Here is a 143,566-nt window from a genome sequence, read left to right as displayed (position 1 = left end):
TATAAAAACTACTTTAGAGAAAGAAGCATACACATAAAATATCTTTCTATCCAAAGCTTTCATTTTTATATGTTTTTATTGTAAATTTAATATATACGTTTTTTTTAAAAATCAAGTCATACAGAATTCTAGCATACAAATTTCTCTACTTGACCCACTTCCTTATTTTCTAGGGGTAGACACTGTTAGTAATTTGGTATGTGTCCTTCCAGACACTTTCTACAGATATACTAACAATTATTTGTGTGTGTGTGTCTGTGTGTATATTAGTTTTATACAGACAGAATATTAGCATTCTTACTGTCCTGTGACTATTTTCCATTTTATTATATATTGGTAGACACCTTCCCATAAGGGTTTAAATAGAGTTACCTCATTCTTTTGTAAATTACTACATATCCCACTGTGGGGCTATACTTTAATTTATTTAATTAGTCCCCTGTTGATACGAAGATCAGTTGTTACTTCTCTAGTACAAAGCATCAGTGAGGGTCCTTTACATAAATTGCTGTCACTTTGTGTTAACATTTCCATAAGTTTTTAAATTTGGTTCCTATAACATATTTGTAATACAATGTTAATGCATTTTCTGTGAATGAGATCATAGAGATTTTATATTTGAGGTCTTTTTCTTGGAGAAAAAAAGATTATATAGAAGTGCATAATTTTAAAAGAAAAGCATCTTTTGCAGGATAGTTTTACTCCTGCTTAATTAGCCAAATAAATACCTTGCCAAGACATATAAAAGAAAATTAATGTTATTCTAATAAAAAATAAAATGTAATGAGATATCTATAAGATATCCAAGGAAGATACATTGATATTTGGATAGCCTAGTTTTAAAACTTGAGGGATTTAAATGAAATAACCAAACCGATCATGTTTGTCCCATTTTTTGGTAAACACTATCCATGTTCATGCATGTTGCTGCACAAAGGAACTTAATTATGCCATTGTGAAAAGTAAGAAGCAATATGTTGGCAATTATAAATAGCCACTGTTATCTATAGAAAAATAAATTAGACGGTATGCAGGTTTGGTGGTTTGTTGGGACGTTTATAACTTGTGAAATAATGTGAAACATTCCTTTTACAGTGAAGCTTAGCAGTTCCCTAAGTCTCTGCATGTGGACTTACCCAGAGGGCTCAAACCTTTGGTACAAGCAACATCGTGTTGCCACCACCTTGATTTTCTGATAGGTGCTATTGTATCCTGAAGGTGGAACAGACAGGAAAACCATCAAAGGTAATTAAACACCACTGGGTTACAACCTGGTATCTCTAATTGTGCTTTCCGGCCACGGTATCAGGATTCAGTGGTGCCTGCCTGGAGATTCCTAGTCCAGCCACACCCACCATCTCTTGAGTCCCTAAGTCCCAGCTGAGCCTTTATCTTTCAATCCTACCACCCAAATATATGGCCCATGGCCCCCCTAAAATACCCCCAAACCACTGTAATCTCTTCTAGTCCTTGGTGAGCACCCCCCCCCCCGCCTCATTTATCTCTACTCTGATGCTCCTGTTCACTAAAAGACCAGAGGAGAGGCAGGAGGGCGTGGAAACACACTCTGGCATGTGCAGAGCACCAGCGTTCCTTCCTGACCTGTGTCAAATTGGCGTACACCTGCCAAGACATCCATCCAGTTTCTCCCTCGTTAAACAGTTGCGATTGTTTTTAGCATCGGACTTGTGTGCTGCCTGTTAAATTCATAATTACTTTTCTAAAAAGTTAGTGGCCTAAATAATACTACTTGGTATACTTCATTAAGGACTTCAAAATTGAAAATAAAATTTTGCCAAAAGCCATTTTTAATTTTATAAATAAGCTGCACATATGCCTTAATGTGAGTCTTCCCATTGGATTGTATGCCCGTCCTTTCATATTTGTGGCTGAAATCTATCCCAGCTACGGAAAGTAATTTTTCCTGTGGTTAGCTTTATTGTTTTGTGTTAATATCATAAACATAGCCTTAAAAGTCATGAATGCACTTTAAAACAGTTGTGCCATTGAAGTAATTGGACAGAATGAAAGAAACTGGTTACATTTACTTGATGGAGATGGTAGAATAACAGTATTAGCAAATATGTGTCAGTTTTTTTTAATTTGGGGAGCAATCTGAAGCTGAAAATTTAAAACAAGTAAAATATACCTGAAGAAAACTGTAGCAGAGTTTCTGAAATTATAGCAATCCTAAAAATTGGTCTCAGGAGCTCAAATATAGCAAATAATGAATAAATGCTACCTAATAACCTTGTTGGGATGTTTGTTTAAAATATCAAGTTAATTTCTACTGCAAGTTTTAATTAACTGCATTTTCGTATTTCATGAAATCTATAAAAGAAAGTCCACTGACGAGATATAAATTAAAACTATCACCAATGGCTAGTTTGAGAGTATTTGTTTTCCAAATCTTCATAACTTAAGTATGGCATTTTCCTCCTCCTATGGAAAATAAGTTCCAAACTCCCATGTTTAATGTGTATAACCACAAATATTACGTTAATAAGACGGAAATGGTTTCATAGAATCATTAAGATCTGGTCTGAACAAAAGCAGAGGCCCAAAAGGTGGGGAGTCTTTAATACTGTGAAATGCCTTTTGGGTGCAAACCAATGACGCAGGCCTTGAAAAGAGAAAGGCCGCGCAACTCTTTGTAACTGTGGCTTTCAGGACAGAACTAACACTCATTTCATAGCTGACAGTGTGTGGCTCTTCCATTGCATACCACTGTGGCGAGGCCGGAAGTGGGGTAGTCATTATCCAAGAAGCAGAGAGGCACAGCAGGTCAGACCTGTGGCTGTCCATTTGGAGACTTGACTGGAGCCTCCACATATCACAGACATAGTGCCAATGTTAGAAGCATGTACTTATGCTTATGACACACTACAAATGGGCATAAAGGCCAATACATTATTTTTTTTTTTAAATACAAAAGATTGCCAGTGCTCTCCGCTCTCCCTCCACCTCCCCCCCCCTCCCAGTTCCTTTTAACTTATAAAAGAAATTTCATTAGGTGTATTTAACTCTATGTCACCTAGGTTATTTTACCAATCGAGACTTTTTTTCTCTGGTCTCTCCCACATTTCGGTTACTCTGTTCCACCATTTATGTTCACTGATGTTCTTCCCTACTTGTGAAGTGATCCTCTCACACTTCAACATTGAGTTCCTCTTTTCTTTTTTAGATTTCCTGGTTGTCTTGCTTTTTCCCTCTGTGGTTCCCTTCCCATCTTTGCCAAATGTGGGATAAATTCTGTCTCACCGTTAACTCCTCTGACACTAATGAAATGAAATGCAAACACTGAAAGGACTTCATAATTTGGCAAAGGTAGTGAGCATAACCTACTTTGGCTTATTTGTCTGTAAATTAAAATAGAAGTACCTGGGACAGAGATGGAGAACCCTGCCCAGCCCTCTGACAAGAAATAAAATGAATGAGATAGAGGTCAGTTGGGTCATAGAGCCTAAAATACTCTACCACCAAGCCTCAGAAATTGCTTCATGAATAATGTAAGGTCAGTATTGTGTTTGCATATTAATTGAGCAGAAAGTGCGTGTAGACATTCATCCAACCTGACAACAACTCATTCATGATTCATCCAAAATGGCCAAATGTATGGTTTATGGTCTTGGCTTTAGCAAAAAAGTCCTACAGCTTGGATTTGGGGCTGCGTTTATATAGTATAGCATTTGTATATAAGACTCAATGATGGGTTTATAATTAGAATTTTTGGTAATCTACAGTAGATCACATTAACTTTAACTGATATTAGCCCTATTCACGAGAAACCATTTGTCATTTGCAAATGTTCAACTTTTTCATTGGTATGATTTTTTATACAAGCCACACTCAAGATATATTTAATATTGGTTTAGTACATGATGTGGGAAAGTTCAAGGGAGAGTCACAGGTATTATAGGGCCCCAGAAATTGCAAAAATAGTGCATTTCACAGATTCTGCCTTGCAGCTGGCAAGCTGTGCTGTCTTTATCAGTTCCCCACAAAGCTGTTAGGTGTTCACCTCATGTCCCAGTTGGGAAAACAGTCTCAATAATCCAGTAAATTCTTAAAAATAACTTTTTTAAATGAACATATATCCTCTGTGTCCAAATATACTTTCACTGTTCCTTTCAAGTAATACTACCTAATATTTGATATAAATATTATGCTTTATGTTCCTTTATAAAGAAAATTCTAAAGTATATGATTTTTTAAATTAGCTGATTATAAGCCCTTTTTCTAAGGCTCATTTTTTAAAAAGTTCCATATGGCCATAGTTTACTTTTGATATTTGATCCTTTTCATTATAATTAAAATTCTATAGATGGTATTGAAAAAAAAGTAACCAATCTTATAATTCATGTGATACCTAGAATTGTAATGGGTACATATCTGAATACATATAGATATATAAATCCATTTACCTTGACAAGGACAATCTGTTACAGATTTTTATTATAAAAATTAATTGACAATCTTGTTGCTTGTGAAAGCAATTATTAAGTAGTAGATTTTGAGGTTACAGAAACATTTTTATGTAGAAGGAATACAAAAACAGTAGCATTAAATTGTTTTTATGTTAGTACATTATTTATTAAGATGCCACAACAATTAGTTGTTTTATTTCTATTTTAAACAAAATTGATTATAAGACATTCATGAAACAAATATATTTATATGTGTATATAACTACTGCAAAACTGGGACAATTAAATTATTCACATTCTCTTTTTTCACAAAAAGTATAAATTGCTAAAGAGAAAATTGTTTGGATGTTTAATATATTGCTGTATACTCAGAAATTGCAGTTTAAGGAATAATTGTCATCTCATTTGAATTATCATAATATATCCCATTTTAATTAAATTTTCACGAATAATAGCAAATGAGAAGAATTTTTTAATTGTAAGATGAATGATTTTCATTAGTAGTTTGTACCAGATCTTGTCTGTCATTTCATTATATTACATATTTTTCATTTTGTGTAAAATAGTGGTCATTTTCCAAATAATGTCATATTTTTATGTTTAAAATTAGCCTAGCTGAAAAGAGATTTTATTTACTCTTTTCAATGATATTGGAAAATATGTAATTTTGTTATTAACTTTTTTTTTTTTAAATTTCATTAGTCAAATTATTAACTTAGTTATTCATAAAACTATGTGGAGGAAGCCATTATGAATGTATTTTAAGAAAGAGGCAGGTAGAAATAAACTTTTAAAATGTATCATGTAGAAATCCCTGAAAGAAAATTGGAAAGGAAAAGAACAAATGCTGTTGAGATGAAAATGTTGGAAAATAAGGAGTATTTAAGACCTTAATCAACTTCTTAATGCCAAATGATTATTTGTGCTGTTGGTTTCATGGATTGTGCTTTTAACATACTATATAATTTCTCCCATTTTTTGTGTTTATACATTTATTACTGAAAAGAAAGGAGGAAGTTGGTGAATAGAAGCTATGGAAACTGGTTTCGTTACCATTTTCCACTCGCACTAATGTATAGTCCCTGTAACCTTTCCTACGGTGCTTTGTGTGATGAGAGTGTATAACATTTATATCTGTTATCGGTGCCTTATTTTTTTCACTTGACTTTGTTTCTTATCTAAAGAGCCATATATTTTTTGTGACTGTTCCCTGGTCCCTCTATTTAAAGTCCTGATGAGACAGTGAACCTGTAGGGGTGTGAATAGGCTGCCTTTGCTATCTCCATCCACTGTGTTATCTCTAGAACAGTGTGTTAGCCAATGTATTTTTCTTAAATTCATTGTTCATTTTTAACCAAAAGTATAAAAAAAATACTAAACACCATAAATTAAAATCATTATAATTGAAGCATATTTTTAAACCACAACAAAAAAAAGAATGATGATTATTAATGTTTAAAACAGGAGCTGGAATGGTTACCTATAGCTCCTGTTAGGACAAAATTACTTGGCAAAAAACATTATAAATAAAAGGAAGTATATAGTACTTCAGGAATTTGACCAGTTCTCTACAACTTGTCTTTGGCAACATGTTGTCTGTCATTTACGTCCACACAGATGCTGAAAAACCATGGTGTTCACTATTTACATGCGGTTCTTCATTCACAGTGGGCTCAGTGGACATCAAGACATTGTGTACAATATATTATGTTGCTCTTCTTGGTCTTGCGTTAGCTCTATATAGAAAGCTAGTGTTGTTGTATTCTTCATGTACCATAGTATGTAATTCAACTTTTCTTGATGAATGTATGATGAATAATTAAAATAAATCATGTGCTTAGAAAAGACACAGGCTGTATGTGCAAATATGTGTTAAATATTTGACAAAAAAAGAAAGAAAAATAATCTTCCTGCCCACAGATATGTCCTGCTGGACAGGACTTGGAAATTAACTTTTTTGTTTTAAAGCAGTGAAATTTTTAAATCTCTTACCTCAAGGATGTTCAATGAATATGTATTGGTGTACTGCTCCTTCTTAGTAAATGCAATCTCACTTGCTGCTGGCAGCAAAAGCACCCAACGTCAGATCACACAAATTTTAGGGGCAAGTCTTTCAAAATGGATGGATACCTTGTGATACTTTGGAGTCTAATTTTGGACACTCAGATACCCCTATTGTCTTTTGTGGGGGGAGGGGGACTATCTATTTTATTGTTTTTGTTGGTTGATTGAGAATGGCAGGGTAATCTTAATTATGACATCTGATCTCATGGAAGGATATAAGGACACTCACTCTCCTGGGATGAAAAATGTAGTGGGAATCAACTATTTCGAATGTCACTGTCTGAGCTGTTGTATGGATTCTTGTGGAGTGCTGTGTACTCCCATGATGTGTGCAGCATCATCTAGCAATGCCTAATAAAAGTTTTTAAGAGAGAAGAATCTTGTCTTTTTTCCAATAGATTTCAAATTTAAATAACTTAAAAGGTAAAATTTGACAGTGCCAAATTATAGGTCTTGAGGACAGTTCTGAGGTCTCTTGCAGCGTCCCTCTGTCTGGTCTCATGAGAAAGTCGCCCGAGGATTGCTCCACCTTAGGGCTCAGGAACTGAGACACAACAGGTCAAGATGTGATCTTTATCCTGCCAGACTTCCTGGCTACTGGCTTCTGGTACCTCAGGGTTGTTGATTATCCAAAGGGAAAGGCTAGATCTCTGTGTTGAGAGAGGAAAAAAAACATCATTTCCAGAACTAGGATTTAAAGCTAAATAACCGAAGTCATAAGGACCCTCGATTTTAATATCTTCTGTCATTGGGTTTAGGTCCCCTCTCATCCAGTATGACCTTGTTATGGGTTAAATTGTGTCCCTCCAAAATCCATATGTTAAAGTCCTAACCCCCAGAAACTTAGCATGTGACTATTTGGAGATAGGATCTTTAAAGAGGTAATGAAGGTAAAATGAGATTATAGTGGTGGCTCCTAAACCAATATATTAAAAAAAAAAAAAAATGGAGCCCTAGCCGGGTGGACATTTGGTTGGAGTGTCGTCCTGTACACCAAAACTTTTGCGGGTTCAATACCCGGTCAGGGTGTTACTGTTGTAACTAGCTAGTTATTAATATTAATAATAGGAAGAAAGCAAAGGGGAGGCCAGATATTATAAGCATGGTCATATGGGTAGCTTTACCAGGAAGCTGCAACTTCACACTCCCCAGGAAACCACTAGTCCATTCCCTGCACGTCACTGAGGGGAAAGGAGAAGATGGGCACATGGCAGTGAAGTCAGCGTCACCTAGGGAAGGTGCTTACCTGTCAGTCTAACCTGGGAACAAAGATCCTTGGCTAAGAGGGTGGACCCCAGTGCAAGCCTGCAACCATTTGGAAATACATAATCCGCAGACAAAGGAATTCTCTCTCCTCTTGCTTGGCTCCTGCTTCCTTGCACTCGCTTGGTCTGTGGATACCCTCTCTAGCCCACCACGAGCTCCTAGAACAGTGGTTCTCAACCTTTCTAATGCCGCGACCCTTTAATGCAGTTCCTCATGTTGTGGTGACCCCCAACCATAAAATTATTTTCGTTGCTAATTTTGCTACTGTTAATAAATCGTCCTGTAAATATCTGTGTTTTCTGATGGTCTTAAGCTCTACAGCAGCGGTTCTCAACCTATGGATCGTGACCCACAGGTTGAGAACCGCTAGCAGGATCGCCTAAGACCATCGGAAAACACAGATATTTACATTACGATTCATAACAGTAGCAAAATTACAGTTATGAAGTAGCAACGAAAATAATTTTATGGTTGGGGGTCACCACAACATGAGGAACTGTATTAAAGGGTCGCGGCATTAGAAAGGTTGAGAACCACTGTCTAGAAGCTGTGTGGCCCATGGACATGCAAACCCTACACACAGTGGACGCAGATGGGAACACAAGCTACCCTAGCCTGACGCTGGACTTGACTGTGCTTTGATACCGAGCAGAAACTCTGGGCACTGACTTTAATCCTATCCCTGCTGAGGACAAAATGGGACTTCTTTCCCTTCATGTTACCTCATCAATAAAGCTTTCCACAACACCTCATCCTCCCAGGGGGGCTCAGAGAAGCCCACTTACTCTTGTCTTGCATTCTTAATCAAGAAGAAACGTACGTAAATACAATGGAGTAGGGCCGTGGTCGGCAAACTGCGGCTCACAAGCCACATGCGGCTCTTTGGCCCCTTGAGTGTGGCTCTTGCACAAAATACCACGGCCTGGGCGAGTCTATTTTGAAGAAGTGGCGTATTTGGGTCTCAAAAGAAATTTCAGTCGTACTGTTGATATTTGGCTCTGTTGACTAAGGAGTTTGCCGACCACTGGTGTAGGGGAATGAAATGGTCATTGACTCGTGAGTCTAAAGGCCTGGATTCTACTGCCTGCTCATGGGTGCTGTGTTCAATTCTCTGTAGCCGCGTTTCCTTCCCTTGATATGGGGAAACTAGCTCTCTAACATACTGTAGCATATTCAATGAACAGTAATCCTATATAATAAATATGTAATATGCAAATGGTTATTACAAGCGTAACAACCGACCAAGTAACGATGGGATCACGGATCAGCAGGAGGGTGGGGCAGCGAGCTACAAGCAGGCGGCGGAGAGCTACAGGAGGGGGTAGGGCAGCAAGCTATGAGGGGGGACAGGGGGAGGGGGGCTGGGGGAGCTCCAGGAGGGCGGGACAGCGGGCGGAAAGCTACTAGAGGGCAGCAGCGAGCTACTGGCGCACGGATTCATGCCCGGGGTTACTAGTATGTAATAAAATTAAACTATAGTAGTTAAAAACTTCTTTTACAATTTTGTAAAGTTAACTTTTGCTTGGACAACTGCACAAGGTAAATACATGTACTGTGGGTATTGTTCATATGGGAGGCCCAAAGCAGTATTCAGTGCATGAAAACTCCCTTCTCCCTTCCCTCAGCAAATAGCTTTTGACCCAGAGAATGTCATGAACCATCAGTGGGTTGTAACTGTGACCCCTCCTCCAATTAAGACGCTTCTTCTTCTGGCCATTAAACTTGGAACTAACACATATTGGCTTGCCAAATTAGAATTTGGGGTTGCCCAGTTAGACAGGATTGTGTACCTAAGGACGTTCCAGGGCTTAGCCCACCCACTATAGAAACTGGGCGCAGGAAGTGCCCTATCAGGAGGACCGCCCCCCAGCCCAAAAATCACCTAGGCCTTCCATGAGCCAGGCTGGGTGATTTCCTCCTTGACCAGCAGCACAGAGGCCCTTTCAACACCCAGAAATAGATCTCCCATTGAGCCTCTGTTTATCTCCTCTGACCATAAAAGCAGCTGGCCCTGCAGGAAAGGCTGTGGCTGCAATTAACTCCAGGAGGCCCTACCCAGAATCCTGAGCAGCAAGAATAAAGAATAAATGCCTTTTGGAGTCATGTTGCTAGCTCCTTGCTAGAACCATTCAGTCATCCGAGGAGTCAATCTGTGAACTAAACACACACACACATCACTGCAAAACTCCCGGTAACCACCGAGGCACTCAGAATCATTCCTGTTATTCTCACAGTTGCTTCCTGATGACTCTTTATCAAATATCTACAGATAAATGCGGATGGTGTTTTGTTAAAAGTATTTAGAAAGGATAGATTGACGCAATTGTATTCCACTGCTTTGTATTTAAACTTATCTTTAGTGTTACTAGTAGACTAGCAGTAATTATGAAAATAGCAGAATCAGATGTTATTTTAAGGCCACCTCAGGCAATAAGAGGTTGCTGTTAGAACGCTCACACATCATTGCTGAACAATTACCAGGTCATTAGGAAACAGCTTCAAACAACTTCATATCTTTGCTAAGAGCCCTTTAAAACACTCTTCTTGTTGCTTATCTTCTATACAAATGCATTAATGAAGGCCTGGAAAATTGCAATAATTTAATTCACTAGGCGTGGGTCCAGGAACAGAGCTGAGGAGTATCAAATGCAACCAAATGACCCTCTGAAATCTATTTCCAGCTGGCTCTTGCAACTCAATGTGGTGCTGTTACTCTACTTTTTTTAAAATTATATTTTGATTGATTTCAGAGAGGAAGAGAGAAGGAGAGAGAAATTAATAATCAGTGATGAGAGAGAATCATTGATCAGCTGCCTCCTGTGTGCCCCACAATGGGGATCGAGCCTGCAACCCAGGCATGTGCCCTGACCGGGAATTGAGCCGTGACCTCCTAGTTCACAGGTCGACGCTCAACCACTGAGCCACACTGGCCGGGCAGGTGCTGTTACTCTTAAATAAACCAAAATGAGGCCCCAAATCTTTAAACCCAAACTTCTTTGAGACTGAACAAATATGTTTAAAGCAACAAATATGTTTAAAAATGTCTATAGATAGGTAGACATTTTTATTATAAAATTCAAGCTTTTTTAATAATACTTTTATTTTATCTAAATTTGTTTAAATTTGGCTACTTTTTCAGGAGACCAGAGAAAGGAACACTGGAGCAGACCTCAAAACTGTCCTTAACACCTGAAGAAATAATTTATTGCCCTTACCCACCTCTGACCAATAAGTCCCCAGCACAACCCTGAGCCCTCTAGCCCATGGTGTCTTGTGATTTCGCCCTAAATAACCTGTAACCTAACACTATTGGGGAGTAGGGTTTTTAGCATTAGCTTCCCGTTTCTTGATTGGCCAATTCAATATTAAACTATTTTTTTCTTTCTATACCTCAAACTCCTACTTGTACACTTACTTGGGCCATTGTATGAAGGCAGACAAACTCAAAAACAATGGGGTTCTAGTAACACACCCAAACAATATTAGAGTGATTTGTATTTTCTCCTGTACTCTTTTTTGTATGTTCTAAATTCTCATTATGTACATGTCTTTCTTTTGTGTTCAAATTCTGTGTTTTTTAAATTGGGAAAATTTAAACTTATTTTTTTCTAAATAAGCAACTTAGGTTAAATATAGTATTACTCATCTGGTTATGTATTTGGGTATTTCCCATTAAAGTTTTCAAGACCATTTAAAATTTGTATTTGTCTTAATTTATTTGATATGCTGTGTGTTTGAAGTGTTTCTTGTTTTATTTTATTTGAATGAGCTGGCATCTATATTAAGTTTTTGGTTTCTGGCTATCTTGAAAGAAAAGAAAAATACAAAAATACATTGATCAGAAAATAGCTGTCTTACCATACTTAAATAGTTCAAACCTAAGCCAAAAATAATATAACCCAATCTATAACCCACAATGATGATGGCTTAAAACTACCTTCTGAACTCATTATTAATATTTTCTTTTTATTTATGGATGTGAAAATTAACTTAATTACAATGTTCTATTTTAATATTATGACAACTGTTTCCAATACCGTTTTAAACACTGCATAAGAATTTTGTGTCTTCTTAAACATATACTTCCAGTAGATGATTATAAGAATTATTTTTTTGTGAATGTGGGCAGGAGAAATAGAAAGGTTACTGAGTAATGCATATCTATTTGTCTTTGATAATTTGCTGGTGTATAACCCTTAAATAGAAGAAGCCCAAGGCAATTGATTTAATAGACCATTGTATATTCTTCCTTTTAGGGCCCCTTTAGATTTTATCACATAACTACCTCTTCTTTATTAGAAGTTACAATCTAAGCCAAATCGTCTTAATTTGCAGTTAAACTAAAGAGAATGCAAATTAACTATTTTGTCGATGAAACTTTAATAACCTACTTAGTGTCGGTGGTGGTGATTATATTTCATCAAATCGCTATCATTATAGAGCCTGGGCAATAAGCCTAGGATCTCAGGCTGTGCCCGCCAAGAAGGGAGAGCCCAAGATCAGACCTCCCTTTTAGGTAAGGTTTTGGGATGTGAATCCACGAAACAGAAGTGAGCCACGGGGAGAACGAACCAAGAAAGGAAGGACAGCTTCCCCAAGGACACAACATCAAGGCACCGGGCCTGCATCCCCCTCTGAAGAGCCAGGTAGACTGGGCCTCGGAATTGCCCACCCCAAACACGGAGGAGGAGATGTCTATGCACCTGCTCTGATCCCCGTTAGTCAAGGATTGCTCTGTGGGACAATACCTCGCTCATACTTCCACGCTTGCACGTGAGTCTCAAGGTCTCCAGTCTCCACACGGCATCCAGTGAAGTAGAGGCAGAGAGGTCCCAAGATGGAAGTCTGAGGAGGGTGCTGCTGGGTCTCACTTGCTGGAAACTGATGGCCTCTGTATGGCTGACGTCAAAGGGTGGGCTGAGGAGATGCAAGAGCACAGAGCATTGTGCGTATACATATACCCACAAATTTCTTAAGCATTTTAGGTAAGAAAAATTACATTAGCCTCCAAGACACATACTCACACACACACACACACACACACTCCACCTTTATGTGTATACTAGAAGCCCAATGCACAAAATTCGTGCAAGAGTAGGCCTTCCTTCCCCCAGCTGCCAGCATCGGCTTCCCTCTGGCACCCGGGACCCAGGCTTCCCTCACAGCCCCGGCTTCGTCCAGAACGTCATCTGGAAGGATATCCGGAAGGATGTCCAGTCTCATTAGCATATTACACTTTTATTATTATAGATGTGCATGTCCTGAAGCTGGCTACCATCAGTTTTTGAGTCTATTATGTTCATCTCTTCCAGAATCCTTGTTCAGTAACATCAAGTTGGTACTTTCAAATCGGCAAAGATGGGAGTGTTTACACTACAGAAACTGGCAAACTCTATAAACCAGAGTATTTGGAGTGTTGGTGTGCGGGGTGAGGGCAGGGCAGAGAGCTGGTTTACCAGCACACCACTACTATGTATATGTATATATGTATGTATGTGTGTGCATATACATAGATACACATGATAAAGGTGTAACTAATTTGTAAATTATATTTTTGTAAAATAATAAAAAATCAAATTTAAAAATAATAATTTCTTGGTTCCAAATTAACTATCCATAGGAGCCTTCTTGTGAAGAAATAGACTTAAAAATATAAGGAACATGTTAATGCCATCACCTACCAACTCACATCAGTGTTTCTCTTTTTCTCTCTGTCTCCCACTCCCTTTTTCTCTAAAAAAATCAATAAACTACTCTTAAAAAAGAGATAAAATTGAAATAAAACAATAACATTATCTCTAAAATTGAGATAATAATAGCTAATTTTAAGGGATATTGTGAGAAATAAATGAGTTTATATATGTAATTTGCCTAGCAAAATGTTTAAAACAATATAGATAATCAAGAAATGAGAGCTATTATCATCTTTGGACTTGTTGCTATTGAAATAAGGTCATCTTTACATGCTTATGTTTTAAAGTGCTTATGATTTGGAGCCCTCTGGTGTTCATATTGGGCACTGCAATTTTGAATTGGTAATGTTCAGTTTAGATCACTCACAGATTCCTCATGGTATTACCATTTACATATTATTTTGCCATATCCAAATGATATGTTTATTGATTTGTGTGTGTGTGTGTGAGAGAGAGAGAGAGAGAGAGAGAGAGAGAGAGAGAGAGAGAGAGAGAGAGAATTTGTGAGAGGAATATCAACCTGTTTCCTCCCATGCTGGCCCCAACCATAACCTAGGAATGTGCCCTGACCAGGGATCAAACCCACAACCTTTCGGTGTATAGCACACCGCTCCAACCAACTGAGCCACCCGGCCAGGGCTGAGCTGCTACTTATTTAGTATATTTATTTAAACTGACTTTTTTTTCTTAGGGGAAAATAAGTATATGTCCAAAGCCAGTGCTCTGATACATGGAAAGTCTGTATATTTTCCAATGCGTTTTATCTTGGAGTAGTTTATGTTTAAAAATGTTGTCTTATTTGTTTTTATTTTAGAAAAATATATGTAAACTATAAGGCAAAATAAATTTTGATAAATGCCCCTGGGTTAAGGAGATTTTTATTAAAAAAAAAAATAAAGACGATCAGATTTGTGTTTTAGAAAGATCATTTGTAACAGTGAGTGGCTGAGGAAAAAATGAAAATAAATTAGAGGGGGCCAAATGAGATTATGCCTGAATCACCCACCTGGAGAAACATAACAAAATCGGTGAACTTGTCATCAATCTTAAACTGTGAGAGCTAACAGTCGTTTTAGAACATTACAAACAAGAAGGCAGTAATTTACACTCTTAAAAAAAAAAAGACTCATTAAATTAAATCATGGAGCTTATTGGGGGAAATGGAACAATTTAACAGACAAAAAGTACGGACAGCCCTGGCCAGGTGGCTTGGTTGGTTGGAGTGTCATCCCGTACACCAAAAGGTTATGGGTTTGATTCCAGTTCAGAGCGCATACTTAGGTTGTGGGTTCATTCCCTGTTAGCGGGGGCACATATGGGAGGCCTCAGCTCGATGTTTCTCTCTCACATCAATGTTTCTCTCTTTCTCTTTCCCCGCGCCACACACCCCCTCCCCCAAGCATATCCTTGGGTGAGAATTTTTTTTTTTTAAGTGATGAGCCTTAACTGGTTTGGCTCAGTGGATAGAGCATCAGCCTGCGGACTGAAGGGTCCCAGGTTCGATTCCGGTCAAGGGCATGTACCATGGTTGCGGGCACATCCCCAGTAGGGGGTGTGCAGGAGGCAGCTGATCGATGTTTCTAACTCTCTATCCCTCTCCCTTCCTCTCTGTAAAAAATCAATAAAATACATATATTTTTTAAAAAGTGATGACAGAATAGACTTCTTAGAATGATATGGAAACATCACATGCCAAGCAGAAATTAGTACAATGGCAAGCAAGTCTGAGTAATAGCAAATAGAATCACGATGATGGAATAAAAGGTGGAATAAGTGCTCAACAGCAACACATAAATCATGGAAAAAATATTTCCCTTTTACTTGAATAATTATATTGTGTACTTAAACATGTTCGTGTGGCTTTTACTGAAAATGACAGACCTTGGTGAAACACTTTAGCTTACGAAACTGGAAATCAATTGTGAATCTTCTCATTGTGAATTACCATGACCAGAGTGAGTGTGTGAGTTGTGTATATAGTAGTGCAGGGTGGTGTTTTAGCAAAAGTGGTTTGGAGATAGAGGTGGAATTTTAAAAAATTAAGGTAGAAAGCAAAACTTGAGTATATCTGAGGAGTTAAAAGGGAAAGAAATTCGTGAATGGAAAGTGTAAACAATTTCCAGGACATTGGATTATTCCCGCAGTTAGATAGATCTGTTTGCTCTCGGATTGATTCCCTTCACCAGCGGGTACGGGGCTGCTATACTCACGTGACAGTTATAGGGAATAATTATTTCCTTACGTAACTGGTTTGAAATGTCATATTGGTTGAGAGTGCCTGCAGTGTGTCAGGTTGTGGCCATTTTCTTCATTTTCCTAGCGGATGCTTTACATTGCTGATGCAGCTCATGAATAGAGCAGCCCTTTTCTTCCTCCGAAAAAGACACGTGACTGGTGAGCGCTGTCATTAGACTCAGAGAAGTGAAGCCTCCTGATACAGATGTAAGTTGTTACTTTTAAAAGGAAGTCAATGTGTGTGTGTGTTTTCTTCGAATGTTTCCATTAACATGATGCAACCCTTATTTCAGGTGACGTCAGTTCATTAAACGTGGTTTTTAATTTATATTTTCACTGACTATTCTCTGATATTATTACTGAATGAACTGTAATAATATCAGAGAATAGTAATTGTTTAACTGTTCCCAGGAATAGAGGGGAAGAGTATTAGAAATTGGAGGCAGACTGTTGTCTGTGTTAAGAACACTGGTTGAGGAATTTAGTCTGGGATCATATCCCAGCTCCACTGTCATTAACTGTCTGACCTAAGTCAGTTAAATAATCTCAGGCCAATCAGACTCAGTTTCTTTGTCTGTAAAATGGGGATAATAATATCTACCTCCAAGGAGATTGTATGCACACGCACGCGCGCGCGCACACACGCACACACACACACACACACACACTACACAGTTTAATTTTATTCACCTTCATTTATGTAGAACTTTTGCATTGATAGTAATTTTTCGTAATTTCCTCTCCTGAAACTATTCTTATTGGTCTTTGGTATCAAGATTATAGCTTTGCAAGATCTTTTAGAGTCTAGAGATTTTATCCACTTCCCAATTGTTGTAAATTATTTTACAATTTGCTAATTTTGGTTATTTTTAATAGATGAAAGTTTTATTTTTGAAGTCAAATTATTTTCCTCTGTGAAATCTAAACTTTGAAAGTACTTTTTATAGCTCAAAACTTAATAAATATTCAATTACATTTTCATTTTTTTATTGCCTAAAGTTTTACATATGTCTCTATTCAATTACATTTTCTTCTAGTTTTTCTATAACCTATAAATATTTGATATTTTAATTTCTGTGAAATTAATGTTGACATATAAAGTGAAAAGAATGTATAAATTAAAATTGTTCAAAAAGTGATAGAATTTTTTTTTCCAATTTTAAAAATGTACTTTAACATTTTTTTTGTTAGTCTTGGTAAAAGACTTCACAAACTTTTACAATACGGCAATTGTTTTATGCTTACATAGCTTTTAAAAAAAGTTTTGAAATATTTAACTTATGACAACCATATAACTCTACATAAGCAACAAAATAAAGTTTATAGATTCTTTTAGAGTGTTTGAAATTAGTGAATGGAAAGTGTAAACAATTCTCAAATTAACTCTGAGTTAATATTATAAGGAATATCTTTGACTTACTAATTTTTCTCATACCAGTTGTTTCATTAACATACTGCTGGAGAACTCTTTGGATAAACTGGTTTCTGTTCTTTAACCATCACTCACGGAGAGGACTGACTACCAAAAAATAAGAACTTCTCAGCGAGGTCTCATAAAATTTTCCTCTGCACAATCCTGTAAGTGCATTTCTTTTCCGACTAGCTTTTATTCAAAAGCTTAAATATTAGAATATTAAATATTAAGATATTTAAGAATTAAAGTTTATGGTGCTTTAAATTTTTTCTAATTCCAAATGATTCTTTTTAATAATTATTAATTATGGATTTTTATTTTATTCTTCCACAAACAAGTTGAAACATTGAGCAATATACAGTATTTCCAATTTGAATTTAACTTGCTTCAATTCGTTTTCCAGTTTGCAAAATCAAAATTTAATATTATTCATTTAGTCACATAATGAATACGAGCTTTCTGATGGGGTCTCAACTGAGACAGGCCTGCCTACCCAGGCCAGGCCCTTGAATTTGACATCAGCCGGTGTAAGAGAGCTTATGTTGGTAAGTTATTATTGCACCATTTTGACGATCAATTTGGATTGTCTATCACATTCATTTAAAACCCAGTGTACTAGTAGATTATTTCAGAGTGTGAGAGTCACTTGGAAGTTTTAGAAACAGCTACTGTGGCCAGTAAACAATCCTTCGCCCTTTCGCAGTGTTGCTTGCGATCTGTCCTGAGACCCTGGACAGTAGATGGGTGTGCTGTCATCAGATGTCACACAGATTTCTGCTTACAGAAACAAACGAGCCTCCTGGATCCTTTAACTTTCTCCGAGGACTTTATCAATAATCCCGGTGACGTTCTCTGTGGACTTTCTCTGACCCAGAAGCATCCATTGTGTTTGAAAAGAGAATGAGCCCACACCTGACTCCTGCTTCTGTTTCATGAGGTTCTGTGCTAAGGCCCTTTATCCAAAGGTCAAGTCCGGCCAGGGCAGCCACCAACCACAGATCCTGCTAGTCAGCACAGGAGATCCCGAGCTGCGAAGACCTCACACCTTTGAATAAACAAGACACAAATCCTCTAAGAAATGGGAAAGCCCTACTATAATGAGGGAATTAATGGTGTGGGAGAGGCCTTGGTCTTTTTATTTCTGTCCTTTTGTGCTTCTCTCTCTGGAGTTTCTTGTTTCCATCACCCCTGCTGTGTCCCGTACTGGCCTAGACCAACTTGACAACACACTTCTTTTCTTAGTGCTACTGAAAGAATTGAACATTTTGAACAGAAACAGAATAAACACTAAGCAGAAAAAAATGCCAAAAAACAAACAAACACCCAACAAACAAACAAAAGAGATACCATCACCTTGAAAACAGTCAATTTCTCAAACTACAGGTTTTGAAATCCAAGAAAACCAAATGCTCACCATTACTGACCGGTGCAGGCCTGGGGCTGCTTTCTTCCCAGCGTTTCAGATTCCTCCTGCCGGATGGTCCCATTCCAGCCTGAAGGTCAATGTGAGTGATGTCTTCTCAATCCTCTTAGTTCCTTCTCTCGGCAAGAGAGACTGGGCTAAGTCTTAGCCGCTAAGAACACGATCACTCCGTCTGAACCCTACAGCCTCACGCTACACTCTTCTGACGTCCATGTCTTGACTCTCTGCCTCAGTGGTCCTGGCAAGACGGCAGCCCCCTGTCTCCCCTGGCCTCCACAGCCCCGCCTCTGGCGGGTGGGCTTGAAGAGGAGACATGTTCCAGGTCCTCCTGAGGACTGGGGGGATCTCACCAAAGTCTCCCCATTGCCTTTTGCCCAGCTCTGTAGCAGGATGTGCGACACAGCAGGCCCTCTAGGCAGAGTTCCCCACTGCCTCTCCCTGTGTGCAGCCCCCCTTACCTTCCCGAGGGACTCTGCTGCCCCCTCCCTCCCCGGGTCTCTCTCCAGCCTCCTCCTCCTGTGAATGTGGGCCCACTAGCTGGTTCTCTCTCCTGACTTCCTAGAGGGTTTCCTACACCACCCGAAAGGGCGGGAAACACAAAAGGACAGTCTGTCCTTACTAACATTTCTCAGAGCACTCTGGCCCTCAAGTTCCTGAGGGGACTGTCAAAGCCAGGTCCTCATTGCTGTGAGGAGGGGAGGGAAGGAAAGGGTAAGAGAAACACACAGATAGACACAGATCTAACCTCTCCTCCAAACTTCTCTTCCCTCCCCAACTCCCTGGAAGCAGGAGTGGGTGGGGTGGGGGAGTCTGTGCTCTACCTGCTTACTTTTTTCTTCTTCTTCTTCTTCATTTTTTTTCTGTTTACCTGGGTGGAAACTTTCTTTAATATATATATATATATATATATTTTTTTTTTTACAAAGCAAATTAGAATATCAGGGAGTAGGACTCAGGTATCAGAAATGTTCTAAAGCCCCTTGGGTGGTGCTGATGCCTAAGGGGGCTGGGACCACTGCTCTAGAAACACGGGCCCTGGTAGGCTGGGAGGGAAAGAACCATCAATTAACACCTCGTGCAGCATCCTGCCACAAAATGCAGAAGCCCAGGCACAGAACGGCTGAGAGACTTGCTGTAGGCTACACAGTTAGTAATTTTCAGTGTGAGAATGGGATGGATCCCAAAGCCCAGATTCTCCTTCAGTGTGTTTGCAACGTTCCTGAGCCAGAGCGGCATACTTTGTCCTTTCCTATTCCCTCTCATACAAGTGACTGTTGAATCCGCCTCCCCTTTGGCTGTTTATAATTCCCACTGCACCCCCACCTCTGCAGAAAGATCAGTTCTGCGGGAGTGAACCGGGATTGCATTAATTTAAACACCTGCAGATGACTGTTTGACTAAGCTTCAAAGAAGTTAAGAAAATCCGCATCGTAAGTGACAAGGAAAAAGGAAGGACATAATAGTCCCCCTTGGCTAAACCATTATTTGGGGGCTAACGCAACATACCTGCTTCATTTCTTCATCCTTCAAGATTCAGTGGAGGCAAACATCTTCAAAGAGATGTGCCTTGATCTCTTCAGCAGAATGAGTTAGGAGACCTTCCTCCCTGCTTACCCGCACGCTGCGCTCACCTGTGGCACAGCACTTAGCATAGGGCACTGCTTTACAAAGCATCTGTCTAACGCCCTTCTCCCCCACCATGGACTCCCTGGGTAAAAAGGAACAGGCCCTTCACTTATATCCTTCACCTCTAACACAGTTCCCGGCACAGAGAATATTCAATAAGTACTTCCGAATGAATATCAATATTTTATTATTATAAGCAATGATGAAAGATATTAAGGGGGGTGGTAGCCTAAAATTTTATAAATCAGAAAAATGAGTCAGAGTTTGGATGAAGGTTTGCTGACTCAAGCTGGAAAGTCATTGACTATTTTTAGCTCTTTTAACAGCTGGGAGTCAGGCCTAACCTGGTGTTTAATTTCCAGGATAGGGGGGGGAGGGGGGGGACCAGAACAACTGAATAGACTCTAAAACTGATTTAATCACTGGCTCTAATTCGTCACTTGGTGCATCCATGGTCATTACCACCGAAATCCATGTAAAAAGCCCTATGCTTGCTGTTCTATACAGCAATTTTAATGGCAATGATTACAAATCAGGAATTTATTGAACACCACAAAAGAAACACTGATACATTTTTACATGTGCCAGGAAATCACGAGTGTTCCTTCTCTCAAGCAAAGATTTAAGAGTCCATTAATTAAAAAAAAAAAAAGAGTCCATTAATGTTTATTAAGTCTGTACTTGGACAGTAACTTGAGCATGGATAAAATAGAACCTACTGGTTAGGTCATTATTTACTCAATAAAGTTTCTGAGCTATGAATTTGCATAAAGCTCTTCGGTAGGATATGTGGGGGTGGGGGGCTCAGTATGGAACTGTCACTTTACCCTGACAGATTTTACCATCTAGTTTAAGAAAGAAAGGAAAACAACTTAAAAAAAAAGGCAACCCAAGACCAAATGTCAGTAAATAGTCCATTTCACTTTACAGATGAAGATGCTGTAGACGGGGAGAGAAAGGGGAGCTCTGTAACAGCTGAAGGCCTGCGTGGGGGAGACACGGCGGGTACCTTCCTCCTGGCCCTGCTTACTCGTCACACTGCCAGGCCAGGCGTGGAACAGGACTATAAGCTTCTAGTCTTTTCTTGAAAGTATGATTGCTTCCCCAACCTACAGACATGGGTTTTTGGATTAGAAAATATATACACAGTTGCTTAGTAATTTGCAAGTCCCATATTTGTGACTTTACCTCCTCACCATGTATTCATGACCCCCAAATCCATACAGCACTTCATGGTCATTCCCAGACGTGGGCAGAGCCCTGAAAACCCCGGGCGGACAGACGCATACCCTCCCAGCAGAGGTCAAACAAGGCTAACCCTCTACCTTCTTATTTCAGCTCTCATACTGTAAAGTGCCCTTTTCACCGACTACAAACACACCATTTTTGTGCCTTTGGGGTGTGTGTGTGTGTGTGTGTGTGTGTGTGTGTGTGTGTGTGTATGTGTGTGTGTGTGTGTGTGTGTGTGCGGTATTTAAAATGGCCCAGAAAACACAGTGCTGAAGTGCTTCCTAGTGTCCCAGGAACAAAATACATAAGTTTAAAAAGCTTAATAAATTTCGTGCAGTATGAGTTATGATGCTGTTGGCCCTGAGCTCAATGTTAATGCGTTAACCAACAATATATGTTAAGTAAGATATCTTTAAACAGAAACACACATAAAACAAGGATATATATTGGCCAGTTGACAAAAACGCTGGGTCCAGGGGGTTAACAGAAACCACACAGTATTTCCACCAGGAGCAATAATCGTTCCGGACTGTAAATCCTCCCTCCCTCTTCTCCCCCATGGTATCTGCCTTGGCACAACCCAGGCCAGGGCCCACTTGAGCCGGGTCAGGCCTTTCTTTGGCCTGAGCACGCGCCCCGAGCCAGGAGGGGGCGCCCTCCGCCCAGTGCTCCGCGTGGCCGGCAGGTGGCGCCCTCGGCGGGCTTTTCCCCAGCGCGGCCGAGGCCAGGTGGACTGGAAGGGGCGGAGGTAAGGAGAAGCGGCCGGCGGCGGCTGCCCCGGGGCTCCTCTCCCGCCCGCACGCAGAGCTCGCGACGCGGTGCCGAGAGAAGGCGCGCCCTCGGCCGGGCCAGCTGCGCTCTCTGGACTCGGGCACCGCCGCCTGGATCTCTGCGAGCAGGTCCCCGCCGCGCGCAGCCCGAGCTCGGCCACCATGGAGGCGCAGGCACAAGGTGAGTGGTCGCCGATCGCCCCCGAGGGTCAGCTCCCCGGCGCGCAGAGAGGCGCTTCTCCGGCCTCCCCCAACTTCTCGGACAGAGCGGACCGGGGCCAGCGTCACGGGCCCGCCACGCTGCTCCCTCCCGCGTCCGCGGGATGATTCCCGCTCCCCAAACTCAGGGTGTGCGGTGGGGCTGGGGCCGGTGAAGCTGGGGCCGGTGAAGCAGACGCTACGTGGAGAGGTTCCTCCGCAGGCGATGCGCCCACGGAATGTCATTTCTCGCCCCTTTCCCCAGCGGGTCGTCCCGCTGCCCGAACCTCGCGAGGACCCAAAGGACCTGTTGTCCGGGGTCGGGAATCCTCGTCTCTCTCCCTTTCCCGCGGGGCGTGGGGGGGAGGGAGCGCGATTTCCTCGCCTGGGGCTCGTGGCCTGCGTGCAGCTCCCCAGTTCGGGGCTGAGCGCGGGCGCGCCGAGGTGGTGGCTCCGCGGGGACCCCCGGTCTCCCGGATACGCCGGCCTCTCGGGGACCCGCCTTCCCCCGGGCGAGGAGAGCGTTGCCCGCCCGCTGATCTGCAGCCGGACCGACACGTGTGCCCCGGTTTCCCGCGACCCGGGAGCTCCCTCTGCCGCCCCAGGCGCGCGGGGCCCCGCCGGTCTGGTCGCCCAGCTCCCCCGCTCCTGGGACCGCGGGCTGGAGGAGCCCGCGAAGGGCATCCTTCTGTCTTGGGGGTCACACTCGGACCAGGGCTTGGGAAGCCCGATGGACTCATGCAAGAAGGGGAGTAAACGGACTGGAAAGGAGCAGAGGTGGAGGCTGTGGGGCCGGAGGCGGGGAGGACGGACGCTGATTCTGGGGTCCGTCTGTCTTGGGAGCAGCGCCTGGAAGGGATGGGTTGAGGTCAGCTTTCCTCAGCCTTTAAAACAACCATCGCACCTTCCTTCTGCACCGCAGTGTAGGGGATCCAGTGATGGCTTTTAAGATAAATAAATAAATAAACAAATAAACAAACAAACAAATAAATAAATGAAGAGGAGGTTCCTGACCCTGTGCGCTCGCCCTCTAGGGGCAGAAGTGTCCTGAAGGAGAGCGGGTTGGCGGCCCCCCACCCCGGGGCCAGGAGCCATCCCACGGGTTTGCTGCCAGGACTACCCTGGTCTGAACAGCGCGAACCATTCTCGTTTGTTCCGTCAGCCAAGTTCCTGTCCGTAAAAACTGCCCATTATCTAAATAAGAAAGGAGAATTCCACCCCCCCGCCCCCCCACCCCGAGGCTGGGCAAATTCAAAAGCAGAGGTCAGCTCGCAGGCCTTCCCTCCTGAATGGCAGCAGGTGGGAGGGAGCCACACTGGAGCTTTCCAACCTGATTTGCAGATGGGGGTTATTTGGAGAGTTTTCAGTACCGGCCCTGGCGGACCCCAGGCCAATCGAACCGGCCATGGGTATGTTTGAAAGCTTCCCAGGTCAAGCTCTTACTCCGTGAGCTGGAGAAAGACTAATCCTGAAGACAGGGGAGGCTGCAGGCTGGAACCAGGGGTCACCGGTTTGCTTTACCTGAGAAATTTCCTCACCAGACATTCCAGTGCTTTTCTTTGCCAAGCACTGTGCCCTCGAGGGGAAGCAACCACAGATTTGATCCCTGCTTCCTTGAAGAGACAGACAATCCGCTGAGAGTTATTTGATAAATGTGAAATTGCAACTTCGTTTATGATGTGGAAAGAGAGGGGGAGCCTGAAAGACTCCAAAACAGTGAGGTTTGTTTACTGTGCCCAGTTTCTTTGTGCTTCGCGTGTGTCGACTCATTTCTTGTGTCGACTCATTTCTTCTTCACAACAGCCCCATGAGGTGGGTGGTGTTCTCTGCCCCGTCCACAGAGAGGGAGACGGTACAGGATGTCCATCAGCGCCTTGTAGACCAAGCAGGTAATGAGTGGCTGAGGTGGTGCTCAGTGCCCCTCCCTGCTCAGAGCCACCACCTTTAGAGGAAAGAAAGCCCAAGTCCCCCTGCTTCCCCTGCCCTCTCTGCCACTCTTCCCCTTCCCCTCACGAAGGGGCGGGGCCTGAGTGGGTGGGAGGACAAGCTGAAAAGGCAGATGAAGCATTCATTCCTAGGGACACCTATATTAGGGTGATGGTCAGCCACCGAGAGGACAGAGAACAGATTTAAAAAACATTCAGGAAGAAAATAAAAATAACTTGGATTAATATGGAGGGTGGTGTCAAGGCCGACCCCAACTTTATACTTAAAAAAATTTTTTTTATTGGTTTTTAGAGAGAGAGGAAGGAAGAGGGATAGAGAGAGAAAAACATCTATGAGAGATCAGCTGCCTCCGGCCTGCCCCCTACTGGACATCTAGCCGAAATCCTGCTGGGTATTGAACTGGGGTGACCTCTTGGTTCATAGGTCAATGCTTAACCACTGAGCCACACCAGCCGGGCTCCCCCCCCTTTTTTTAAGTTCTTTAAGAAGAAAACCTTTCACAAAGCATTTATAGTGTATATTAAAGAGAAAATCTTCTTTCCACTTGGCATATTTTTCTGGCTAAATGAAATTGACTCTTGGACTCTTAAGAGCGTCCTTTGTGCAGGTTTGTGTCATCAGCCCAGTGTATGTTAGGATGACCTAGCGTGAGGATGGCTTATCTTTCTGCCTCTGGATCTGGAGAGAGCAGAGATGAGAGGTTAAGTCGGCAGCTGCTGATGGGACGCCTCCTGTACTTTCCCGGAGACCAACCAGATGCTGTGGGCATTATTGGCACATGTAGTTCAAGGAAGACAGCAGCCAGTCCCAGAAACTGTTCCCTAAGTGAAATTCTGCAAATAGATCACTTAACTTTGTAAAGGAAAAGGCTACTTTTGGTAAAACAAGGACACATTCTGGGAAGCTGGTAGAACAAAACATTCAGAAGTGGGCTTAGGAGCAGCACGATTCTGTGAGGAGGGCTGGAGAACAGTGTGGAATGGGACCCCACAGGATGCGAGCATTCCCGTTGCTCTCCTGGTACTGGCGAATGTTGCTTTAATATAATGATCTATTGTGGAGGAAATCTGTTTAGGAATGTAGCATTTTCCTGAAACCTATGTAGTGCTTTAAAATGAAAAGTTCCTGATCTTTTAAAATTATCTTCCAATATTTCATTTTTCTAGGAAATAACTTTGCTTTTGTCCTTTCCCAGTGTCTTTAATGTTGAAAGAAAAAAAATCTTCTTTCCACTCAACCCTTGTATATCTTCAGATTAATAGCTGTATTAGTTTCCTATGACTGCTGTAACAAATTATTTACACACTTGGTGGCTTACCACACAGAAATGTATTCTCTCACCGCTCTGGAGCTGGGATTCCAAAATCACGCTCACGGGACCCAAATCAGGGTATCGGCAGGGCTTCGCTTCCCTGGGTGCTCTCAGGAAGAACTCGTTTCTTGCAGCTTCTTTGGGCTGTCGGCTGCATTCTTGGGCTGCATCACTCCGGTATCTGCCTCGTGTCCCATTGCCGGCTCTGCTGTCTGTTTCCGATTTCCCTCGGCCTCCAGTTTCTAAGAACACTGTGATTTCATTTAGAGCCCACCTGGATAATCCAAGATCATCCTCCCATCTCCAGATCCTCCACTCAATCAACGTACAAAGACCCTTTTCTTACAGAAGGTGGCACCTATAGGTCCCAGAGATTAGAGCCGGATATGCTTGGGGGCTGCTGTTCAGCCTGCTACAGTAACTACTTTTTAGATTCACACATGCTAATCTCGGGGTTCTCAGAAACCCATGAGTGACATACAGTAATACGTGTCAGATTAATCCTGCCTGATTGCAAATTCCATTCCAGTGAAAATGTCATGCAGACCTTACATTATGCTTGGCTCACAGGACATTGGTTTAGCCTCATCTTGTTCCAGGAAGAACTTAGGGCAGTTTATACAGAAGTATGAAACACAGCAAGATAATGCAAATTAGAAATAGAAGAAATAAAGTAAAGGAGGGTAAGGACAGCAAATGAAGCAAGGAATGAAGCTTTAGTAAAACAAATGCAATTCTATCCTTTTTGTTAATATTGCATAGAAAACAAATTCTTGCTTTGTGAAAAAAATTTTTTTTTTGTTTTTAAACAATAAAATAATCCTTCCTTCCCCTGCTGAATAGTAACAGGCAAAATCTCTTATATTGTAGGGATCAGATTACCCCCCCGACACACAAAATTCTTCTGCAAATTTCAGTTAATGTAATTATAAACCTTAAACAATGGGAGCTAGGTGTTATACATTATGATTTTTAAAAGTATTATTGAGAACATTTCACTGTCTTCAGAGCTACCTCCTATTGTTTTATTTTCCTGCTAAATAGAAGTTTTAAAGTAGTAGTGATGTATACATAAGATGAAGTCAGTCATTTGCCACACATCCTATTGTTGCAATTAAAATTCTTGTAAAATCTGATCATACAAATGATAGATATTACAGAATATGGGAATCTATTTTGAATTGCCTTTCCTAATACACCTGTTTGCTTGATACTCTTGGTGGGCAGAACCAGAAAAGTTGCTTTATAAGACTGAGAAGCAAGAGGGTTCATGTTTGTGGACTAGGATAAGATTTGGTACTTAGTGAGCGAAGTAAATAATAAATGAGTACTTCCTCAAGTATTGATTTGTCAAATAAATATATCAACAACTACTTATCGACGACTGTAGTCATAGCAGAGATGCGACAAGCACTGAATGTTGAGAGGCAGAGGGACAGTGTTTAAGATTCCAGAATCAGGGCAAACTGCCTGGATTTTCATCTTGCCAATGACACCATTAATATGACCCTGAACAAGTTACTTCATTTCTCTGAACCTTGGTTTTTCCATATGCAAAGTGAGGGTATTAATAGCGCCTACATCATGGGATTGTAATGAGAGTTTAACAAGTGAATACAATCAATGTTCTTAACAGTGCTCAGCATGGGGTAAGTACTATATAAATGCTTCCTGTTGCTTTTAGTAGCACATGCCAAGAACTTTACATGCATTATCTTATTGAATCCTTATGTGAACATTTTGGAATAGATACCATTACTTTTTAACTCATTTATAGATGGGAAAATGGAAGGTCAGAACAATTAAGTGAGGCCCTGCTGATGTGGCTCAGTGGTTGAGCATCGACCTATGAACTAGGAGGTCATGGTTCCATTCTTGGTTGGGGCACATCCCAGGTTGTGGGTTCAATCCTCAGTGTGAGGCGTGCAGGAGGCAGCTGATCAATGTTTCCCTCTCATCATTGATGTTTCTATCATTCTCTCCCTCTCCCTTCTTCTCTCTGAAATCAATAAAAAATATACATATATTTTTAAAAAATTTTTAAATCATGCTACTTAGCCTGGCCGGTGTTGCTCAGTGGTTGAGTGTCGACCTATGAACCAGAAGGTCAAGGTTCCATTCCAGGTCAGGGCACATGCCCAGGTTATGTCTCAATCCCCAGTAGGGGGGATGCAGGAGGCAGCCAATCAATGATTCTGTCTCATCATTGATGTTTCTATCTCTTTCTCCCTCTCCCTTCCTCTCTGAAATCAGTAAAAAAAAAAAAAAGTATATATATTTTAAAAAGTCATGTTACTTAATAAATACAACGAAGTCATGAGGAAGGTCATGTTACTAGTATGCTCATCTTAGATGAGGAAACTGAATGATAGTAGTTACAGAACTTTCTTCAACGTGTACAGCTTGGACATGTGGACCCCGGGTTGGGAATCAGTGAGCAGCTGTTATTTCCGGTAATAACAGTACATCATTACGGCTGGGATGTAGCGTATCGCAGTGCAGCCTTGCTGACGGAATGCAAAGCCATGGAGAAAGGGCTGTGCTCCCGGGGGCAGGAGTTTGAAGATCCTGGTGTCAGTTGCTTAGCAGCATGCTTAACATTTCTGAGTATCCCGAAAAGCTTCTAGGGACAAATTTAGATTTCTGCTCTTGCTATTTTAGATGTTCTTAAAAAATAAGACACAAACAAAAACTTTATATATATATATATTTTTTTATTGATTTCAGAGAGGAAGGGAGAGGGATAGAGAGATAGAAACATCAATGATGAAAGAGAATCATTGATTGGCTGCCTCCTGCATGCCCCACACTGGGGATCAAGCCCGAAACCAGGGCATGTGCCCTTGACTGGAATCGAACCCGGGACCCTTGAGTCCGCAGGTCGATGCTCTATCCACTGAGCCAAACCAGCTAGGGCACAAACAAAAACTTTTAATATGTATGTGTCTATGTACATATATACATTGCATATATGTGAGACCCCATCATTGTCTCTCCCCTTTACTCTGCTTTATTTTTCTTCATAGGACTATGTCACTTTCTATTATGAATTAATTTTTTTTTTATTAAAACAGTTCAATTATGAATTCTTTTCTTTTTCTCCCAAGGAGCATTTAAGCTCCCTGAGGGCAGGGACTTTGACTGTTTTCCTTATTGCCATATCCCCAGGGTCTAGAAGTGACTGGTTCATGGAAAGCGATCTTTCAATGCTTGTGGGGAAAATGATGAGTGACAGAATAAGTAGTACTGAGTAGATGGTATCATATATGACCATGGAGTAGGGGTATGTCAACGTAAAGATAGAACTAAGTTGCTCTTATGAAGAAAGTGAGTGAGAGGGATAGGGAGAGGGTAAGGGGAAAATATGGGAAGCGAGAGGAAAGCCTCAAAGGCAGTCCTGGAGAGAGAAGAAATAGAACGGAAGAGAGAATGAGATGCTGGGAGGCTGAGGAGAGAAACTTAGGACAAGAGAAGCTTCTAATGATGTACTCCCAAGAAATACTGTAAACCACTTCTCAGTTTCCCTTGTAGCATCTTTAATAAATTCTGCAATGCCTGTTCAAAATGTTTGTGTAAATAGACTTTTGATGTGGGACAGCTTCAGAGAAAAATGGTGACTGGATAGCTGATGTATATTTTACAAACAAAGAAATGGGTACTCGGTTTCTCCCCATCTCCATGAAGCAAATATTGAGTGAATATTTAGACTGAGTGTGTGATGTGCAAATAACCACGTGCTTTGGGTGCCCCGTCTTTCTCTCCGTCCTGGTGCGGAGGTTCCTAAGGGGCGGAGGAGGGGTGAGAAGGAGAGAGCTGCAGCCACTGCCATGGGGAATGGTTCACGTGGGCAGCTGGTTTGCAGGCAGTTGAAAACCTTGGGTCAGCAACGCCTGTTCAAATTATTATTTTTAAAAAATATTTTTACTGATTTCTGAGAGGAAGGAAGAAGGAGAGAGAGATAGAAACATCAGGGATGAGAGAGAATCATTAATCGGCTGTCTCCTGCACGCCCCTCACTGGGATCAAGACCACAACCCAGGCGTGTGCCCTGAATAGGAATCAAACCTTGACCTCCTGGTTCATAGGTCGACGCTCAACTACTGGGCCACCCCAACTGGGCTTGTTCAAATTATTTTAACTGGACAGATGAAAGTCTCATTTAAAGAAATAGAAGTTACAATCATTTGGTGGCATTTTCCTCTGTAATACAAGTGTGGCTTTCTCTGATTGGCTACTTTATTGACATTGACGAGAAACTGTGTCCATATTCTTGTGTTGCTTAAAAACATTATTCGATGTGCTGCAAGTAGTTATTGAACTAAACCTGAAAACACTCATTTCCTTCCCTGAATGTGCTACCTCCCCCAAGTTCTCACTGATGGCCTGCTAGCGTTTGAAATATTGATGAGGATGGATCTCTTCACCTCTGCATGTCACTGACCTTCCAATGGAGAGGATTTTTAGCTTTGTTGAGAATTTAAGGCAGAGGAAATCTTTTGCAGAAATAGCAGATTATGTGGCTATTCTTCCAGTTTCGTGGAACTCAGCTTGGATTCTGAAACATGATATTTGAGTCATCACTAGCCGTATACCAATAAATTAGCATAAGCTTATTTTTAAGTAAACTTCCGAGGCTACTGTGTAATTTATAAAGCACATTCTTCCTGTAAAATCTATGTAAATAGATACAATAATTTCTTTAATAAGTTTTTAGGTCCTAAGTAAATACTATCATGGTGCTATGGAACCATCTCTGACATCCTAGCAGACCTGGTAAAGGCTGCTACTCATACATCAGAGTTTTGAGTGATGACAAATATTCATCAACACGTTTGGGGAAGTGCTCTCTTGACCAGACTTGATGGCTGGCCCACCACTGGACATTTTCTCTGACTCCCCCTTTTCCAAACCCACTTCCTGCTTTCCCACGTTTGCTCAGGCGTCCACCTCGAATGCTGTCTCCCCTCAGTGCAGCTTGTCAGATCCCACTAATGAGCTCCTGGTTTTCCCTCTGGAAGTAATCCTCCTCTCCGCCCAACTCCACAGCACTCTGAATCTGCTTTGTGTCCTTAAGAAGTAGCCTTATGATTTAGAGCTGGGAGGGACTTAATAAGCGATCTCAGACCGTCTCCTCAGTGTGCAGATGAGAGCACTGCATTCACCGGGGGATTTGCCTGGGCTGGTTTCCCCTGTGCGGGCATTAGAACAGGAACTTGGTTTTCTGCCTTGCAGCCCTGTGCTCCCATCTTACACTTTTAAGTTACACTTTTAAGTTCAGCTGGCAAATCTTATCTATACTAATAAAAGGGCAATATGCTAATTAGACTGGGAGACCTTCTGGACAAAGGCATGGTGGCAGGGCCGAGGCATAGGTGGTTAGGGGTGATCAGGCCAGGAAGGGAGAGCAGTTGGGAGTTGGGGGTGAGCAGGCCAGCAGGGGGGCGCAGTTGGGGGTGAGAAGGCCAGCGGCGGGGGGGGGGCAGTTGGTGGTGAGCAGGATGGCAAGGGGGCAGTTGGGGGAGAGCAGGCAGGCAGGGGGGCAGTTGGGGGTGAGCAGGCTGGCAGGCAGAGTCATTAGGGGTGATCAGGCAGGCAGGCAGGTGAGCGGTTAGGAGCCAGTGGTCCCAGATTGCGAGAGGGATGTCCTCCGAGGGGTCCCAGTTTGGAGAGGGTGCAGGCTGGGCTGAGGGACACCCCCCACCCCCGTGCACGAATTTCATGCACTGGGCCACTAGTTCTACTTATAAAATTACCAAATGTAAATAATTACTTTTAAAGGAACTTGGAATAGTATGGTATTTATTTATTTATTTATTTATTTATTTATTTTTATTTTTTAAAATTTCTTTATTGATTAAGGTATTACATATGTGTCCTCATCCCTCCATTAACCCCCCGATAGTATGATTTTTAAATACTAGGATATCACTGACATACAAATTTAGCCGATATACTCAATTTCACATTTAAGTACTTCAATTTTCTAGTGGACTAGTCTTCCCAAGTACTTAAATCTAAAAATTAAATATATAGATATAGTAAATCTAAAATTCTCTTAAATGTTGTGGTATTACTTGCAAATTTAGTAGGATTTTCCCTTAAAAATCACATTTAAATCAATTACCAAGTTAAACTAAAATGGAAATGATAAGCCTGGTAGTCTCTCAATAGACCAAATTCTCTCAAACATAATATAAAATACCAAATATTCAGATGCCTTCCCACAAATATACTAATTCTGTACCTTTGGTTTTATTAATTCATTCAATTCTTCATTCAATAATTACCTAAAATATCTAAGTGTTTTATTCAATAAATACCTAAAATATCACTGTTCTAGATTCCTAGAAAAACACAAGCAACCAAGATGAAAATTTCTTCCCTCGGGAAGTTCATATTCTAGGGAAGAGAAAAAGAGTAAATGATGTAGATTAATAAATGATGTAGTGTACTAGATGTTGGTAAATGCTAAGGAGAACAATAAATTGGTGAAGGGGGTTGTGAATGTGGGGGTAGGGTGAGTGGTGGTAGGTGATTCTACAGCTCTCTGGGATTGATACTCTGCACAGAGACTTGATCTGAACTTACTTTCCAGCAGAGAGGCATGGCTTTCTGAACACACTGAGGCTGGGTTGGGACTAGATTACCCCTCTTGACCCTGGTGAATACTTTGAACTTATAATTGCCATGTCCACCACTCCATGACTTCTAAAGGGAAACCTGCAATCCCACATCACCTGAATGGATTTTGTATTTCTTTGGCTCTTACAAAATGTAAGCACGCTGTCCACCCAACTGTAAAGATCTCTGCGGGAACCCTGCATTCCTTCCTAGTCTTCAGACCATTCAATCTTAACAGACATAGCTGACTGAATTCCAGGCATCCCTCCTGGTTTTATCTTGCAATTTGGACACAACTTCTCCAGTCACTTTCCTGGTCAATTTTAGTTCTCCAGGAGACAATGAAATTTAAGAGGGAAAAACACCACGCCTTTAGCTCTGTTGAGCTTCTCGTTGATCACTGTGCAGTGTAGAGAGCCCTGGGTAACCCAAGTAGACCCTCAGCGCATGTCTAGGGTGGAATAGTGCAGGGTCATCCCACTCAGGCTCCTGATCGCAGGCAACTGCTCAGAGACGGCATCTCAAGTGTGAATAGGAGTTGCAGAAGTCCCCACACGCCTCAAAGTACTTCGTAAACTAAGGACCACTGTAGGCATCCCAGTTTTCCTTAGTTGAAGGTTTACTTTAAAAACCGCTTAAAGCATGTCACACGCAGATCATTCTTCTCCCTCTCTGTGCAGGGTTTATGATAATGTGACTGGCACTCCTGTTTTGTTTTTACAATCATGATCATTTCGTTGTACCTGGTATATATTTAGCACACAAGTTCTTTTCCACAGGATAGCTTCGATGTAGCAGAATGATCTTTCATTTCTTCCTTTTCACTCTGTGGCACTAACTATTCCTCCAATTGACTTACTCAACACCAGTGATCTTTGTAGGAACCAAAATCTGAGAAGACAGCTCTTCTTTAAAGTGAGTCTTTTCTGCTCTCATGCATGGTGCCATTGTTTGAGCATCCTGAGAAAAAGTCAGAGATGGTTTTAAGAGGGCTGTGTTGCTCTGGGGAGCAGCATCTTACAGCAATCTGGTTAAGGGGGGTGTTTGAAAGTCATTTCAACAAGGAAAGTCATTTCCACCTGGAGTCTAAGATCACCTGCATCTTACAAGGGACAGAACTCTGACGCCATCCTGACGCCATGTGTCCATCATCTTTAGCTCATAGCTCTGGTTATTGCTGCTCTTCAGTGTGCACTTTGTCATGCAGGCTGTACTCAGCATCCTTAACAGTCATCATGTGTCTCAGTGTCCCTCTGTCTTTTAAAATAACTGCTCTACAAGCCCTACTTGATTTTTATGTAATTTAGTTTATCATATATGATGTAAGTCAGTCAACTTTATGGAGTGAGGATGGAAGGTAGAAAAGGAAGGAAAAGAAAGGCAGGCTTGTACTATTACATTTCCAAAGATAGATTTATTTGAAAGTGAGTATTTTCCCAGAATTATGAACCACCTGCTAATTGCTAATTGGACATAGTGCCAAGCATAGTTTATAACATTTTTTAATTGAGCAAAGTTCTACTTTAATTTTGAAGGTCCTGAAATTACTGGAGTTTGCAAATTAAATGTGGTATATATATTTTAAATATGTAACTGTATATGTAGATGTTGGTATGTATATATTCATCTGTTTCTTGATCAGGGAACATAGAGGAGAGCATTAATTACTACCCCATTACCTCATTCTGGAGAATTTAATTTAAATTGTAAAAATGAAGTGGGACCATTTGACATCAATATAGAACACCGTTTCCTGGTCCTTCCAATGACACACTCAGGTATCAAGAATGTTTTCTATTTACCTTCTCAGAGTTCTTTTCAACCAAGGAACAGAACCACACCAGCTTCCTTCTCTGAAACCCACAGAATCACAGCCAAATGACTTGCTCTTAATATAGCCCTAAATATTTGATGAGCGCTTTTCGATACATCTAATTGTGAGTATTCACAGTACTTTCTGGTGATATGAAGGAGGCTGGTGTGTAGATTTCAGAAGAGAGGGAAATCATGGCTTAAAGTAATCTTAGACATTGGGTTCAAGACTACATTTTGTTTTTCTCTTTAGGATCTAGAAAGGGGAAGAATCTGAAGGCAATGAACCAAGTAGTAAATATGATGTCATAATTTATTTATTTATTTATTTATACCCTGTAGTAATTAACTTGTAGCAATTAGCAAATCTGATAATATGTGATCTATACGATTAGCACAAGTAACAATGCCAAGACCAAAATTCTTGAAAATTTAGGAAAGCTAGGATGCCTGAATATAATAAGATACCTCTCCAGGAAAATTTAGGAATAACCAAGGGAATTAAATAACATTTTAGTCCTGGTACAACAAAGAACTAAGGTAGTCGGGGAGTTCAGTGTTAGTGTCGAGGCAAACTAGCTATTTTACTTATTAGTACCTGCTGCCTGTTTTCTAGAGAGGCAACCAAACTGAGACTTAACGAGTGTCATGGGATTTAAATACCAGAGGATGAATAGCTAAAGAATTTGGGTGTTTCAACTGTGGAATCTCAGAAGGAAGGTGGGGGTGGCGGGGGGGGGGGTGTAAGGGAGGGAAAAGATCAACCAAAGAACTTGTATGCATATATGCATAACCCATGGACACAGACAGTAGGGTGGTGGAGGCCTGGGGCAGGGGGCTGGAGCGGGCTATAAGGGGTCAATGGGAGAAAAAAGGGGACATATGTAATACTTTCAACAATTAAGATAAAAAAAAAATACGTAGGTGAACCTATTTTGTGCAATGTTGATGTCTTCTGTGAAGTGTAATCTAATGCTGTTTATTGGGGTAACATGTAGGAACATTCACTACATGGTTAGTAGGAGGAGGAGTTTCCTTATCTAACTGAAATGTATAAAATAATTTGCCAAAAAAAAAAAGAAGAAAAAAAGGAATTTGGGTGTTTCCTACTAGTAACTGAGGACAGACCTAGATAGAAGCATATGTTGTTTTATGATAATATTTATTTACTGACAAACATTTGGTGAACTCTTCTGTATGCTAGGCAATGTATAGATTCTGGGGCTACACTGATGGACTGAAACAGATGCTAAAATGTGTCAGCATAGATAATTATGAACAACCAGGCCTTCTCAGGGTATCTTGGATGGTGTGAACCATAGGCCTCCGGGCAGTTTCTCTCTTCTCCCACGTTGTCAAAGGCCAGGATTTCCCAGGAGAATTGGAGTTAGTCCGTATTGGATGGTGCGCTGATTGTGGGGTCTACGACATGAAGTCTCCGGGACATGAGGGAGATTCTTGGGCAGTTTTTCATTTGGAAAGTTGGCTTGGACAGCCTCCGTCCCGGTGGTGCCTGTCCAAACCCCCCCTTCTGGACAGAACCTTATGGACGGCGCTGCCCCCAGGACACTTCTGGCTTTAGAAAGGCACTACTGGGCTCCTGTGGCAGCTGCGGTTTAGAGAAACCAGTTAAGCATAATGACTAAGAGACCCCGGGAAGACAGGTAGGCACCCATGCTGAGTCACTGCTGGGAGCCTTTATTAAGCCAATATTTGTCAAAGCATGTTAGTTGGCTGGGCATTGGAAAAAAAAAATCAATGTAAACAGCACTGTGCCTTCTCTAAGGCAAATGTACAAACATCAAAAGCACACAGAGTGCAGGCAAAGTAGGTAAACCCGAACAGCTGCACCGTGTTGTCACTTTTGACCACGTATGAATACAAGCGACCTTTCTTCAGGAGTCGTGAGCTGGAGTCGTGAGCAGAGTGCTGTAGGAGTTGCATTTTTGGAGAGGGTGAGGTGGAAGAAGAGGCTCCCTCTGTAACCGTCAGGAGATGAGTGTTGAGGGGGTGGTTTTTGAGAGGTGGTTGAACGTAGAAGGGAGGGAAATGCCATCTGGATGTGATGACATTCCAGGCCTTGGGTACAGCGTCTTAAAGCACTCCTCTTGCTTTTGGAGCGCATTAAGAGAAGAAAACATCACATTACCTTGGCTGAGAACAGCTGAGGGAGTCAGCATGTGAAGAGCACTGGCGTGGCTATCAGACATCATCATCCCTACAATTTCCTTCCTCGGCACCCTGGACAACTGCTAAGGAGGCATTGCCATACAGGGCCCCAGTTCATCTCCCAAGCACAACTCTGTGGTAGGTGACAGTGTCTCCATTTCACGAGGAGTAATGGAGGCCTAGATCATTTGAGTAGCTTGTGCACTGAGTACTCAGAAATCACTGTGTGCATTGTATGTGTGTTTGTATACCACATATGAACACACACACACACACACACACACACACACGCGCGCGCACACACACACACAGTGGGGATTAAGAATGCAAGGAATGTTATTTTTGAGACGTTATACCAATCACTATATTATAAACAACGAGGGCAGCCAAAAAGACAAATTCCCCCTTTTTGAGGAATTTTCAATAGAATCAGTCCTTGTACAATAAATAGGAATGAAGGAAAAAAGGAATGAAGAGAGGGATGAAGGCATATTTGGAAAGCAGCAATAAGGTGCATGCGGAATACTGGGGCATCCAGAAGGTCCAGAGTGGCCCAGGATGGCCCAGAATTGGACAGGAGAACCAGTTGGAGGGGCGAGCTTGGAGCCAGGTCTTATAGTTAGAAATGATAGGATAGAAATATTGGAAAGAAACATAGGTAGATGAAGAGTGCCTAGGAAGGGCCTTGATTAGAAGCACATATTGATGTCCCTGATATTTCTCCATATGACTCCACTGAAAGATCTAAGGGAAGTGCTTTTAACAAAAACAACGAACCAAACATCACTGGATTGTATGAGAATAAAACATTTATAAAATCTGTGAAAGGTGGCTATAGAACAACAAGAAAAGGATCAAGGTTTAACCATCTTTTTTCCTGCAAAGCCAACCTCTAGCAACTTGATTGACACCCAAATGTTGATTAAGCGTAAATAAATGATGATAGTAATTGGGAATATGTAAGATAAGGTCTACATAAAGATCTTTAATAGAGAAAAGGAAAGACACACTGAAAGGGAAACTTTGTCTAAAACCAAAAGTATGAAATTATTGTTGTCCTAGTAAAAGCTGTGAGTTCTAAGGAGAGAAAGGGAGAGTATGACTTGGGGCCCAATTACAGAGGACAGAATCCACACACCTATTCTGAACAGGAAGGCATTCCAGAGCCATGTTAAATGGCCTCAGACTCACTGTATGGCTAAAGTGGTGGACTCTAGACTAAGCTTTCAGGAACAACTCGGCACCCCGTTGCTGCTGTCATGGCTGCTATTCAGAAGCATTTGGGATCAAGCCACCCCTTCGGGACCTGCCTTGTCACCAAGCTGCTGCACCTGCGGTTGGCTGCAGAACTGTGCTACCCCTGCTCCTGTTTGCAGCAGCTCAATGAATGGGTCACACCATGAAGTTGGGGGGCAGAGTGGGGAGGGCCTGGAGACCTCCCCAGCAGAAAGCTGATGCCTTCAAGTCTGTGCTTAGCTGCGGGAACAGCAGAGGTGGTTGAAGTGCAGCCTCTAGATGCCACGACTGCTTCTGACTGACCTAACCCAAGCCTCATGGGCCTCTGGCTCCGAGGAGGCCAGCCTCTGGGGCTTGGCAGTGGAGGCAGACGTAGGGGGAGACAATGTAGGAATAACTTATCTGGAAGGAAGAAATCATTGGTGTTTCATTTATATAAGACAGTAAACATTTGATTTTTGTCTGATTATTAGCATTAGGCATTTTGTTTTTAGAATATTTCAATACACGTATTTGTGAAGGGAAGAAACTTATAGAACTTATAGAACTGAAAAGAGTGGTAGAACTTTTAAATTAACAAGAAAAAAAATAAGAATGGATAGAAATTCTACCAAGCCAGCAAAATAGTAAAGAGAAAAAAAGGAGTAAGATAAATTATAAATATAAAATAAAAAGTCAAATATACTATTGTTATATTAAAATATAAAAGGTGCAAATACCCCTACATAAAATGAGAGACTGCTGGCATAAAAATAAAAACATAGATGAGAGTTGCTATAAGAAATATACTTAACTTTTTTGAGGTTGAGGGAACACAGAGATAGGCAAAAATACTCAAGGCAAAGAGCAAACAAACTAAACATGAAGAATAATAATTAAATTAGTAAGAAAGCATAAAACTGTAGAAAGAGGCACAGTTTGTAAAGTCATAAAATTCTATGCCCAATTGGCATACCAGCTAGAAATCCATAACCAAAAGCAATCACAATTGCAGGGAGAACAGTTAATAATTCAGTTTTATACTGGTGTATTTTAATGAGTAAATAGTAGGTAATAGGTAAAGATAGAAATTCCTTGAATGATCTAATTAAATGGAATTAACAGGATATATTTTAAAACTTTATATAGAACTTAATGTTCTTACCCTAACTCCATTGGTGCCATGAAGCACTTAGAAAAATTAGTGAAATACTTGGTCTAAAGAATACCGTAAAACGCCCTGACCGGTTTGGCTCAGTGGATAGAGCGTCGGCCTGCGGACTGAAGGGTCCCAGGTTCGATTCTGGTCAAGGGCATGTACCTTGGTTGTGGGCACATCCCCAGTAGGGGCTGTGCAGGAGGCAGCTGATCGATGTTTCCCTCTCATCGATATTTCTGACTCTCTATCCCTCTCCCTTCCTCTCTGTAAAAAAAAAGAAAAGAAAAAAAAAAAAAGAAAGAAAGAAGAATACCGTAAAACATTCAGAAGAGCTTTTATAGACCAAATTCTTTAATTATTGTGCAACAATATTAGAAATAAATATTAAAATATAACTGAAAGTATTTAGCAACTTGGAAATTAAAACATGTTTGGGTCAAATGTAAAGTAAAAATGAAAATTCTGAAATATCTAGGAAATAATGAGAGCCCTCCAAAATATGAGACACAGAGTAGTTATAAATCATACAAGTTAAAACTAAGAAACTAGAAAAAAAGTACACTAAAATAAGAGAGAATTTTAAAAGATGGAAGCAGAAATTAATAAAATCAGAAACAGCAACCAGCAAAGTAGCAGAAAGGATAAATAAATTCAAAAGTTCATTTTAGGAAAGATACAAACTCCTTGTGAACCTATTTCCGGAAAAAAAGAGAGCAAAGTTAGAGATTAAAAAGGAAAGATAACTAAAACATTGAAGAAATTTTAGAAGCTGGAAAATACCATGTACAACCTTCTGGAAAATAAGTTGTAAACATGGAGCAGGGATCTGCAAACATTTTCTATAAAGGACAATACAGCAAATGTTTTAAGCTTTGTGGGTCAAATAGTCTCTGTCACACTCTATTCTGTCACTGAAGCTTGAAGGACCCATAAAAACAAATAGGCATCATAAAAACAAATGGCATGTCCATGATCCAATAAAACTTTATTTACAAAAATAGACAGTGCCAGATTTGGACTGTAGGCCAGATTTTCTGATCCCTGAACTAGAGAAAGCATAGCCAAATATAAACTACCAAAATTGATCCAAGAAGAATATAAAACTTCAGTATATGAATTAATAACTATAGTTAATGTAATTTCATTTAAAGTCCCAACAAAGATATTTTGGAATTGGATAAAATGCATGTAGAGTAACCTACAGAAGAATAAATGTGTGAGACTAGACAAGGCATTGTGGTAAAGGATGACTTACAATTGTACCATTTGGCACATACTGTATATCTAGTATGAATTCTGAAGTAAGAGCAGCAAGATACAGAGGAGTATATAAATATGCCATTTTTGTCAAACAGTGGCAAAAAAGCATGTGCATATATAATCATGTATGTACATGTGCACACACACATTGCCAAAAAATAAGCAAAGTCTTGTGTTATCTTAACTCCAGAAACTGTCAAATGCACTTTTGTTTTTATACCTCCTTATGTGCCAAGGTTTTTAATGGTGTTGAAGAACAAAGGGTTTTAGCTGGGGGTTTGAGGGGGGGAGTAAGGGGAACACTTCACAGTTAAGAATAATTATTGGAGATCTGGTTTTGGCGGTTTCTAGTGAGAAAGTGTCCAGGTTCTATGGCATCACCTATTGAATAAGATATCCCACAGTTATCCGAGCATATTGCTCATTTCACCAAGGTTAGGTTTCGGAACAAGCTACCGTAGCTGGGAAAACCAATGACCCCAGTGGAAACTGTACCTTTCGCCTCTGTTTAAACAGCTGCATCAACTTATCCAGTGGGAAGGCACGTTTGCATTCCTCAGTGGATCTGTCTTCATGTGCTGTTGATTCTTCCTTCCACAGCTGTGTTCTGAGTATAGCTAAAAGTGGCCTCATCCCATTTGTATATATAAAATAAGGACTATAGCTGAAACCAAAATTCACGAGACATTGCTTGCCCTTACTATGTGCATTTCTAATAATTTCTACTCTATTCTAGTCTTCTTTATTTTATTTCATTAAAAAATGCTGGTCAGAGCCCATTAAGTTGACTTACTGACCCATTCAATGGGTAGTGATCTGCAGTTTGAAAAAAATACCACATCAAAGGACTCCTATCAAAACTGCATGCGTGGCATTCCATGGTCAGAAGATTTCCACTGTGCTGGCAAGGTCAAACCCAGACGTAGGCATGTTTTCTTTCATTTAGTCCATGCCAGTAAGGCCAGCTCATATGGAAGACATCCTGACAGCAGGTTCCTTAAGGTAGTTTTAAGTCGTAGGCAAAGCACTGTGATACTTTTAGAGAATTAGCTTAAACTGGGAGCAAATGCTTTTTTACTCTGTGGTTGATACCTTAGGTAATGATTGTTTCCCAACAGTTGGGACTGCCATGAATAGTCTGGTCATCTGGGTATAAATAGAAGGCATCTCAGTTGATTTCACCTCTGCCCTAAGCATTCTTGGATTATCTTTCCCACATAAACTTGAAAATCATATACTCAAGTTGGAAAAAAAAAGACTTTCCATAGCTAACTAAAGAACAATGAAGTACATTCTTTTATAATAAGTACCCCAGTTGGGCAAACTGCTAAATTAATTCTTCTTAAGATCAGTAAGATCAGTGGTACATTTCATTCCAATTCAGGATTTGTGTGGGTCATAAGCACAGAGGTGGCTGATGTGTAGGCTCTTAAAGTGAAAAGTATTTGAAAACATGACTTAGGGTTTGACCACAAAAGAAAATGATGTATGTTATATCTAACTGGATTTGGGAACAAAGAATTTCAAAAAGAAAACGAAAATGGACTCTGCCTATGGCATCCTTTGTAGTATACCTTATGTAAGATGTATATTAAAAAGCACTTTTAAAAATATTCATTAGGAAAGAAAGGCTGTCAGAGCCTGCCATTAAGTTTATTATTTAATCTAACTTTCCCCCCTAGTGATTAACATCGGTGCCTTTGATGTGGTGTTGTCAAAAGCTAGTTCCTCACATGGGAAAGGGCAGAGGAGGAGGACTGGCAACTTCTCTCTTCTTGGTATTTTTCCATAAGACTTTTCACCAGCCCCATTGCTGTTTCCTTTTTACTCTGAAGTAGTTCCAAATCTGATATTATAGGAGCTTAATTTTATTTCCTTACCACATGAGTATTTGAAATAAATTGAGACGTTTCCCCTCAAGGTATCTAATAAGCAGCACAGAAAGAAGAATGTACAGTAAAAGCAGTAGCAACAATAGCTTCCAGTCGACAAGACACCTGACAAAAAGGGGGTGCTGAGATGGGGAAAGTCAAATTATAGGTACTCCTAAAATCCACCTTTCCATTTTCCTCTCCTTGCTAGAATTCTCTGCCAACGTCACAGTATTGGGAGTTAGGATGGAAAGGAAGTATAGGTAGAGCTTCCTGCTCTTAAGACATTTGCCATTTCTTTCTGTAACTGAAAACAGTGAACCTCAAAGTAACTGGAAGTGCCAGATTGGAAGGCGTTTCTATGAACGATAGTGGCCATACTTTTAAACTATCAGCTGTGACTCTGTGACTGGCAAGAATTAATATGCTTTTCTTGGTTTGTAGGAGTGTCAAAAAATAAGACACCTAACTTGTCCCAAATGAAGCCGACTACAGCCTCTGGGGCTCCATTTTCAGAATTAAGACCTAGGTCGTTCTCTCTGAAAACAGCACAAAAGTAGGTGGCCTGGGAGTCATTGCAACAACCAAACTGATGACAGGAAACCAGTGGGACCAAGAGCCATCATCATTACATCAGCATGCCTTAGACTTAAAGAATACTCAATATATTCTCTTTTGCTATACCAAGGAAACATGATGCAATATCTGCCCCCCCCCTTTTTTTTGTCTCTACGTTTAACTATAGGGACTTACACTCAGTGGCCAGATTTTTATGATCTCTGAACGCATAATAATCTGGCCACTCAGTGTATATGCTGTATAATAAAAGGCTAATATGCAAATTGTCCCCTCGACCAGGAGTTCGACCAGCAGGCAGGCTGGCCAACCGACCATGTCCCCTCCCCCTGGCCAGGCTGGCCGGAGCCCACCCATGCACAAATTCATGCACCAGGCCTCTAATATATATATATATATATATATATATATATATATATATATATATGTATATATATATATATACATATATATATATATATATTTATACACACACTCACTGAGTGGCCAGATTATTATTCGTTCAGAGATCATAATAATCTGGCCACTCAGTGTATTTATAGCACATGGTGTTATGCTATAAAATCTTAATTCAGCTGTCTCTCAAAACATAACTAACATTTTCTTTTAAAGGGAGTAATTCCTCGCTGACCTTGGGGTTTTATTTTGTTTTTGGTGTGTGTGTATGTGTTTGGTTATTTTGTTCAAATGGCATTTTCCCCGTCTCTTTATTTCAATCATCATCCTGGCCTTATTTCCTAGTGGGCGGCTTTGCAGAGGAACAGTTTGTCCTTGGGCACTTGCTTCTCGCCCATTGTCCACGCGCTGGATGTGTTTCCCTGAGCACAGACAGCAGCTTTTCCACGCTTCTCTTCTAAAAGAAGAGAGACCAAATGTCCTTTTCTAGGTTCCATGAAAATAATGGATTCAATTTGTTTTTCCTTAATTTCGAAAGGAAAAAGGATAACGATGTATTCAAAATTGAGTGAATGGTATTCTTTCTTCTAACTGAAAGGGTGCAGAGGAGCCTACCCGCTGTTAGATGTCACATAATGGATGCGGAGAATAGCGGTGCTTCCCATTTGGTTGGCTATTCTCACATGTTGTTTGTCAAAATAGAGACGCAGAGTGCAGATGCTCTGAGTGTCAGACCAAACATGCTCTGAGTGTGTGTCTCTCTCCCTGTCATCTGAGGGGAGAGAGCTCTGAATAGAGGAGGAAATTAACAGCTGTGGGACACCTCACCGTCCTCAGTGGCCTTCAGGTACCTGTTTTTGCTCCCTTGCTCTGTCCATTGCACAGCAACATACCTTGTCATGAGGAACTATGACTTTTTTTAAACAAGGTAAGTTCAAGAAAAACGAAAAAAGAACCAATATATACACGATATAATGGCACGTGGAACCTGCAATTCTAAAGGCAGAATCGAAGTACAATCATAAAAGATTTGAACAAAATTATCAACGAAGCACCCGACATAGCTACTACATAGCCACCAGTTTTCCCGATGGCTTCTGTAGCTGTGCTGTTGGGGGAGAACACTGTCCAGCTATCACGGTTCCCCTGGGCCTTCGGTGTAGGAGACTGCCGGGAGGAGCTGAGGATGGCTTTGATTCCAAGTGGAAATTCTCCTTTGCCTGGTGAACCTGGCTAGCACTCAGGACACCCGTCCATTTAGCTCGAGGCATATATATGACGGCCCAGCTTCATTGCTAAGGAAATAAGCATCGAGTTCCCCCCACTTTGTTAGTTTGCTGAGTCCGCTTTTCTGAGTGTTAATGAAGAGCCTAGAGGGAAAAGAGAATATTGGCTGTGGCTGCAAACACTTTGCCGCCGTCTGCTTTGGTGGTGGGCCTGCTTCTGCCCCGACCCCTCACTCCCGCAGGACTCGCCTCCCTCATGCTCTGCCCTGACTCCCACACACCCCTTACGATGAAGCCAGGCCCAGGTGTGGCCACTCCCGTGGGAGCTGGGCCTGTACCAAGTGTCCCACCTGGTTTCTTGAAAGGCTTGATTAGCATCCATGCCCTCCATGGGAAGCACCTATATTATAAAAACCCAGTGGCCCTAACACCTTAACGACCAAAGACCTTGGCGGGGCTGCGCGTGCAGGTGAGCGGGGTGCGCAATTTTGTGCGCTGGGCTTCTAGTTTAATTATAAGGGCACTGATGGTGCAGTTCAGCTCTGCCTGGCTGGTTGTTTACAGTAATCACTGCCACCATCCATTCATTATCCCTGTGTTCGACATTGGACCCAACAGTTTATGTAATTTAATCTCACTTAATCCTCCAAACAACTGAGTGAGATAGTTACTGTGACTTTTATGGGCCAGGATTACTCAGCTAATCATTGTGTTGCTAGGACTAGACTCAGGCCCTTCTTACACCAAAGGCCGTATTCTCTATTATACTGCGATTCTCAGTTTACTGGGAGGAGTATGGCAGAAGGACTCAGGGCATTTTATTCCACTGCTGTGTTTATATCGCCCTTTTTCATTTTCCTCCTCCCCTCCTTTCCCCTGTTCTGTCTGATTTGCTTTCCTGGTGAGGTGGAGTGGGGGGCATGTCTGTCCTCTCTACTGATGGTCACCGCTACACGGAGTCACTGTTTCTGAGGGGGTGCCACCGTAGCCCCCAGGAGTACAGTGATAGAAAAGTACTGAGAACCTGTGGGCTGAAGGAGGGCTGACAAATCCCCACGCCATTTTTCAGCGACTTCCTGTGTGTGGAGGTTTCTGTTCGATGACATGGTTTCAAGGCGGCACACACCGCGGCAGGGTGTTGAGGAAGGATGCAACACGGCTCCTGTATGTATGAAAAGCATATGTATGTTAAAATAGGAAACGTATGTAAAATGCATATGCACATGGAAGACATGCAGATGCAAAACACATATTGATGAAGAACATAGACCTCTTGAGAGGAGACTCTGCGCATGCATGTCCCCCTCTTCCCAGCGTCAGCATGAGCAAGCGCAAAGCTGTTAGACGTTCACTCTGCAGCAGCTCTTCCCCACGCCTTCCAGAGTGAGCTGGGGGGCTGTGGGGACAAAGGCTGTGCCAGGCCTTCAAGGGGCTCACAACCCAAAGGGCTTTAGTTTTCCTGGAGGACAGCAGGACAGTTCGATGTATAGGTCAGTTTTCTTAGGTGGTCATGAGTGAGAGAATTCTGTGGAACAGTTTTCTGAAAAGTAAACAAAATAGAACAAAGCAAACAGCTAATACAAGGCCCCGTGCCTTTTAGTCCCGAAGAGCCTGACTGGGACCACCTTGGATTTCAAGCATAGGATTAAGTGTGACTTGTTAGTTTCCCTTGGCAACTTCTAGTTTACAATGAATTAGAAATGGCAGTTGACAGCAGGGAAAGATCTGGAAGACACACCAATTCTCCCTTCTCAGCATTTCTCAGCATTTGTTTAAAGCTGTTTAAAGCCCCTGGAGTCATCAGTGCGGTACATTACAGCATCAGAAAAGTAGTGTTTTCTTCAAAGAACATCTCTTAGCCCATGATTCCTCGGCTCAAAAACCTTCTGTGCTTCTCTACGGCCTCCTTTCTCCTTCCCAACTCCTTCTCAGGTCAAGGCCGTCCCCAAAAAGCCCAGATAATCGAGCAACTCTCCATCCTTTGATCATACCTGAACTTGGTTGGTTCTGATAGTCTGCCAATGCTCTTCCCTACGAGATCTCCCTCCCTATTTCTACCCGTCGAAAATCTCTTATTTTGTAAGTCCAAAATCAAACAACATCTCTAGGAAGACCTTTGGGATTTGCTATTAGAATTAAACTTTCTTTATTTATGCTGATAGTGCATGGTTTAGACCTCAAATAAAGCATTTAAGTACATTCTTTCTTGATTTGTAGTTAGCTGGGTACATTGAGGATATTCTGTTCTTTGAGGATAAGCATGCCCTGCATTTCTGTTACACCCTTCAACTAGAGAAAGATTTTGTATAAAATGCATAATTTTTAATAATGTAAGTAAACTTCAGGTCTATGGGACAGACACTTGTGTGGAATTCCCTGATAATACTGGACAAACACTATTCCCATCTTGTGGGAACAGTATTCCCATCTAGCCAACACGTGCATCTTTGAATCCTTTCATGTTTTAACCTAGAACTTTTGAACTAGCTATTACCTCTCCTTGGAAATCTTTTTTCTTTTTCTTTTATTCTTTATTGATTAAAGTATTACATATTGTATTACATATGTCTCCCCCCCCCCCCCAGCACATGCCCTCAACACCTCCCCACCCACCCCAGTGTCTGTGTCCATTGGTTATGCTTATATGCATGCATACAAGTCCTTTGGCTGATCTCTTACCTCTCCCCTCCCAACCTCCCCTGCCTTCCCTCTGAGGTTTGACGGTCTGTTCGATGCTTCTCTGTCTCTGGATCTATTTTTGTTCATCAGCTTATGTTCATCATTATATTCCACAAATGAGTGAGATCATGTGATATTTATCTTTCTCTGACTGGCTTATTTTGCTTAGCATAAAGGAAATCTCTTTTCTTTTGGAGTTTGACATGGTACCACTTACATCATATATATTATTTAAAATGAGTGGTTTTTTCAACATTAGCTGCCCATCAGTGTCACCTGTGGGGCTTAAAAAAACACAGATGTGCAAGGTTGACCTCAAAGATTCCAACTCAGCTGGCCTGGAATGATGCTCTTAAATTTGGCTCAATGAATCATCAAAAGCTCAGGAAAACAAGGAAAGATAAGCTATCCATAGCTTCCAAAGTTGTGGTTGCTCTTAAAACTTTCTCTATTCTATTTTAAATCTTCACCTCATATCCTTAATCCTTATGACTGTCACAGAGATAATAATGAGATCAAACATGAACCTAGATTAGCCACAGAAACATCTGGGGCAGTTCCAAAGTTTTAATTATTGTTTCAGTCATGTCAGAGCCTAATTACAGTTTTAAGGTATAAATAAGTTTTGGTATGCTGTCCTACAAATACAGGAAATATAAATAATTATCAACGAGGCTCTGTCTCAATGCACGACCAACAACCACCAAATTATTTTTAAGAAATGTACCACATATATAGCTATTTTTCTGTTAGTTTATATAAAGTACATGGTAGTAAATAACTTGGAATAAATGATTATTTATCTATAATATGTCTTTGGTGTTCATCTGATTCCACTTAAATTGTACAAGAGATTTCCATGAAAATAGAACTTTTCTTTTCCCCTCATATTCATGCACCTATTTGATATCAGATATCATTCTTAAACTCACCGCCTCCCTCCTCACATGGAATCTCAACAGATTTCTAGGTATGACTTGCTGTCCCCCTTGCTTTATGTAGGAGGCACAGAGGTGAGAATGAATGAGAATCCTGCTCAGAGCCACTTACCCAGTTAGCGGCAGACCCGGCATTGCAATTCATCTCAAAGGCGTAGTCACTTTTCTAAATGACCAGGAAAACAAAAAACAGCAACCTTAAAACTATTCCTGAGCTATCTGGCCAAGTCTGTGCTTTCAATCAGAATAATCATGTGGTGACTCTCCCACTGGGGATCTCCAGAAAAGATGTTCCCAGCCTTTTCTAGACCATGAGGAGCTACATTAAATTTATCCTCTGAAAATATTTCCTAAAACAGACTCAAAATCATGCTTGCTGAAATGTTTCGTCCTGTTTCCTGCTCGCTGGGAGAAGGGCTGTGCCCTTTTCCTTTTAACACACCCTCCCTCCTGGTGTGAAATCTCTCGAGATGTCCTTTTCCAGAATAAATCTGTTGTTTTTCTTTAATGTTACTACTTTGACCTTCCAAACCCTGGAATCATTTTAGTTTTTTATCTGTTCCCTTCATAATCTCTAAGTAAATAGTTCTAAACCACACAGGTCCCCAGTCAACCCCATTCAGTCTAGAGTGGGGCTGAATCAAGTTCACAAGCTCAGAAATGCAAGAAATGTAACTTGCCTTGTTTCCCCACAGCTCATTTTCATGTCCATTTTGAGTTCTTTTTCTACCAGGGAGAATTTTAGAGAAATGTTTGTCCCCCAAAGCAGGAGACACTCCCCTCTTACCCCCTGCCTGGCCCCGAAGTAAAGACTTTTTGGAGTGTAAGTGTGAGGTTCAGAATTCTTAAGCGGCAGAATAGTTGACAGGAATTTTTTTTTAAGCAAAGTCTATTTTCCATTATAATTTAGAATATAATTAAGGTACTAATCAAGTATGAAAACTTGCTATTTCTAAAATAACATATAATTTAATATTTCCTTGAAGTTAGGCCACACTTCAGAAACAAGAGTGCCTCTCAGGTAAGGTGTACCCCAGAAGGTTAGCACTGCTTGCCAAGTTGCTTGCTTGTCCTTTCAGTTTAGTGCTGAGGATTCAGATGAGCGGCAGGAACTATAAGCCAGCGAAGTGTACATACTGGAAGTGGAAGACTCCAAAGGGAATTGAAGCTCACTGCACCTCAGAGGTGAGGGGTTGCATCAGCTGTTTTCAAAGAGTCTAAAAGAGGCACGTGCGCATCCACTACCCGGAACAGCAGAGTCACTGGTGACTCCAAAAGAAGGAAAACGAAAGGAGGAGGTAGGGAATGTCCCAACAGAGTGTGGTTAACAGCAGCTCACTTCTGGAGTTCACACGTGTCGGCTGGGCGAACGCCTCTGGTCAAGGCGATCAGTCAGCCTGGGGACCTCTGCGTGAGCCTGAAGCTCCAATGAAAGAAGCAGAGGCTGGGGTCCGAGAAGGTGACCACTGTCAAAGCCCGACCAGGAACTAGGATTATACCCTGGGACTCAAGCCAGCACCCTGGCTCTCTGACTAATGTGTGATCTTGATCGCTGTTTGACTCTCTGCGAGGAGAAGGGGCCCAAGGCCTGTCTGCCTTCAGGGATAGAATAGAAGATCTGTGGTTCGTTTCCGGTGGGTCCCGATTAGAGCAGGAGCAGCTCGGCCACGGGAGGCCTCTGCAGTGCTTTCAACCCTGGCAGGCAGTTTGAGTCTCCTGTGCCTGCTCTATTCCCAGTGTCTTGCGGGGTATTTAAAACCGACAGTGGCAGGGCTAAGTGATTTTTCACTGCTTCACTGGAGATGGAAAAATTGGGAAGGTCCACTCCTTTACTTTCCACCTCTGTTCACTTGCAGTGGCTGCTCCAGTCCTATCCTTGCACACACATGCATGGATGCACGGGGCAGGGGTATGTGTTTCCAAACACATGACCAGATTCCAAACTGGGAGGTCCAGGGACACACTGAAGCATGCCACCTGAATAGAGAAAAAGCAGGGGGGACCCAGCTTGACCACTCTCTCTCTCTGAACATCAACGTTCTCATCTATAAATTAGGGATAGTTATACCTGCCCATATGAATTAATGTGCATAAAACTCCTGGCCTAGTGCCTGACACATTGGGGACACAGAGTCAGCACGTGCGCAGAGCCATAATTGTGGGTGTGGAGCTGGCTCTGGGAGCAGAGCTTCCCCACTGGGTCTCAGCTGGGTGTTGTTTGTCCTACAGGGGACCCTGGACAATGTCTGGAGACATTTTTAATAGTCACACCTGGAGGGAAGGGTACTGCTGGTACCTGGCTGTTAGAGGCCATATGTCCTACTAAACATCCCACAATGCGCAGGACACAACAAAGAATCCCTCTGCCCAAATGCCAATAGTGCCCAGGCTGAGAAACCCATCTGGCTAAGGAGTCATAGCGAAGAGGGACAAGGCTGATTTTCCTTCATCCTTGGGAAAAAGAACGTGTTAAATACTGGTAACATACCAACATTACTGGCTCATCTGGCACCGAAGGAGATAAAGAGCCCATAGATGCTAGACACTGCTGTGGAACTCAATCCAAGTCTGGCGAAAGAGAACTTTTCCTTGATTCTAAAAGGAAAGTTAATGTTGTTGTTTTTTCATTTGAATAAGCAAGTCTAACTACTCAACTAGTTTATTGCACTATGGATTATAGGATCTAAGGCTAGGTTTTGCGGATTTTAATTTTTACCAATAATACAGCCTAAAATTTTTGATAGGTTCATATGATTTACTAAATTATTGATGATATTTCCATGACACCAAGAAAAAGGTCACTTGTTAAGTTCTGCCCATAGAGTATGATTTCAAGTCAAATGAAACTGTAAAGGAAAAAGGAGATATTTAGGTTTATCTTGCCTTAAATAGAATTGAGTACTACTTACATCACAAAATATTGGAAATCAGATGTTGATAAAATTTTTACAATGACTTCATGCATAAAAACACTTTGGAGTCACAGGGCAGTTTTTAAAGCTCAGCTTTCATTGCATTTCCACACTGTTCCATTGTTAGGTGAAGTCACCTCAGTGGGCGGGTCGTCACCCAACTGCCTGGGCTGGGTGCCCTGGCACACATGAGAGAGCCAGCAGTCATTGCCATGTTCTCGTGTTGCTCATCCACGTTAAACTTCTGACACCTCTTTAAAAGGAACATACATTTTTTAAAGCCAATGATTATTATTAAAACCCTTCTTTCCATCATCTCATTTGCAGACTTTCATTTTTTAGTTTTGTTTGCCAACTAGGAAGGATTTTAAAGGAGAACCTGGGCCCCTTCCTATGTTGATGCAGGAAGTGTAGCCTGCCATAAATTCCATTAATAAATTCTTATGATGGTTTGATCTTCTATTTTTAAAAAAACAGTTCTAAATTTCAGTCATTTGTTTAAAATGTGTTGAAAGTTGACTAGCCACAGATTTAAATATATATTTTTTTGAAAAACTTTCCATCCAAAATACCAGAAATGTTTCCAGAAAATAGAGCCAAAAGATGTGCATGGTTTCTCCATAATTCAACATGACCTAATTTTTAAATGTGCTTCAGTAGTCATTTACCTCCAGAATGAGCAAAGGCTGTGGGTCTGCAAGTGTGGGACACTTCAGCAACTGCCGGTGACTTCTGGTTACAGGTTCATGGATGGCATCTTTTTGCTGTGTTCTCACATGGTAGAAGGGGTGAGAGAGCTCTTTGGAGCCTCTTATAAGGGCACTAATCCCATTCAGGAGGACTACACCCTCATGACCTAATCACCTCCTGAAGACCCCACCTCCTAATAGCATCACATTGAGGATTGTGATTTCAACATATGTATCTGGGGAGACACAAAGATTCAGTCCATTGCACATGCTTGTTGTAACCAGCCAAGTATTACAGAGGTATGTACAAGAGAGTTCATCTTTTCTTTATCCAATCTCACCCTTCGGCAGTGACCGGCATTAACAACTGGGTATGTATCTTTTCTCACCTTTCTCAGTGCTCATACAAACACCTGGGCATTCCTGTTCACATATAAGGTATTTTTTGTGGAGCAGAGTACTGTGTGATGATTTTTAATCCCAAGAGAGGCGAACACTGTGTATCAGTCCCAGGGGAAGAATCCAAACACTGCTGTGTGTTGGTATTGGAGTTGCCAAGGAAAAGACAGTCAAGCAGTGGATGGAACAAGAACAGAACAAGATCAGCTTCAATAATGGGCATCAGTCCCTCATGGCTAGCAGGGCAAACCCCCCCCCCTACTTCCTTAGCTGCAGACTGGGCACTTGGCCTATGGATACCCTTCTCCTTTCTACCACCATCAACAATGGAGGGGAAGGACTCCAGCCCTTACTCCTCCTCAGTGGAATCTGAGATACTGAAAGTGGGGGTGTGCCTGAGGGCCATTGACACGCATGCTTAAGCAGTGCAAAAGAGCACATATGAGCCTGATATCTGGAAAGATACTCCCTCCCAAGGGCACAGGCTCAATGGACTCTGTATCTCCGGTAGGACGTGTTACAGGCCCAAGGCCCATCCTTATTTGGTGAAGTGGGAGCCCAAAGGCTGCATGCATGAGACTGCCTTTCCCAACAGTTTTTGTTCCTCTCTCTCAACGGATCATGTGCACACACGACTCAGCAACTTGCTTTTCACATTTGACAATATACAATGAACATTCCTTCTGGTCATTATTTCTAATAACTCAAAAATAGCACAGTGGGTACACTGTACTTGTTTCATTTGTTCCCTACTAATGGGCATCCAGGTTTTTTTTTGTTTGTTTTTGTTTAAAAATATGTTTTTATTGATTTCAGAGAGAAGGGAGAGGGAGAGGGAGAGAGAGATAGAAACATCAACGATGAAAGAGAATCATTGACTGGTCACCTCCTGCACACTCCCCACTGAGGATCAAGCCCACAACCCAGCATGTGTCCTGACTGGGGTATCGAACCTCCTGGTCCATAAGTTGATGCTCAACCACTGAACCACACTGGCCAGGGGCATCCAGGTTTTTATAGTTGGCTACCATTGTCAACAATACTGCAGTAAATATCCAAAACCTATCTTCTTTGTTCATCTTTTTTCTTCTATAAGATTTATTCTCAAAAGCCTTTCAACTAGGTGTCATAGCCCAGAAGCCAGTGATATGTTAGACTTAGAGGACCTATTTCTCCTCGACAGTGCCTGCGTAGGTTGTTATACAACTTTTGCATTTTTGTTGCTAATCTCTTGGATGAAAAAATTGTATATCTCTGCGACTTTAATTTGCATTTTCTTTGTTACTGGTAAGGTTGTCTTTTCATATTTTATTTGGCTATTTCATTGTCTTGTGTAGGACTTACTTTAAACTTCTCTAATTCTTGCATATTTTATTTTTGAATGATTCAGAAACACATATTTTCATCTCTTTTAGCATTTATTTTTTTCTACCCAGATTTCAAGAGAAAAACAGATCTTCTTGGAGATTGTCAATAACAAAGTTATTTGAAATGCTAGAGATTTGATAAGTAAAACTGGAGAAATGTGAATGTTACTGAACTGACTGCTTAAAGGGAAGACTGTTTATACCTGTGGCAATGCTTTTTGAATGATCAGGCCTCTGAGTCTGGCTGCAGTACCAAAGGTCATGGATCCAGACTTTCCATGTGGCCATGATGGCGTTATCCTAACCATAGCCTTGGCGTTGTGCCAGGGCTAGAACTTTAACAAGTTCAGGCCTGTCTGAAGAGGTCCCTCGTACTATCCACCCCACTCTTCAAATATGCCTTGGAGGGGGAAGTTATATTTGGTCCTGCTTCATGTCCATAGTAGATGTCTTCCATTGCAAAAGGAATGGTTTTACTGTTTTCCTGAACTCGCCCTAAAGGATGGCCCAGGACTTTGTAAAGCCCCATGAGCATGACTGAGAATGGGAATGTAACCCCTCCTATGTAGCTGACCGCAGACACAGATCTGTCTGTCTCCGAGTGCTGGGTATCTCAGGACAACGCACCAAACGAATGAATGGAAATCCAGTTCTCGAGTCTAATAGTATAAGGAGAAGGAAAATGGGAGGAGGAGGAGGAGAAACAGAAGGGATTTCTTTTTTATTTTAAGTGAGTGTTACTTTTTCTTAATGAATTTGAATTTAGAATAATTTATTACCCTGGAGTTTTCTTAGTGATACAAGTGAGACTGTCTCCAGTCTCCAGTCTTGCTGAAGGCAGAAATCTAAGTCTGGGTGTTAAATTCTGAGATTTATCTTTTGTCATATTTGGCTTCCTTTCCCAAGTACCAGAAGAGGTAAATTTGAATATATGTGTGCGTGTGTTGGGGAGGGGGCGGTGAAATGAAGGTGGAGATGCTGAAAAAAAGGATGACATAAAGGTTAAAATGGTCAACCTATGTATGGTTTGTCTATACACATTCCTGTAATAGTTTTATTTTTCTCATGCAATGTACGTGTTTACTCATAAAAGGAAGTTCCCAGAGTCTATGCATCAGGAACATTAGCTATTTTTGGTTTTCCATAACTATTTGTTTTGTGTTCTTTATTCGAATGTGTGGCTGCTGTGTTGTTATGTCTTTGTCTTGGGGTTATTGTGGCCTGAGTTGCTGTTTTATGCAGTTGCATCTGTTTTGTAAGTGTGTCAAACTGTGCCTTTCAAGGGTAACAAATAGTGATTTGAAATGGGAAGAATATCCCAAATGCCTAAATCTTATATTTGAAGCTGAGGAGATTTGTGATAAATATTTTACATCTTTTAATTGAAAATTACTAACCTCCGTGGTTTTGAGGATAGTCACTGACATGCTCATGACCAGCAGAAGCCATTGGTGTGGATGAGGTCACGTGACCTCGTGAGAGGAATAAAAGCTCAGGTCTGAGCGGCTCACTCTTTGGTTGTGATTGAAGTTGGTCCCACGGGAGTGAAGTTCAGAAGCAACTCCTGGAGGAGCACATTTACCACATCATCCGTAAGAAACGTAAGCTTCTCTATTTCTGGCTTTCATTTAAAAACAAACAAACCACCAAACCTGTGTTTCCTATACTCATTCCCTTGACCTACTTATAAAACAATTTTTAAAATTTTTTCTACGGTATTAACAGTTAACTAAAATCAGTCTTCCCAATGCTTACCAATAATCTTTTGCTGTTCATTTAGTTCCTCAAGTAGATTTTATTCTGAGGTTGTAAAAAGCACAGACATTGCCATAAGTTATTTGATCTACTTGGCAAGTCAGTCTCCCTGGAGACTTGTTAGTAGAGACTGTCATCTAAGAGGCTCATCATTGCAGTGTGAACCGGTGAAACAAACCACAGGGAATGATATGAATTTAAGCTTCATATGTGATATCTTCGAATCCGATACCTTTTTAGTATGCAGCCTACCAGAGGATGCCAGCCTGAATGGCCAGCTGGCCTTACACAGTAATCAAAGTTGTGTATTAATGCGATGTTAGTTTCTGTAGTTAGCCCAGTAAAATGATGTCATGAAGCAAGCCATTCCCATGGCCCTGGGCGGTGCCACAGTCGCCTTCAGGCAAGCAGGTCCTATCCATCCATCACCCTAATCCCTACAGCTCTCAATGCCTTCAGGAGCACCCTAAAGCAATGAGTTGGGCATGAGACCAGGGACTCCTGGGGTACTTGGGTGCTCTTCAGGCTCTCTGGGATTTTTTTTACATTTTTTTTCCAAAAATATATTTTATTGATTTTTTACAGAGAGGAAGAGAGAGGGATAGAGAGTTAGAAACATCTATGAGAGAGAAACATCGATCAGCTGCCTCCTGCACACCTCCCACTGGGGATGTGCCTGAAACCAAGGTACATGCCTTTGACCAGAATTGAACCTGGGACCCTTCAGTCCGCAGGCCGACACGCTATCCACTGAGCTAAACCAGTCAGGGCCTCTCTGGGATTATTATTCCTGGAGCTGAATAGTTTTGGTCAGACCTTAGTCACAGAAATGATAATTTAGGTTTTTGTGAACCCCTAATTGGTTTGACCTCCTTGAAGGTTGCTCACCTTTGAAAGCCGCATGGTACATGTTTAACTATTGGGTACCATTATTTCCTGCAATCTTTAGTATTCTAGTGAATATTGGTTACTTCAACAATACACAAATAACCTGAGAATTTTACATCACAGCTATGTTTCTTCTTGGAGTTAGAAGACAGTCATCTTGTACATATGGGTGAATGAGAAATGGAAGGGCATATTTCCATATATTTGTTGATTTCTTTCTTTTTTTTTTTAGTCCTTAACTGAGGATATTTTTCCATTGATTTTTGGAGAGAGTGGAAGAGAGAGGAAAAGACAGAGAGAAATATTGATGTGAGAGAAACACATCGATTGGTTGCCTCCTGCATGAGCCCCGACCAGGGCCCGGGTCAAGGAGGAGCCTGCAACCGAGGTACGTGCCCTTGACCAGAATTGAGCCTAGGACCCTTTGGTCCACAGTCCAACACTCTATCCATTGAGCCAAACCAGCTGGGACTATTGTTGATTTCTATGTCATAGTATGTCACTTCCTTCTTTAGCCAAAATTTGGTTTTGACTAGTCACAATTTTTCTTTAGACACTAGAGTCAATTTTAATCGGCATCTATTTGAATTGTCACCTAAGCAGAGGTTTTTTTTAAGTAGAAAGATGGATTATACGAATTTAATCTAACTTCCTACAAACTCAGAAGAATCTTCTGATAAAATATTTAGCAAAAAGCATAAAATCTTTCTTTATTCACCTGATTAGTGCACACTCAAGCTGAGTATTACAGATGCGACTTCTTTTTTTAGCTACATTATTAAATGAAACCAAAGCTTTAGAAAACAGGGCTATTAATAGTGGTGACTCATGTATTCATGTTTTAAGAAGGACAATAAACTTCTACAGGACAGTGTCAGAAATATTTTTTCATAAAGTTGCTTAGCTATAATTATAGTAATAGTTTTATGTGTGTTAATGCAATTTATAATGCAAGTCACAATGTAACTTATACTGTACATAATATTTAGTAGTGATATAAAGTAATATGGATAGAAAGCAAAAAAGTCATCTCTTTAGATCAATTTAAGGCACACAGCATGTTACTTGTTATTCTAGTGTTGTTGGCAACTTGGTAGGATTCTTAGAAGGGAGACTGAGGAGGAAGTGGTGGAGGCTTTTGAGAGTGATGAAGAGGCATAAAAACATAGGGTTGAATAGAAACATGACTGAGGGACACTGCATATGGTAGACTGACTGGTTTCAAAGTGTGGTGGGAAAGTCATAGGCAGGCTAATTGGAATCATCACTTGAATGCTAGCATACAAACTTTCAAATTTAGGCTGGAAGTGACTCCATCCACCGAATGTGTTTTGAACTGAGTTTTGACATGATGAAAGTAATATGTTCAAAATATTGATTTGAGTGTTGTGTAGGCTGGGTAGTGGGGAGATTGCAAGCAAGGAAATAAGATTTAGCTAAGATTTGAGTAGTCTGAGTGTACAGTGATAAAACCTAAATCACTGTCATAGCAATGAAAAAAAGGGTAGACAAATATGACAGATAACAAAAGGATAAGGAAAGGGCATCAAGAAGACTTCACAGTTTGATTTTGTATGGTTGGGGACTAATTCAGTAAACATTAGTTGAGCAACTCCTATTTAAGAGAGTTTAGGAGATGTAGACCTACCCTGAACTCTTTGCAATGCTCAACAGTGGGGAGGCTACAGATTTTAAACTTATAGACCTTGACCTTCAGTAACTCTTAGTCTTGCGAAGCAGAAGGTTTTCTGGGTGGGATAGAGAGACATTTTAGCCCTGTTCCATCTCAGCATGAGATATTGTGGTCAAGTTGAAAAAAACATGAACTCTGTAAGCTGATAAACTTCCGTTCAATGCTTAAATTCACCATTTACCAACCATGTAAGGTTGGGTAAGTTATTTAACATTTTGAGCCATCATTTCTTCATTTGCAAATAAGAAACCACCTCTACAAAATGATTCTTCATAGATCTCTTGAATTTCTGCCCATTTTGCAAGCAGAGATACTGACAACCTTGTTTTTTTCTGGACTATCCTCTCAGGGATGTTTATAGGAAACAGCCTTGGAAGATAGAGATGGTGTCTATCTCTAGAGCAGAAGTCAGGTTGGCATACAGTCCAGTAGAATAAAGATGATATCTCCCTCCAGGGTGGAGGTCAGCAGGTTTGCTGCTGCCTATGAAAAGCAACCAGATTTCCTGAGCTTGGGGTTCTTCAGTTGTGATGGAAACTCACTGTGTGAGCATGTTCCATCTAGGTCCCTCCATGTCACTCCTCCATGGAACTTGGTGACAAGGGAAAAAAACCTGAATGAATGTTCATGCTGAGTGTCTGATCCAGGAGTCTTGGGTCTTCCGCCAGCACCCATGAAACTATGGGCAGGCTAATTTGTTGGCTTGCAAGTTGGGTAAAGTCTGAAATCCTTTGTCTTGATGCCACCTGCCCAATGTGTTTCTGGGGAGAATATATTATGGGATCAATTGGAGATCTTTGATATGGTCTGGTTTCAGATAAGATGAAAAAAGATGAGAGGATAAAGTTGTCTGTAAAAACAGTGTGATCTTATTTGTGTATATTATGGGTATATCTAAATATACAGTATGTTATATATTAGATTTTAAAATATATTTATATCTATACTAGAGGCCCAGTGCACGGATTTGTGCACTGGTGGGGTCCCTCGGCTGGGCCTGCAGGGATCAGTGGACCTCCACACTGCCACAGCCCAGCCTTACCCACCAGCCCGATGGGCTCCAGCCTGCTGTCCACATAGATCCCACACAGCGTGAAGTAGTGCGCGAAGCAGCAGGCAGCTGGGGTGGAGCCTGAGCCCGCTCCTGCTCATCCAGGCCCCGCTGCACCTGCCACCTTCGTCACTCAGGCGTTCAGAGGGAGTGTCCACAGGAGAGGCTCCCACGGCTGCAGCTGCACCCGCCAGGCGTGAGCTTGGCATCTGGAGCCCATTGGTCAGCTGAGCGGCACTCCTGGTGTGGGAATGCACTGACCACCAGGGGGAAGCTCCTGCGTTGAGCGTCTGCTCCCTGGTGGTCAGTGCACGTCATAGTTACCAGCCAGTCGTCAGGTCGTCCAGTTGCTTAAGCTTTTATATATATAGATTAAATTTTTCAAAGCTAGGATGCCAAAGATTTTAAGATACCCATTGTTTTATACATCACTAAGAACAAAAAAGTATGCCAATTAATTGTAAGACACCATTGATTGATTGTAAGAAGTATTCTAATTTGAGAGGTATAAAGTGAAAAAACAAAGTGTGGGTATATAGGAAAAGAACCAGAGAGATGTACATGAAAGTTTTATAGTGGTGAACTCTGGGAGGTGAGATTAAGTATTGCTTTTCTGAGAATGCTAATTTCTTACACTGCTGCTCTCTTCCTATTTCACTCTTTACCCTACTCTCAATGGCTAGCGGTAGGTGACCCTAGGCCCTGGCAGAACCCCTTTTCAAATATTTCAGTGTGTCATGCAGTAGGGTTCAAGCCTTGGCTCAAGGATGTAGGAATGGTAAGCACCCACTGTATTGTTCTTAGCACTTGAGGCCTTTGCTAAAATGCCAGGGCAACGGAGAAAAATACATTAAAAGCCTTATTTCCTATGTACATATTCAATACAAGTTATTGGCAAATGAATGAAAAGCAGTTCAATAATGGAGGTTCATAAGAAATAATATTTAATCTTTTTGTGGTAGGCTTAGGAAATGTGTAGAATGAATTCTAATAAGGAAATTTGTTTTATAACTTTAATTTCCACCCTCCTAAAATTAGCATGTATAAAATCGTGTGCACTTAAAGATAATCGTAAATCCAACATTAATGAGATTAGTCCAATAGTTTTCCCCTTGAGGAGTAAGTGAAGATATTTTGAAATTTTATATTTGCCTGAAGTTATTTTTACCAAATGTCATGAAGAAACTATAGTTAAGTAATAAATATTACAGTCTTAAATTTATTATTTAAAGCATGGTGAATTTTCATTTAAGCTAGTTTATTGCATCCTTTCTTTTATGAAGTCCTGGGATAATTTTGTATTCTTTTTGCAAATATATGCTTTTCTTCCTTTGCTTGGTTATACAGATGGATTTATTTGTTAATTTCTTAATATGGTTCTCATACACCTACATGCAAGCTTATTTTGCTATTTAAAGGAAATTCTGGCCCAGCCGGTGTGGCTCAATGGTTGAGCATCGACCTATGAATCAGTAGGTCACAGTTCAATTCCGGTTAGGGCACATGCCCGGCTTGCAGGCTTGATCCCCAATGTGGGCTGTGCAGGAGGCAGCCGATCAATGATTCCTTCTCATCATTGATGTTTCTATCTCTCCCTCCCCCTTCCTCTCTGAAATCAATAAAAATATTTTTTTTCTGTAACTTCTATATATTTTTCAGCAATGCAAAATATGGCCACTCATCTGAAATCATAGTTTGTAATCATTTTAACTCACAGCTGTCTGTACTGTTTCAATCATATGCATGAAGCCATGACCTAATCCATTGGAGTGCTGACAGGGTGCATCAGAAGTGTGTTGGTACCAATGGGAGATTTTGTCTCAAAGCTAAAGGAGGCACTCTGATCCCAAACCCACCTTTTGATTTATACTTTCCTACATTTTTTGTTTACTATTCTTCAGTGGTTGTAAGACAGGGAAGGATATACGCTTTGGAGTCAGACTGGCCTAAGTGAGAGCCCACCAACATGTAACTGAGCCAGACCCTGAGCCCAGGTCCCAGGTCCCAGGAGTGAGGGTCCACATCAGCAAGGCTGGGACCAGCTGCAGTGACTTCTCAGTTGGATCTGGTTCAGTTTGTTGTGTCATTTAGCACCACATGGGGGACTTACATGAGTCACCACTGGCCGATTGCAGGTAGAGTGAAAGCACGAACATGGTAGCATTTGACAAGTGCTCTAAGACGGACCTGCTTCCAAAAATGTCACCTAGCCGATGGAGAGGCACACTTCCTGCCCTGGAGTCAGGCCTGTGGCTCTCTGTTACCTTTGTTAAGCCTCATACTTTATTGCATGAAAATGGAAGCAAAATGGCTGTCTTTAAGTACAAACTACTCCTATGGCGGGATGGCAACATTTATTTACACTACGTCTTGGTATACATACATTCTCCATTTTTAAAAAACCTATACCTGGCCGAAACTGGTTTGGCTCAGTGGATAGAGCGTCGGTCTGCGGACTGGAAGGTCCCAGGTTCGATTCCGGTTGAGGGCATGTACCTTGGCTGCGGGCACATCCCCCTATAGGGGATGTGCAGGAGGCAGCTTGTCGATGTCTCTCTCTCTCATCGATGTTTCTAGCTCTCTATCCCTCTCCCTTCCTCTCTGTGAAAAATAAAAAAAAAAAAACCCCAAAAAAAAAAAACCTATACCCGATCTGGGTATGGGCCCTTAGGCTTTGCGAGGTGGAGAAGAAAAATAGGTCTAGTCCATTCTAATGCAATAATTTTTTTAAATCCTTTAAATAATACCCATTTTCTCAGTGAGAGGACCTCCTCGCTCAGATGTCTTCTTTATCAGCGCCCCCTTTCCCTTGCCCTGGCTAAGGTGGTATCAGGTGTATGGAAGCAGGAAGGGCCCATGTAGTGCCTCGCGTTCTCTGCTGCTCTTCCAGCAGCTGCGGCCATATCTTCTGATGCCGACATTTCTGCAGATAGGCCTCTTGATCTTGTCTTCCTCTGCTGAGTTTGGGCCCAGTCGCCCTTCCAAGCTGATTCAGCCTCACTTGGCGCTCCTTGGTGGGAGATTTTCTCCGCCTGGCCAGGGCCCGTAACCCCAGCGTCTGCTGCAGGGGCACCAACCTGTTGCCAAGGTGGCAGGGTTCTCCCTGAGTACTGTGGGGAGCTCTGGAGCCCGTGTATGGTGAACTGACTGCAGTTGGGGAAGTAAACTCCAAGGACCGATTTTGGCAACCACCCAGCACCTGGCTGGTTTACAGGCATTGGCTGTGCTCCAGGTTGGTGTGGGATGGCCTGAATGATATTTTTTTCTAGAGCTCAAAAAGGAAATTGGGGCAGCCTTTCTGTACCAGTCAGGGACCAGGAGAGAAACAGATGGATGGCATTCTCAAAGGGGGTGCCTGATTCAAGAGAGTTTAATGAAGGGACTATTAGAAGATGGGAAGAGTTAAGGGAAACCAAGAGGGCATGTTGAAGCTCCTCAGAACTACAGCAGCAGGAAGTCAATACAGTCCCCTGGGTTGGAGGAGAGGGTGGGGCTCTTGAACTTGACCAGAGCTGAGCTATAGAAGAGGGTGCTTAGAAAAGAAACTCGGATTCAAGAAGTTGCCTCATAATGTACTGCACCTGCTAAAAATTGTGCTTTCTGAACAGTTTTCCCTATTATTTTTTATTAAAAATATGTTTTTAATCTCTTCTAATATCTACTTTTCTCAGGAACTAGGTCATTTTAAATGCATTTTACTGCCCTTCTTATCATTTGCTTTTTTTTTCCTTCTGGTTCTGATTCAGTTTTACTGGTTAATCACTTTTTTAACCAACTCCTCTTTGATTCTGGAATTACCCTTTGACCTCATGATTTGATTGCTGCTTCACTAGCCCAGGGAGCAGAGCATATTCTGGTGAAAGCAGCAGGTCTTGAGTTCATTCTGTTTCTATGTACATGGCCCCCTGTGCTGAACTGTGTAACTCAGAGACTACCCCCTGGAAGAGGATGTAGCAGGGAAATAGATACAGAAGTTGAAAAAGAAGATGGGGAACTGTCGTTTAATTTCAAAGATGAGACTGAAGAAGGTAGCTGGTCTAATTAGAGGGGAAGTAACTAGCAACCTGGCCTCCAGGCAGATTTCCTGAATGGCTGGTTTCTGGGAGTGAGACTTTGAAAGATTCCTGACGTCTTTGAGGAGTGGGACATGGGACAGATGAGAGCTGAAGGCCGGTGCAGAATACCTCACTTGTTTATGGATCTTCCCCCTGAAAAGTAGAAGCTTCTTCTGCATGTGGGGGTCTATGCTTCCCTAAATTCACTAGAACTTTCCCAATTCATGTATTATCAATTCAGTTGGATTTTGAGTTTTCTTTCCAGAATATAGGAAGATACTAAAAATGTTTGATGTCTTGAAGAGTCTAACTACCTGGAACTATTGTCTATTCCCTTCCCTGACACATGCCCTCTCACACTGTCAAAAAAAGGAAACTGAGGATTTGTGTTCCAGCTAAATTTGAGCAATATCCCTGAGTCCCAGGGCAAGGCTGAGTTGGGGAGAAGACCAGAATGTCCTACCATACTGCTTCCTAGCCCCAGGTGCAGGGGGTAGCTTACCTTCCAGACCCATCTCTTAAACATGTGCTTGGAATTGCTGCTGATTCTTTTTTTTTTAATTTAATTTAATTTAATTTTATTTATTTATTTATTTATTTATTTATTTATTTATTTAAATTTCTTTATTGATTAAGGTATCACATATTTGTCCTCATGCCCCCATTCCCATCCCACACCCCTCCCCACACATGCCCCCACCCCCCTGTTGTCCCCAACCGCTGGTTAGGCGCATATGCTTGCACCCAAGTCCTTTGGTTGATCTCTCCCCTTTACCCCCACCCTCCCTTACCCTCCCTCTGAGGCCCGACAGTCTGATCCATGCCTCCTTGTTTCTGGGTCTGTTCTTGTTCATCAGTCTATGTTGATTTAGACATTTATCCTAGAAAACTGACTAACAATACATTGGCTACATATAAACAAATATTTACTCGCAGAAATAAATGACCGTGTGTTTCCCCTTTAAATGGCTTATTTACATTTTGTACAGAATCTAGAGATATTCTCCTAGGTTGCTGATGTTTACATGAAATGGCACAGCCTCTTTGGGGAATGAATGCAGTGGGTTTCAAAAGGTCTGTCCCCGTGCCCTTTGACTCAGTAATACAATGTATACGAAATCATCAAGATTGTACCTTATGTCTTGGCTGGGAGACGTTCACTGCAGTTTCCCAATAAACAGGATAAATTATCACTCACACACGAGACAAAATACAATCATAAAAAATGTACGCATGTTGGTACGTGGTTTAGACATAAAAGATTTTCATGATATCCTATCGGATGAGTAAATAAATCAAGTTCACAACAGTAAATTGCATATAAAATACATAAGAAAATATGCATGTATGCATAGAAGAAATATCAGCAAGGATGGACCAAAAGGATAATTATTTTGGGGTGGTGTGAATAATAGTGATTTTAATTAGAAATGGATAATTTTATTTTCCTGTCTTCTACACTAAACAGGTATTACTCATGCAAAAGAACATTACTGAGCAGTGAAACTAGCCTCTGGAGTACATAGAGGGGATGAGGATCTGATGAACTTGGGTCAGCAAGATGCTGTGTTCACTGACGTGTGTTAGGGTATCAGCAGTAATACAAAGTGCTGATGGTGTACCATTGATTCAGACAAAAAGATGTGGGAACAGTGGACTTAAGAGTGAAGCCAGCTCTAGCCGGTTTAGCTCAGTGGATAGAGCACCAGCCTGAGGACTGAAGGGTCCCAGGTTCAATTCCAGTCAAGGGCACTTACCTTGGTTGCAGACTGGATCCCCTGGCCATGGTGGGGGCTCGTGTGAGAGGCAACCAATCAAAGTGTCTCTCTCGCATAGATGTTTTTCTCTCTCTGTCTCCCCCCTCCTTTCCATTCTGTCTAAAAAATCAATGGAACAATATCCTCGGGTGAGGATAAATAAATAAAAATAAGTGTAGTCATTAAAAAAAGAGAGAGAGTGAGGCCAGCTTCAGAAGAACTTTGCAGATTGGGCCATATTTTTACTCTTTAACTAGAATGATTTTGTAGGATAATTATTTACCTTTTTCTTTTGACTTTTAACAAACTATATTTTAATTGTTTTATTGAACAATAATACTAAATATACAAAACTATTTATAAAATACATTGTAAAATACAGAAAATACTCATGCACAGTGTCCCAGAAATGGACCACTATCATTAACTCCACAGATATGTCCTATAGGTTCCCACATTCCCATCCTCTTCTTCCCCCTCTCTGCCCCTGCTACCTCAGAGAAAACCATGGTCCTGAATGCTTTATCATCGCCTTGCTTTCCTTCATAAATCTATTCTTAAACAATACTTTATTTAGTTTTGCAACTTCGTATAAGTGAAGCCGTACTCTGTGAGCTTCTGCAACTTGTTTTTTTCACTCAGAATCTTGTTCCCAGGTTTCATCCATGTGATCACATCAGCAAACTTATCACAATATTATTTACTATATTTTCCTTCACCTTTCTCACCAACTCCCCTCCCCTTCCCTCTGACAACCATCTTTTTGGTCTCTGTTTCTATGAATCTGTTTTTGTTTTGTCTTATTTGTTCGTTCATTTTAAAAATTGCGTTATGTTTTATCAATCTTGCCTAAAGGTCTGTTGGAGGCTGAACCACTGCGAGGAAGAGATGAAGACGCAGTAGCCAGTGCTGACTTCTCTAGCATGCTCTCTGACGAGGAGAGAGAAGAGTTAAAGGCAGAATTAGTTCAGGTATGTTTAGGAATCTTATTGTTCCTATGTCTATCTCTGGATCTTGAGAGTTACTGTTATTGTAATTGTTATATTTTATTCAGTAAAATTTGATAAATGACGTATTGCAAGATGATTTATTTTGGGGGGTATTTTGTAATGCTAATTGTCCATTATTTGTTGGTTACAGTACAAAAATGAATGGTTATGCTGCTTAAGCAGCAATGATAATTAGCATCTCCTACTCTTTTAGTATCACAATACCATGGGGATGATAAACCACTTACAAACTTGGTGGAATTCCTTCAAGACCCTGCAAGTACAAGCTGCTTTTTAAGAGCAGTTCTTGTTTTAGGTCAGCAATGTAGCTCAACAAACACTTTGAAATAATTTAGTTTTGTCATAAAAAAGTCAATCATAGAGCAACTGGATTTATTGAGTTGTGCTCTTTTGCAGAAGAATAAAGCTCTGGGGATAGAGAGGAAAGCTGTGCTGGATGTAGGCTTCATTAGATCTCAGGTAGTTGTTGGGGCATTGGGACTTGGAGGCGAGGAGGATGCCTGGCTCATTGTGAATGCAACTCTCTGTTCAAGTATTTTGTTTGCAGCACCTACTAACCCTTGAACACTTGGCTAAGGAGCAGTTGGTTACATTACAGAAGCAAAGGGCTGGACACAGGGAGCTTCCCAAGTACAATCAGCAGCAGGGCGAGAGGGGTGAAGCCAGCATCCCCTCCCCATTCTGAACCCCTGGCTCCGAGGGCAGGAAGCTCCTGGTCCATCGGGAAGCAAGGCTTTCCCCCCTGGCTCTGGTCTCTTCTGCAGGCTGGGGACAGAGCTCCGAGCTCCACCGTACCCTCAGCCCCCTTTGTCCACTGCAAACTCCTCAAGCTCTCGAGTCCTGAGAGTGTGTGTTTGTGACAGTTCATAATCATAATGAAGATTTTTCAGATGCTTTCCCAAGACACACCCTAAAATAACTTCATAAAAATCAGCTTATTCCTCTGGCACAGCAGAAGTTATTTTTGTAAGCACAGTACCTCCAATCAAAGAGCCTGCTTCTTTGGCTGGGTTTGTCTGTGGCCACTGATCCAGAACCACTCAGTTGACTTCAACCCGGCCACACATTCCGGAGTGCGCGGACCAAAGTCAGCCTTCACTGAGCGTGCAGCGGCGCCACGTTTCCTTAAGGCCTGGAATTCTGTTCACGACCTGTTCATGTCAGTGGTGGTGTCCAAAGGTTATGGTCTGTAGGCCAGTGTAAGTTAACTGATTCTATGCTAAAATTTAACTCCTTCATATAACAGTCCAGGTTTAAGTTCACATGCAACCTCTGTGACAGACCAGCTTCTGGACAATGACTTGATTTTTCTGGGTTCTGGGATTCTATCAATGCATTTTTTGCACATTCTATGTTTTCTAAATGTTCAACAGTGAGTATGGATTACTTTTATAATCAAGAAATGGTTGCCCTAACCGGTTTGACTCAGTGGATAGAGCGTCGGCCTGTGGACTGAAGGGTCCCAGGTTTGATTTGGGTCAAGGGCATGTACCTTGGTTGTGGGCACATCCCCAGTAGGGGGTGTGCAGGAGGCAGCTGATCAATGTTTCTCTCTCATCGATGTTTCTAACTCTCCCTCTCTTCCCCTCTGTAAAAAAATCAATAAAATATATACTTTTTTTAAAAAAAAAGAAAAGGTAAGCCTGGGTTCTAAATGGAGACCCCATGTATATAAATAACCCGCAGTGTTTTCAGAAATTCCTGCTTTATTCGGTTTTATTAATAAGCTTCCAGTGCACCTCACTCCTAACACTTTCTGAGCCCGAATTCTGAAAATAACACCAGACTCCCGTCACTGTGTTCAAGTTACCAGGATGCATGTTTTCATCCCTCAGAATGCATTAGCCTCTGTGCTTGCTCTCTCTTATTTCTGGATTTCTCAGAGACGAGGGAGTATTGCATCCTGCCTTATTGTTGTGTGCTTACCAAGTGCTGGCAATAGGAAGACCTGTCCTTGTGCTGGGAGACATAAAATAAGCCAGTATTGTCCAAAAGGCTACAACTTAGATAAAGTCTGCATTTTAAAAGAGGAATCTGTTGTTAACACAGTTTAGCCTTTAGTTTATGACTGTAGCCATGTGATATGTGTGTTTTTCAAAGTTCCTTCAGTGGGAGGAGGTGGAGGAGGGTATAGGGGAATAGATGGTGAGGGACGGAGACTTGACTTGGGGTGGTGAGCACACAATACAGTGTACAGGTGTGTGGTGGAATTGTGCACCTGAAATCTGTGTAATTCTGTTAACCAGTGTCACTCCAGTAAATTCAATAAAAAGGAAAAAAGAAACTAAAAATAAATAAATAAAAGCTTCTTCAGTGTGAGGCCAAATTCACCTCTGATCTGGTGCGTGCTTAGTGTGTCGCAAGGTGCACATTCAGACTTTTAACTTTATTTTATAGCTCCAGTGAATATTTATATTTGTCAATACCAGAAGTAGATTATGCTTTTTTATAAGCTTATCAATATATTAAAATATTTTGTGTCGGAGATTTGATCTCATTCATCTTATTACCAGTTGCTCCTGACATCACCGAGGTCTCTGCATTGCTATTCGGTGTTTCTTTCCCTCTGTCTCCCTTTTTAACTAAACTTGCTCAATATTTCTGTGCTACAAACATCCACTCCCACTTTCATTTCACTAAGCTGCATTTTATGCTCAGTATTCCATAATGTGACGTGGCTTTTGAAAAGGATGAAGTGTTGGCATTAGTGCTGGAAATTTGTGTTACATAGCAATTAGAAACTGCCAATGTCCCCTCGATAAAATGACTCAAGAAAAATGGGTATTAATAGGACTAGAAAAGATACCAGACAGCATTATCCAGCAGGCAGAACCTATGTTCAGGCCCCCTCCATCCACTCTTGGTTCCCCTCTTCCTTGGGTGTGTGGTTCCTCAGGAAGAACACACAGTGCCCTCAAGCTCCCGTCTCTTAGACTTACAGACTCAGTTCCTTCCTCCCAATACTTTATTCTTTCTGGACTAAGCTAGTGACCAACTAGCTTATAGTTGTTCATAACTAATGTCTTACTGTAGCATTCTTCTGTATTAGTCAGAGTATTCCAGAGAAACAGAACCAATCCTATCTAATAAAAGGGTAATATGTAAATTAACCATCGCTCTGTCACAAAGATGGCAGCGCCCATAGTGGCCAGGGTGGGAGGGGCCTCTGGGGGCGACGCAAGCCCAGTGTCCTGTGCCCTGGCCACGTGGAGGGAGGGGCCCCTGGCTAGAGGCCAGGGCGCAGGACCTGGTGTTGCAGGCTGGGCTGAGGGACCCCCCACACCCCCACCCCCCGTGCACGAATTTCGTGCACTGGGCCTCTAGTTTTATTTATATATATATATATATATAAATAAAACTGTATACAAGTCCCAAGATATCTATAGTCAGCAAGCTGGAGACCTAGGGGAAAAGGGTCTGCCTCCAGTCTGAAGGCAGCAGGCTCGAGGCCCAGTAAGAGCTAACATCACAGTTTGAATCCAAAGGCAGAAAACACACACACACACACACACACACACACACACACACACACACACTTGGGGCAGGTGTACGTTTCAGCTTGGTCTGACATCTTTCCTCACTGCTTCCCTCCTACTTGTAGCTGGAAGACGAAATTACAACATTACGACAAGTATTATCAGCGAAAGAAAGGCATCTGGTTGAAATAAAGCAAAAACTCGGCATGAACCTGATGAATGAATTAAAACAGAACTTCAGCAAAAGCTGGCATGACATGCAGACCACCACTGCGTAAGTACATTCACTGAATACTAACCAATTACTTAGTCTGCCATCTTGCCGCTATTCAATTTTTTTTCTACAAGGCTGACTTGGTACTGTAGCTAAAAAAGGATACTTTCTCTAAAAATAGGGGGGAAACCTCAATAATCACTTTTAAAATGTTGCATGTGGAGCATGCTCCATAAAGTAGCTTTATGAAATTAAACTTTGTTCACTAAAATTCTATTTTTACTCAGACCACTTTATGGTATTACATATTTTTTTTAAAAATGTTTCTTTTTATTATATATTTTTAAGCATTTGTTGAATATGTATTTTTTTATATGTTCTCATACAATTTTAAATGGACATGCAGAGTCTGGTAGTAGGAAGAGGTACCCGGGATGGATGGCCATTACTTCAGTCTCGTTGGGGGCCATCTTTGCCTGCTGACTCCTGAAAGCTACGGTCTAAGACCTTTTGTTCCTGTATGAAGGTGCCCTTTGTTGGAGGAGTTGGATTAAAGGAGTCTGCTGTTTCCCTGCTGTATTTCCTTTAGTTTCCAGGTGAAAGAAGACCCGCTCTTTCCCCCTATAACAGCCTAGCAATCCCATAGGCTTCTGTGCTTGTGCACCCCAAGGGCTCTCCAGACAAGGTCAGGGCACAGAGTAGGGCAGGATGGAGCCAGGGAGCCCAGCAGTTTATCTGCAGAGGTAACCAGCCTTCCCCAACCTGACGCCCATTGTAGAAGATAAGACACCTCACATCGATGTTTATACATCTCAAATACATAACGCAACACCATGTGAACAATCTCCTGAAAAGCATAGCTGGATTTTAGGCACTAAGTTAATGAGCCCATGTGTCAGCAGTTTGGCCTATGTCTTTGCACCTTGGTGGCCTAGACCCATTAATGGCCCTGACCATGTGAGGTGGAACAATCTCCAATCCTAGGATCTGGTCACCTCTGTATTAATCCAGGTCTGGAGGCTTCATGCCACACTGACCTGAACTCCCTTCTGGGTGTAAGAACCAGGCCAGATGTTGTGCTTGGCCTTTCTAACCACAGTGCAGGGATAAGCTAGCCCAAGGGAGAGCCAGGCCCTTCTGTTGCCGAAGGAAGGTCGGGGGGTGGGGGGAGGGGGGGGAGAGCAGGGAGATGAGCAGAGGATGCCCTGAGTTTGCTCTAGGTGTGATGGGGGCAGAGTGGGAGAGGTGGGGCAGTGAGGGGAGAGTCTCATAGTCCTGCTGGGACATGGGATTGGAGCAGGCAAGTTCCAGGAAGGCTTTTAGACTCTTCACACAGGGGAGAGTATGTAGTTTGTATTTTCCCCGTGTTCGAAGAACAAATTGGTTTTATAGTCAGGAAATGATACTACTTAGTATCACGTTTTTGTTGAATGAATGGAATAAATTTATTCTCTGGGTATGGAGTGTATAGGCTAGTCAGGAAAACAGAGTTTAGTTTTTGTTTTTATTTATATTATAAGTAGTTACCAATCACCGGTTAAAGGATAAGTGTGAAATACTGGTGCTGTCGGGTTGGAAAGCAGACTGAACCTTGCAGGGCCCAGGGAAGGGTTCCTGAGGAAGAGATGTTTCAGCCGAAGGATGAGTGGGAATTCTCCAGCCACAGGGGCAGGAGGGGCCTCCTGGGGGAGGTTCCTTGGTGAAGGCCCACAGGAGAGGAGGCTCCAGTTACTCACTGCTGTGGAGATGACAGGTGCAAGTGGCCTGTGGCATCTGTTAATAGTTATTTTTTTAACAAAAAATTAATATATTTTTATTGATTTCAGAGATGAAGGAAGAGGGAAAGAGAGATAGAAACATCAATGATGAGAAAGAATCATTGATCGGCTGCCTCCTGCACACCCCCTACTGGGATGGAGCCTGAAACCCAGCCATGTGCCCTGAACCGGGAATCGAACTGTGACCTCCTGGTTCGTAGGTCGACGCTCAACCACTGAGCAACCCCGGCCGGGAAATAGAGTTATTCTTTATCCACAGGCGATAGAAAGCCATTAAAGGGGTCATGACAGTTTGTTTATCCAGCAACTTTAATGAGTGCCTACTCTTAGGCATTATTACCCAAAGGCTAATCTAAACCCACAGGTTACAGGTGTCAAAGATGGACAAAGTTCCTACTCCCTTTGTGTGTTGAAAGGCAAAAGAGCAAGAACCCAGTAATAAAATAAACATATAAGGAAATATCAGGAAGTGCTAAATGGCGTATGGTGGTGCTCTACAGAAGGAGATGGGGGCCGGGGAGAAGCTGCTGGGATGGGGTCCCAGTCAGGGAAATCCTGTCCTGGAATCTGCTTCGAGCTGAGACCTGAATGATGAGAAAGATCGTGTGGTGATCTGAGGAAGAGCTTTCACGCAAAGGCAAAAGCTTCTGTAAAAACCCTGAGGCTAGAACTAGAACTGGCTTTATAGGTTTCAGGAGCCCAAAGCAAGTACTGAGTCTGGAGTATAGTGAGAGGAGAGGGGGTCAGAGCCTCTGTTTTATGAGGAACTGTGGGGATTTTCTTCCAAGGGCTCAGGATCCTGTTGGAGAGTTTGAAGCGGGAATTGACCTGTTCTGATTCATCTTTCAGAAAGATCACTGCAGTTACTTTGTGTGATACAGATTGTGGGGAGGCAGGTGTGGAAACCGGAAAGTGCTGAATGATACTAATGATACTGTTGCTGTAGTCCAGGTGGGGACGGTGGTGAGGGAGAGTTGTGGACAGGGAGCGGACAGGATTTGGAGGCCAGGCCAATGGAATTTCCTAGTAGTTAGGAGGCAGGGGATGAGGGAAATAGAAGGATCAAATGTAACTCTTGGGTCTTGGATTGGGACTACTGGGTGAGTATGGGCACTGTTTACTGCAATGGGAGTGTAGATCTGTGGCTAAGCCATGAGCTAGGGACTCCCTTGGGTTGGGTTGACATCTAGGCCTCCCTTCATCTGCGGATTGAGGCCATATTAGTACCTGTTTCAAAGGAAGTGAGGATTCAGTGAGTTCATATCTGTGTAGGATGTAGGACGGCATCTGACACTTTGTAGTCATATTCACTGTTCCAGGAAAGACTTAGACAGATTTTGTGGGGAGACCCAAGAATCGTTTTGGCCATATCAAGTCTGAAATGCCCAGTAGACAAAGAGTTTATATACCAAGAGCACAACGTGGGGGAAAAGTCCAGGACATTCGGGAGTCGTCTGCCTTCTGATGTCTTGAAAGCTATAGGACTAGATGAGATTGCCTCAGAGATCATTTCATAAATACAGATGAGTGTGGACTCACTACCTTTAGGGGTGATGTGAACTTTGTTTTGTAGGAAAGAATCAATCTCTCTCTTAAGAGGGAGGCCTGTCAACAACATAATTTTGGGAGAGCATCTTCCTCCCACCGTCTTTTTTTGGCTGCTGAGGGAAGGAAAAAAGTCTTACTCACATGGTAGGGTGGGGGAGGGGAGAACATAACAAAACCTATTTTCTCCATTCATTAAGTAAATCCCTGTTGTTAGTGTCCATGATACCCATTCCAGGACAAACTCTATAGCTCACACAGTGAACATTTTGATGCGAGGGAACTGGGATGGGGTTAGTTGGGTAGAATTAGATTTTAAAGCACTAAAAGGATGTTAGCTGTCAGAGAATCGCTGGTGACTACCACAGGCAATACTTTGCATACTGATTAGGCAATCATGACCTATTTAGTTTGATTTATAATGAAAAGAAAATCTGTGGGATGGTAATGAAAGATCTTGGCATATTTTAGTCTGTGGTAGGATTCAAATTGGAACAGAACTGGATGAGTAGGAATAATTACACAGGAGACTGAAATTAGCTCCTTTCTAGAAAGATAACCATACAATAGCAGGTCAAGAGATCCCCTGTGTCCCGGGTTTATTGTTGCTGTTGTTGGTGTCATAGTTTTTTCACATGTCTTGGTTTGAGAGAATCTAGGAGCAGACACAAAATATTCCGCCATCCTTTTTTAAAAAAATGATCTCTGCTGCTTTTCTATGTTGTCTCTGGGCTTCAAGGAGGCACAGGGGATGTGTGTGGCTTGGGGTCTAGCTGTGGGAGGTCACTGGAGGAGGTACTGAATCTTAATAAATAAGACTGGCCTGGGGTTTTGAGCACCGTGACAGGAAGAACAGTGCTATATCCATCGTTCTGAGAAATTTATAACAATTATTGAATCAAGTGGAAAACAAAAGAGACCTAACCTGAGGGAATCAAAAGAAATCAACAAAAAGTTTCCATTATCCTCACACAGCTCTAGCCAGAGACACAAATTCCCTCCTACTCACCAGGTTCTTCTTTGACCCTGATTTTCCTTGGTCTTTCCATATTCACTAGGAAATGTCTGTTTAGTACATGAATGTTTTGTTTGGTTTTATGATCTAGATAATATGATTTTGACACTTCCTGGAAAGCAGGCATTGTGTAAATAAATAACATATGGTAAACTCATTCCAAGCTGCTAACAAAAAGACAGTAGTAGAATGCCATGTTAATAAAGTGATTTCAGTCCTGAGGAAGACTCAGGCACATGCTTTAAAGCATTTCCTTCAAGTATGATTGTACATTTAGGAATGCATGATGCGGGAAATGGAAGGGGTGGGTGGAGGGATAAAGGACATTCCCACACAACTGATTTGATATAATATAAAGTCTTCTCAGAGGTACCTAATAATGTAGGTGCTCTAGACCCAGCAGGTCTATTCTGTGTCTGTCTTGTTCCTGAATTCAGATTTAATTGTCTGAATGTCCCTTCGATAAGTGGCAGTCAACCCATCATTTCAGAACAATGACTAGAAACAATCACTAAGGAGAGAGATGGACGATGAATGTTTTATGGGTGATCATGGTATATAAACTGTTGTTCTGTTTACTTCTAGGTACAAGAAGACACATGAAACCCTGAGTCACGCAGGGCAGAAGGCAACTGCTGCTTTCAGCAATGTTGGGACAGCCATCAGCAAGAAGTTTGGAGACATGAGGTACTGTGGGAGAGAACCTGGGAATGTGCTCAGCCCTTGGCTGCTAGAGAGGGGAGAAGCGTTATCTATTGGCTAGTCTTCCTAATATAGTCTTCTTTAATTGGATTAACTATTATGTGGCAGATAGTGATTGGTGACTGAGATAAATTATTATATTAGGACATATTCTGACTGAAGGTCAGTTTAGTGGCAGGATTGGTCTCAAAGATGCCCTTTCTACTAGGACCCAACCTAGTAAAAATAGAAGATAGAGGATATCTTTAATCGCTGGTAATAAGGGATTTCAAAAGAACACAGCACACACGAATTTTAATTATTGTAATTTAAGCAATAAGTTAAAATAAAATATGTATTCAGTGGAATATCCTCTGATAAATCATTCTAGTTACAGTTTTATACACATCCATCTAGTTACAGTTTTATATACATCCATTTTTCTATGCTGAATACATAACATATGTATTATTTTATTCCAAAAAGGTACTATGTGGTGTATATTTCCGGTAGTTTTCTTTCTTCACTTTAGCAATATTGTGAACATGTCAATAAATGTATGTCTATTACATTTTTAATAACTTTATTATCTTCCAGTGCATTTCCTTGCACATTTTGGTTATTTTTCAGTATTTCACTATTATATAAAATTAGGTGATCATTAAAATTTTGAACTGAGAACCAAATGTCCTCACTATAGTCACCAGAAAAACATTGCAGTATTGACCATTATTTTTTTATATTATGTGCTAAGGAGTTATATAGAATTGTTACTCTCATGCTTTTTTGCTTGTTTAAATACCTACCATAGTTTATTTGGAATTTAGCTGATATGCTTGTGTGATTTTTAAATTTATAAACAAATTTCCTTTTTCTCAAGAAATCAAATTCATTCTTTAAAAACTTTTAAAGTACATTTTAAATTTCTTCTTTTAAAAAGATCTGTGTGAATTATTTCACTGGATTCTTAAACTATTAATTTTTTATTACCCTGCAACTTTGATACCTAGGGGGAAATATTTATATCTTTGTGTTTAAGTTATTTTTTTTTACTTCAAATATTGCTAGATTGTGCCCAATATTAATGCATCATCTTAATAATGTGGCATTCATGAGGCTGGAGTTAAGTGAGAAATGTACATTAATCTGAGTATTTTTACTACTAATAATAACAAACGCCATTGAAATTCTTCAGAGACAGCATGTGAATAACAGGTAAACATTCTGGATTTTAATTAACCTTAATTTTATTACAAATAAAAGATGCAGTCATTTCAGTGGTATTAAAACATTGATCTAAACTAGTTAAATAATTCCTTAAATGGGGAAGACCCTATTACCTGTTATATCCAAGAAAATAGATTTTGCCACGTTTCTAAAATTCATTCTCCGCATACTTACTTGAAACCTTTCACTTGAACGCTGGGACCTCGGTGTTTCTCCATCTTTAGGGGACTTGCAAACAGCTCTGAATCTTGTTTGGAATACATATTTCCAGATTGCACTTCCCTGAGTTGTGCCTCAGTCTTGGTTGGAGTCTAGGACCCTGCTTAGTAACAAGCTCCCGGGTGATTCGACTTCCTGTGGTCAGGTTCTGAGGAAGCCAGATGCAACGTAGCTCCTGTGTACCTGGGTTGTGTCAGTTATGAAATGGGGATAAAAGTAACAGCACCATCAAGTTATTTTAAAAGCAGCAGAAGAGAGCCTACCGTGTATTCAGCGCTCGAAAAATGCTAGTTTTTATCTTTCCTAAGTGACCATCTCAGTGACAAGGTGGCCCCGTAGGGCAGAAATTAGAAAGAATCCATTAGCCTGGCTGGCGTGGCTCAGTGGTTGAGCGTCAACCTAGAACCAGGAGGTCATGGGTTAGATTCCCAATCAGGGCACAAGCCTGGGTTGCGGCTTGATCCCCAGTGTGGGGCGTGCAGGAGGCAGCCGATCAATGATTCTCTCTCTCTGAAATCAATAAAAACATATTTAAAAAACCCCACCAAATTAAAATGTTTCCTGTGAAGTTAAAATGAGGTCACTTCTATGAAAGTATTCTGAAGAAATGCAAGCTGTTGGAATACTTTCTATGATATTGGCATCTTCCTGGTACTTCTCAGGAATTTGTTCAAACTGCACGTGATCTAGGGCAGATGAAATCTTTGGAGGAGGCACATCCTTTCATTAGTGAGTTTCACCATCGTTATGTACCCATGAAAATAATAGAAGCACAGTTTATAACATGTTGTTAAACTCAGACACATTAAAAAGTCAGTAGACTCAAAAAGTGTAATGCATGCAATTACGGTTTGCTTTGGGGCTCTTAGAAGTGGGGACTAGGGCCAATATGTGTATCTTTTCCTCCTGATGTGCTAATGCTGCTCCTGCTCTTCTCTCCATGCTGCCCGGGCTGCAGGTCCCACTCCATCGGGTAAGCACTGCCTCGGGGGACCCTCCGCCCCTTCCTTCCCAGAGCGCTCTTTCTTTCACAGTGAGCGTGTGCCTCAGCCAAAAGCTAAGTCTGTCTTCCTGAGCGTGTTCCTGACCAGGGACTTACAGACTAGGGGGGGCATCTAAGGCATTTGAATTTCTGTAAGCTCATATTTATCTCCTTTCTGAACCATTTACACCTGAGCAGTCCCTTAGCAATCTCTTTTCTGCATCATTTCTCCCCATATTGGCAGAGGTCCTTCTGAGGGAAGAAAAAAAGGAACGTGGATATTGAGAGTTGTGTATTTTTATAAAACTTAGAGAAAGTAAGGTCAAGAAACAGAAAATTACTTCCTCTAGACTGTCATGTTTTTCTGAACATTTGTGACTGTTATTAATGGGGATGGCTCATCTTCAACTTCCCGTGCCTCCTGAAGCCGAAGAGGGAAAAAGTTACTGGAGAAGCACATATGTCAGGCACTGTGCTCTGAATTCAGCTTTTCTTTTTCTTACAGCTGGAATCTCATTATATGCTTTTTTTGGAATTTGTTTTTCTGAGAAAACTGTCTCTATTTAAGGAGATTAATAGATTGATAATGCTGATGAATTTCTTTTAGTAATTCTTTTTAAATACAATTTCTGAGGAAATATTTTGTTTATAGTTTCCAAATGGAGTGTTTAAGGTAGAACCATAAGTATCACCTGAATTTCTTTGTCCTTTTGTGTTTCCGTTCTAGTCAAGTGCCACCCATACTAATGGCCTCAGTGGATATTGTTGGGAAAGGGTGATGAGTTTGATCCCTTCCCAGTTAGCTTCTTGGGAGGAGAGAAAGCAGGGAGGGTATTGGAACCCGTGGAAAATGGACTGTCTCGTGTTAACTTCCTATATTCCTCTGGAGAGTTTCACTGCAATGGAACAATTAGCTGCTACCTGCTCAGCCCTACTTCCCGTCTTCTTGACCAGGAGAAGGGGGTGGAGAAGGAGCAGGCCCTTGAGAGGATGCTCAGGGGCTACTGGGTTGACCTGGAAGGATCCAGACATTGACATCAGACTTCCTGGCCTACAGGGCACCTACAGGAAGTAAAAGAATATGCAACTGTGGACCGCCTATTCTTCCCTTGTCCCCTTGGAATTGACTGTGGCCCATGCTACCCAATGAAAACAAATACCATCTTGGTGGGGTGGGCAGCAAATGCTTCAGATAGTTGAGACTGCTGTTTTAGAACGGTGAGGAGGGAGTTTCTCATGTGCTTATGTTGTGCTATCTTCTCTTTTCTTTCTTTTCTTCCCTTTAATCTGCTTTTGCCCTGAAGCTACTCCATTCGCCATTCCATAAGTATGCCTGCTATGAGGTAATGTGTGTAAATTATTTTACATAATATCAATGCAGAATATGTGTGAACTGTTACTTTACTGATATTTACCTGGTGGATTTTTTTCTCCTGTATATGAAAGGAAAGGCCATGACCTACTTTGTTCTCTTTTCTGGTGGTCCTCGGGAGAACCTGTAATATTTGGACAATTCTGTAAAAGTATTGTAGATGCAGTGAGCTTGGGCTTTTGACCAGACACCCCAGCTTAAATCTCCTGATATGTGAGACTTGGGACAAGTTATTTAATTTACCTCAATCTTCATTAAAAGCTACTTTATATAGTTGTTGCGAGATCTAAACAAAGTGACCTATGTAAGGCCTAGAACATTCTGAGCACACTTGCAAAGGTAGAAATATGTTTATTTCCCTGGGATTAAATGTAAGGCTGGAAGAAAGTTTAAGTAAAAGGGAAAGTTTAAATGAGAGGGATCAGTTTTAGAAAGGATATCATTGGGCTTTTTTAAGGTATAAATTAAGGTGAGGTATCTATTTGTTGAACAATAAAAAATATCATTGAAATGATTGTCTAGATGACAACTGAGAAAGATGTCCTCCGCTTCCATTGTGCTTGAGTTTGCCATATAGTCAGATAAAGTCAAGCGAATAGTCACAGAGTATAGAGGAGGTGATGTTAGACTGGGAATCAGAGGATACAGGTTGTAGGCAGAGTCTGCCAGGAATGAACTTTGGAAAACGCACCTCAGTGATATGTTTCATCACGTTTATAAATAAGAGACTAGAACCAGATGTACTGCTTTTCCCATGGTGTTTGCCTTGGGTTGCCATGGTGATGGGGAGGGGGGCAGAATCAAGGCCCTGGGACCCTACCCCACTTTAGTTAAAACTGTGCCTCTCCAACTACTTGGTGTCATATGTTGTGGTGTGGATACATTATGAAGGGGCGGCGGGGGGGTTCAGTTACTCTTAACATTTTTAGTGCACCAAAGCCAAGTTCTCTCTGGGGTCATTTGCACTGCTGAAAGTTTGCAGTTTTATATAATCCGATTAAATCTGAGTGAACAGTTTCTCCCTGTTCTCCAGTATGTATTCTACTGTAATTTAATTTGAGAAATGCCTGTTTCATTATGTCCGATGATGTCTCTTCTACACTGGGGTTATTTGGTTACTTTGGGAATTTAATCACAGTATCCGAGTTCCCTAATTTGGTGGTAGAGAGCATAGATTCAGGATTGCTTTGTTCCTATTTGAATGACTTGCTCCCCACAGCATAAGAACAGCCAAACTGAGTAGTGTAACCAGAGGGGCTCTGAGCTCCTTTACTTGTCAAATTTTAAGTCTAGAGCTTGCAAGAAATTAACATGATTTTGCTCTGTAAACCAGGAGTTCATCTAGTGGCTTGTGGGTCAAAATCAATCCTCACAAAATTGCCTGAAATTAACTTGAAAAGAAAAATGATTTTACTCAGCTAACATATACCCATAAACCATTAGGCAAACTGTCTGCCCAGTGTGGCCTAATGTAACTGACGGATGACAGCAGTCATGTGAGCAGGCTGGCCAAATAGAACTTGCCATGGAAATCAGGTGCCAATAAGTGTCTACTTTTGAGTCTTTCAAGTGTAATTTCACTAATTCTTCCTCATGAAACAGAGGTATTATGGAGGATTACTCATAGCAATTTGACTCATGTTTGAATCAAATACAAGGTTCAACGCCATGCTTGGGCCTTCTGATCTCGCCATTGTGAATTCTTGCAGACAGAACACAAAGACATACATTTTTGATCATCTGGAGCATCCAAGTCTTGGGCGATAATCCTTAACAAAGCCAAATTCATTCAAAACCATGTCCTGTACATTATTTTCCTCTTGATAGTATTAGAGTGATGCTTCATTCCACACCATGCAATGAAGCCCCTATTTTATAGCCATTCTCTCTTCCGAAGTTTCTCCAAGCCATTCCTCTTATTTTCTTTCTTCTGCACTCAAGAGAGAATCATAAGTGGCTTATCAAATGGAATTATTTGATCTGAAAATGATGGCTATCCTTGTTGCTGAAAGCTGACATGGACACAAGATTTAAGACACATTTTTAGTTCAGTTCTTATTTCTTTAGTTGGACTGGGTGATATCAATTTCCATGGTAATGTTGTCATTAAATCATGTCATGTGACCAAACCCAGTATAGGAAACCAAAAAGCACCAAATGAAGAATTTAACGCTTATAGTTACAAGTGGTATAGATTATTTAACACAATGATGAGTCACAAATAAAATGTCAGTGGACTGTGAAGTTTCGCTCTGCTAAGAGAACAATTAGTTATATCCTCTTCAGAAGGGAAAATACCACATACTAATAACACCATTTTGACCAGGCATTAGACAAGTAATAAGTAATATTTCAACTTACAATAATCAAAGCATTGACTTTCAGAAACACTCCTTTATGGAAGTTGACCAAATGGTTACTTTTGAAGGCACGAAAAAGAAAAACTTATAAACCTTCTTTTCTTGAGCTATTTCTGTCTTGTCTCACATACACTGAAATAAATAACTTTAAAATTCCAAGTGGGAAAACTCAAACATGACATTCTTTAGACAGACTCTGCATGCTTACAAAATAAAAAATAAAAGTTGGGAAGAAGAGTGTTGTGATAGAAGCAATTAGTAAATGAAAAGTTACGCTATCTTTTGACTCATTGATAATGACTCACGGTACATGATGGAATTATTACATTTGTACTCTTGCCAAATGCCATACTATTCTACAGTTGAGTATCTCACTATTTCACTTGGAAAAATTCCATGTCAAGTATGGTTTCTGGATCTAACCTGGCAGAAGTGAAATACATGTAAATACGTGGTCGGGGTAGGTGCCACACCGACAGCGAGCTCTGGTGCAGAAGTGATGTTTCTAAGAGCCGAAATCAGACAGCTTAGTTACTAACACAGGTAGGTCTTTGGAGCTGACCTCTCTCTCTCTCTTTTTTTGTTTTGTTATTTTAGGAATTCTCCTACTTTCAAATCATTTGAGGAGAGGGTTGAGACAACTGTCACAAGTCTTAAGGTACAGATGAAGTGAATTTTGTGTCATCGGGCCATTGAATCAGGACAGCATAGTCATTGCTGTGGTTAGTTCCAAGGGTGCGCTGCCAACATGCGTGCAGTCGAGAAGGCGGCCTTGCACAGTCAGCCTTCACATATAAACCCGTAAATAAAGCCGGGAGTGAGTAGTGTCACTGTATCCTGACAAAGCTGCTGGCATGTGCCACTAGAAATGAATTGTTTATGGAAGTGAGTTGGGGTACGTATTCATCTCTGCACTGGTTAGCTGGCTAGAACTCTTAATGCTATTCCTCGAAAAGTTGGTAAGTGAGAGAGGATGTGGATGGAACAAAGGATCTGTGAATTCTGAATTTAGAGTGTAAGTTCAATAACGGTTCACACTCCTCTGGGACGGACATGGACTAGCCAAACCAAACTTGGCTCCTGTGTTATACGGCCACTCACTACCTGCCAGCTGCCTCAGCTTACTTATTCAGTTCACATATGAAGCACAGCACAGTTTGGTCATCATGGAGGGAAAAGAAAGCTGAGTCACATGATGCATTATTTTGTACTAGTGCATTGGATCCCTGGGTATAAACTGAAAATATGCCTGTGGCATACATAGTAGGAGCTAAAAAATTTTATTGAGTATTTTTGTTTCAGCATAGGTAAGTTATTCTACAGAGGAAAAAATAGAGCGAAATTAAATTCAGTCTAACCTTAAAATGTATAGAACGTTTAACGCAGGAAAAATCACTAAAACGGCTAAGATTATGTTTTTAAAGATAGCACCTAAACAATGACTTACCTATGTCTTGGTATCATTATCACTGTTTCGTAGAGAATCCATTTCTGCATTTCCTTATTACTGAGAAGATTAAAAATGCAGGTGATCTTCAGTTAGATCAAAAGCAGCTATTTGCACATGCTGATTATCCAGCTGCTTCTGAATCCCCTGTCACCATGCTACCTGAGAAGGGCCTGTGAGGGCGTCTGTTCCTCACGAGAGGTCCTGGGCGCTCTTACTGAATTTGTCTCTCCCCTTAGGGGTAGGGTCTTTAACATAGAAATCTCCTACAGTATTAGGCCTGTGAATAGGTGTGGAAGGCCCAAGAATGAAATAATTACTCAGCATCTACCATGCCTTCCCTGGTTTCATTTACCAGCAGTTTCTAGTTGTGCAGTTTCATCCCTCTGCTCGTCAGCATCATCACTTCAGTGACCAGCAGGATCCCTTAAATCGCCCCCACTGGCAGGGAAAACTTTGGATAGGGAGGGACATGCATTATCTCGGACCTTTCTGTTGCTAGAATATCCCGTTTTAAAAACAAAGGGCTCAAAAAACCCTAGGAGTCAGTTTCTCAACATTTGGTTCTCAGCCTAAGACACGCCAAAGAGGACGGATTCTGTTGCTTGTTAGACACGTTCTGACTTAGGAGAAGTTGTGCTTTTTAGGTTTTCTTTAGAAGAAGGAGCTATGAAGAAGCCAAAGAAGACTAAAGAGCAACCAATTTTCATTTGCTTTTAAGAAACTCTGGTAAGCTCACAGCTCACGTATGACTTTATGACGTGTTTCCCACACTCTCAGCTTCTCACTTTCTTGCCTCACTGGGATGGAAGGTGTAGAGCCTGTCTCCTCCTTCAAACATGCACAAAACTAACTCAGCCAAGCTGGTAACTAGCCTGTGTCAAGACCTCCTGAAAGTGAATTCTGTGTTGGCATGCTTGTCCATGGGTTTAACAAGACTCACATCCCACCCGCTTCCTGTGCCACGGTCAATGCCTCGTTCCTCTGTTCCTGCCCACCCAAGCGATGGAGAATAGCCAACAGTCATGCTTTGTGTAAAACCTCCCACTTCCTCATAATTGCAAATTTCTCATTTTTTTTCTTTTCTTCAGACTAAATAATAGATGTTTGACCTTTTTTTATATAGCTTATTTTCTGTATAGTTTACTTTTGTGTCCCAAATCTTTTACAAAATTTCTGTCAATTGTGGATCCCGGGGCTGTTTCCTGCTGAGGGAATGACTCGGGGATCAGCAGGACGCGTGAAATTCCTGGCAGGTCTACATGCTGCATTGCCATGCTCACATACTGCTTTAAGCTTGATTTTTAAACAAAAAGGCAGGACACTTACTGTTTCTTTGTGTCCTTTCAACCAGGTATTTTCTTATGAGAGGTTAGGAAACACAATTAATTAATTCAAATAAACTTTTTTTTGCAAAGAACAAGTATAATTTGGGGGACAAAGTGACAAATTCTTGTTTGGAAAACCATTACGAGGGGAAGTGATATGGAGTGGTTTATTGTTCACATCTTTGCTTAAGCCAGTCCTTGCCTAAAGTATTGCAGTGGGCAGTCATTAAGCCCACATAGTTAGGAAACTCCATTATTTCACTCCTTTTGGCCTAGTAGCTTTATTTCAAAGTAGTTCCCTCCTTTTTTATTTTTCTATTTTGATGTGAGAAAATCAAGAAGTTGGAGAGAAGAATGAAACGAAGCCCAGAAGAAAACATGAGTAATTTTGTATTGATCTGATTCAATACTGGGTGTAACATGGATTGCAAAAAAGGAATGCAAATAAAATAAAGAGGAGAATGGGAACTATTAATAGTGTAAATCACAGTGGATTATTCTTGCTTCTCCCAGAAAAGAAATAGTGAAAAAAAAGTCATATGATGGAAAGCAACCCCCTTCTTCCCAGTGCTAAGATGGGAGGAGAAATCGAATGCTCTGTGCAGAGGTCTGTAACCTGAGGCTTGGGGGCCGAATCTAGCCGGTCACCTCTTTTGAATGGCCTGTAAGCTAAGAATGGTTTTTACACTTCTTTAATGGCTGAAAAAGAAAAACAACAAAGAAAAATCATGTGTGTGACTTGTGAAAATTAAATTACATGAAATTCACGCTACAGTTCCGTACAGTCTTTCTGACGCACAGCCGTGCTCATTCCCGTATGCGTTGTCTTCCGGTACTTTCTACAACGGCTAATTTGAGTATTTGTGATTCCCAAGCCTAAGATATAGGGTCCCCCCCCCAAAAAAAAAAAAAATGTATACACACACATTGAATAATTATAAAGGCAGTGTTTATTAAATACATTTCATTTTCAAAACTGAGCTATCAGCTGGTAAAGTGTGAACACATGTTTTGGGACACCCTGTATTTATCTGTCACTTTCCCCCAATGGATTTCCCGACGCCCAGCTGATGGAAAAATTCAACTTTGTAATTGAATTTGAAGAGGTAGAGAGGCACTTTAGTGACAATTGGAGAAAAGTGTGTGTTTGCTTGCAGTGATTGACCTGCTTTTGAGCCCTGGTTAAGCTTTAAAAGGGCAGGCCAGGCGGTAGGCGGATACCCTGCTTCCCCAGAGGGGTTTATGCTCTGGTGAGGGATCGCCTTGGTGACAGTGAGGGGTAGACAGCAGTTTGAGAAGAGCAACCTTTTCTAGACCTTTCTTCTCCTCGGAGTGTTTTTCAATATTGTTAACGGTTAAAGAAAGGCTGATGTAACTATTATGAAGACTTTCATTAAGTATTCTGGCTGACTTAAAAAATATTATTTCGAAGAACTTTTTATTAAGGAATTTTTCAAAGTACTTAATTGTATTATTTAATTATAAATCTATTTCTTCCCGAGTCTGTGCTTAATAACAAGCACACAAAAAAGGAGCCTTGTAAAGGGCCATTTTAAGGGCTTTTTCCTCCTGTAAAGGCAACTGCCAAAAAGATGTGAAGTGACCAGGGCTTAACCCTTCATTCATCGACAACTCTCGAAGCAGAGACCAAAAATCATGTTCCGTTGAGCCACTCTGCCTTTCCAAGAGACATTTGTCAGAAATGCAGATTGCCTAGTTAAATCTCAAGTGGAAAACCTAAGTCCAAGTCCCTCAAAAATGTCCATACATTTGTAAGATTGGGGCACTATAGCTGAAGTCCCGTTCTGTTTCCTATGAATTAAATCGTTTCTCTGGGTGAGTGAGGGGATAATTCGAATCCACAGATCTGGTTATGCTCCTGGAGGGATTGAGAATGTAGAAGAGAGAGAGTTGCTACAATTGTACAAAATTGAAGTTTCTATTCCAATCCCAGAACCCAGGCGTGCATGCCATCCTAGCCCTCTGCCTGAGGAAACTGACTTCTCCACATCCTTTACAGACTGTCTCAGGGGGAAAAAAAAGTAGTTCCGAACTAGAGAGTAATCAATGTTATGCAAACACTCAGAAACAAATGAACTAACTGCACGTTTGCTTCTCTGCCCCTTTCAGACGAAAGTAGGCGGGACGAACCAGGGCGGAGGCAGCTTTGAAGAGGTGCTCAGCTCCACCGCGCACGCCAGCGCGCAGAGCTCGGCGGGCGCCCCCCGGCGGGCGGAGGAGGAACTGCAGTGCTAGGGCTGCCAGCCCAAGCCCATCACCCCGCACCCACCCACACGGATAGGAAGACCAAAATCGCACTGGCAAAACCCAGGCCTTGACCTTCAAATGGCCTCTCCACCAAGTTTCATAAAGTGATTTCCATTTGTATTTGTGTTGATAACGGACCATTCGACCGCACCCTTAAGTAGTCACAGGTGGTCATCTTTTAAAATGCCCTGATTTGAGCAGGTACAAAATTGGTCATGACCCTTCTCTTTGTGTAATTCAAACATATTTTCAAACATAAGCTATTGTTTGCTTTGATTTTTGCTTGGACGCCATTACCATGTGCATGTCTTTGAAGGCTAAGTGAGCACCCCCTTTCAGTTCAGTCAGTCCACTGGGGGGCGCTGTCTCTGTCTCCAGCAATGGGATGACACTGCAAATTTCATCAAACTGCTTGTGGTCCGCCTCACCTACATTAATTACACGCATATTTAAGCAATTAAAATAGTTTGATTTTAATGATGACTTTGAGTTCTTAATTTCTTTAAGTCTTCAGGGATATCGATGACCTTAAAAGGTGATAGCAATAATTCTGCAGACGCTAGTTTATTTTTTTACTTTATTTTTAAAATATATTTTATTGACTTTTTACAGAGAGGAAGGGACAGGGATAGAGTTAGAAACATCAATGCGAGAGAAACATCGATCAGCTGCCTCCTGCACACTCCTTACTGGGGATGTGCCCGCAACCAAGGTACATGCCTTTGACTGGACTCAAACCTGGGACCCTTCAGTCCGCAGGCTGACGCCCTATCCACTGAGCCAAACCCGTTAGGGCTGCAGATGCTAGCTCAAATCAACTTCTGCTATCTGGTGAACATGGAAAGGGATAGGTAAGTAATTATAATCTCAGCTACTTTAGGATGCTAAAACTTCAATTCTAAAAGTCTCTCTAATCTACATAGAGTAGTAGTTAACTCAGGTAAACTGCTGAATATGTAAGGGTATCTGCAAAAGGAATACAGTAGCTAGAAAATGGGAGAAGTTTCCTAGCCTATTTGGCTCAGTGGATAGAGCCTCCACCTATAGACCAAATGCTCACGGGTTCGATTCCCGCCTCGGGTCTGGGCCCTGGTCAGGGCATGTGCAGGAGTCAATCAATTTCACTCTGATATCTGGGAGTGATATAAGGACCATAACATGAGTTCTTTTATTTTTTTATTTTTTTTGTCATAGGATGTGCATGAACAAGCCACATCAGTGATTAGAATAATCAAGACATTTGCTGGTAGGAAGGTAGTCTTGGGCTAGAGGTTTCATTGCTGTATTGCCTGCTTACTCAAGAGCTGCCTGCTTCTCCCTCACTTTGCAAGTGCAAGTTCCCACGCAGTAGTCCTGTTCCACAAGTGATAAGGCATTTGCACACAATGGACGTGACCTTGTAGTAAGAAATCAAAATGACATCTGGTCAGGACCACGTCTGTACAAAATGATACCACAAACAATATACAGTAGTCCTCCCTATCCCCCGCATCCCTTTCTGCAGTCTGTTACCCTCAGTCAACCTCGGTCCAACAATATTAAGTGAAAAGTTCCAGAAATAAACAATTCGTGAGTTTTAAATTGCACATCCTTCTAAGCAGCATCACGAAATCTCGAGCCAGCCCTCTCCGTCGTGCCAGAGACTGAATCAGTCCTTTGTCTGGTGTCTGCACGTTGTGTCTGCTCCCCACCCAGTAGTCACTTGTCTGAATTGTCAGAGGCAGTGCTTGTGTTCCAGTAACCCTTAGTTTATTTAATAATGGCCCCAAAGGGCAGGAATGGTAATGCTGGCAGGTGCAGAGATTTCCTCACCTTGTGGCCATGCCAGACAAGCCCCATTCCAGTTCTCTTGCTCGTGAAACCTGCCCCTATCAGTCTAGAGTGGTCTGCCTCTTCCTTCGGTCTCTCCTTGCTATGTACGGCGGCCGGTTTGGGAACCAACAGTTCAAGCCAAGAATAGCATTTACTCCGCATCATAATTATAGGGTTTGATATTCAGAAAACCAATTCCAGGCAAGTAGCAGGTATCTCCCAAGAAAAATACATTTAAAAATATATATTTTTATTGATTTTTGGAGTGATAGAAACATCGATGAGAAACATCATCGATCGGCTGCCTCCTGCAGGCCCCCTACTGGGATTGAGCCCGCAACCCGGGAATCGAACTGGTGACCTCTTGGTTCCTGAGTTGGTGCTCAAATGCTGAGCCACACCAGCCAGGTGAAAACTACATTTTTAAAGTGATAATGCTCAAATATTTGTAGACATTGGCTGGTGAAATCAATAGCTTTTTTAAAAATTGATCTTAATTTTGTTCTTATACTTTATTTATAGCACCATTATATTTTCATTGTTTTTAAACACATTACCTCAGTGAGGAAGGCTTGGGACTGTGTGAGCCCTCACGTGGTAGGTAAACGGAAACTGAGATAATGATTAAGTGACAAGTAGAGGGTTCCAAAGTCTCTCTATGAATTTACAAAAACTAGAGCAGGCAGAACATCCCAAATAATACTCAAGGGCCACAGGAAATCTCCTGGTTATAAATATTTGAACCTTATCTGGAGTTTTCTTGTGCCAGGAGAATACACTCTAAAATACTAATAGATGTGGTTCTATTCCCCTACTAACTATATCTCCAATAATAACCTCCCTCTGCTGGTTTTCAATCACTTACCACCTTTTAAGCTGTTATGAGGCAGCAGTATTTGGATGCAAAGCAGCGTTGCTCTTTTCAACGCAGAGCAGCTAGCTATATGCACATGTGTGCGCTGCCTCTGAAGAGATCATGCACCTTGCTTCCCGCAGATGGGGTATCCATGGAGACTGCAAAGAGTTTCCAAAGAAACGCTGCCTAGATTTCTCACCATGCCAGCTGAAAAGGCTTTCTTCAAATAGAAACTGACATTTAAATTAAAGGGACAGGCAGCATGTTCCACACCAAAATCTATCAGTGCGAAATATTGAGCAGGTTTGCACCAAGTAGCCTTCCCTTCCTCGCCGTTCAATGCTTGAGCAAGGCCAGCGGGCAGACGACTTATCCTATGAAAGAGAAGTGAGGGGAAGAAACCGGGTCTGACGTGTTCCCTACACCAGGTCCAGTGACCCCGGCAAAACTCTTATTACCTATTTCTCACTTGGTGGTAAACATTCCTGTAAATCAAAGTCTGCACCTCTGTAAATCAGACAAGAAAAAACACACTGAGGAAGACAAGTACCCTGTGGAATTGCATACCCCAATCTATATCTCCAAGTGACAAACAGAACTGGGGAAGGGTCAGACCTGTTAGCAGGTTTACAAACCCATGAACAGAGGCCTAAAGCAGGTCACAGTGAAATTAAACATCTGGTTCTGGAGAGTGATCACTGGAATAAAGCAGCATTTCACCTGAGAGAAGGCATTATAATACATTCTTTTTCCTAGATCCTTATCACTAAGTCGGCTGAAAAACCTGTTCTTAAAAAGCAATAATTAAATGTTCTATTGTTCAATGAATCTGGCCCTCAGGGATATAGGATATAAATTCAGTAGATTTAAAACCTCCAATAAATATTCCAAAGTTTAGGGTTTTAAAATGTATTTATTTAGTTCATAAAAAGACACCTCCTCTCCCACACCCTGCCAAGTCTTCATCCATGCATTTTCATGACCACATCCTGTTCTGCGGCTTCTTTTATGGCCCAAGTTATATCATGTTTCTTGCTGGAGTCCAGGCAATTGAAAATAAACAGACTCACATCTGGGGAAATTAACAGACCAACAGTGGCAAACACAATACATTCAATGGGAAAATAAAACGTTTGTTACAGGGCTGCAACGACATAGAGAACTTCTCAGGAGTGCGCCTCACCGGCGGCGGCAGCAGCAGCAGCAATGTTAGCGTTTCTTTCTGCCTCGAGTTCAGAAACCAGCTGGACTATCTCTGGGTGACGGAATTTTCCTGCCAGGCAAGAAGACGGAGAAAGATAAGGATGAGAGAATACATCAGTCTCTCCAGCTTGAGCCCAGGCCTTGTCAGGGGCTTGGCTCTGTGATCTGACCCATGTTTTACCCCAACGCAGAACACAACGCAGATCCTTCCTTCTGGTTTGGAGCGAGGCTGGAGGGGACCACCTGGAGCTTAGTCTCCGTCACCCCAGATGTCACCGCTGATAAGGAGGAGAATCAGGCAAAACTGTCGACTAGATAGGAGCTAGGAGGAAGGTCACCAGGCAGCCTCTGAATGAGGAACCACAGGGAAACTCCGGAGGAGCTCAGTGCAGTGAGGTTTAACCTCAGCTCAGTTATGGGCACGTCACCCTCTTTCCAGGCTCAAGTTTCTTCCTCAGAAAATAGGGAGTTTAGCTAGGTGACCCTTCCAGGGCCCACATTTTTATTTTACTAATATTTTCATATTTCATTGAGAATGTGTCAATGGAAGATAATGTTAAAATGCAAAGCACCACATAAACATGACTTACTTATATTTTAGTTACATTATTGGTAAAATATGCTATCTTAGAACCGAATCATTGCTTAAAACACAGCTGGCATGCCCTAGCCGGTTTGGCTCAGTGGATAGAGCGTCGGCCTGTGGACTAAAGGGTCCCAGGTTCGATTCGGGCCAATGGCACATGCCTGGGTTGTGGGCTTGATACCCCCCAGTGGGGGACATGCAGGAGGCAGTCTATCAATGATTCTCTCTCATCATTGATGTTTCTATCTCTCTAGCTCTCTCCTGTCCTCTCTGAAATCAATAAAAATATATTAAAAACAAACACACACACACAGCTGGTAACTCTTTTCTGTAAAGAGACAGATATTAAATATTTTAGGCCAGTGGTTGGCAAACCGCATGCGGCTCTCGAGCCGCGGTTTGCCGCTCTGTTGACTAATGAGTTTGCCGACCACTGTCATATACTACCCTTTACCTCTTTGCACACAATATGCCACAATTGCTTAATCCTCACAGCTTCCAACTACACGGTAACATTTAGTCTAGTCCAGTGGTCGGCAAACTCATTAGTCAACAGAGCGGCAAACCGCGACTCACGAGCCGCATGTGGCTCGCGAGCCGTGGTTTGCCGACCACTGTTTTAGGCTTTGTGAACTTACATGACTCTCTTGCAAATTACTCAACTCTGCTGTTGTAGCACAAAAGTAGTATAAACAATACATAAAGAATGAGTGAGATTGTTTCAATAAAACATTACACAAACAAGTACAGCGGGCCAATTTGGCCCATGGGCCATAGTTTGCTGACCCCTGGTTTTCAACATTATTCTATTTAATTGAAGTCAAACATTTTTGAGCACCACCTACATCAAAGGACATATGAGACAAAGCTGGTGTTGGCCCTCAAACACCTTCTAGGGTGGGGTGAGCAAGTGTGGGTTTGGGAAGAGACCCTAGGAGGAGCATCATTCGGAGAATGCAGGTCAGACAGTGAAACACCATGGTAAGCTCTGGACCAGCGCAGATTAGCAAAAAGGAGGGGACACTTAATCTTGACAGGGAGGTTTAGGGAAGGAAACCAGAGAGGCGAGTGGCCTTAGGCCACTCAAAGTGTCAGGATTTTATTTTTTAGGAAGAGGAAAGTCACAGTTTTAAAAGCAAACCCTCAGGATGAATGGCGAGTCTAGCCGGCTCAGTTAGGCGGTTATAACAATAGTCCAATACAGAAATAATGAGGGCCAGGCCTAGAGCAGACCTAGTGGGCTGGAAGAGAGAAGGAAAATCCAGTCAACTTCATTACAATGCAAACCATATTTCGGAGCATAGTCTTCGATCTGGGACCCTCGTCTCCTTGGTGGGGCCACAGGAGGGTCCTGAGAGGTCCCAGAAAGGCTCTCCCTGACTACTCTCAGAGGTGGGGGCTGGGTGAGCCTGAAGAGCTCCCAGGCAGAGACAGGAACACCGGCCGTCACGCCAGCCATCACCAATCCAGGAAACTTGGCTCCCCACTCTGGAAACTGGATCAAAATGAAGATGGCTGAGGGTTACTGCCAGGTATTATTCTAAGCACTTCACATGAATAACCCACTATATCCTCAAACAACCCTGAAAAGTAAATTCTGTAATTATCTTACTTTCAAAATAAGAAAACTAAGGCCCAGAGCTAGGTTAAGTAATTTACTGGAGGTTACAGATTTTATGGGCAGAACCAGGATTCAAACCCAAGCAGTTTGACTCCAGGTCTGTGCTATGAGGACACCGGTATGGTGACTTCAGCCATTTGGGGTTTTCTTGTCTTAAATCTCTATTTCTACCTCCACCTCCACATGACCTTACACACCTATGAAGCACTTAGAGATCATAATGCACTTTCACAAGCATCATCTCTCCTGCATCTCAAAACCGACCTATGACCTATGTAGGGTAAATATGATGATGCCCATTTCTCAGAGAGGAGCCGGCGAGGTCAGGAGACTGCCCAGGGGCACACAGCTCGGACTCCAGGGGGCAATGCTCGCCCGCACCAGGCTAGCTCTCCCCGTGAATCCCACCACTTTCTCTTGGGAAAGGTCAGAAGAGGGTCACGCAGTGCATTCACTGGCTTAGTGTCACTTACGACACTAGGAGGAAGCCACACGGTGACGATGCTAATGGAAACAGCACTGCGTACCTGCTGTGGAGTCATAGAAGTCCTGCAGCCTCCCAGGCTTGCTCTCCAGGTCTTCATACTCAGAAGCCTGAAGAATCATCTCACACTGGTCCAGCTGCTTCACAAATTTGGCCTCTGCGCTAGATTGCGTCTCATACTCCTAAGAAAGGGACAATCAGAGCAGCATGATTAGGGCTCACGACAGGGTAATCCAGGAAAATTCTGACTCTGGTACCTGAAAGCAGTCACAGCTAAAAGCGTGTTCTGAACTGGCCACATCTCTCCACTTTATACGAAGCCTTCACAGAGCTGAGTCTGTAATTTCACAGCTAGCATTATCACTCCACGCCAGAAGGGGGAGCTCACACTTCCATGTGTCCCACCAGATGCAAACCCTGGAAGTCTCATTTGTTCATACTGACACTCCAAGCATTTTTCTTCCTGTTAAGAATCTTGTCTCCATTTCAATCTCATTCTTCTTTAATCCAGCGGTTGCCAACCTTTCGGACCTCACGGACTACCAGCGATCTGCAGACCACCGGTTGGTGACCACTGCTTTAATCCATCTGAGTGGTGTAGGTCTTTAACTTCAAGCTAATATTTCATCTCATGCTTCTCAAATTATTTCTATTTAATGTCAGGTTTCCTTTCCCTTCAAGGAAATTTCTAGCTTTCTCATTTAATTTTGGTTAGCACTTTACACTTGGAACATCAGTCCTTGCTTTCTTTTAAAATATTTTTATTGATTTCAGAGAGAAAGGGAGAGGGAGAGACAGACAGACACATCAATGACGAGAATCATCAATCAGTTGCCTCCTGCACGCTCCCTACTGGGGATTGAGCCCGCAACCTGGGCATGTGCCCTGACCGGGAATGGAACCTGTGACCTCCTGGTTCATAGGTTGATGCGCAGGCTGTCCTTGCTTTCTAAATAGGGAGGCCTCCAGTCTGTCCCAGTTATGACTCGATCCAGTCAGGATCTGTGAACTCTTCATGGCGTGTGTGGCAGGGAGGTGGTGAAGGAAGTGGACACAGACCAGATTTTTACCTTTCCTCTTCCCATTGGTCCCTCCCTCCTCAGTGCACCCCTGAAACAAGCTACAGGAAGTCTGTTTCTTAGCATGACACATGCCACACAAACACAAGTCCCAATTAATACTACATAGAATCATTCTATTAACACCAAAGTGCTCCCACTGGTTTCCCTGCCAAGTTCTCATTTGTAATTCCACCCCAGATGTGTTCCATAATGAACCTGTCATGCTTTCTTGGCAAGATAATGTGATGGGAATCACTGACGGTTTCTTAGTTTTTGTTAAATGCCTTATTCTTTTATGACAGCTATTTGAATTTTGATAGAGCTTAAAATTGTACAGAGAAATAATTTTAATATAAAACCAATGTTTGATTTCAAAGGCACTTAGAAATAGTTACACTTAATTTAAATGTTTGTTTACAGTTATACTTATATATTTACTAGAGGCCCAGTGCATGATTAAATCATGTGTGTGTAGGGTCCCCTAGGCCTAGCCTGCCATCAGGGACATGTCCGCCACCACGCGACGCCTCGCACACTCCGCGGACGCTGCCAGCGCCCCGTGATACTCCGCCGATGCTGCTGGTGCCCCGGGGGGGGAGGGCCTGAGGACCTCCTGGTGACCGGTCATTTGGTCGTTACTGCATTATGGCCACTGGTCTTTTATAATATAGATATTTAATAAATTTAAGTTCATTACTTAACAAAAATAAATGGAGTACTCTAAGCACAGCAGTCCAGGGTTTTTCTCAGTTGAAAGTGAGAAAAAATATTACAAAACCATTAGGAAATAACGTATTTTATAACAAATTGTGAGGAAAATACATATTTATTTTCAAAATATACATCACTAGGGAGAAACCAAGATGGCGGCATAGGTAAACACCTAAACTGCTGCCTCGCACAACAGTATCAAAACTACAACTAAAAGACAAAACAGACACCATCCAGAACCACAGGAAAGCTGGCTGAGTGGAAATTCTACAACTAGAAGGAAAGAGGAAAGTACATTGAGACTCAGAGGAACTGCAAAAGGCTGAGGTACTGAGGCGTGCGCGCGCACGGGTAAGATGGGCGACTGCATGGGCGGCTCAGTGCACAGCTGGCTTTCTAAAACGGGAGGGAGACGAAAGCTCCCGACTGCACTGAACTCCAGTTCTGGGCGAATTTCTGGGAAACCAGACTCATTTGGGGAGAAACTGGACTGTCTGGCAGCAGGAGAAACTCGAGGGCAGCTTTCTCTCAGAGGTGCTTGCAGCGATTACCGAGGGACAATGAGACCCAAGGGCCTCATAGGGCAGGGCTGACGGGAAGCCAAGGTTGTCTGCTCCGCCCTGAGACTCCGCCCCATCCAAGCTGAGCACAGAGGCTTTTGCAAGTATTCTCCCATAAGGGTGTCTCCAGCACCGAAGTTCTCCCAGTGTAGACACAGCTGATCCTCACAGCCAGTTGGCCTGGAGGTCAATTCCCCCCAGTGATACCAACAACAATCAAGACTTAACTACAACAAGGCTGTGCACACAGTCCACAAAGGGGTGCACCAAGAGTGTCCACCTCAGGAAACTGGGGGAGGCTGAACCACTGGGACATTTAGGACACCTACCACACAAAGCTACTCTATCAACTCAGGGAAGCAGCGAAAATGCAGAGACAAAGAAACATCACAAATGAAAGAAATGGAGGAAAGCAAACTACTAGATATAGAGTTCAAAATCACGGTTATAAGATTTTTCAAGAATTTCTTAGAAAAGGCCAATAAATTTAGCGAGATCCTCGAGGATATGAAAAAGGACCAACTAGAAATTAAACATACACTGACTGAAATAAAAAAAATATTATTCAGAGACCTAACAGCAGACTAGAGGACCGCAAGAATCAAGTCAAAGATTTGAAATACAAAGAAGCAAAAAACACTCAACCGGAAAAGCAAAAAGAAAGAAGAATCCAAAAATTTGAAGATAGTGTAAGGAGCCTCTGGGACAACTTCAAGCGTACCAACATCTGAATTATGGGGGTGCCAGAAGAGAGAGCAAGATACTGAAAACCTATTTGAAGAAATAATGACCCAAAACTTCCCCACCTGGTGAAAGAAATAGACTTACAAGTCCAGGAAGTGCACAGAACCCCAAACAAAAGGAATCCAAAGAGGACCACACCAAGACACATCATAATTAAAATGCCAAGAGCAAAAGACAAAGAGAGAATATTAAAAGCAGCAAGAGAAAAACAGTTAATTATCTACAAGGGAGCACCCATATGATTGTCAGCTGATTTCTCAACAGAAACTATGCAGGCCAGAAGGGAGTGGCAAGAAATATTCAAGGTTATGAATAGCAAGAACCTACAACCAAGATTACTCTACCCAGCAAAGCTATCATTCAGAATTGAAGGTCAGATAAAGAGCTTCACAGATAAGAAAAAGCTAAAGGAGTTCATCACCACCAAACCAGTATTATATGAAATGCTGAAAGGTATTCTTTAAGAAAAGGAAGAAGAAAAAGGTAAAGATAAAAATTATGAACAACAAATACATGTCTATTAACAAGTGAATCTAAAAATCAAGTGAATAAAAAATCTGATGAACAGAATAAACTGGTGAGTATAATAGAATCAGGGGCATAGAAAGGAAGTGGACTGACAATTCTCGGGGGGAAAGGGGTATGCGGGAAGAGACTGGACAAAAATCATACACCTATGGATGAGGACAGTGCAGGGGAGGTAAGGGCAGAGGGTGGGGTGGGAACCGGGTAGAGGGGAGCTATGGGGGGAAAAAAGAGGAACCATTGTAATAATCTGAACAATAAAGATTTATTAAATTTTAAAAAAAAGATGAGAATAGTGAGACTTAAAAAAATATATATACATCACTGGGTTTTCTCTAAAAAAATAATGGTACTGGCATTGTTCGATTTTACTTTCCAACCGGGGATATTTCTCCAAAGCAAAATGAAGGCTGTGGGGTAGGCTTCTTTCTGTGATACTTTGAGAAAGAAAATGTTTTCTCTTGACTTGCTAAAATTTATTTTCACACTTTATGGTAAAAGATAAATTATAATCAAGGATGTTTAATTGCTTTAAAAAGCTGTGACTCTCTGGGCTGACAGCTATTTATAATGGAGAATAGCTGTGAATAACATTGCAGAAATCAATTAACTGGCATTTCCTATTAGTACTATTCTAAGTTCCCTGGGTACAGAATGACTATATTTTCTTAATCCAAAATCAGAACATATGGGCTAGAAACAGAAGAAAATTAGAGCTTACTATGTATCAGGCAATATTCTAAACTAGTAGCCCTGCACATGAATCCATGCACCACTAGCTTGCTGCCACCCTCCTGTAGCTCTCCACCGCCCTCTTTTAGCTCGCTGCCCCATCCTCCTGTGGATCCGTGATCTGGTCGTTATGTAGTCGGTCGTTACGCTTAATGGCGTAACAACCATTTGCATACTGTATCTTTATTATATAGAATGCTTTATACATATTAATTAACTAGTAGCCCATTTGCAGGAAGAATCCTGCAAGCGGCCGCTGTGGCCGCGTGCGCTGCCGCTGCCACCGCCGTTGCGGCTGCCTCGCCTGCACCCGTGCGCCACTGCAGCCCACCACTGCAGCCTGCCCTGCTCTGCCCCGCTCCAACCAGCTCTGCCCCACTCTGCCCGGCTCCGCCCTGCCCGGGCTTTCCCTCTGGCAGCCACCTTGCTTTCCGCTTTTCCTCCCTCTTCCTTCTAAGTTGTCTTCAGTCTTCACTCCTCCCTCCCTCAGCGTATGCAAATTAACCGCCATCTTTGTTGGGTAATTTGCATATTCGCCTTGATTGGATGGTGGGCGTGGCTTTGGCTGGTGGGCGTGGCTTGGGCGTCGCGAAGGTGTGGTCAATTTGCATATTACTATTTTATTAGGTAGGATTTGATTGCCATACGACCCTATAAGATAGGTGTACTATTATTATTGCCATTTTATTGATGAGGAAATTAAGGAACAAAGAGATTCAATAAGTTGCCAAGATCACATAGCTACTAAACAGAGGGCCCAGTATTTGAACATAGAAATCTGATATTGAAGTCCATGTACTGATAATATTGTACATGAATTATAAAAATGCTTAAGTTATTATAAGAATTTGTACACCGGGTTGAATAATATTCCCACAAAATTCATGCCTATCTGGAATCTATGCCTATTTGGAAATCGGGTCTTTGCAGATATAATTAAATATTGGATTAGGATGGACCCTAATCCAATGGCTGGTGTCCTTGTAAGAAGAGGGAACTTCTGTTGGGTACACAGACAGACACAGGAGAACACCACCTGACTGTGGAGGCGGAGAGTGGAGCAGTGTGTCTACAGGGTAAGGAGTGCCAAAGCCAGCAGAGGCTTCAGCAGAAGCGAGGGAGAGGCAAGGAAGGAGCCTCCCCTAGAGCCGTCAGGGAGCAGGGCCCTGCCGACACCTTGATTTTGGACTTCCAGGGTTCAGAACTGAGAGACAACAGATTTTGTTGTTTTAAGCCATCCAGGTTTGAGGTAATTTGTTACGGCAGCCTAGGAAACAACAGAGTCTCTTACCTACAATAGTAAGCAACTGACATGGTGCCATGAATACACTAGAACTATAAATGCTTGTTCAATTAGCCAGCATGCAGCAGGGTGCCATTCAGAAAATGCTGCACTAGACATCTGATATGAAGCCCACATACACACTCACCCTCTTCACTAACAAACCAATAAACACGGATCCTCAGTCTGTACCTCTGGGCCCCTGTGACCACCCCACTGACCTGGAGCAGCTCTTCATTCGCAGGGCTGTGCTGATTGGGTAAGGAGAGCTTAAGAGCCTGGAAAAATATTTTCTATAAATAAATTTCTATAATTCTGTCTGAAAAATGTGTTGCTACTTATTCATATGGTCTTCATTTTTCTCCTCTGGCCCTTAATAAAAAGAAAAAAAACAACAAACCACCCAAAAAACGAGTTCCCCATCCCTGTCATAGCAACTTCATGTTAGAAAGCAGAAAAGCTCACAACTCTCCTCCACTCAGTCATCAATACCCCACAGCATCTCCAATAAAGAAATTTAACCCCTGCCGTCTTTTTAGGTGTTGGTGGGCCGGCAGCAACAATTCTAAAGGAGGCCTGTCACACCCCAGGGCAGCCACTGTCCCTGTCCTGAGATCTTCTCCAACAAGCGTAACTAAATCAACCAATGACTTTTACAAGATCACACAATTGTTACTGGTTTGGGAATTATGGGATCATTTAACGCTCGGTGTTTTACAGTTTTCCAAATCCAAAGTCTTGCTCAGTGACCGTTGTAGCACTTCCATTTGTAAACTACTGTTGTATTAAGTAAATTTTGCAGTAACCTTTCCTTAGCCAGTTGTTGATGGCTAACTAAGAAAATAACAGATACTGCCACCATATTTACAATAATTAGGAGTCACAAGAGTAGGAATTTTTTGTAAAAGGGTTTCAAATTCTGAGGTCTTTCCTCCTTAAGAGATAATACAAGGAATTAGTTTCATAAACTCAGGAGCCATTTTTTTTTTTTTAATGTATGAAATGCAACACAACTCCACTCCATCATTCCCCAATTCATAGTGTTCCAAAAGTTCACATGCAAGTACAAACTTCGTAAGAAGGGACTGTTCTGCCTAAAGAAACCCTGTTGGGCCTAGTAACCAATACCACCGAGCCAGGCTCTCAGGTACCACCCAACCCACCATATGCACTTACTTCCCAGAGTTCATAGAGCTCCTTTCCGAGATCCTTTGGGAGAAGCTGGGTTAGCTGCTTCATAGCTTCCTGAAACATCAAACCATCATTTTAATCATGTTCACATTTCAACTCATCTATAAAGCCAAGCACTGGTCTCAAACTCTCACACATAACCTCAAAGGGGCAGTAGAATATTGGGCAACATTTACAGCTTACAAGGAGGGCAGCTGTGCCCATTTGAGGTTCTGCACCCAGCACTAAATGTAGTTACTGATGTGTGGTCTGACCAAAGTGGAACAGAAGGGAACCTCAGCCTCAAGCTAGACCCTGTATTTCTATAAATGCAGCCTAGGACTGAACTGGCTGTTTGGAGACCACATTCAATTACTGACTTATTAATAAACTACCTATTGACTCAAATCGTCATGCTATTAAAAAAACAAAACAGATAAACAATAGATTGCTCTCTTCCTGAAACTGAGCAACAATATTCTGGATCTAAACCCACATCATTTGTTATTATACAAGCAGAAGTGCATCTCGAGGCCTCTTAGGTAGTCGATATTCCTATGCCACAGAATCATGCCCACCGTTTTCAATGAACCCTCGGAAACCGACTCCACAGAAGTCCAGGTTCCATGGCTGAAGGTGCTGGCCTTTCCCTTCCTGATGGTGAGCCCTGCCATTCCCACTTCCAACCTATTAGCCTTGTTCACACACAGATTTAGAAAGAATTCCCCGTCAAGATTCTGCACAAAGGTCTGACTGAATGAAGCTTTCAGGAAACATGTGCGTCAGTTTCGAGACGAGCACGAAAGCATCATTCACCATTCACACATCACTGGTGACGCTGAACAGTGCCGCAATCGACTACAAACTGTCAGTCCAGAGGGGGTTTGAAACCAGCTGGCCATGTACTCGCTGTGGAAACCTGAGCAAGTTACTTAAACTCTGTCCTTCAGGTTTGTCATCTGTGAATTGAGGTTAGCGGTGGTCCCTACCGGGAAGGATTGTTGTGTGGTTTCAATAGTTTATATACATAACGTATTTATTATCTGGCACATACTGAGCACTGTTTAAAATGTTCACTATATTTCTCATTTTTTTCCATCTTGTCACATTCACTCCCATAATACAGTTTGGTTCTTCTCTCTCTCTTTTTTAAAAATATTTTTATAGATTTCAGAGAAGAAGGGAGAGGGAGAGAGAGACAGAAACATCAATGACGAGAGAGAATCATTGATTGGCTGCCTCCTGCACGTCCCCTATTGGGGATCGAGCCTGCAACCTGGGCATGTGCCCTTGACTGGAATTGAACACAGGACTCTTCAGTCTGCAGGCCAAAGCTCTATCCACTGAGCCAAACCAGCTAGGGCAGTGGTCGGCAAACTCATTAGTCAACAGAACCAAATATCAACAGTACAACGATTGAAATTTCTTTTGAAAGCCAAATTTTTTAAACTTAAACTTCTTCTAACGCCACTTCTTCAAAATAGACTCGCCCAGGCCATGGTATTTTGTGGGAGAGCCACACTCAAGGGGCCAAAGAGCCACGTGTGGCTCACGAGCCGCAGTTTGCCGACCACGGAGCTAGCGTGGTTCTTCTTTTAACCTTAGTTCTTTAACAACTTTAACCCTTGAAGAAACATATATACCATGGCTCTCCTTCTGTCTCAATAAGTTTGTGCCTTTACAAAGGAATATAACCTGCCATTGATGTACTCAAGGCTCATGTTCCATCCCTCTAGTTCTTGATGGGGTCCTCTACCAACTTGGGTTATAATATAAGGTATGCTTTATCCTGATAGGAAGGGGTCAGACTACAAGTACTGCTTTTGGCCCCTACATTTTCTCTTTTACGCCCTCATCCTCCCTTTCATCCAAACACTTGCTCGCCTTCAAAACAGTCAGCCTCCCAGGCTTATCAAGTATTTTTCCCTGCCTCCTCCTTCGGTTTAAAGCCTTCCTGATGCAGTTGGCGAGCCTCTGGGCAAAGGATGCTCCCTGCTTCTCATCATGTGCAATCCACCTCGAGCCAAGAAACCTCATTTAATTATCTTAATGCATGGTTCAGACATCCACCTCCTATTCATGAGTACCATCTGCATAAAGAATGGCTCATCTCCCAGGCCCTTCTCTCTGTTCCCAAATCCTTGCCAGCGGCAGGAAGAGGCAATGGAATATCAGTGCTCTCCAGGCCTTTGGCTTCTTGTCCAAGAACTTGTGGTTCTCTAAGACGCTTCCCTTGTCCTTTCTGAGTATGGTATTCACCCTGCTGTGAATCAGAAGGAGTGGGCAGCAGACAGGAAGGCTTAATGAGGTTTCTCATAATTGCCAGGATACGGAGTCCAGGAGGACAGCACCAGTCCCTCTGATGGTTCAGGTCTACTCTGTGCCCTCCACGGAGGCCAGGACTCAGCTCTCGTCAGGACAGCAATAGGTCTCCTCCCACCTCCAGTAGCTGGAGACCCTTCCTATGGACAGTGCTTTGTCTTCAGAAGGTTCTGACTTGCTCCCTTATGGAGTAAGCCTCCAAGTCCCTGTGCACCTGCATAGGGACCGCCTGTCTTTTCTGCTTCCTAGGTCACTTCAAGGCTTTGGTTACCCTCTGGTATTTCAGTACATGATTTCTTGCCCACAGTGTCCAGTTGTACCCTTACAGATGTACCCCTGAATAAAACTGCCATATATCCTCAAATGAGCTGTATAATCGAGGTTTCCCCCCTTCTTTTTCTCTATGTCATAAGTCATTTCTCAACATCCTCTGGTTGAGGGCTAATTACTTTCTGTAACTCAGTATCTTGAGCTAACTGGTCCCAGTTTAAATCATTTCTGTCAATCAACCTAGGAATTTTTTTTTTTTTTTTAAGAATGCCTTTTCTTTTCTCATCTCTTTTTTAGATTATTTTTTAAAAATTATTTTTCAGTTATAGCTGACATACAGTATGACATTAGTTTCAGGTGTACAACACAGTGATTAGAGACATCTATACCTCAGAAAGTGATCACCTCACAACGACAGTCTAAACTATGGAGAAACAGTTCCTTAGCTTCCGCCCTTTCTATAGGCTGTGACGATGCTGAGCCTGTATTCCACACCCGTATTTTGGCAGGAAGAATATTCCTTACACTATTCCTCTCGTTCCCATAATTTAGAATATGCTGGAACTCCTAAGTTGGGATTCTTTATGGCTTTTCTGCCTGTAGAGAGGCAAAAATGCTGTTGGCTCAGTTTGTCTCCCCTCAGCTCCGAGAACAGCTAGCTCAGGCCGGCTGTCCTGTTAAACCATCTTGATAAAGGGCTTGTCCACCTAGTTTAGGACTTCTGGCTTATAGTAAAAGCAGCTTGCTATTCAGCATCAAAATCCCTCTCGGATGTTGCGGCCTCTGCTGTAAGTATGCCTTCCTCTTTGGCCCTGGCCTCTGGGTTTACAGCCCGAACTGATACTGATTTCCCATTTTATTGATGTTGTTCATTTCTTACTAATACAAACATTTCTTTACTTCTGACCACTAAAGAACTAATTTAAAAGCCAACAAACAATTATAAAAATGATCATACTTGTAATTTACAGAACTTCTCTGCAAAGAGCTTAACTCGCAAGGAGCATTCCTTCAAGTTCCAGCTATTTCCATTGTCCCAGTGAAAGCCATGCCATCTATGTCCACACACTAATGAGAATGGGAACCAACGTAGTTTGCTGTCCCTGTGCTAAACAAGGCTGGGAGCAGGCATACTTTCCTGTTCTTGTGTTAAACAAGGTTGGGAACCACCAGAAACCAACTGGCTCCTACTCCAGGGAAACCCTTGCTTCTGGAAGCTAAAACTATAAACTACCCAATTCAGAGTAAGCACCAATGGCTTACTCTTCAAGAGTGTCTTTAAGATTCTGCCTGATCAGTCCCACCAACCCGAGGCTAACATGTCCTAAACTCCGTGCGGTCTGCGGCCTCGACTAGCGGCCCTTCTTGTGAGATCCATGTGAGCATGCTCCAGCCCAGGCTCTGCCACTGTGAATACCCTCCCCGGACGGTCCCCTTCCCTTCCTGAACACTGAGACCCCGCCGAGGTGGCGCACTCCCTTCTCCGACAGGTCTAAGACTCAGCTGTGCCTCGGCGGCAGGCTTTCCTGGGGGTCTCTGGTGGAGTCCACAGTCAACACTGACCTCTTCTCGCCTATGTTTTTCTTCTTTGGGGATGTTATCTGCTGGTGCTATGTCCCCAACGATGCATTCTGCCATATCGTGAACCAGGGCTAGGCGTACACATCTGACCAGGCAAGAAATGGTGGATGATTACACAGAAGCACATTCACTACAAACTCCTCCTCTCTACTGTTTCGAAGTTCCATAATATACTTTTCTTTCTCCACCCTCAGAGAGTATGTCAATGCAGTATTTTCTAAAGTAACTATATTACGAAAACCTTCAACAGTTCTGAATCAAAACTGCTTGTTAAGCCCGGCCTGTGTGGCTCAGTGGTTGAGGGTGGACCTATGAACCAGGAGGTCACGGTTTGATTCCCCGTCAGGGCACATGCCCGGGTTGTGGGCTCGATCCCCAGTGTGGGGTGTGCAGGAGGCAGCCGATCGATGATTCTCTCTCATCATTGATGTTTCTCTCTCTCTCTCCCTTCCTCTCTGAAATCAATAAAAATAAATATATATATATAAAAACTGCTTAGTAATATTCAACACAATACATGAGAGTATTGTGCAGAGGAAACGGCCTATATATTTTTAGAAATGGCTGGTTTTTCAAATATCACTTTAAAAGCTTGATAACATCAATCTGGTCGCTGGATTTGAACTCAGATCTGTCCAACTCTATTCATTTTTCTATGAAGGTCCTCATTTTGCCATCTAACTAGTTTACTGGAGAAATGATTGTTTCTGAATTCTGTACCAGTAAGTAAATGCTATAACCAGATCATCTAACTTTATAACCTGAAGTTATCAATTGTGGGTTTTTTTTCTTTTAATATTTTTATTGATTTTTAGAGAGAGAGAGAGAGAGAGAGAGAGGGAGAGGTAGAGAGAGAGAGAGAAACACTGATGTGAGAATGAAACATCGATCGGCTGCCTCCTGCCTAGGGATTGAACCTGCAACCTTTGGGGGCACTGGACTATGCCTAACCAACTGAGCCACAGCAGCCAAGGCAGGCTCTTTCACTTGCCAAGAAAAAACCCAGAGTGCAATTAACAATTGAAGCAATCAACACACGCAGTTCCCCTCCCCACACCCTGAACCTGTATGGGTCGCCTCAAATAATTTTTTTCCGTGTATAAACTACAAGAATTTGACACAGGCCTCAGTCATGAAAAGGGGTGCATAATCGCAGAGAGAGACCCTGCCTACCAAGCGCCAAAGCTCACAGCTCACCTGTCTTTGTTCAGACGATCATCTTTGGTCACCAGAGCCATAACTGCCATCCTGTACATGTGATCCGACACGCTCTCTGGCCTCTCGACATTTCTGTACACCCAGCCAGTGCGTGGGACTCTCTGATGAAAATGAATTAGAGGGAGAAGTTTATAAAATAAGTATCTTAACTATCTGCTATGCTGTTCAATAGAAACCCAGGGAATAGGGCACAGAAGCAGGGTATTGGTCTCAGGACATATTAAAAAAAAATACTAGTACACAACTAACCAAAATGATCAAGATCTGGAATCCAGGAAAGCAGTGAAGTCAGCAGAGAATGAGGAAGAGGTGGGGGGATAATTCACAAATACACAACACAAAAGTCTCATAAGCGAGGTACTCTGTTACCGAGCTATACATCTCGGAACCCATACCCGTCCTTTAGACACAAATAAAAGTGTAAAGTAGCTTATTTTTCATAACTACAAGACCTGGGAAGGTCTGCCTTCCAACAAGGCCATTGGGCAGGCACAGAGGGAAAACACTGGGGAAAGCTCTGAACTTGACCGGGTGACAGGCTTCCAAATTCGGAAGCCGCGGGGTCAAGGCCTTTCTAAGGGCTCTTCCTTTGATTCGCATCACGATGTGACCTTGTGAGACTGCACTGCCTCCCCAGAAGTCCACATTTCTCAAGAATGTTATAGATGAACAACATAGACTGATGAACAAGAACAGAACCAGAAACAAGGAGGCATCCATGGGACTATCGGGCCTCAGAGGGAGGGTAGGGGAGGGTGGGGGGAGGGGGGAAGAGATCAACCAAAGGACTTGTGTGCATGCATACGAGCCTAACCAATGGTTAAGTTCAACAGGGGGTTGGGGCATCCGTGGGGAGGGGTGTGGGATGGGAATGGGGGGATGAGGGCAAATATGTGACACCCTAAGCAATAAAGAAATTTTAAAAAAAAGAATGTTATAAACTGTAGTAGGAAACGTGGCAGGAAACACATAATTTTGGAGATTGAACTTAGAGAAATTTAGCAAAGTCGTAACGGAGCGGCGGGGGGGAGGGGGGTACAGACGGGTGGGGGGACATGAACGTGACGTCACTCCGGCGTGGCCCACCTACCTGCTCCCTAAACCAGAAAGGCTCGGGCTTCCCCCACCCGAGTGCCAGCCCGGCCCCCCCAGGCTGAGCTCCCCAGATCGGGCGTTCAGGGCCAATCTGCGGGCCGAGGGGAGCTCGGAAGCCACCCCACCCGCCCAGGGGTGGGTCCTGCGCTCCGAGGGCACCAGGGCTCAGGGCAGACGCGCACCGCTCCCTCCGACACCCAGGCGGCCACCCCGACCCGGACACTCGGCCGTTTACACCCCACTCGGCCGGGGTCGGTCGGTCGGCCTGGCAGCCCCGACACCCCGTAACCGCCGGCTCGCTTCCGCCGCCTGCCGCCCGCACGGGCAACGGCGCCCGGAGGTGCTTCCGGCGCGGGGCGCGGGGCGCTCGCAGCCCGAGGCCGCCCCGCCTCTCCCCGCGCGGCCCACCCGCTCGGTCCCGGACGGCCGCCGGCGCCCGCTCACCTTGAGCTGCCCCACCAGCCGCAGGAACTGCAGCAGGTCCCGGGCGCCGCGGCCCGAGACGGCCACGGGGGAGGCCGAAGCCATGCGGCCGCCGATCAGACGGGGCGGGGCGAGCCGCGTGGCCGCTGCTGTAGCTCCTCCCCCTTCTTTCCCCGTCCCCTCCCCCACCTCCTCCTTCCTCCTCCTCCTCTTCTTCCCCTTCTCCTCAATTTTCTCACCGTGGCTTTCCCAGGCCCTCTGTCCTGTCTAACCCCCCACGGATTTTGGTGGCTGTCCCTTGGGCATGGCACCATCCATGGCAGGCACAGTGCTTGGCACACACCAGCCGCTCATTACTTGTTTGCTAGACTCCATTTTACTGCTCTCCCTCCAACTTGCAAAAGGATCACAGTTCCAGGGTGAGGGTGGGAGGGCAGGTGTGGGTTTGGAGGAGGAGGAGGGCTAAGCCAGATTGCACCAAAATCTCGCCTTTTAGGAACTCAAGAGTCTGGTTGGGGAAACGATAAGGAACTCGACTTAAACATGGGCAAACGATAACCATTTGAACAGAGGTACAAGGAAAGGGCTTTGAAGAGAAGTTCATTAGCAATGACAAGTACTGGTAGGCCTGTGGGGTTAGTCATAGCCAAGGATTTTGGAGATCAATATAAATGCGCTAGAGAGTGAGCACAATCCCAGGATGAAATCACAACTTCCCTTAACACCTCAAGTGCTGAAGAATCCCCTAACCCAGTGGTCGGCAAACTCATTAGTCAACAGAGCCAAATATCAAACAGTACAACGATTGAAATTTCTTTTGAGAGCCAAATTTTTTAAACTTAAACTATATAGGTAGGTACATTGTTATTAACTTAATTAGGGTACTCCTAAGCTGGCCTTTGCTAAAAACTCAAGGGGCCAAAGAGCCGAATGTGGCTCACGAGCCTCAGTTTGCCAACCACTGCCCTAACCCCCAAAGGTCGGTCAGGCTCTGTCTCAATCATTGTCTTAATTCCATCAACAACCAATGGTAATGATTTTTAAAGGCATTTAGTGGGCAAGCATACTGGAGGACTCAGGGAGAGGGGCAATGTTGACAGTAGACTATATGGGGCAAGTAGGAAGTAGGAAGACCAGTTAGAAGACTAACTGAAATACTACTTTGCAGAGATGATTTTGGTTTGGTCCAGGGTGACAGCAGCAGAGGTGCCAAGATGTTGAATTTTGGAAACAACTTGAAGGCAGGACTAACAGGATTTGTGACAGATTGCACATAGGGTCTGAGAGAAAGAGAGGAATCAAGACCACAAATTTAGGCCTGACCAACTGAAAGGATGGAGTTGCTATTTACTGAGCTGGAGAAAGTGCAAGAACAGTAGGTTGTGGGGAAGGGTAGAAACCAGACATTTAGGACATGTGGAGATGCCTAGTAGGGATCCTAGTAAATATATAATCTGGAGGTCAGGAGAAAGGTAAAAATTTTGTGTCATCAACATACAAGATGGTATGTAAAACCATGAACCTGGATGAGACCCTGGTGCAGGCCATCCTCAAACTACGGCCCGCGGGCCACATGCGGGTGTTTTTGCCATTTTGTTTTTTCACTTCAAAATAAGATATGTGCAGTGTGCATAGGAATTTGTTCATAGTGTTTTTTTAAAAACTATAGTCCGGCCCTCCAACTGTCTGAGGGACAGTGAACTGGCCCCCTGTTTAAAAAGTCTGAGGACCCCTGCTGGTGAGAAATTATGGGTGAAGAAGAAAAGCTATGTAAGGCCTCAGGGCTGTGGCAACCCAACATTTAGAGTTTGAGAGACCAAGAATAAGCAGCCAGGGAGGTAGGAAGAGGACTAAGAGGTAGTTGTGTCCTGGAAGTCAAAGGAAGAAAATATTTCAAGCAGGAAGGAATATGGTCAACCAAGTCATGTCAGATAAGGGTTGAGATTTAACTGCCAGACTTAGCAAATTCAATGTCATTGGTGACCTGAATAAGAGAAGATTCAGTTGTAGTGGGGCAAGCAGAACCCCAAATCAAATGGTTCCAGAGAGAATGGGAGTAAGTATTGCAACTCATTTAAAATGGATGGGGCCACTAGAAAAGAGATTATTTTAAAAGGAGCATGCCAGTTTAAAGCAATGGGCAAGGAAATCAACTCACTCGAGTCCATTGGAAGGTGAAATGAGAGGGATTCTCCATTTGGACTCAGTATACTAGTACACTTTTGAGGTGTCTGTGAATATTCTAAAAGTGTCTAAAAACTGTGTTAGTTATGAGGATTTTTCTGTTTGTTAGATCCTTGAAGAGGTCTCTGAGAAGAAAAGTTGCTTCAGTGTGCAGCTGTGGTAGAGTTCACAAAGCTTTGGTCCTGGTGTTATAAGCTAGTAAAACAACCCCAACAAAACCTGTAACTTCGTGAGCCTCTGCTGCTGAGAAATGGTGTTACATCTCTCACCTCATTTTAACTCTCCCAACATCCCTCTGAAATATTACTAACTAGAGGCCCGATGCACAAAATTTGTGCAAGGGGCTCGGCCCTCACAGCCCCACCTGCCTCAGCCGGCCCTTGCAGCCTCGGCTTCATCTGGAAGGTCATCCAGAAGTCGTCCGGACGGTTGTTCTGCTGCTCGGTCTAATTAGCATATTAGCTCTTTATTGTGTAGGATCCCGCATTTTAGATGAGAAAACGGAGTTGCCCAGAAGCTGAGGAACTGGCCTCCGTTTTCATAGCCAGCTGGTGATGCCAGCATGGAAACTCCGGCCTGTGTTCCTCCAAATCTTTCTCTCTGGGACACCCTGTTGCCTCCCAGCCAACTGGCTATCAGCACCCACCTGTTATCATTGTGGAATTAAGTGAGATTCTGTGTGTGAAACAGATTTTGTCAACTGTCATTACATGCAAAGAATTGGGGGAGGGGATACATACCAATAGACTAATCTGAGAAAATTTGCCCAGGAAACATTCATGAGTATGCTCAAGGAACTAACTAAACAGTAAAGCCCAAGTCTGACTAAAATCTAAGTTCTCCCCTGCTCCCCACCTTAAGACATCTCAGGAAGAAATAGTGCTTCTGCTGCTATATCTCCACAGATAACAGGTTAACAGTTGGTCTGCATCAGCGGTTCTCAAGCTCAGATGATTTTTCCCGCCAAGGGAGCATTTAGCAATGTTTGGCTCTATTGCCAAGGAACCTTAGTTTAAAACTTGGAAGGGAATAATTGAGCAGAAACCTTTTCTATATAAAGTACATCTCACTTTATAGAAAATATCTATAATAATAAAAGCGTAATATGCTAATTAGACTGGACAGCCGAATGACCTTCCAGATGTCCTTCTGGACGTCCTTCCGGACGAAGCCATGGCGAGCAGTTAGGGGCAACCAGGCAGGCAGGAAGAGGTGGTTAGGGGTGATCAGGCAGGCAGGTGAGTAGTTAGGGGCTATCAGGCAGGCAGACAGAGGGGTTAGGTGTGATCAGGCAGCAGGCAGGCCAGTGGTTAGGAGCCAACAGTCCCAGATTGGGCCAGGGATCCCTGTGGGATTGAGCCTAAACTGGCAGCCGGACATCCCCTGAGGGGTCCTGGATGGCAAGAGGGTGCAGGCTGGGCTGAGGACCCCTCCCTTGCATGAATTTCATGCATCGGGCCTCTAGTATATTATATAAAGTATTCTTTTGGGGATACTTCATTTCTTTGTGTGTCTTTGGTTCGTTCTAAGTAAAATAGCACTTGAGTTAGGTCAAATGTTTTTCCTGATGGCTGCTCCAGTCTTTTCACAGGACTCGACCTTAGAAGGTGAAAAAACCAAATGGCCAAACAGGAAGCTGCAGAAGCACTCTCCAAGTCGTTGGAAGTACATTTCTGAGCTCAGGGCATATTTCTCAGGCAGTTTTATCATGATGCTGATACCAGACAGAAAGATTCTCAGGGGGCAGACACTGTGCTTGATTCATCTTCTTTCCTTAGAACCAAGAATCTTGCATGGCAGTCCCCTGAAAATGGTGATGAGAAAATGGTGATGAAGTGGGGCGGGGGTTGGGGGGTAGAGATGTAGAAAGGAGACGCATTTCAGGGACAGAATCACCTTGCCCAACATAAAGAGGTGTGAGCCACCAGGATGTGGGAAGAGTGCCACACATCAGGAGCTCAAAAAATTTAACGTAACGAACAAAACCAGTCTACTTGGAAGACATTTCCCAACTCTGCTGAAGAGATGCTATTGGCCGGAGGGCCATGGCATTTCCATGAAACAAGGGTATTCAGGATTGGGACATGCCTGCTCCTCTCTTCTCCCGTGCCCAGGTGTGGCGGGGCGGCAGGGAGTTGAGGAGGACGTGTGTCAAATTGCCAGGATGGTCCCTCCCATGTCTGGGCCGGGGCCCACCTACCACCAGAGCCACAGCAGCAGCAACATCTGTTCTGCTTTAACTTGCTGGTTCTTCCTCTCTCTCTCCATCTGATCTTTAAAACTACCTTTAAAATAGGAGCAACAGTTGGCCTGTCTGTGCCTTCAGCTGGTTCTAATTCTCTCCCAGGCCCACTCTCTCCCAACAAATGACACATTGTAGAAGGTGTTTTACAGCCTAACTTGTTAATAGAGCCAGATCATTCTACCAGGTATAACAAAACCTAACATGGCAATCAAGGTTAACACACAAATATCACAAAAATATGTTAGGTAAATGTAGTTTCACCGGCTTAAAAAAAAAGCAGGCGAGCCATCTAATTTTTAAAGTCCCTTCTAATTCTAAAATCCTAACATTTAAAACAAGATTTCCTCGCCGTTAAAGGACATGTCTATACGTGACTATTGGATTTCCCCCCCTGTTGGTAACTTTAGTTTTTTATCATAGATTCTACTACAAATAAGTGAATGAATAATGCAAGAATAACCAAATCTGCCCATTTTCTCTTTTCCGGGAATTCAGGACTGAATGTCTATAGAGTTCTGTAGGCCCCCTCATTTAACATCATTGTGTTTGAAAGATAATTGTCAGCGAGTAACTATCATAAAACATTCAGAATTAAAGGTGAGTGTTGTCTCCCTTCTTCTCAAGTGGGGAAGGATTCTGAATGGAGATTAAGTTTAACTTGCAAATGTCAAGAAGGGTCTCATCCTCCTTTGTTACTTTGTGGTTGATTAAAATTTTAGTTAATTGCTAACTCATTGCTAATGTGCTAAGCTGTAAGCACAAAGAGGCTCTAACTATGCAGATAGAAGTAGCAAACTAGTAAAGCGATGCTGAACAGACATGAGTGTGCTGTCCACAGCCCTGCTGGGGACAGGAAGAGAGCAGGGTGTGGGAACCAGCAGTGCATTCCCACCTTTGCAATGAAGACCACAATGGGAGGCTCCTTTGGCAATTGCTTCCCCACCCCTTTCGAAGTCACTGCTTGTAGTACTAGGAGACTACCACTAAGCGGCACCATCGCATCAGTGTTCTCTTTCATCCGTTTGAGCCTGTTGACTTTCAGTTCTGGACCACGGAATACAAAGATTGTTCTGTTGGCTGATTTGAGCTTAGCAAAAGCTTTTTTTTTTTTTCCCTCTCACTATGCTTTCTTGGATTTTTCTATTTTTCTTCTTGCCGGTGTTATCTTTAGTTCTTGGGAATCTGGGCCAAAACTTAGGGATAGGCATAGAGATGATGGCCAGCATGGCGGTCATAATCAACAAGAGACAGCTTAAAGGAGAGAAATACTAATAGTGACCTTTTATTGAATACCGGTTATGTGATAAGGGTTTTCCAGGTATTACTTCCAAGTCCCATGGGAACTCTGAAAGATAGCTTTCATTTTATGAGCAAGGAAACTGAGGTTCAGAGAATTGAAGCAACTTTCCCCAGAATACCCAACAAGTAGGTAATAGAGGCACAACATGAATCCAAGGCATTACATTTCTTTGGATCATTCCTGGAACTTGAATATTGGGCATAGTGAGAAAAACAAAACAAAAAGTCCAGCTTTTGTGAAGGTCACAACCTAAAAGTAACTAGAGTAAAAATAGAGGAATTAGAATATTATATTAAAATATATATAACTTATTTGTAAGTCCATAAAATTTATACAGGGTCTGAGATTATTAGGGACACTAGCTAAGTAGTCATTTCTTTACTTAGAGTAGAATTTTTCCATAAGAGACAGCTCTAGTTCTGAAGATGTGAGTAAGGAGGGCAGAGAAAAAGTAGATATTCTTGGGTTTACCCCCAAATTCGTGAATCCTTACTGTCAATGATTTTGTTTCATGACTCCTGAATTTTCTCTATGTCCTTCGAGGTGACGTCTCAGCTACAGCTTTATACATAGGCAACCTCAGTAAACGATTTTAAAGGCTAAGAACCTCAACTCTCCCAGGTTATTTGCTCCAGACAGCCGTATGAACAGCAGGAATCTCCTAATATGAAGACAAACTAATGTTTTGTTTTTGTTTTTTGCTGTGGGCTGGCCATCCCATTGGGGGCCTTGCATTCATTACTGTACTTAATCTTAACACAACCCAATACGACGTGCACTAAATTGGTATCCCCTCAGGATGTCGAGCTTAGACAGGTTCAATAACTCTCTAGAGGGCACACGGTTAGCAAGTGGTGAAGCTGGGATTCCACCCAAGTTGACAGGTCAAAGAGCCCAGCTTTTAACCTTTAACCACACTGGGCCCATTTAGCTTGCTACCTGGCAGCATGCAAATGCTCCGGCCATTGAAATACTAACTTAAATTTGATTATAAGTCTCAAAGAACTTGCAATTATGTTACTGGATTTGATGCTAGCAACAATCCCATGAGAAAGGCAGTTTAGATTTTCTTACTACTCCCTCCCCTGATCTCTCTCTCTCTCTCTCTCTCTCTCTCTCTCTCTCACACTCACACACACACACACACACACACACACACCTCTGCCAGGGGAGTTTGGTGACTGGGGTAAGTCAGAGAGCTACTAAGTGGCAGACACTGTACTTGAATCCAAAGTTCTCATTCTTAGCCCATTGGCTTTCTCCTGCAATAGAAACACCCCTCTGTAGTAAATAATATATTACAAGGTAAAATTTCCTCCATTGGCACTCAGACTACATTATCTCCAAAAGTCTCTGTTAAAAGTCAAGCATGTTTAGGAAGAACTGTATGATCATCAAATAATACATACAGGTACATATTTTAAATCACTTAAAACTCCCTACAAGGGAAGAAGAATATAAAGTACTTTTCCAGCCCTAACTGGTTTGGCTCAGTGGATAGAGTGTTGGCCTGCGGACTGAAGGGTCCCAGGTTCGATTCTGGTCAAGGGCATGTACCTTAGTTGCGGGCACATCCCCAGTGGGGAGTGTGCAGGAGGCAGCTGATCGATGTTTCCAACTCTCTATACCTCTCCCTTCCTCTCTGTAAAAAATCCAATAAAATATATTTAAATAAATAAATAAATAAAATGCTTTTTCAAATAGTTTACATGAATGATTTTAGATATATATATATATATATATATATAGTAAATTATATAACTTTATTTAGAATCAACATCTATTTTTGTGTATGAAGAGAGATTTGTATTTTATCAGCACAAGCAGAACATAATAAAAACATAAAGATAAAAGTTCTATTCAGATACAGCCTAAGATATCACAATGAGTTTTGTTTTTGTGTGTGTCTTTTTAATCCTCACCTGAGGATATTTTTCCCATTGGTTTTCAGAGAGAATGGAAGAGAGAGAGAAAGACAGAGAGAAACACTGATGTGAGAGAAACACATCGATTGGTTGCCTCCTGCATGAGCCCTGACCAAGGCCTGTACTGGGGAGGAGTCTCCCGTGCAACCGAGGTACATGCCCTTGATCAGAATCGAACCCGGGACCCTTCAGTCTGCAGGCGATGCTCTATCCACTGAGCCAAACGGGCTAGGGTGATAGTGAGTTTTTATACATTCCCAATCTTTCCAATACCCTCTATGCCGCAGAAGCCAGAGGAGGGTAGGCCAAAGAATAGGGCCTGAGGTAGCAGTGAGTGGACGTGGAGTCCACAGGAGAGGTATATGTCATCACTGGACCCCAGGTTCCTCACCTGTATCAGGAAGTGCCTAGAAGATCTCTAAGATCCCTAAAAAGCTAGAGAATAATTCTTAATCTGGACCGAACCAAGTTTGGAGATATGTTTTATTCAGCAAACGACCCAAAACTTTTAGGAATGGTCCAGACGGAGAAGACAATTAAAAATTTCCCATTACTCTCTTCAAAAAATAAGTTCACAGATAGTGGGAAAAATATTGACAGAAAACTTGGCTCTTATTTTCAGAACCCAGAGTCACCGGCCTCTGGGTGCTTCCACTAAAACAGGCATGAGGTACAGTCTCAGGTACTTTGCCATTGTTGGTGAAAAGGTAATTGCCGGGCAAAGAAAAAAAAAAAAATGCTGGCGAGCCGAAACCGGTTTGGCTCAGTGGACAGAGCGTTGGCCTGCGGACTCAAGGGTCCCAGGTTCGATTCCGGTCAAGGGCATGTACCTTGGTTGCGGGCACATCCCCAGTAGGGGATGTGCAAGAGGCAGCTGATCGATGTTTCTCTCTCATCGATGTTTCTTACTCTCAATCCCTCTCTCTTCCTCTCTGTAAAAAAATCAATAAAATATATTAAAAAAAAAATGCACCCCTCCTCCAGCTGACTCTGGCCCGCAGGGAGGCAAGGTTGGTTTGCTGGTGATAGGGGGCGCTCTTTGCCAAAATATCATCACAGCAAACCTGATGGTTGGGCATGAGGCTTACCACTTTATTACTTCCTTTAATGGGCCACAGATGTTCAGTATCAGTGAATGTGGAATGCCTGCGTATCAAAGAAGTGATTATCAAGTACCACATTCCCTCGGATGAGAAATTTCATTCAGAATTAAAAGAAGGAGGAGGAGGAGCAGAGGTGGAGAAGGAAATAGGGGAGGAGAAAAACCTAAAAGACTTCCGATGTTTCCAGAAGTGTTGGAATTCTCTTATGGCCCGTCCTTAAACTAATTTGAAAATTGGGTTCCAAATGAATGTGACCAAGAGCTGGGCATAGCCTTTGGTTCTGCAGGTAGAACAAATTGGGTTTTCAGGACCAGAAGCCACAGCTCTGGGCTAATATGTATTAGCATCATATGGAGAAAAGCATGTTGTTGGAGACTCTCAAAGATGCAAACGTTATTCTCAATTAAAAAAAAAAAAGCAAAGTACTATACATAAAAGTTTAAAACCAGATTTAATAAACTGTGGTTCAAATTTAACACATAACTTCCAGGAAGCAAGGTTTAAGCTGATGATATTACAGGATGCATCATCTTTTCACACCCTTCAAATAACGAATCCCTTCATATTCATGAAGAGGAAAGTGAAATTTTTCTTGGGCCTGAAGCCAAATTAGCTGCCACTCTGTTAGCCTCATAGATCTGCTCAAGTCTCCCACGTGTACAGCAGAATCCCCAGCTTGTGCTCGAACTCCTCCGAGGACGGAGCGCTCACTGTCTCTCATGGGAACCCACTTTGGACAATGCTTCTTATTAGATCGTTTTACTCATATTAAAATGATATTTGCTTCCCTGAAGTTTTTTTTTCCTTTAATTCATCAACAAAATTATACTTCAGGAAGGATTTTTGAGCATCTGCCACATCTCAGGCCTTGTTAGTCCTTGGGAATAAAAAGATGAAGAAATTATATATTCTCAGTTGATCTTGTGGAATTTATAGTCCAATTTGATAAATCTCTCAATTTTTTCCCCATTCTAACGTGCCCCCAAAAGAGGTCCCACACCCATGGGTAGCAGTGGTGCTCTACTGCAGGCAAATTAGCATCTCAGCAGAGAAAGGAGTTGTACCCTGAAGTTCCGGAGTGACACCATTTACCACCACACCCCCCCGTTAGAAATCACTGCTCTAATGGTTCCATATTTTTATAGAAGTCCAATCCTATTTCAACAGGATGACAAGTCAACTATCTCAAGACAACGGTCATATACCCTTCAGCCCACCTCAGTCCTTTGCTCTTTAGGCTTTACATGCCTAAACTCAGAATTCCAACTATGGTTGTTGCATTCTTAAGGAAAAGATTGCATTTCCATCTGTAGGTAGGGGAATTGATTTCATTGGTCCAAAGCAATAGCTGAGGAGGAGCAGGGAGAAGCTGAGCTACATATAGTGCCCTGTGAATGTGGTCTTTCCACCAGAACATAGACTACCATGAGCAACCCAAAGTGTGAGAGGGACATGGAGAGGGGAAGGGAGAGGTGGCTGTACTTACTGCCTTATTTTCTTATCCTCCTTCTAAGGCACAACAGATTGTTCCTTGATCGAGGTTAGAAAGGATAAGAAAGCATATTCTGTACTGATTGGCGAAAGTTAGGATTAAAGGGAGGTGGGGTTGGGGAAGAGAGAATGAGAGAGAGAGAGAGAGAGAGAGAGAGAGAGAGAGAGAGAGAGAGAGAGAGAAGAAAGGAAGCTGAGATAAAAATCGTTCCAGTTTATATAGCTGGAATGTTTATGATGTAAAGAGACAGCTGCATTAAAGGATTAAGCCCCACTGCCTGATTAACATCATTTGATCTTTTGCTATTGAAAAGATCCTGTGTGTTTTCAAAGGCAAGGGGCTTCTTAAATAAAACCAGGAATCTGGGTTAGAAGAAAGCTGTTAGAAAACAACTCATTTTTCCTTTAGTAATCTTTTGTCCTACCGTCTTCATAATCTTCAGTTTCCTTCTCTCTGTTATTGGGGGCTGCATCTAAACCTGAAAATTGGAGTTCTGGCCTATTTGATGTGACAAAATTTATTATGTTCTGAATTGCTCAGATCAGATTTTCCCCATGAATGTCATCATAGGGAAGCTCCTTTTTCTGTTTTGCTCTGAGTTTTTTGTTTGTTTGTTTATTGTTGGAAGTATTACAGATGTCTTCCCTTTTTCCTCATTGACCCCCTCCACCCTGCACGCACTCCTGAGTTTATTTTTTAATCCTTTACTCTCACCCCCCAACAACCACCAGGCAATTTCAGCAGAGGGATTAGCACATCATCACACCATAGCATTGTCATGATTTCTTTCTATCTTGTTTACCTGCTTTCTCTTTGCAAGTTTCAGATGAGATTGGTCCTGCTGCTGAATTGGATTGACCACCAGGAAGTGAACATGTTCCTCTAGCCAACTGGGCACAGCATCTTGGTGGGAGGAATCTGAGCATCTCCACATCCATGCTGTCAGCCCCGGGTGGCCGGGCGATGCGGTGGGAGGGCTCTGGTGGTTCAGGAGGACCCAGCAGCCGTCATAACTAGTTCAGTCTCTGTGGCCCATTCAGCCCTTGGCATTGCTGCCAAGCCAACCAACAAAGGGGCATTGTAATCCTGACAGTTTCCCAGCATTGACTGGACGGGTGCAGACCACCAACCAGCTCCTTTTGCTTCTGCTGTTCACAAGTGAATGGAAAAAAGTCAGTGGCAAAAATCCCACACCCTGCTCAAGTTGGTGTGTGGGTGCTGTTCTCGCCAGTGAGTCTCCCTCCAAGCTGGTAATCCTCATACCTGTTTTCTTTCTTGTTTGTTTTTAAGTATGATGAGCTTGAATGGATATGCATAATCCTCAGTGAGGCCTGTCAAAATATTAGATTTGAGTTTTGAAAAACAAGCATATGGCATGCAGTACTTTAGAGAATGGAAAGAGGAATAAAAATGAAATGTCACAATTATAAAAAGATAAATTGAGATAAGCTTCTAAGATGAGAAGCAATAATTCCAGCTATTTCTGGAGCCACTGTGGTTCCTAAGAAACTGAATATTGGGGTATAAGAACAGGGTTTTCCGTTAAAAAATGGAATCATTTTAAGTCAATTTGAAATGTTGGATGTGCAACCAAAAGTCTGCCATTTCTGTGGACCAAGCGAAGGGCATTTCCAACTCTGATTTTAAAAATAGCAACAATAAAAGAAAATGTTTAAAAACAAAGTAAACGCAGAGATATTTATCATGCAGTTATCACTGATTGAAAGCTAGGAAATATTTTAACAATCAGATAAAATGATCTTTTAATACATTTCAGTGGGAAATGTGGCACAATTCCACTTATTTAAATTGCTTTCCCTACGAGTGTAGATTATAATAAAGATACACCATTGTTATTTATCAGTTATCAACTAAATAGGTGGAGGTGCTCCCTGCTGGTGGGGGAAAGTGGAATAAGAATATGGGGTTTAAAACAGGATCCAGTTTTAGACAGCAATTTAGAACCTTAGTAATAGTCTGCCCCTTTGAGCCAGTATCTACTTCTTAAAATATGTTTTGTGTGCATGCATTCTAATATTTTAATATTATATTAAAGGCAAAATTAGGAAAATAAATATGAACATTATGCATCAAGGCAAATATAAAAACATTATGCATCAAGGCAAATATAAAAACAAAAACAAACTACAGGAAAAAACAAAGCCCCCCCACCCCCCATGAGAACAATAGAATTAATTGGTAAGTAAATTGTTAACCCAAGAAAATTTAGATAATGGGATACCATGTGGCTATTAAAATTGATGTATCCAGAGATTCCCAATAATATGAGAAAATGCTTATCTAAATATTAGGTAAAAAGAGGAGCTTTAATTGAGCAACTGGTAATGATTTTAACATGCAAAAGTGTAATAAATACTAAAGGCCATTGTCTTGGTAGGTGACATTATGGTTGATTTTTCAATGTAAATTTCCACATTTTCAAAATTATTCCCCAAGAACATATGTGATTTTTTTTGTAATCAGAAAACAAACAAACAAACAAACAAACAAAAACATACCTTGTTTCCTCTGTTGTGAAAAGACTCTAAATTTCTACCTCCCTTACTCAAGGCAAATACAAATGAACACCTTAACCCAGTGGTCGATAAACTCATTAGTCAACAGAGCCAAATATCAACGGTACAACGATTGAAATTTCTTTTGAGAGCCGAAAACCGACTTCTGCGCATGGGCCACGAAGTTTCAATTGCACTGTACGTGCGCGCCTGCACGTGGTATTTTGTGGAAGATCCACACTCAAGGGGCCAAAGACCCGCATGTGGCTCGCGAGCCGCGGTTTGCTGACCACTGCCTTAACCTGTTACCAGGAGGTGCTACTGGGGCAAATTTTGATGCTGATTAGACTGAATTTTAGTTCCTTTGTTTTCTTCTTGATCCGGCCCTAAAAGTATACGACAGGCTAGGTAACATCACCTGGGATTATTCTTCTCCTGTCTCCTGAGTACTACCTCTCAGCTGGAGATGGATTATCATGGACAGAATGCTGAGTCCTGAACTGGGGAGGAGAGTCGAGGATGCTGGGTCCTGTGCCCTGGGAAAGAGGGGCCTTTGCCGGCAGCTGAGCTGGGGTGCTCCTCATGGGAAGGCTAACCCAATGTCACAGGTGTGGAAACTGGTGATGATCAGAGCGCTGAGGCTCTTTTTGCCCAGCATTTTTTCAGTTTTATCCCATAGATAATATACAAATCTTTTCCTATGACACGCCAAGAGGTCAGGTACTAACTCCCACGCGATCACTCATTCAGCTAGCAATTTTTGGAAGCCTGTTGTGTTCTGTGGAGCTATTTTGTTTTGTGGTTAAGAGCATGAGCTCTGGAGTTAACCCAGGTTGATGGCACTAGCCTTAGATCAGTGGTCGACAAACTGTGGCTCGCGAGCCACATGCGGCTCTTTGGCCCCTTGAGTGTGGCTCTTCCACAAAATACCACGTGCGGGCGCGCACGGACAGTGCGATTGAAACTTCGTGGCCCATGTGCAGAAGTCGGTTTTCGGCTCTCAGAAGAAATTTCAATCGTTGTACTGTTGATATTTGGCTCTGTTGCCTAATGAGTTTGCCGACCACTGGCTTAGACCAAGGCAGGAGGTGGAAAGGTACGTGGGAATCTGCTTGTGCTCCACATTTTAGATGTCCCTGTTCTGGCCCCTGGGCCTAGACTGAGGAGGATGCGGGGTCAAGGGCACACTCCCATGGAGCCTGTGCTCCCTGCACCCATCATCCAGATGCCAGGGACCCTGGCATTTTCTGCTCAACAGGCCAAGCCTGTTTCCAATCTGCTCAGGTATTTTTCTAGATTATTCTTCTGAAACTGCCCTCACTGGGATCACTTATAGACCCAAGAGGGGGTCAGGGGCAGGCGTTTTGAGGGGTGTGGAGGGAGTTTGGCTGAACGGATGGGCACAGAAACATTTTTGAAAAAAACTGAGAATGTTAAACAGTGTATAGCATGCAGTGGATGCTGGGCAAATGTTATTTCTTATATGTTCCCTTAGTTTCTTATCACTTATTTTCTGCTGAGAGAGAGAGGGGCGGGGGAAACAACCCTGAGATACAAGCTTTTACTGGGGAACACTATTTTCGTGTTGGGTATCCAAGATGGAATCTTTTTTTGTTGTTGTTTTTTCCCTCAGTAACTTGGCTATTGTCCTGGCCCAATTCCAATGCTCTGTATTCAAGCTAATTACATTCCTCCCCCACTGGATAAATTATTCTTCACTTCCCCCATAAAAACCATCATGTTATACTTGTGAAACAAAATGCTTCTGTGTTCTACCACACATGCAAAAAAATGGTTGCATTTCAATACATAGTGTAATTCTCTGTGTGAGTGATTTGAGGGCTGCACTGGAATTTATTACAGTGAGATGTGAGTTCAGTTCAATATGGCGTCTGAATAATGATAGATTCCCTATTAAGGGGGTACTATCACAAGTTATGTTCTCCTGGTGATGTAATATGAGACAACGGGAGGATATGTTTTTATTTTATTCTTTTAGAAAGAGAGAGAGAAGGGGGAGGGGGAGAGAAAGAGAGAGAGAGAGAGAGAGAGAGAGAGAGAGAGAGAGAGAGAGAGAAACATCAATCAGTTGCCTCCCATATGTGCCCAAGACTGGGGATTGAATCCGCAACCCAGGGATGTGCCCTGACTGAGAGGTGAACTTGTGACCCTTCGGTGCCTGGGAGACTGCTCCAACCAACTGAGTCACCAGCCAGGGTGACACAATCTTTTAAACCATTGCTTGAGTGGAGACTAAGCAGTTGTGAGCTATTGAGCTTACTTCTAAGTCACTACATCCCCAAGCAAGTTACTTACCTCATCACTTGGACTTTTTCTGATGTTAGAGGCCTGAGCACTCATGAAATGGTTCATCCCAAATAATTAAGAGCTGTGATTTTAAGATAAAGCTGGAGAGAAAAATATAGAGGACTTTAAGAAGTCACTCTCCTTTTCCTCTCCCTTTCTTTGAGCTTAGCAGCGCTTAGGTCTAAAATGCCTTTCTGGGGATTGATTTAGGAACGTGAGTTTCATTTCTGGAGATCACAGTGCATGAATAATAATGGCAAAATAATAGTGACTAAATAAATAGTGGCCAGACTTCCTGAGGGAATAGCAGTTTAGGGCCGAGGCATGGCCGAGCACACAACTGGCTCCCCTTTGAGAAACATTCCAAGAAATGGCATCTCTAAATCTAAACTATTCTCAATCGTTGGGTTTTAAAGCCTTCATTCGAGGCAGCCTTCGCCAGGAGTTACCCGGGCCTGCATTGCACTTGTTTGGAAGGGACCTGGTTACTCTGAATCAGAGTCCATTCCTCCAGCCTGGTTCTTGCAGCTGCCATGTGCCGCGCTGTGGAAGTGGAAAGCAGTGGCCAACCACCTCTGCTGCAGGCGAGGACTTACTGAGTTAGGGTAAGTCCTCACTTAACGATGTGGATAGGCTCCCAGAAACCGCAACCTTGTGTGAAATGACGTACCCCTGTTCTCATTATCTCGGCTCAAAACTCTTGTTTTGGAGGGTTCACTCCTTCACCTTGTGACCAATTGGCCGTTGTGATCTCATGTCAAGTCCTTCCTTTCTGCTCCCATGTCCACCACCCTCGATGGTGCTGCGACCACCTATGCAGGTGCAGCCGGAAGCCCTTCTCTCCCCAGTCCCTGTCCAGGAGGAGGGGTGTGGCCTGGTCCCCAGGCATGGGACTGTAGCAGGAAGGCATGTGATAAACCCATTTCTAGAAATACTGTTCTGGGCCCTCCTGCCCTCCAAGCAAGCAGCTTCTCAGACGGTTCTTGTCTCACCATGAGGATGATTGGTCATGGAGAGTTAAGAATTAGGAGATTTCTTGATACTATTTTGTTGGATGCTAGTCCTTCCTCACTTAGGTAGATAGCGTTCTCCACCCAATCCATCCATTTGGCTTCAGGCAGCAGGTCTCACTCGTTAAGAGTCAAGACCCCATCATATTAAAGGACGTGCTTTTGCCGAAACTGGTTTGGCTCAGTGGATAGAGCGTTGGCCTGCGGACTGAAAGTTCCCAGGTTCGATTCCGGTCAGGGGCATGTATCTTGGTTGCGGGCACATCCCCGGTAGGGGGTATGCAGGAGGCAGCTGATCGATGTTTCTAGCTCTCTATCTCTCTCCCTTCCTCTCTGTAAAAAATCAATAAAATATATATATTTTTAAAAAAGGACGTGCTTTTGAGGGGCCTGGGCCCCGAAACACAAATTCCCCAGCAACTGCTCCGCATTATACAGATAATGTATCTTAGAAATGCACCCTTGAAACCTATGTAATCTTATTAACCAATGTCACCCCCCAAAATTTCATTAAAGAAAAAAAATGATATTTGAGGGTTCTGGCTCCTGATTTAAAGTCATCTCTTTTAAGTTCATTGCCTTCTCCTCAAAGTCTCCAAATTGATCTCCTGCCTTCATTTAGTTCTTTGCCCAATGTTCCAGCCCAGTTTATTATGATCATTTCTTAAACATAACTTTCTGCTTATGACTTGCTTGCTCAGAAATGTTCAACACCTACCACCGATCAAAGGGAAAAGAGCAGCATTTGTGCACGACATTCAGGCACTTCTGGATCTGGCTTCCAACTAATCCCAAAGGTTGTCTGACCTTCCCCCTATTGTCCTTGTGAATAGCTGGCATGACTACCAACTTTCTTACATCACCACCACCACCACCCCTGCCTAAGCAAATCCACAGGGAGTGGAGCATTACGAATTAAGAGCATGGACTCTAATGCCAGGCTGCCTGGGTTCAAATTCCAGCTCTGTCACCAACTCACAGTGCAAATTAGATAAGTTACTTGTACCTTGGGTTTCTCATCCGCCAAATGGGAAAGCAGTAGTGCTTACCTCATAGGGCTGTCCAGAGGGTCAACATGAATATAAAGTACTTTAGATAGTGCCTGTTGTATGTAAGGGCTTTACAATTGATGGATATTATTCTGTTACTCAACAGCTCACATCCTCATTGCAGGGTAATTCTTCCCCACTTTGTCTAGGTTCTTTACTAGTATTAAGCACTTATTAGATGTTGCCTTATAGTACTAGTCAATTTAATTGCTTTTAATAAATTTTGAACACACAACAGAATATTTCTATCATATTTGAAGGATATAAAGTTGAACAACAGTACAAGTATCTCTATTTCTGTGAACAAACTTTGGATATAGGCTATCACTAACCTCCAAGTAGGTCCTTGAGTGTTCCTTCCAAATATCATCTACTTTCACCTTTATTTTCATAGGTAACCTAGATTCAGACATTTTTCTTTAAATCAATAGTAATTATTAATGCTGGTCATTCAATATATAGTTTCAAGTCCCCCTCTCCCCCCTGAGGAAACCTTTCTTGAATGTAGATTTTAGTATTTGTCTTGTGTCTTGTGCCATTACTTTGATTTTTATTTCCTTTTGGGCTCCTATCTGCTGTCTCCCATATCTTACCTAATAATAGAGAAACATGTAAATTGACCATACCTCCGCTATGAACACAGCCAATCAGAATGAGTATGCAAATTAACCCAACAAAGATGGTGGTTAATTTGCATACATACTTGGGTCCTGGGAACCTCCTCGGCACCTAGGTCACTCCCAGCTGGCCATTGGGCAGAGGCTTTAGGCTTGGGAAGGGGCTGAGCCTGGGGCCTGGGGACAGAGGAAAGGGGAAAAAAATCAATGGAAACATATCCTTAGATGAGGATAAAAAGAAAAATAAAGAAAGAAATGTCATATCTTATGAAAGACACATCTTGAAAATGCTTAAAGAAAGTTGTCATTTTTTCATGGTGAAGGGACTGGAGTCTGTGTTGATGAAAATACCTTGGTGGCTGCGGTGACTGGCAGTGGCTGCAGCAGCGGGGTGATGGGGCTAGCACTTCCCCTGATCAGCCCGGTCACCTCCCGCAAAGGGAGGCCAGACTGCAGCTTAGGTCTCCTCCCAACAGGGAGTGGGCCTAATCTATCAGTAGGACATCCCCTGAGGGCTCCCAGTATGTGAGAGGGGGCAGGCTGGGCTGAGGGACCCCTCTCCAGTGCATGAATTTTGTGCACCGGACCCCTAGTCTATTACATTTTCATGAGGTGTTGTTTTTTTTTTAATTATCTCTTCATTTCATTTTGAATTTTTAAGTTCCTTTTAAAAATCTAATTTAAAAAATATATATTTTAGCCCTAGCAGGTTTGGCTCAGTGGGTAGAGCATTGGCCTGTGGACTGAAGGGTCCCAGGGTTTGATTCTGGTCAAAGGTACATGCCCAGGTTGCAGGTTCAATCCCCAGTAGGGGGTGTGCAAGAGGCAGCCAATTAATGATTCTCTCTCAATCATTGATGTCTCCATCTCTCCCTCTCCCTTCCTCTCTGAAAGCAATAAAAATATATTAAAAATAAATGTTATGATAGTTTTATTGAAATATAATTTATGTCATATGATTTATCTATTTAAAGGTTTATAATATTCAAGGTTTATAATACATTTACAGATTTGTATGATCACCATCACAATCAATTTTGGAACATTTTATCATCCCAAAAGAAACTCCTTAATGATTAGTAATCACTCCCCATTTTCCCTAAACCCTCAACCCACCTAGCCCTTAGGAAACCACTAACCTACTAATCTACTCTCTGTTTCTACAGATTTGCTTATTATGGACATTTCATGTGAATGAAATAGTAAAATATGTAGTCTTTTGACACTGGCTTCTTTCACACAGCATAACATTTTCAAGGTTCATTCATGTTGTAATGTGTATCAGCACTCCATTAGTTTTTTGCTCTGGATAATTTTCTCCTGTATGGATATAGCACATTTTATTAATCCATTCATTCTCCATTCATTGACTTTATTTATGCCTATTATGCATAATGTTGCTATAAATTTTTGTGTAGCAGTTTTTGTGTAGACATATATTTTTGTTATTCTGGGATGCATACTTAGGAGTAGAATTCCTGGATCACATGATAAATCAATAAAACTTTTTAAGAAGCCATCTGACTGTTTTCTAAAGTGGCTGCACCATTTTACATTCCCACCAGCAGTGTATGTGGTTCCAATTTCTCTATATCCTCACTAACACTTGTTATTATCTGTCTTTTGATGATTCAGTCCAAGTAAAGTAGTATGCCATTGTGGTTTTGACTTTTATTTCCCTAATGGCTACCGATGTTGTGCAACTTTTCTTGTGTTTATTGGCCATTTGTATATCTTCTTTGGAAACATGCTTATTCAGATCTTTTGCCCGTTTTTAATTGGGTTGTTTGTCTTTTTGTATTGAGTTGGAAACATTCTTTATATATTCTAGATACAAGTTTCTTGTGATTTGCAAATATTTTCTCTCATCTGTGCATCGTCTTTTCACCTTTTTGATAGTGTCATTTGAAGCACAAAAGGTTTTAATTTTGATGAAGTCCAATTCATCTATTTTTCTTTTGATGTTTGTGCTTTTGGCATCATATATAGGAACCATTGCTTAATCCAAGGTCTTCAAGATTTATGACTATGTTTCCTTCTAAGAGTTTTATACTTTTAGCTCTTATAAATGGGTCTTTGATCAATTTTGAGTTAAATTTACTCTATTGGGTGAAGAAGAGGTCCAACTTTTCAATCTTATGCAATGTGGATATCTAGTTGTCTCAGAATCACTTATTGAAAGCCTATTCTTCCCCCATTGAATTGTCTTGGTAACTTTTTCAAAGTCAATGAATTGAAAGTGAGAGGGTTTATTACTGAACTATTTATTCTATTCTATTGATTTATATTATGACTTTCTATATATTCTTATGTCATTATTGTGCTGACATGATTACTATAGTTTTCTGTTAAGTATTAAAATTAGGAAGTATGTCTTCCATATTTGTTCTTTTTCAAGATGTTATTTCCCACCCCCCACCCCCATTCTGAACTACTTGAATTTCCATATGGATTTTAGAATCAGCTTGTCAATTTCTGCAAAGAAGCCAGCTGGGATTTTGATTCATGTATTCTTTCACTTCTTTTATCAATATTTTGTAGTTTTCAAAGTATACAATTTGAATTACTTTTGTTAATTTTATTCCTAGGTGTATTATTCTTTTAATGCTATTATAAATGGAGTTGTTTTCTTAATTTCATTTTCACTTACACTGTCCATTGTGCATGTATTGAAATCAAATTGATTTTTGTACATTGATTTGTATCAAGCAACTTTGCTGTACTTGTTTATTTATTCTAATGTTTTTTAAATTGATTCCTTAGGGTTTTCTGTATACAAGATCATGACATTTACCAGTAGAGATAGTTTTACTTTCATTTCCTTTAGCTCATTTTCTTGCCTAATTGCCCTGGCTAGACCCTCCACTACAATGTTGAGTTGAAGTGGTGAAAGCAGATATCCTTGTCTTGTTTCTCATTTTAGAGGAAAACCATTCAGTCTTTCATCATTAAGTATTAGCTGTGAGTTTTTCATAGATGCCTTTCAGCAGGTTGAGGAAATTCCCTTCCATTTCTAGTTTGTTGAGTCATCTAATTCTTGAAAGATATTATCCATTGTGTTTACTTGCTCTTAAATTCCTTCTATTTAGTCTTAAAAGTATACCATATTTTCTTTACCAATTGTTTATAAGTTCTGCCACTTTTTAAGTTTTTCTTTTTTCTAATAACCTAATTTTTTTAGTTTTTCCTAATTGAAATTTTTTATTCCTTATATGTTCTATTATTTTTTACTTCATTTAGATTGCTTCTAAATATTATATTATACTTTTCATCTTTTTGTGTCTTTTATTTTTATTTATTTTATTTATTTTTTGTGGTTTCTTTAAATACATTTTTCATTGGTTGTAGGGATGCTATTTTGCACCCCCCCCCCTTTTCTCTCTCTCATTTAATAACTTTGTATGGAATTCAACTCTGATTTTTCTGATGCTACTTTTTAAGGAAAATGAGTTTTCCAGTATGTTTGGAGTAGTGGTGGTAGTCCTGAATACCTTTTTTAGTTTGGTGATTCTTGTACTCCCTCTTCTGTTCTTTTCATGGCACCTATCTGGACTTTGTCTTTCTCTCATTTCTGTTGCCCCTGACGGCCCAAATGGAATTCTATCCCAGCAATTTCTTCTCATTGTGGGGCTTTATCCCGGAGGGGAGCTTTGATGAAACCCCCTAACCTAAGCCACTCTTTCAGATGGCTGTGGGGCCTCCTTTGAGAGTTTTTTTGGTTCTCCTATTTTTCAGGGCTGCCAGATGCCCTGCTGATGTCCCTCTACCTCCTCCTGTGCTAAGGATGATTGCACCCGAGTGTTGTAACTGTGGGTGCTCTGGTTCCTCATATTTGGGGTTTTAGAGGGGATACCTTGTCACCTAGTTTGCTGCACAGGCTGCCTGTGGGCTTTTGGGTTTGCTATCATAGTTGCTCTGCCTGGTCTTTATGAAATGATTCAAGAATGTTCAAACAGCATGCTTCTACCACTGCCATCTTCCCAGAATCCTTGTAAGCCATTTAAAATCCTATCTGAGGCAAGGCAGATTATAAAACAAGTGAATACTTAAAACTTAAAGTTGTCCTTCATATACTTTGTAAGCCTCTATGTTACATGTAAATAGTTCATATGCACTGACATACTCTAGTAAAAAGAGGAATATAGTATGCTTTTGCAGTTGAGAAGTTGACTGATTAATAATTAGATCTTTAAAGTCAGTATTTTGGTTTATGTTCCTCCCGATTTCTAGGAAGGACTGTACTGCCAACATTTTAGAAAGATGAGAATCTGATATAATCTCAAACCAAAGAGGCAGCTTTTATTTCTTGTCTATTTCCTTCATCCGTGTGTTTTCCCCTGTCTTATTAAGTCTCTTGGAAAAGACTGTCAAGTGGCCCCTTGAGTCTGTTCTCAATGAAGTGGAAAATGGTATTTTGGGGTCAATCTGTGAATATAAACAGGGGCCACTTGACAATCTTTTCCAAGAGACTTAATAATCTGAATAGCACAAATGCAAACATACCTGGGACTTTTCTATAAGCTTTAATGTTTCTTTCAGTGGGTGTATCCCAACTGAATAGTATACTTTGGTAATACTTTGTGTGAGTGTCAAGGAAGAATTAACCTTTGGGTTCCTACAGCCTATTCTGCTTGCTCTAAAAAATCAGTATTCTATACTGCCATTACCAGCATTTTGCTAATATATTCACTTTGAGTCCGAGATTGGTTGATAATTTTCTGTCATTCACATAAAAAGTCATTCTCCATAATTTTATTTACGTATTTTTCTATTTCTAAATTAGCATTCGCTTTTGCTCATTGTTTCTATTCCATTTCCATCTGACCTCATTTCCAATGTAGCACGATCACTTAGAATTCAGAACATATCCTCAGAGACAGAGGAAAACAGTTTTTGTCCCTAAGTATTGATAATCAAGCTTATATTCAATCATGCAGCCCACTGATGAAGTTATTAAGTAATGCTGAATTAGAGATGTTCAATTTTCTGAACTTAACCATGTACATATGTAATCAAATAGCACACCGTCTTATGAAACCTTTTAATGGAATAGTTGTGATGTAATTGGTAAGTCCACTTTTGGAATCTGTGTAGATAGCACCATAATAAGCCTATAATTATTCTTTGTCAATACTGTTGAAAGAAGAGAGAGACAGAAGGTAGGAAGGAAGGGAGGGAGGAAGGAAAGAAGGATGGAGGAACAAAGGAAGGAAAGAAGGATAAAGGGCAGGAAGGAAGGAACTGTTATTTACTGGTATGTAGATGAGTGCTAAGTGGTAATATACTAGAGTTCTTGCAAAATGGCCTTAAAAAAAAGACTTTATTTTTTACTCCTTTGCAGAAAAACGCTAAATGAAGGTACACGATATTTCACTAAGCAGACTTTTCATGTTATAAAAACAAATGCAAAATCATCAGATACCACTCTACTATAGGGGGTAAAAACTGAGAAAATCAGATTTTTTCAAAAAGAAACTTCAGGGGTTAAAATTGTACTTCTATAGACTATTTTGTTTTCAGATTATAAGTAAACATTGATAGAAATATTTTATGAAGTGTTTTTTTTACACCACATCATTTACTATCTCCTTTTAAGTGAATTATACAGATGTTCTTAAAGCTTACATATCATCAATTTTATAAAGTTCCTTGGGGTTTTTTTATTTTTATTTTATAAATTTCCTGGGATTCTTTTACTTTATAGTTCATCTTTGATGCTAAATTAAATCTGTAATTTCTGTGTCACAGGAAAATTTATCCCTGTAAAAAAAACCCCACTAAATTAAAGATAATATTGTTATTTTCAATAACTTTTGTTTATTAAGATTATAGCAACACAGTCAAACCTCATGATATAATGGCTTATTATTACACTAGAGGCCCGGTGCATGAAATCTGTGCATGGTAGGGTTGCTAAGCCTGGCCAGCGATCAGGGCCAATCAGGTCCTTCCAGCTGCCGGCCAGGGCCTCCCTTCCCCGGCTGCTGGCTGCCAACCGGGGCCTTCCTTTGTCCCGCACCGCCCCTCCTATTGGTTAGCCCACATCATATCGAGTGATGGAACTCCTGGTCTCCCAGTTGAACTCCTGAGGGGACAATTTGCATATTAGGCTTTTATATATAGATAGATAGATAGATAGATAGATAGATAGATAGATAGATAGATATAGATATATGGATGTAGATATACTAGGAATCAGAGAAGAATTTTATTTGATAAATTGATTTCACAAATTAGAAAATTTGTGTTTTGTTTCTATCCCCAACATGAGCATCATCATAAGGCCCGTGTCTTCGGGTTTTTCAAAATGAAGAGCTTAAATATAACCTTGTAGATTTTTAACTTGTTATTACATTGTTTAGTTCCAATTTTCTTGCCGCTTGACTTAATCATCAAGCTTTCCGTACTATTTAGCACACTGGATAGTCATGTGTTTCCTTGCCACATGTGGTGACTCTAAAAGTATTGTAACAATGCTCAGTACTGTAGGGGACCCATGTATGGGTTCCCAGGGCAACTCATATATGTCTCCATCATAGCTTCTCTCACACTGTGCTGGAAATGTGGTTACTGGTTTGACTCTTGCCTCTTTGAGGCCAGTGACCAGTTTGTCCATTTCTGTCTCTCTTATGCCTAGGAGTTTTCCTGGCTGAGAGGAGGCACTCAATAAATGTTTATCAAATTAAATAACATTTACACTTTATGGACTACTCTAGAACTTTTCTTCAGTAATGACCTTGGTTCTCATTATTTTATAAAGTATAAATAGAATTCCCTTTCTCCTGAATGGTTGAAGACCCTAAATTATAATTAAAATGTACAGATGAAAGAGAACATGAATGACGATTGAGGGACACATTATTTGATAGTCTTTGTTCAAGGTACACTTTACAAATTGGCATGCAGCATTTTTCATCCACGTGCTTCTTATACACTGACAAGTCCCTGTGATGACATTAGGAATGTGAAAGGGCTAGGAAAATGACTCAACAATGAAACACAGTCATTGCTATGATGGGTGTTTACTGAGTGACTTTAGAGCAGTGATTTTCAACCAGTGTGCCATGGTACACTGGTGTGCTGTAAGGATTTAAAAAAGTAAAATATATGTTGAGCATCCCTCCAGGTTAATATATATAGCTGTTCATTATTCTTTAGAATGGATGTACCATATTTTATTAGTTCATGAGGATAAGAGTAAAGGGAAAGAAGAGGACAGAGATTATTTTTTCCTTATAAATTTCTTTGACTTGTTATAATAAGCATGTATCATTTTTTTGCTGGTTCTTTTCCTAATTTTATTTTTCAATTACAGTTTACATTCAGTATTATTTTGTATTAGTTTTAGGTGTACAGCATAGAGGTTAGACAATCATACACTTTACAAAGTGATCCCCCTCCCCCTGTAATTTCAAGTACCCACCTGGCATGTATCACTTTTATTATTCAGAATATCTAAAATGTTAAAAATGTGATAGAAAATGTTCATTCAAAGAGGCTGACTTATAGACAAAGATGTTTAGAATTAACTCTCTGAATATGATGAGTTCAAGATGATTAAACAGTTTGATGACAAATTTAAGATGTGAACACAAAGTAATGAGTATGCTTTTTGTTTTTAGTTTTCACAAAGGTGTTTCGAATAGAGGAGTTCCACAGGCTTTTAGGTAAATACAGCAGAATTGGACTAAGCACATACTTCTAGAATTAAGAAAAAATAATAATTTGGATTTTTAAGTTCTGGCATTTTAAAAAAGTCAGTCTCAAAAATTTACAGCCACATTTCTGATGTACTTGTATAGTATGCAGACGTATGTAGACAATGATCTTAGTGCATGCAAATTGAGCAGCAGAAAAGGGAGAATGAATCCAAGCACGGCATCCTGACCAATAACACCCACCATTGAACAGCTAAAATTCATTCTAACTTACTCTCTTCTCTTCCATCTTTTATTCATTATATTAATACATCCTTCCCACTGCCGTTGTTATTTATTACTGTGACTAGCTAGTCTTGTGATTTTTCATTATTCAGATGTCATTTAAAAAATCATATTGACATACTTTCCCTTGTCATGCTGGCCTTGTGAGACAAGCATTTTAAGTGTTACAAGGAGGTGCTGTTACTAGTACAAAGGTTATTATAGGAAGGATGAAAGGACTTTGTTGGGAACAGTAGCCCCATACATGACCAAAAAAATGTTACGCAGTTCCAGACGCATTGTAACAAGAGTGGAGGGAACATAAATGATCTCAGGTCACCAGATTAGTGCAGATAATAGAAGGAAGCATGTGAACCCAAGTTCCCTCTATGGCTCTAACCCGGGAAATGCAGAGGAATCCGCAGTATGGTGTACTAGGAGCAGAACAGCGTGCAAACGTATCCTGTGACCTGGTTATCTACAGAACACTGGGCCTGGGTCCAGCTACTTTGATCCTCTAGAGAAGCAAGGCGGCGTCCTCGTGTAAAGCTAATTTGGTAGAGTTCATTGGGAGTACAGAGCTGGGTCCTAAAGCAGGCTGCCCAAGTGACTTCATTGCAGGGCACACAAGGGTTTGGGTGTCTGCCATTCTCCTAATCAGAAATCCTTGATATTGCTTGTATGGTGTGGTTTCTTCCTGAGATGCAATTTTGTCACGCCCAGAACAATTCTAAGGCTAATAATACTAATAATACACCGTGTTCTCTTGCTGTTTCTGATTTCAGCAATAGTCTGCATTCAAACAGTAGTCCTCCCAGCAGATGGGACTGTGGTTGGAAATCTTTACAGCATTCCAGTGGAACCATTGTGCCTTTGATGTGTCATCGTGCCAAGGCCCAGGAGCTATGGAACATATTACCTTCCCGAGGAAAACCTGCCCTGCATTGGCTTGGCGCTTGCAAAAATGGTCTTCACACTGAGAGTCCCAGAGTGTGCCTTACGGAGTAATAAATTTCTTTACCAACAGCCGTTATGACCTCAGTGAGAGATGCATGCAGCCAAGAGCAGCTACATGTTACTGACAGTTAATTAGTGTTGGTATTCATTAAAGGTGGGAGTAAGAGCCTTAGAAATGATCCATTACTCACTGTGAGTGGAGTCGAGGGACAACATAAAACCTATCCAAGCAACCTAAAAGCAAGAACCAGGAAACTTGGTTACTTGGTTATAGTTGTTTATTAAGTGAGCACACATGCACACAAACACACACACTCATACACTGAGCCCTCCCTTGCACATTCAGACATGCATGTCCATTAGCTCCCATAGTTCATGCTACAGGTTGAATTGTGTCCCTCCAAAAATGATACGTGTAAGTCTCAACTCCCAATACCTGTGGATGTGGACTTGGTATTTGGAAATAGGGTCTTGGCAGATATACCCATGGGATTGGAGAAAGACAGACAAATAGAAGGTGATGTTAGTTGGAAGTAGAAAAAAGAATAGGAGAAATTGCTGGCCGATTGGCTATAAGAGATAGGGGAAGAGAAGACTCGGGGATGATTTCCTCATAGAGCAAGTAGACGAATGTGGTAGCAATGACTGCGATAGAGATGCTGAGTAGGAGCAGGTTTGGGGAGGAGGAAAATGAGTTCTGTTTTTTGGCATATAAATTTGAGATGTGTAGTAGATGGCCAAGTGGATGTGTCAGGGAGGCTGTGGCTTTTAAGAATCTGGAGTTCAGGGGACAGGTGGTCCCTGGAATCACAAATTGGGAAACTGTCAGCTTATAGATATTATTAAAGCTATGGGCTTGGATGAAAGATGAAGAAGGACCAGGATGGAGCTTTTGGGACATGCTATCATTTGGAGGTGGAGCTGAGGACAAGGGACTAGCAAAGAATGCTAAAAGGAGAAGCCAGTGAAAGAGGGTAATCAAAGGACAGGCTATCAGGATAGGCAAGAGCAAAACTCATCCCATTCACTTAATTCAACTTAGGGTGTTCTCTTATTGTTATAAGTTCAGCAAAGAAACCTAAACAACCCCTTCTGAATATGTTTGACATAAATATGAATCCTACTTCAACTATCAAATTTAAGTTTATTCTCCTACCAATAGGAGATAATCACTCCCTTTGAGTAACATATCTCATTCTCATTAGTAAGTGGACACGGAAGTAGACGTTTCTCTGGCTCCTAACCCAACAATCTTTGGTTCGTTCCTTCCTCCTTTCTTTTTAGGTTTCAAACACCAATCAGGCAAAAGATGATTTTTAAAACATCTAAAAATAACACGTTTATGTCTGGGGATCCTGGTCAAACACATTCCCCCCAAACAGGTGGACACATCTTCAACTGTTGAAAGAAGGAGGCAGGAAACCCAGTAAATTGTTGGTAATTTTCTAGCTTTTCCTTGAATATGTATGCATCTTTATATAGTTTTAAAAGCCAAGGAACCTTCAAAAGAAATGAAGTTTGGGAGAGCAGAGGCCAAGAGGAGATAGTTTAAAAGGTAAGTGAAAATAACGTGAGTTATCACGGCGCTTTCAAACTTGGGGCGTGTGTTTGCCTATAAACGGGAGTGCGCGCCCGCGCTCCAGGTCAAGCTCCAGCATGCTCCTCCGAGGTGGCGGGGGGCCGGCATCAAAACACTCATCAAAACGCAGGCGGCATTCCATTTGCACAGCCCGATATCAAGATGGCCCAGAATTACATCTTTATGCCATTAGACATCTAATGCAAAGCCATCAAGTCTTTCAGCTTCCCCCCGGGACCCCTTGGGAGGAATTTCTGCCCAGAGCTTGCAACTCAGGGCCGATGCCTGTCAGGGATGAACCGTGTTACAAGTTTCAGGGCGGGCTTCCGTTGTCAAAACAATCATAGCTGTAATTTTCTCTCCCTGTATTTACAGGAAACAAACTCTTCCTTCCTGTCCTCTGCCTGTAGCAGAAAATAGACAAGCCCAGCAGATGTCCAGGGATGGCGGAGGAGTACCTCGGGCTGCAGCTTCCTTGGAGAGAAAACAAGCGCTAAGAGAGCCCTGGGGGTGGAGTGAGGGTGGGGTGGGGGTGAGGGTGAGGGTGAGGGTGCGAGGGGGGGGGGGGGAGGAAGGAAGGTGGCGCAGTTTAGCATCTGATCCCTAACGCAGGACCTTGCCTTCTCTCCCTCCCTCCAACTCCCTTTGTCTCTTTCCAGCGTTTTCCTACCACCCTGCGCTTTGTGAGCTGAACGCGCGTGGCCAGGGAAATCTCCAGCAGCCGCGGTCTTGTTAAACTCTCGTGGCTCTTGTTTGCAGACTCATGTGACCTAGATGAACCAGGTCCAGAGAGTTTCTCATGGGATTCCAGGATGCTTCGCCCTAACGGCTGGCCCTGGGGATTCAGCCCCGGGGGTTTCATTGCACATCTTGAATATCTGGGAAGCAGCATGCCCTCTGGACCAGGGAGGCTGTCCTCACGGTGCCTGGCAAGGTCGGCCAACCGGGGCCTATGGAAACTTGCGGCCTTGTAGCTGGAGCCCAGCTCGGTCTGGATAGCTTTTATCTAATTAAATACATGCCAGCATTTATGCACATTCCTATCAAAACTATTGCTTGAGGAAATATTTCACTTAGGACAGTGGGATCGATATGGTAAAAGTCTTTTTCGTAGTGCATTGAAATAAATATTTATGGATGAGTGAGGAATGCATTTATTCATTCCTTTCAGGGCCAGTTATTTATTCTTTGGACTTTTATTGGTATTGATTGTGTTTAAGGCTAAATATGATTTTGGGGAGTAGTCACAACGAGTCACACGTGATGTGCAATGGACTTAATTTTTGCATGTACCCTATTTCTGAGGGTCTTTCCAAAACTGAAGAACCAAGAGCATATTTAGCAATCATAGTAATATTAGAATAAGTGTATAGAAACATCTTACAAAGGATAGCTTTGAAGGTCCAACACTACTTTGGACGTGTAAATTTTGGCATAGTAACTTACATTTTTTAGTCCATCCTGCAATTGTATAATCACATCTGTAATGTCATTGCAGCAGACCAATGAATTAACAGACTATTGTATGCAATCCACTTAAAGACATTTTACCTAGAGAGTTATATGGTTGTGCAAGACTGGATTAGACTGACCAAAGTTCAAGGCTCAGTCACACATAAACCTTAATTATAATGTTGGAATTCTTTCCACTGTATAACAATTTCCATTCTGCATTATTTGATGCTTTCCATTGTATCTAATCAAGTTTGAGTAGTTGCTGTTGAAAGGTACTATATTCATCCCCATATATTACATCTGAGGAAGCGAGTACAGCTGGGTGAAGTAACATTCCCTGATTGCACAGCTAGTAGATGGCAGAGTGAGGATTCCATCCTTGGCAGCCTGACTACAGAGACCCTTCTTTTAATCATTTTGGTATGTGGATAGCACGGAAATCACATTGGGTGAAATGCGAAACACGTCATGTATTCATTTAAAAATAGTTTTCAGTCATTAACATTAGATCAATAATGGTTATAGAGACTGTAATTGGTGAGCATATGAGTTGATTATCCAAATGCAAAATGAAAACTAGAAAGGATTTTATCTAATTAATTTACTAATGAAGGATTAATTAAAAACTAGTTAAAAGTAAAAACTTCACACCCCCTTCAATGTTTTATCTTAACTGAGTGCCTACTATGTGCTGTCTCCAACTACAGTAACTCATTGGATCAAGCCAAGAGCAGCAGTAAATTGCTAGGCCATTCTGAGGAGGTGCCGCCTCCTACTGAGTCCTTGGATGGGATGATTTCAGGACACTGAGCACCCTGATTTAGGATTAGTCTTTGTCAAAGATGAACTGGGCCCCCCTTCTCTAGCTAAAACTTTTTTGATTCGTGACTCCTTCACTGTGCTTGAAAGGAAGCTAAGCCCAAAACTACTGAAGAAATGACTGCTTTATATGTTGAGATGCGTGGAGGTTACAGACATTTCTGGTAACCATTTCTGTTTGGTGGATTCAGGATACCAGGTTATCAAACCTTTTATTTCAGAAAAAGGAGGGATAAAAGAAGACACAGTACGCTTTATAATGGCAAGCTTTATAAATGGCCATTTTTTCAGGACATTAGGCCTTCCTGACTTTCTCTATATTTGATTTCTTACCGTCTTATTTGCTTCAAAAATATGACACAGAAATAGGACGATACTAGAAACACTTGGACATATTTCAAATGGAATCCTCTTCATTCCTTTTTATTTGAATACACCATGAGAAAATTGAGCTCCAAAATGCTCCTCCTGGGTATGCCCTTGACAAAGAGCATTCTTGTTTCCCTGCAGCCGAGGGGACTGTGAGAAAGGGCAAGAAGTGCCTGCTCTATTTTCAGGAGGAGCACTGCAGTGCAAGAGTGGGTTTTCTCATGGCTGTCAGTTGACAAGGGAATTCCATGGGTCAAGCCTATAGTTAAATCAATTGCATGCCTATATGGGAAAAACATCGCTTATCAAACTTCCCAGTGTAAATACATGGGTCTGGACTCTTTCACAGGCATTCAGGTATTCAAATTATTTCAAAACATATTTTTAAATTATGGCCACTAAATATTTTGAACACTGCTAAGGATAAATAAATTGCATGCTTTTCTAAGACTCTAAAGAATTAGTTACCACCCAGACTGTATCTCTACTGGTTGTGGTCCATGCCTTTTAGATTCACAATGCTTCTTCCAAACATTACTTGTAGCTCCTATACTTAGAACTAAAACTCTCCCTGGTCCCTTGTGACATGCTCCTGTAGTGTTGACATGTCCTATTTGGTGACTGAATATCCATTTGGTCTTGGAATGATCAACTTACAAAAAATCTGATTTTAAAAGAAAATAACTACTTAGACTGAAATAACTGGCCTATTTAATCCAATAACTCTTCTGAATAAATTAGTACAGCTTTAATCCAATCATTTACTCCTCAAAAATTGGCTATTGAATAACAATGTCGTAGTCTGCTAAACTTTCACTCTTTCCTTTTTTCCATGGCTCCAGACAAGCCCATTAAGCCATGGGCATCAAGCATATTATTGTTCATCTGACCATTGTGCTTTACTCAGCTCTAGACTGCTGTCCCTTATTTCCCCTGTAGAGTAAGTGAATTAGAGAATCAAAGGCTCAAACTCTCCAGCACTCAGGTGTGTCAACCTACGTTAAGTATTTTTATTTTAGGATATGTGTAAGTTAGGATTAAATTCTACTGATAGTAAGAGATCCACCTAGATTGAATTAAAGAGTTTAAGTGTCTATTATCTTACATTAAAAAGCCCAGAGGTATTTGGCACAAGGCTGGTGTAGTAGCCCAATCAAGATATCAGGGACCCAGGCTCCTTTTCTCCTGCTGCTCTGCCATCCATTCCCAAGGTCATGAGAGGGTTAATAGAGCCATTCACTTCACATTAGAGGAAATAATAAGGAGAGAAGGGGGTTCCCCTTCCTTCTAAAGAGCCATCTAAAAGTACAACACAGCATTTCTACCTCTATCTCATTAGCCTGAGTATGGCCACACCAGGGAGGCTGGGAAGTACAGTTTTTTAACTGAACATATACAAGCTTCCATTACAAAAAAAAAAAAAAAAGCGGGGGGGGGGGGGGGCAGACAGATATCAGAAGCAACAAGCAGTTCCTGCCACACTTATACTAAAACTGAAGTCATAGAAGAAAAGTTTCTTGCTTGTTTAAGAGTCAATAAACCAATATTTATTGATTAAGACACTAATCTAGGCACTGGGGATTCAAAAACCAAAATGATACAGTTCCTACCCTTAGGGACACGATAGTTTAATGGAGAAGATATTCCTGTTCATGTCCACAGATGATCACATGGTAGTCATAAGCATAGAATCCTATAGGAACACTAGGATAAACTCCCTACTCAGGCAAGGGTGCAGGAACAGATAAAGGCTTTATGGAAACCATGGAAGAAAACATTTGGAAAGGAGGATGCAATCTTCAGTGACAATATATGGGCAAAGGTCAAATAAAATAAAGAGAGAAAATATGTTCATCAGACATTAACAAAGGAGGTCTTTAGTGAGCTTGGAAAACACTGTTTCAGATGAGTGGAGGGAAGAAAATCCAGTGGGGTGGGTATGAATGGTTAATGATAAAATAGAGTGGGAAGAGGGGAAATTCCAGCAAAGAGATCTAGGGTAAAGGATTGGGGAAAAACACGGGAACATTTAAATACTATCAAGAAAGTGTAAAGAGATGGGCTGTGGGGAGGAGGAGGGAGGGGAGGGAAAAGGGGATCTTATTATTATCTGATTTGGTAGAAATGAAAGTAAAGTCTAATGCCAAGGCAGGTGCTATATACAAAATGGTCATAAAACTGAGGAACGCGTCTGGAGGTGATTGCTCTCTATAGTTTCATGAAGTAGAATCCACAGCGCTGAGAGACAAGATGAAAGTCATCAAGAAGATGACTTTAAAAATAGCTTTTACTGCAATGAGAATGACAGGATGGGTGACGGAAGAAAAGGAGGAAAGTGGAAAGTACCAAAGGGCATAGGATTTAGGAGATTGCCCAGGGCAAAAGGCAGACAGAAGGAGTGGAAAAGTAGATCGGTAAGGAAAAGAGCTACCATCGATTGAACACCAGGAATGTTGCAGAAGACCATGGATATGAGGCGGCTGCTGGAAAAGCATGTAGAGCAAATGAGGTGCTTCTTCTAACGGCGGGAGTACCCTGGTATGTGTGGCTGCCAGGGGACTTGTCCCGCCTTCCTCCTCTCAGGAAGGCCGAGGTGACCCGCCGTGCCAGGTTAGGCACACATCCTGCCTCCCAGTGCAACTCCAGCACATCTCCCTCTAGGATGCGCCACGCGAGGCTGTGACTGTCTTGAATGTACACCATTCACTGGCGTCTGACTCACCCAAGAGCGTCTTCCCCTGGGAGTGGGCAGCAGCTTAGGTTCCCACCAACTACCCAGCTCACCACATTCACAGAGCGCCGGTGTACACATCTTTAGAGAAATCTCTATATTTGGTTCAAAAGGTAAGAAAGCAAACAGCCATTTATTTATAAATAAACTGACACCTCCTTACTCACCTTCCCCCTCCCCCTGCCCATAACCCAAACACACTCCATCCGCTATTTGACTTGCTGCAAAAGAAAGAAAAACATCCTCTTGGAATTGTCCTTCAAAACAGAAAACGTTGCTCTGGCTGGACGGTGACATCGTTGGCACACACACTGCATCACACGCCACTGAAGGTTTTCAGTGTGCACAGGTGTGGTTATGAAGCGTGAGCTCGTCATTATGTAGATCTGAACGAACGTGTGTGCTTTTAACTCCAAGGACATGCAGACACGTTATTCTTTACTGATTTTGTTGGCTCAGAGAACGGGTGCCAGCCCTGACCTTTCATGCGCTTGGTGGGCTCTTTTTCTTTCTCCCAGCAGCACAGCAGCATTCTGGCAGGGCTCTGTGGGGCTCCCCTGCCAGGAAGCACAACCTTGATGTGTCTCTAGGACAACACGTAGTAGGTACGCAGGTCGTGTCTGGCCTCCTCCCCACGGCACACACTCGATGTCAGAGTATGCTGGTGGCCTGAGAGCCGTTTCAGAAGGAAGGGCTGCCTGTCAGTCCTGAGGAAATGCTATCAAATAAATTAAGTGTTCCCAGACGCCTGGGTCAGCCCATTGTGTCGGGTCACCACTCCAACAGCTAATTCTTCTGTCCTCTTGCCATTTACTGGCAAGATTAACTCCAGGAGCAGGTGAGAGAAGATGTGGCAACAGAAGGGGTTGCACGCTGACAAGGAGATGTGGGAGAGCTACAAGTCCCTCTCCATTCTCATGGCTCGAATGAAATGACTTCCTTCTCTGGGGCTAAAGACAGGTCACGAGGGATAAAATTATCAGCCCAGGAAATGAGAGATAGCTTCTGCTACTTTTACAAAAATAGATGAAAGAAGAGATTGCTTTTACCACCCTTGGCAGACTGTGAACTTCCTTAGCACTGCGCATAACTTGTTCCTTCCTCCAGAAATCAGCGAGTCTAGTGGGACGCTGTGTGTTGCTGGTGTTGGGTGCATTATACACGATGCTTACAAGGCGAAGCCCTCCAGCTTAGAGAGTTGTTTCACTGCGGAGGAACTGTTTGGAAGTATACCCATCTGTTAGCAGCAGCAACCTTGGGGGAGTTTGAAACCAGGAGTCTCAATAAAGAGGAAGCAAATCATGTTAGCAAATAAAGTCTTGCAAAGTCTTGACTGTCCCACCAAGGAGCTGCATGTTTTTGCTATAGAGAATAAGGAGTCATTTCATGTCTTTGAGATGATTAGCAGATGACAGAATGGCAGCACCATGCCCCCTGGACGAGGGGGCCAGCAATCTGGAAAGTGAGCGACTACAGACCGGGACTATGGTGCAGGAGGGGAAGAGAGATTACTGCCTGAGCTAGGACGGCAGTGTCCATGAGAACACCAAGGAAGCCCTAGCTGGTCTGGCTCAGTGGATAGAGCCTCAGCCCGCAGACTGAAGGGTCTAGGGTTCAATTCCAGTCAAGGGCATGTACCTCGGTTGCAGGCTTGATCCCCCACCCTGGTCGAGTGCATGCAGGAGGCAAACAATTGATGTGTCTTTCTCACATGAATGTTTCTCTCTCTCTGTCTTTCCTGCTCCCTTCCACTCTCTCTAAAAATCAATGGAAAAATATCCTTGGGTGAGAATTAACAACAACAACAACAACACCAAAAAGAAAGAAAGAAAGAAAGAAAGAAAGAAAGAAAGAAAGAAAGAAAGAAAACACCAAGAAAGACCTCTGTAAAAGATGGTGCACAGGCAGAAGGGACAGACTTCTCAGCTGGTGGGCCACGCCAGGCGAAGTAGAGGGACAGTCAAGAGGACCTGGGATTTGCAGCCAGGAGACTGTGGTAATACTTTATTTAATACAATAAGTTGAGCAGTGAGAGCAAGTTCAGGTTTTGTCATCTTATTTTAAGTGACCGGAGAAGGACATTTCAGCAGGCATTTGGAAATGCATTTGCGTTATACAAATTAAGCATTCATTTGAAAAAAGATAATGAAATTTAGTCCTTCACTCAGGGGCCCTTTTTCCTGGGAGGGACCCCAGGAAAAGTGAAGCGCACTCTGCAAAGCCCCTTCAGGGGCAGATGCAGATTCCACTGGGGAGGGGGTCGGGGGTCGGGGTGCACTTGTCTCCTTGCAGTATGACAAACGAGGTGATTTGAAAATTCCCTAAACCACCCAGTCCTTCGGAGTCAGGTAGGAGGCAGAGAGCGAGTCCCTTAGCTCCGCGAAGCGGTTCAGGCCACGCTGGCTTTCTCACTCGTTTCTGCCCCCCCCCCCTTCTGCCCCTCCCCCCAAATCCCTGCTCTTTCTGGTCCCAAGGGACAGCTCCAGCCTCCCCGCTCATGGCAAAAACATAAAAGCCCCTGCACGGACAGCCAGCTTCACTCCTTCCACCACCAGACTCTTCTGGCAGGTGCTGCTCAAGTGCTGGGACGCGGGCTGTGCAGGGGGGGCGGGGGGGGGGGCGCGCAGGGAGAGGCGACTGCCCAGCTGCCACCTCTCCCGAGAACAATGCGTCTGTCACCCAGTGAGTGATGGGGCGGCGAGGGCTGAAAAGGAGGCGCACGTCTGTCCGGTCTTCCCACCAGGCTGGCTGGTGCGCCGCCCACTGCTTTTGGGCCCAGAGCCAGCCACAGGGGCCGCGGGAGGTCCTTGACAAGGGCAAAGCCAGCCAAGGACAAACGGAAGGAGGAGGAACAGCTGACTTCTGCCCTGGGGAGAGCGCAGCCACTGCCATCGCCTGCGGGCCTGGGGTCGCCCGCCTTCCTCCCGAGGCCCACTGCACCTCTTTCTGGAGAGGACGGAGGGCGCGAGGACTGATAAGACCTCCAGCCCCTATCGGAAGCCTGCCTGGGTCACGCTGCTGCCCCATTATCGCTCAGGAATCCTGCTGAGGCTATTCCTGGCGCTGGCCCTGCGGGCTCTCTAACCTCAGGCAGTCCCCTCTGATTGCCCTGTGGCTAATTTCCCCTTTTCATCAATACTCAGATGCCCTCCAGGACATAAACCAGAGGGGAGGCAGCCAAATGTCAGTGACACTCACCCCCCTGGGGGAAGGCTAGTGCTCTGAAGGATCAATTTTAAAGAACAAAATCCTGTTAATTACTTTCAAATGTGGAAATAAGCATGAGTACAATACACACATTCATATACATATATAAAATATGATTATTTCCCATATACATAATATATTGACTAATAAACTATAGAGGGTCCTTCAAGATCTTGATAAAATAAGTAAACAAGATACATAATTAAATTAAGCAGGAACAATTCATTTAGTGATAGTCTTAAGATTATTTATGCTTTAAAACATGGGTCCCTCTGATCTTGTTTCCACTCTCATTTTGTTTAACAATCCCCAGGTGCAGTGCAATTCTCTTGAACCCAGGTCACCCACACAAACCCTTTGTTGCTGGGGTGGTGACTAGGCTACACAGAAGTAACCCTCATCAAGGCCTCAACATTGAGTTGTGGGTGGAACTGGAATGGGCCCAAGGGGGTCTGGATTCCAATTCAGTGCTCTACTTAGTACATCACATGATATATGCATGACCTGATTCCACAACTAGATTGTAATTTTCTAGAAGGCAGGACTATGTCTTACATTTCTATTTCTCTACACTGAGAACTATGCCTTGCATACAGTAGGGGCCGATTACCTGCTGCTGCTGAACAGGTTGATCTCTCTAAAATCCCAGAAAGAAAATAAGATAAACAAAGAGAAATAAAGACCTATTAGTGTTACAAAGGGGAAAGGAGACTCTGTTACTCTATAAAATACAAGTGAGGCTGAAAAGGGCAGGCGACAACTCTACACAGACAATAGTGTAGAACTTTGGTTGTACTGGCACCTGATTTAATTTCAAGAAACCGTTCCATGTCCAGAAAAGGTTGTGAGTGAGCGCATATGAGGTAAGTTTTAAGAGAAGGGTAACAGATGATGATTTTGGACAAAATTTCTGGAAAAGAAAGAGAACTTCTGACCTGATTTCACAGTACTGTTATTATAAGTAGGTCACAGATAAAAATGTCCTGTGCCCAGAGTATTCAGAACTCAAATGGCTGCCAGAAGGGGCCAAAGAAATGCGGCAACATTGTAAATCAGATGAGTGATTTCGTTTTAGTCCGGAAAATAAAACCATGAAGAAGATGTGTAATAGAAGAGGCTAGAAAAAGCTCCTTGCCAAAAAATGTTTTTGAGTGGGAGGGCAAACACATCCAATTTTTTGTGGATCTGAAGTAAGCAAGTATCTTGGAGTGGCAGAATCAGAATGGAGAACCAGAGAATAAAGAAGGGGATAGAGGTTCAATCACAGTAAAGTTCTCCAAGAACAACTGCTATAGATGCAAGAAGCAAAAACCCACAGGTAAAAGAGAGTGCTGAGGGAGAGGGGGTAGAAGCTGGAGGACAGAAATCCACAGAGGCCTGGTGCAAACACTGCATTCCACTCAGATGTTTTTTTCTAAAGGTTCTCCTAAACAGGGCTCCCCATACAACCTCATAATCAGAAGCAGAGACTGAACTTGGGATATGTGACTACCCCCCTTTCTTTTTCT

At 42.1% G+C, this 143,566-nt stretch overlaps 2 protein-coding genes and 1 long non-coding RNA gene across 10 annotated transcripts; 1 reads left to right on the top strand and 2 right to left on the bottom strand.

The window, feature by feature from the left end:
• The first annotated feature begins 21,893 nt into the window (after positions 1-21,893).
• TPD52L1 (TPD52 like 1) lies at positions 21,894-85,133 on the top strand. Of its 5 annotated transcripts, XM_028142855.2 has the most exons (8): positions 21,894-22,329; positions 64,949-65,064; positions 68,705-68,853; positions 73,717-73,818; positions 76,217-76,231; positions 77,545-77,583; positions 80,570-80,630; positions 84,878-85,133. In XM_028142855.2, the coding sequence occupies exons 1-8, from the start codon at positions 22,311-22,313 to the stop codon at positions 85,001-85,003; spliced, it is 627 nt and encodes a 208-aa protein (XP_027998656.1). In that variant the 5' UTR covers positions 21,894-22,310; the 3' UTR covers positions 85,004-85,133. The 5 variants fall into 5 exon arrangements, with proteins under 5 accessions (XP_027998656.1, XP_027998704.1, XP_027998666.1 ...); XM_028142865.2 differs by lacking the exons at positions 76,217-76,231; positions 77,545-77,583 and having other exon boundaries at positions 21,904-22,329; XM_054722444.1 differs by lacking the exons at positions 21,894-22,329; positions 76,217-76,231; positions 77,545-77,583 and adding an exon at positions 51,396-51,428.
• On the bottom strand, positions 43,554-51,256 carry LOC114230909 (uncharacterized). 3 transcript variants are annotated; one of them, XR_003616872.2, is made up of 6 exons: positions 51,108-51,256; positions 50,437-50,692; positions 50,016-50,122; positions 47,640-47,693; positions 44,935-45,072; positions 43,554-44,054 (listed from the first exon to the last, which is right to left on the bottom strand). It is a non-coding gene; the product is annotated as an uncharacterized LOC114230909 (long non-coding RNA). The 3 variants fall into 3 exon arrangements; XR_008557300.1 differs by lacking the exon at positions 50,016-50,122; XR_003616874.2 differs by lacking the exon at positions 50,437-50,692.
• A 3,443-nt stretch (positions 85,134-88,576) lies between the features above and the next one.
• Positions 88,577-105,414, bottom strand: HDDC2 (HD domain containing 2). Of its 2 annotated transcripts, XM_028142844.2 has the most exons (7): positions 105,293-105,412; positions 103,733-103,854; positions 102,518-102,620; positions 98,369-98,437; positions 91,621-91,759; positions 88,867-88,956; positions 88,577-88,755 (listed from the first exon to the last, which is right to left on the bottom strand). In XM_028142844.2, the coding sequence occupies exons 1-7, from the start codon at positions 105,374-105,376 to the stop codon at positions 88,646-88,648; spliced, it is 717 nt and encodes a 238-aa protein (XP_027998645.1). In that variant the 5' UTR covers positions 105,377-105,412; the 3' UTR covers positions 88,577-88,645. The 2 variants fall into 2 exon arrangements, with proteins under 2 accessions (XP_027998645.1, XP_027998648.1); XM_028142847.2 differs by lacking the exon at positions 98,369-98,437 and having other exon boundaries at positions 105,293-105,414.
• Between the last annotated feature and the right edge of the window lie 38,152 nt (positions 105,415-143,566).

Source organism: Eptesicus fuscus, chromosome 10 (assembly GCF_027574615.1).
Source record: "Eptesicus fuscus isolate TK198812 chromosome 10, DD_ASM_mEF_20220401, whole genome shotgun sequence".
In the NCBI taxonomy this organism is placed as follows: Eukaryota; Metazoa; Chordata; class Mammalia; order Chiroptera; family Vespertilionidae; genus Eptesicus; species Eptesicus fuscus.
Note: the sequence above shows the minus strand (reverse complement) of the source record. Positions and strands in the feature narration are given on the sequence as shown.

Coding starts and splice junctions, on each gene's coding strand:
- TPD52L1 (XM_028142855.2), top strand. Junction 65,065..68,704: donor TAAAGGCAGAATTAGTTCAG/GTATGTTTAGGA, acceptor TCCTACTTGTAG/CTGGAAGACGAAATTACAAC. Junction 80,631..84,877: donor CAACTGTCACAAGTCTTAAG/GTACAGATGAAG, acceptor TGCCCCTTTCAG/ACGAAAGTAGGCGGGACGAA.
- HDDC2 (XM_028142844.2), bottom strand. CDS start 105,376: ATGGCTTCGGCCTCCCCCGTGGCCGTCTCGGGCCGCGGCGCCCGGGAC. Junction 98,438..102,517: donor AAAAACATAGGCGAGAAGAG/GTCAGTGTTGAC, acceptor TTGATGTTTCAG/GAAGCTATGAAGCAGCTAAC. Junction 91,760..98,368: donor AGCTCTATGAACTCTGGGAA/GTAAGTGCATAT, acceptor TCCCTTTCTTAG/GAGTATGAGACGCAATCTAG.